General features: G+C 39.3%; 3 protein-coding genes across 10 annotated transcripts; 1 reads left to right on the top strand and 2 right to left on the bottom strand.

Moving 5' to 3' along the window:
* The first annotated feature begins 1,469 nt into the window (after nucleotides 1-1,469).
* On the top strand, nucleotides 1,470-18,258 carry LOC132150254 (ELAV-like protein 3). 7 transcript variants are annotated; one of them, XM_059559232.1, is made up of 7 exons: nucleotides 1,470-1,954; nucleotides 7,773-7,989; nucleotides 8,069-8,172; nucleotides 10,828-10,981; nucleotides 11,904-12,129; nucleotides 12,551-12,589; nucleotides 13,208-18,258. In XM_059559232.1, the coding sequence occupies exons 1-7, from the start codon at nucleotides 1,946-1,948 to the stop codon at nucleotides 13,554-13,556; spliced, it is 1,098 nt and encodes a 365-aa protein (XP_059415215.1). In that variant the 5' UTR covers nucleotides 1,470-1,945; the 3' UTR covers nucleotides 13,557-18,258. The 7 variants fall into 7 exon arrangements, with proteins under 7 accessions (XP_059415215.1, XP_059415214.1, XP_059415218.1 ...); XM_059559231.1 differs by having other exon boundaries at nucleotides 11,901-12,129; XM_059559234.1 differs by having other exon boundaries at nucleotides 1,471-1,954; nucleotides 13,229-18,258.
* Nucleotides 18,259-19,737: 1,479 nt separating this feature from the next.
* LOC132150238 (glucosidase 2 subunit beta-like) lies at nucleotides 19,738-29,000 on the bottom strand. The gene is made up of 18 exons (XM_059559230.1): nucleotides 28,833-29,000; nucleotides 28,434-28,580; nucleotides 28,234-28,350; nucleotides 25,425-25,520; nucleotides 25,284-25,341; nucleotides 24,928-25,045; nucleotides 24,540-24,669; nucleotides 24,320-24,404; nucleotides 24,151-24,229; nucleotides 23,974-24,057; nucleotides 22,986-23,144; nucleotides 22,649-22,739; nucleotides 22,484-22,553; nucleotides 22,198-22,287; nucleotides 22,044-22,118; nucleotides 20,937-21,036; nucleotides 20,686-20,856; nucleotides 19,738-20,062 (listed from the first exon to the last, which is right to left on the bottom strand). The coding sequence occupies exons 2-17, from the start codon at nucleotides 28,525-28,527 to the stop codon at nucleotides 20,713-20,715; spliced, it is 1,590 nt and encodes a 529-aa protein (XP_059415213.1). The 5' UTR covers nucleotides 28,528-28,580; nucleotides 28,833-29,000; the 3' UTR covers nucleotides 19,738-20,062; nucleotides 20,686-20,712.
* A 2,772-nt stretch (nucleotides 29,001-31,772) lies between these two features.
* Nucleotides 31,773-101,425, bottom strand: LOC132150635 (cAMP-specific 3',5'-cyclic phosphodiesterase 4A-like). 2 transcript variants are annotated; one of them, XM_059559267.1, is made up of 15 exons: nucleotides 100,256-101,425; nucleotides 49,155-49,340; nucleotides 48,332-48,368; nucleotides 48,114-48,184; nucleotides 47,826-47,875; nucleotides 44,604-44,716; nucleotides 39,281-39,374; nucleotides 38,928-39,091; nucleotides 38,696-38,794; nucleotides 37,625-37,789; nucleotides 37,394-37,493; nucleotides 36,184-36,338; nucleotides 35,961-36,083; nucleotides 35,655-35,837; nucleotides 31,773-35,556 (listed from the first exon to the last, which is right to left on the bottom strand). In XM_059559267.1, exons 1-15 carry the CDS (start codon nucleotides 100,549-100,551, stop codon nucleotides 35,062-35,064), a joined length of 2,331 nt encoding a protein of 776 aa, XP_059415250.1. In that variant the 5' UTR covers nucleotides 100,552-101,425; the 3' UTR covers nucleotides 31,773-35,061. The 2 variants fall into 2 exon arrangements, with proteins under 2 accessions (XP_059415250.1, XP_059415251.1); XM_059559268.1 differs by lacking the exons at nucleotides 44,604-44,716; nucleotides 47,826-47,875; nucleotides 48,114-48,184; ... (1 more) ...; nucleotides 49,155-49,340; nucleotides 100,256-101,425 and adding an exon at nucleotides 42,132-43,725.
* Between the last annotated feature and the right edge of the window lie 9,462 nt (nucleotides 101,426-110,887).

Here is a 110,887-nt window from a genome sequence, read left to right as displayed (position 1 = left end):
AGAGAATGCTTGGCCTTCGCTGTTAACCCCTAACCCAGAAATGCACAACAATCAGCGCTCTCGAGATTATCAAAAGGTTAACAAGTTTGAACACATCTGCCCACTCACCCATCTCCAATGATTTCCAGAGAACTCATCAGCCAAAATATATATAATTGTCTATATTACTCAGAGTAGACACGTCGAGAAAATGCTGTTTTTCTGATCTGCATTACAGCGCATTTGCCCGCCAACGACAATACCTCCCACTCAGTACCTCTCTGACTCCTGATGCCTGATACCTGTGCTGTGACTGTCTACAATCTGCATAATCACAGAGAACTTCTGCTGAAGATGCGCGCACACACAGCGCTCGACTTCCACAAGGTCACCCAAGGCCGATGCAGATGTAGGTGAGTTCCAGCGACCTGCAGTCTCTGGTGCGCACATAGAGGACTAAAATAAACACATCCTCTAGTGGGAATGACATCCCCCTCACACCTCATCGGCTAAGCGTACATTTCCATAAACCTGCATGCTCTGCAACCATCTCCTCCAACTTCACCCAACGGAGACTCGCACCTATGAAAGTGCCAAAGACATCCGCGTAACGGAGATATACAGAGTGCGCTCCCTCAGGTCAAGACCCTGTGGGGGTCTGTGCAGAAATAGGTCATTTGTCACACATCAAGTCCTGGGGCAGGAGATGCATTATAGATGAGACCAAACAGCCTGTCTCAGTGAGCTCTATCCACTCCCTGAGACTGGAAACGGGGGGGAAGGGAGCTTGAGATAACAACCGCTGCAATCAGTGTGTGTCGATGTTTAATATCAGCACCAACGAGCAACAATAAGCAGACACATGCCTTCTGATTTTAGATGTCACTGGACATTATGTCAATGGGATTATAAAACAATGCATGACATCTATATGACATTGACAACCAAAATGATGTCTTAATCCATATTGTAAGCACTGGCCTTTGTGTGATTATGCAACATACTCATTCAACACGCACCTGACATGAACAGTTAAATAAGTACGAGCAGGTATTCAAACAGTGGGCCTTGTCATGACCTTCAACACAGCCATTATGCATTTGGAAGAAAAAAAATGCCGGACTCATTCACGGCATTCTTAGAAATGCAGCCCGTCAGACTGAGAAGATGGAATTTGAGAGGAAGAGCTGCGCTGCAAGGACAAATAATTAAGAGAGGGAAAAACTGAGGCTTGAGTAAGGGGATGAGAGAGAGAGAGCGAACGAGCGAGGGGTAAAGAGAAGGAGAAAGCATGGCTCCTGTCTTTTTCTGCATCCATCTGTTCGGAGTGCAGGTGGAGCTCTATTCACTCAGCTCTGCATGTGTGGCGGGGGGAGGCAGGAAGAAAGGGAGGGCAAAAGGAAGAGTGGAGAGATGGTGGGGGGGTGGAGGGACGGGGGGCTCTCGGTGATCTCTCCTGAAGGGGATAATGGGAGAGGAGCGCATTGCAATGGCTGCCATGTAGTACCCTCCCTGCACAATTAGCCAATCAGCAGCAAGCTCTGCCAGCCAGAAGGACACATAAAAGAAGAACATTACAGCAGAGGCACAGAAGGAGCCTGCGAGGAGCTGGGAAATACACAACAGCAGAACCACAACACCCTCCCCTGGACACACCCTACTGGGGATCACTGCTTCTCTTTTTTCTGAACCATCGCCCACGCCACACGGAGAGAAATCTCTCTCTCATCATCGTCCTGAAGAAAACCCCTCTTCTCCTCATTTTCCCACTGCTGAGGAAACCTACAATCACACGGGCTGAGCTTTCCTGCCGAAGACTGTCGTTTTTCCTTTTTCTTTTTTTTTCTTTTCGTTTGGAACCTGACATTTGTCTCTCTCGAGCCACGCCACGGCGTAATATCTGCAAGACGGCCTGAAGACCTGCGACTTGAAGGACCTAGATCACTATCATCTTTGTACATCAAGAATGGTTACTGTACGTATGCCCTTTTTCTCATGATCTCATGAAAAAACAATAACAGCATCACCACAAAATCAGTTCTAAAAGCTGAGATATATACTCAGATACACAATACAGGGCATATCAATACAAGCGAACCAAAACATGCACACAGCATTTGGTCAAACATACTTGCACATCTAATCGCGGATCCAGTAAACAAGATTAACGATTAGCCCATGTTATAAGTAATGTGATATACAGGCATGCGCGAGCTTCGTTTTCTGAGGGGATTCAAAACATTGCTTTCTCCTACCGTAAGAGCCACTCGTCATAAATCACGTAATACGTAAAACCCTCCGCTATATGCATGTATTCCTACATCAACTAATTAAACGCGTTCAGGCGATAATTAGCCATTGTTAACAAAGAGCGCCAAAGGATTCCTCAGAAATAGCTGAGGCGCGGCGGAGGCAGAAGAAGAAGGGCGTGAGAGGGCACATGCCTCGCTCGGAAAGGATGCTCGAGACTGAATCTCGGAGACAAAACACGATGCCTCGGAGGCTGAGAGCCCATCAAGAGCAAAGGCAAAGAAAAGGGTCGAGTCACTTAGCGGGGGAGGAGAGATATTATGCATCCGTTGGAAATTCCTAAAGCTTGCGATGCAATATAAGACACCGCGAGAGAGGAAAAGGCGAAATGTTATGTCTGGAAACGGCTCAATATCAGGCATTTCTTGCGACATCTTAGCGAGTTACGCTTTTCTCCTTCCCTCGCCAAAAATATGATGACTCCGAACGAGTGTAAATAAACAATTTAAGTGGAATACAAAGGCCTTGAGGGAAAGCGTTTTGGGCGTGTCTTCTCTAAAAGAAGACAGCGATGGCACGCGCGCAGAATCACCGTCTTCACGTAGATTTTCGGTGTGGAAACATAAACAAAACCGCTTATTTGAATACAAACGTGTTCTCATTTAGAATGTTAAAATTAATTAATGACGTTTAATTCTCCAGGCCTGCTCGAAGTGATGCGCGTGCTGTCAGGTTAACCGTCTTTGTTTCTTATCAGAAAGACGTGATAATAGTACTAGATTGGTTATAATAACGACTCGTGTTGTAGTATATGATTTTAATATCCTACTCTATGAATATTACACTAGCTATACCATTGACATTTTGCGTTTGATGTTATAGAGGCCTCTAGCCTTGACAAATAAGTAAATATATACTGGTCTGCGGTGAAGGACAGCCTGCCTTGTTTTATAGTGACCTCAAACAAAAGGCGATAGGCAACGACGCGCTTCTCTTTCGCTTTAAGTCTCAATCGATGGTGTGATGGATGAATGACGGGCCCCTCGGCGTGTTGTTCCGCAGTCCTCCGTGAGCACGAGCCTCTACCGCAGTGCCAAAGCACATAAAACCGTTGAGTCAGATAACCTTCTCCAGACCAGTCGCGTACGCAATCCAAGGACGAGGACATCACAACGATACACAACACAACACAACCGTCTGAACACGCGAGCTTCTCGTTAATCGTTCATAAAGGGGTTTTCCAATTAAAGAAAAAGACGGCGTTTTAAAATAATATACATGACTGACAGTAGTCAAGGCGTTACGCACGCTATAAGATCACCAGGCCTCGTCTATTGTGAATTTGAACGGCGATTATTTTGAACAGGTACAGTACAGAAACGGATTTTAATCAAATTAACTTAATTATTACGACCATTCCATTTAAATATGGATTTCGGGTGAGAAAAAAGAACTAGAATAGCACCAAAAAAAAGAAGAAAAAAAAACACTTTCTGTTTGATAATGCGTTTAATAATTGAAGCATTTTCTATTGTTTATTACTTTTTTTTATATAAATCTTACTCCATTACAATTTAATTGTTTCTGTTTGTATTTGTTGTGGTTTTAGTTATTGTAAAGCACATTGGTCAGCGTGGGTTGATTTTAATTGTGCTATATGAATTGTCATAGAATAGAACAGAATATTATACAGCTGTTTTTATATAAAGGAAAAGCATGAGCCAGAGGCATTTCTGCGATTACATTGTTAATTAAATGTAAATGTTTTATATTTTTGCTATTATTATTATTATTATTATTATTAAATGGTCTTGTTCCTGTAGAATATAGTAAAAGTGAAGACAGTTGCAATGCTCATTGTTCCCGGAGAGTCCCGCAGCCTCTGGTCTCGACACAAAGCTCTACTGTTTACATTAATATTCATAGTGCTACCATGGTCTCTGTAGAGGAGGAACGGGTGGCTCTTTTGTTCGCTTGTGTCAATACGTTTATTCAGCAAAAAGGAGCTCGGATTTGTGAATGCCCACAGAGCACACGCGCACTTGTCCAATCAAAGGACGAGAGGATAACGAGTTTAAACGACTCGCAAACGTGTTTATTTATAAGGACGACATTAAGAGCTTAATGCCCACTTGATAAAACGGTGCCCGCGGCACCAAGGATATTTGTAGGTAGGTGTCTATGTTGAGCCACTCCCGATTTCAGCACTCTGGATAGCGACCAAACAGGAATACCGGAATACCGCGAGCGCCTTTTCTTCCCGCGTTCTTTCAGAATTCTGATAATTGAAAATAGCAAATAAATTGTTTTTAAAATAAATAGTACTATTTACTATTTACTAGTACTAATATAAGAGAGACTTGTGTATCCGCGTGATAAATCAATGATATTTCGCGCTGCAAATTTCACGAGTGAAATTATCCCAATTCACCGAAAAAAAAAAACCAACAAAAAAAAACAAAAACAAAAAAAAGGGTTTGTCTGTTCAGTTTTGACTTGTGTCCTGTTGTTTTACAGCTGCCACAGTGATCCCTTAAGCTGCAGTGAGAGTGTGGCTAATGTCTTTTGTTTAGGATAATCCTGTAATCTGTTACTGAAACGGCCTATTGGCAATCCAACATTCCAATTTCAGTCAGGAGGCCCATCCAGACACGTATACGTTTATGAATTACAAATGACAAAATTAAGGTCTGCGTTAAGCGTCAGAAATGTCACGAGCACAGATTCATTTTCGTTGACTGATAATGCCGGGAATCGCTACCCTGGCAGTCTGCAAATTAATGTTGACATGTTACATACAGCTAAAGATTAGATCAGCCTTATGCTTTATTTGTTTACCTCTCCGGATCTTGTTAGATACTGTGTTTATTTTAAGCAAATGGCTCCCTCACTGCACAGGGACATTAAGGAAGTGACGTGAGCCGATAGTCTTCACAGTCAGATTGCTTTTTTTCTCATGCTGCTTTCAGGCCTGTTTTTTTTTCCGTACGTTTTTACTTTGTACTATATATATACACACACATACACATATATATATATATACACACACACACACACACACATACATTATATATATATATATTATACATACATACATACATACATATATATATACACATATATATATACATATATATATTTATATATACATATAATTGTTATATATATATATATATATATATATATAAATACCTGCATTTAATTTTCTCTGTAATTGGTTTCTGTAATAACTACTGAAATTGTTGTTACACTGTTGACCCATCCCTTACAATTTAACTAACCTAAAACCTACCAATCCCTGTCTCTAATCATACCTGTATCCCAACTCAATAGCAGCAGAAGTGTTTGGCAATAAAAAATGTACATTGTACTTATTTTTTTGAAGTACATAGTAGATAAGGCCACTCAACAAAGTGGGACAAAAATCCCTTTTGTTTGACAAGGCTTGACTGTCATTTCAGTAGACTCTAATTACAGACTCACTAAGAGGAATCTTAGCAGTCATTTATCCTTATCAGCGCGCTGGTGGGAAGGTAATAGGTTTTGCGTATGAGATGCAGGGCTCTTGCTTGCGTGCGAGTCTGGCTCCTTGTGTAGGCGATGCTGAAGAAGTGCATTAAATATTGAGGGAGAGCTCTCCCAGAAATAGAAAAGTACAGACTGGGACGGAAGCGCCAAAGCCTGCTCGGTGGCCACATTTTGTTTCGAAAGGCTTATTTTTAATGGCGTAGATTCAGGGACAGTTGGTAAGGTGTGTGATGTTTAAGCAGCACAGTGGAAGGAACTCCAGCAGTAAGCAGTCTCTTGCCTGTCTCTATGTGAGTCATGTATTTTAGGATGAAGTGCTCTTCCTCCTCTACCTCTGCTGTGCTGGCGCCAGTATCTGGGCTGTAAGATAGTGTACGTGTCAGCCAAAGAGGCTGTGTGTTGTGTAACTCCCTACATTCGTTGCCGAGGATGTGTGGCTTGCCATAGGGAGGTTTACTTCAGTTCACAAATCACATTTGCCCTGATCCTGTCACTTTGTGTCAAGACTCACTCCGTTTGTGTCAACGCATAGACAGGGCCTGTTTGAGTAGGTTTGTATTCTAAACCCGAGATAGTTCCTAGGCTATGAAGGCTATGGGCTACTGCCCAAGCAAAAGATGCCATTTTATCGCCATTCATGATCAAACGAATGCCCTTTTCTTGGAAATTCCTGTTTGGGTGACAGTCAGTTTTGCCTAGGTCCATGTTTGCAGTGCTTTAATAACTCGTCTCTCTGAGCTTTCTCCTTGTCAGTTTCAATTTGCCTGAGATATAAATTCCGGCTGCCCAAAAGCTTGTTTTATTAATGCAAGACAAAAAGCGATTTTAACTGAGCGCTGGTTCTCGAACATGCACACACTAAAAGTCAAGAAGCCAGCCAATAGCAACAGTCGTCAAGCTGCTGTTACCTGGGCAACCTGGTTAGAGGTAAGGCTCAAGGCAAGAGTAAATCATTCCACTGAAGAGACAGAACAGAGAAATGAGAGGAAGAGGCAATGCTGAAGGAAGAACAAAGGAACAGACTTTCCACACTACTATAAATTCACCTGTTAGTGCAACTGAACGTAAATTTTTAAATAACACGCTTAATTAGATATCAGATACACTTTCGTTCATTTCCAATTACGTTCCTGGAAGGGTTTCTCAAATTAATTTTAATCTAAAAAAAATAAAGACACTTGTGGCAGATGATTCTGCGTGTTGATCGTGGGACTCCAACAAAAAAAAGATCACGGATGCATTGTTAATTAAGTTGGTGAGACTCCCTGTTCCACCCCAGGGTCCGTTCTGGGGAAAGAGTGCTTTCAGTCAACTAAGGATGACTAATACATGAACATACATACACGCGCCAATCTGTAAATTCTTGAGAGTAGCAGCCTTGGGAGAAATACAAAAAAACTAAAGAGATAAAAACGCCAGATTTCTTATGGGGCGATGCAGAGCACTGACTTTGAGAACTCCAGTTGTACATTGTGACAGAAAGGGACCGTTAAAGACTGAAGTAGCGTCTTCAACCTGCATACATCTGTTCTTTGAAAATCCCTACAGGCCAAATTAACCATCATGCTGTGCACCACAGCAACAAGGATGAACCAAAGACTCAGACACCTGCACACACACACACTTTTTATATAAACAAGGTGCCATCTTTTCATCTTTATTTGTCGGAATTACATTTTTTAAAAGTAAATGAAAAAATAGTTAGAAAATAAATTTATGTTTATCCTCTCAGAGGCGAGTGATGTAATGCTGTTTGACCCTGGATAGCATGAAGGGGGCTGGGAAAGAGTGAATGGACTTTGACATCTGCAGGGCCAGGGGCTGAGAGTTGGAGAGAGCTGAAGTGAGGGAGGAGGTCAGAGGAGGAGGGGAGGTGGAATATTGTTCTCCTCCAGCCCTCTAGCATTCAGACGCATTGATTTTTAACCCCTCAACCAGGATGCAAAGCATTACACCCCTCAAATTATGCGTTTTCACCCAACTAAGAGTGTAATTTGTCATTTTCCCACCTGTAGATAATTAGCACCATGGAAACTCAGGTGTCCAATGGTCCAAGTGGAACCAGCCTGCCTAACGGCCCCGTCATTAGCACTAACGGTGCTGCGGACGACAGCAAAACCAACCTGATCGTCAACTACCTGCCTCAGAACATGACCCAGGAGGAGTTCAAGAGCCTTTTCGGCAGTATTGGAGAAATTGAGTCCTGCAAATTAGTCAGAGACAAAATTACAGGTGAGCACGCGATTTGGTCTTGGTGAAGATTAGCATCAAAGCATCATTTACCAATGCCTTCTCATTCATACAATTGCAGGCCAGAGTTTGGGCTATGGCTTCGTAAACTACGTGGATCCCAACGATGCCGACAAGGCCATCAACACGCTCAACGGTCTCAAACTGCAGACCAAAACAATCAAGGTAAGAGACTCATGGAGCCACGCTCTTCATTCACTCAATGGGGAGGAATAAAGCAGGGCCCAAGACAGACGTTACAGCAGGACGGGAGGAGACTGGGAGGGGCAAGGGGAGGAATCGGTGGCGGGGACAAAAGGAGCAAAAGAAAAGAGAAAGTAGAGGTCAGAAAGCAATGGTTTGTGTGCAGAGGTGATTGTGATGGAAATGTAATTAGGGAGACGCAATGTGAGGCTTGGAGGTCAACACGGAGAGCCCCATCTGCCTGCAATCTTGGCTAATTAGGGCCTTCTTTGTCCCCAATTCAGCTGGGTTTTGGGGTGGGGAAAGGTCTGCCTGGGTTTCTGGAAGCGAGAGATTATAAACCGTCGGCCTGCGCCTCCACCTGATCACCACACATCAAAGCCGAAGCAAGTATCAGCAGTTAAGCAGCTTCTCCAGACTTAGAGTGTGTTTGCATGTGCTCATATCATGTAAATCGCATGATAGGCCAAGATGACCAGCAGAGCAGTTTCATCCCCTAGTCTAATTTGAAACTGTCACGCACTGTTATTCAGTGAATAATGACTGCAGTCCACGGCGAACATTAATGGGATAGTTATTTAAACAACACAGAGTCCGACTGCTATTGTCCTAATTGTCTTGTTTGTTCAGCACATTCATCCGGCTTGGCCACTGTTCTCTGACATTCAACGTTCGTGTGCCCACTGCCCTCAAATCCAAAGCCGGGCAAATGTCATATTTTCCATGTCAATACAGCATTGTTAGAAAGGTGGAGAGCCGATAGCCAGAATGGAAGTGGGGGAGGGAGGGAGACGGGGCGCAGGAGCAAAGGCTAGGAAGGAGCCGAATGCCAATGACAGGATTAGGGGCCATATGGGCTGCAGGCACCATCTGTACTGTGGGAGAGACAGGGAGAGGGTTAATTATGGGGCATGATCACATCCCTCCAATACATATCCCCCCTCCAGTTTCTGCTGTACACTCACCCACTCACTGCACAATTACACCCCTACCTCAACAATACTGCTGCTTAGTCATACTGGCCTGCAAGACGCAAACACACATATGGTGAATAAAAAACACATTATTCAGCCAAGGTCTGACGGCGAAACATGCAAAAACTTGGTTGAACGTCGTAAAATGGCTTGAACACATTTAAAATAGACTCCTGTTTATGATAAAACTGAACTTTTTTGTTGTTGTTATCGCTTACATAAAGGTCATCAGATTCAAATATGCAAATGTGTGTTGAAAAAAATGAAATGAAATGCTTTGTTATAGAGCCCATTATTAAAGAAAAAGGTTACAGACAGAAATCAAATGTTTTTTTTCTCCCCGATTTAGAATTTATATAAATTCTAAATTATATATGTAAATATTAGCAAACAGCTATATGGTGCTATACATTAGTAGAAAAATAATAAAAAGTACATATAAATTTAATTAAATTATATATTAAAACAGTATATTAGTAAATAAGTAAAACTGGACCATTGGTAAAAAATACTATATGTGTGGCAAAATACAAATAAAAATATTACATTATATTAGTATTGGGGAAAAGGCTATATGGTACTGTAATTGTTTAGAAAGACAATAAAAATCGATTATATATATATATATATATATATATATATATAAAAAAGTTCTAAATAAAATATGTCCATATATAAATGAGAAATATTAGTTGTATGTGTAATACTGTTGAATAGAAATGATCGTACCAGAATAATCCAGAGTTTTGGTAAAGTGATGGTGCCACATTTCCATTAGCATGAATTGGCATTGTGCTTTTTATTTGATTTGCTTTTGTTTTTTCATGGGGTATTTTGTGAGGATGTGTTTTGGGGAGTTGTCAGGGATGCTGGACATCTTGTAATCTGTTTACTTGGTTCGCCGGTTGCCAGAGGAGCAGTTTCCCCTTGAGAGAGAAGACAAAGGAGAGATGGAGGAGAAGGAGGGGGCCAATCTCTTTATCTCAAAAAACCACATGTGCACACACTGACACCATCAATCAAAGTCAGCCCCTTTTAAACAGAAACTCATAAATATACATATTTTATGAGAAAAATCTGTTCGCATCTCAAATACGAGCAAGGCGGCTCAGTGGGGGAGTTTTAGGAATATAGAAGGGAATATAAAAATTAGATGAATATTTGAACGTCAAAACAAATGCCTAATTGGACTTGATATTACATGACACGTCCCAAAGCGGAACAGGTTCTAAATGCTGCTGTCTTGTGGAAATTCACTGGCTAGAATAACAGCCAATGATATCAAATTTTGATCCCTGAGGGAGCTGGTCTCAAATCGGCGCATAGGTGTCGATGTGTCTGTGGGGGAAGTGTGAATGTGAGAGTGGGTTCGTGTTTCTGCTGTCAGGAGTACAGTGAAGCTGAAGTAGCATTTAATAAGGGAACCGGGCTTGGTTCGAGTGAAGTGCACGTAAGAGACATGGATTTCAAGGAAGGAGGGATGAGAGAGAGTGGGCCGATGTCTCGCCTTTGAGCGTGGCAGTGCTGTGACATATCTGCTTCGACTACACTGCTTGGAGTTTAGGACTGTCACAGCTGTCTTGATGCATGCTTCTTAATATTTCTATTAAAAGAAATCCTAAACTGCAGCTCCTTTTTTTGTGTGTGTGTGTGCGCAATGTAGGTGTCCTATGCCAGACCAAGCTCAGCTTCCATACGCGATGCCAACCTGTACGTGAGCGGCCTGCCCAAAACTATGAGTCAGAAAGACATGGAGCAGTTGTTTTCCCAGTATGGAAGGATCATCACCTCACGCATCCTGGTAGACCAGGTCACAGGTAAACGTTACCTCACTTCCACTAACAGCGTAGGCACCCTGGGTGAGGATTAAAAATCTCATTAAAGCTCTGGATGTGATGCAAAAATAAGCTATATGTTTCACCACAGTCAACATGAAAACAAAAATAACCCTGAATTTGCATATCTAATGCACATTCCTGGCAGTGTTATTTTGGTAATATTTTGAATTAATTTGATTTCAGTTACAGTTTTAGTAATAATTTATGTATGTTTAAACATGAGTAGTTTTTATTCATTTAATTTCAGTTATTTTAGTATAAACTAAATAAATGATGTTTGGCAACTAGCTGAAATATTTTTTTATTGTATTTCAAGTAAAAAAATAAATAATAATCTTTTGGTTTTAGTAAACTATAATATTCTTGATTCCTGATCTTACTGTCAAATAAAAACATAAATAAATAAACTTTATGAGAAAAGCCACAAATCCTTTAGGTATGAAAGGATTAAAATTAATAAAATGAATTTAAAAACTTAATGTGAGGCAGATAAACTTAAAACAGTAGAAAATTTTAAACGAAAGAATAAAGACATCTATTGAAATATAGTTATGCATTATTCACCTCTACGTTTTAATAATAAAAAAATCTAAATCAAAATCAAAAAACATTTGTCCATTTTCATTGATTTTAACAACATAGTGTTAATCAAAAGCCAACTTCCCAGTACATAAAATCAAATCCCACCCGTTTTTTTTCTCATCAAATTTCCTGTATCAGTGAGAAATATGTCATAGTATGGAAATTAAATGGTGTGCAATGAATATGGTCATCATTTTTAAAGTAGATAAAGTACTAAAGTAAACAGTCTGGTTTAACCCTGTGTGACCACATGACTCACTTATCTGTCATTGATTTGATTGACGGTGCTAACATTTGCCTCGCTTTCTGTCCGGAGCAGGTATATCGCGCGGAGTAGGATTCATTCGGTTCGATAAGAGGAACGAGGCAGAGGAGGCCATCAAAGGCCTGAATGGTCAAAAGCCACTGGGTGCCGCCGAGCCCATCACCGTGAAGTTTGCCAACAACCCCAGTCAGAAGACGGGACAGGCCCTGCTTACCCAGCTTTACCAGACAGCTGCTCGCCGCTTCACTGGCCCTCTGCACCACCAGACTCAGCGCTTCAGGTACTGCTCCCACCTACAGCCCACACCCCTATCGCTCCCTACTCTTCCTCTGCCGGTTTTAAACTACAGCGCGTTCACGCCATCAGGGGGATATTTTCAACAAATCACAACAGGCCCATCCGAGGCAGTGCTTCATTTCAAAAGAACTGCCCTGCTTAGAGATAAAACACTGCATGTGAATCAGTCACATCATGGATGTATTCACAAGCATTCATCGCAGTACTCTCAATCCATCGCCTGAGGGCTCTGTAAGCACTGCATCAGTGTAACTGGCGAGCCGCCGCCTGCTGATTGGTGGATGCAGTGACCAGTAAAGAGCTCCCCCTGGTGGCTGAAGTGGCTGCATGAGAACGCTTTGCACTGGTTGTTGGATCTTGCAACTAATATCTTCACCTCCGTCACTCTCCCTCTTGCATTGCAGACTCGACAATTTACTAAACGCCAGCTACGGAGTCAAGAGGTAATTTCCAAAAAAAAAAGGTGTCCTTTCAAAAGCATCCATGCCTAAACAAGCTCAAACAAAGTGCCCGGAATATCACCTGCTGACTTATGCATTACCATTAGAGATTTGATTTGATAAACCACCATTTCAGTAGTGTAGATTGACGTAGCTGTTATCACAGCAGGACATTCTGGCATGGCTTTGTTGAACCTTTTTGTTCTTTTGGTTGGTTCCTTGATTGAACTGATTTGTATGTATTTCTGTATTGAACTAACATTATAATTTTTTTCAGTTTTGGTTGCTTTAATGTATATTTTTCCACCAGCATGGACATACAAGATTCCGTTTGCGTCTCCTCTGTTCGTTCCAATTTTCCGTTGATTTGTTTCTGATTTGCCTTCATCCCTCTCTAGGTTTCTGTTTTGCTAAGTATATTGTTACACTGTGAATTATGTGTCTTAACAGGGACTAGAGTTTGGTTTGGTCAACCTAGTTAATAATACAATAGCTGCCCATTTTCTTACCTACTTAAGGCTGTGGAGAGCGAGTGTCCGGTCCTCAAAGAGACAAAAGTGGCAGGGAAATGTGGTAGTGAGAAGCACTCTGTGCTGAACTTCAGAATGACACCCATGGTAGCTCTCCTTCTTTCCTTCCCAGATTCTCCCCCATAACCATTGACAGCATGACCAGTCTAGCCGGCGTCAACCTGACCGGGCCCACCGGAGCCGGCTGGTGCATCTTTGTCTACAACCTGTCCCCGGAAGCCGATGAAAGCGTCCTGTGGCAGCTCTTTGGGCCGTTCGGAGCAGTCACAAATGTCAAGGTCATCCGTGACTTCACCACCAACAAATGTAAGGGCTTTGGCTTTGTCACCATGACCAACTACGACGAGGCGGCCATGGCTATCGCCAGCCTGAACGGCTACCGCCTGGGCGACCGCGTGCTGCAGGTCTCCTTCAAGACAAGCAAGCAACACAAGGCTTGAAGGAAGGCCTAGTCACTACTGCTCTTTAACATGCAGGGGGAGCTACTGAGCTCCCTGTACATTCACTCTACATGGGCCTGGACTGAGTCTCTCTCTAACACACACACACACACACACACACACACGTTTAGTTGTTTCGAACAAAAATACACCAGTAGAGTTGTTTTTCTTTTCCCTTTTTCACAACATGCTAGTCCTTCCCAACATTTGCCTGTATTGAATTAGCAGAGTTGTGAGGCGGGGCTTGGGAAATCCACAAGGAGGGACAGTCTAATGAATGTGACAGAGAATGTCTGCAGAGATTTAATTTAATTCAGGCAAAGTAGGAGAACTGGTCAACGAATGAACGAAATGAATGCAAAAAAAAAAGTAAATCGAACATGTGCAATTTACCCGAAATCTTGCCCTGGTAACTCTCCTGTCTGACTTCAGAGGATGTAGTCACTTTTTACACTTGGGCATTTTGAATCAGTGATTTTTTTTTAGAGAAAAATGATTAAAACAGTGTTCTCATATATATTATGATATAACTATATATTCAACATTTAAGGTGGTTATAATAGCCAAATATGTAAGCATTTTCTAGAACTTTGATTACAGTTTCCTGGCTCTACATTAGGTTGCAAACTTGCCTTATGGCCCCACACACACCTTACTCAAGGTCCAACCCAACAGCCACTGAACAAACTGTGTAGATGATAGTCACAAATCAAGAGGTCACCCGGGGGTCATCACAATCACCTCAGCACACCGAAAGACAACGTGCATCACAGAGACACTCCCGCGCACACACACACCTCCCCTGGAGGGCATAGCGAAACATAAAACATTGCGACCTAGAATCTCCACGTATCTTTCCACAGTTTTAGAGTTTTAGAATTTAGAATCGATTCCACCACATGCAATTTTCTGTGTAACTAGGGGCCTTTCGACAGTGTTCCCATGGCGATGGCATTTGGAATTCTTTTGAAAGTCTTTCAAACCAATTATGAAGGACGACTGCGGAATCCAGAAACATATTAGATCACCTTAAACAGGTCTGAATGGCTCGGGAATAGGAAACGCTGTGTGTCAGCTCTTTGAGCTAAAGAGTGCACCGTTATGAAGGTCGGGCCACTGGGATTGGTCATCCTTGGTCTTCATAACTTCTCACATGCATTTAGCTCCATTCACTAAACAGAATCGCATTATAATTCGCTTTCCCAAACCATTTTAGCAGCCCCTGCATATCTAAACAGCTACATATCAAATCAAATTTAGAGTCCTCAAGGCCCTTTAAAGCAAGTCACAGCCACACGAGCAATAGAAAATAATGAATCTTTAAAAAAAAAAAATTCATTTCATTACTGAAAAATTCTCTAGATACATTAAAAACAATGCCCAAGCTGTCAACAGCCCTGTATAAAAAAACCGAAACTGTTCCATGGGGAGAGACATTGCTGTAAAATTGCAAAACTTCACGTTATATGAAGAAAAGAACTGAAAGATGTAAATGTGTGCTCAAATCAAATGACATTTTGCTTTTCTAAATAACGCTGTGTTAGCCAAAGAGGACAATGATCTCTTTGAAAGGATTACATTAGAGATTAATATATTTTTATATCTACGAAGAAAAAAACACAAGACCTTGTGCAACATTTTTACAGATTCTTAAATCGTGGAAATCTTTGGACACACCGCATGGCTTTTTATTTTCAGAGTTTTCAACTTTGGGGAGAGAGGGCCAGTCTGCGGTGTAAGGGAGGGGATCAGAGGGTTGGGGACTAAGACTTACATGCAGTGAAACCATTTCATTTTCAAAAATACAAAAAAAAAGATAAACATACGAAACATTTAAAAAAAAGAATCAGCAGACAGGTACATGTACGCATTAACGCAGGAAAATGACGTTACGGTTTCTCTAAAGTGTTGAAAGAAATAATAATCAAGCGTTGCTTCAATGACGGTGCAGTGAAGCTCGAAACGGCGTCACATCGAACACCCGGAGCATCTCATCTTGTATCGGTAAAAACAGAAAAGAAGAAATCACCTTAACGCTTCAGCATGTTCAGTGCACCAAAAAAGTAAAAAAATTGACAATGCAATGTAGCTGCACTTATCAATGTAATCAATTCTCACACAATAAACCATAGTGAATTATATTCGCCAGTATGTCAACACAACAAGCAAATGTCTAACATTGTGCTGTCTAGATTTCTTTGTTTTTATTTAATTTCCACTTCACCTATCTTCTGTGTTCAACCATCATATCGTCAACACCTAATTTTGCTCCTTTGCACAAGCACTAACCAACCAAGGGATCTTAGCTTTGTCACTGATGAAGGGAAAAATTAAGTCTGAAACATTTAGCAAGAGTGTGACTGCACACACACGTACACTTAGACACACACACACTGAACCACACAACACATATCAGTGTCTCCAGGACCTCCACAGCATTCCCATCTTATCAAAACTGTGATACACCTTAAAGTAACCCCCTTAGCTTACGCCACATTAACATTGCAACATGTTTTTCTTTTGCTAATGCAACTCATCATGGAACTCATCGGTGGTGTGCCCTAAAGGGGACAAAAATCCTAGACGTAAAGATTGGTCCGCCCTCTAAAATGAGTGATGGGGTAGATACAGTGACCAGTGCAAACCTGTAGTGCGCCTGGTGACCATAGGGAGGTTTTAGCGTCGTCCCGACGAACCCTTTAGCTACACCGCTCCCCCATCCCCTCAGAGAGCCAAGGACAATGGCAGGAAACAAACATACTGCACCGCTTGAGCAACTACAATAATAATCATTAAAAAAAATTAAAAAGACAAAAAAAAAAAAAACTTTCCTATGGAACAGTAAGTGCAATGTGCTTCGTTTTTATATTGACTGAGAACAAAAGATATATATATTTTTAAAAAAAGAAATTAAACGTCACACTGAAATGGTTTGCAGAATAATGAAAGGATCAAATGTTACGAACAACAACAAAATGAAAAACAAAGTGTTAACTAACAGATTCATTAGAAGAATCAAACAAGCACCAAGAGCTCTGGTCTCTAAAAATGTCCATTATCCCTTCCTCCACCCCCTTATTAGTGCTCTGACCATGCAAGCTAAAACAAACAGCCGTCTATGGTAGCCTACCGAAAAGAGCTAATCTAAAAGACCGTGAATGGAATACCGTCTAAAATATCATCGGTTTTAGCCCATGTTGATTTCAGAGTATAATTTTTCCTGTAATTGATTGATTTAGTTTACATATCAGAATCACACGTTAACTTAGCGTATTTGTGTTGTTGATGTTGCCATAGAGGACACACGTGGGTCGAATATTTCATTTCGGTTCCTTTTATTGGGTACGGTTTCTTATATTTGTTTCCATTATTTATAATTAGTTGCTGTTCTTACAGTGTATGCAGGTTTTAGAATTAGTTAGAATCATTTCTTTTCAATCAAAATGTGTTTAATTGTGTTTGTAAAAGTCTGTGGTAGCTTTCGTTGCAACATAATTTAAACTGAAAAAAAAAAATCAATATAGCGCCAATGATCTTGCATTATTTGGGCGACTTTAAGCTTGTAGTTTTAACTTATTGTTAACTTAAAAACTATTTATTATCATTATTATGATTATTATTATTGCCTCGTATGAAAGTATGTTTTGTGTATATTTATTTCATTATATTTGCAAGTTTAAATACTTTTCATTTTGCCAAAATGTGGTTACACCTTTTTGTTTTTCTTTAAAGGGAACAAATAGATTTAAAAAAAATTATATAAAAAAAACAAAACAAAACAGAAAAAAAAAAAATAAAAATCTGCTTTAGAATTACAATTTGGAAAAGTTCTCCATAGGCAAAGAATGAACTGCTATATTAAACTAATTGAGGTGTATAAACATACATGCTGTGTGCTAGATGTTATGCCTTTAATGCCTGTGTTTTGTTTGTCTTGTTAAATGAAAACCTTCTGATTATTTAATCTAATCACAGTCTTGTTTTTCCAGCCACGTTTAGAACCCCATAGCGAGTTCAGGGCCCGGAGCGATGCCTGGGGCAGGGGAGGGGGGCGTGTTGAGGTGCGGTCCGGTCTACGGTCCGGACCCACAGCTAGGCCTAAAGTTCAGTGTCCCTCACCAAAAACCTCTCACCCGCTGCCTTACAGCCACCAAACCGACCGAGAGAGCGGTCTAGAAAATAAAAGAGTCAGTGGGAGGGCTAGAGCGCAACGTTTAACAGACGTGGGCGAAGAAAGCGCAGCGGGGGAGACGGGCCAGGCGAGGCGAGGCGAGGCGAGGCGAGGCGCTGAGCTAGATAAAGGGGTCAGTGGTCACTCTGTTTCTCAACCAGTTGTATTTTGTGTCAGTTAATTTAGGAGGGACACAGAGTTACTTAGCAACGTTCTTCTGAAACCATTTTCCAGGAATAACAGAACAATAACAGAATAAAACAAACGAACAACAACAATACAAAAAAAGATCAAAAGTAGAACTCCTGATCTCAGTGTCTATGTGTCACGAAGAAAAATCTCACACTTCCAAACATGAACAAACAAAGACAAACACATAACAAAGGGGAAAAAAATATTAAACCTTTCAGTTTAGTTTAGGATATTTATTACTGGGATTTCAACTGAAGACGCTTGAGGACTTTTTCATGGAATTGTTTAATTATTTGTACTTTACATGCCAGAAAAAAAAAATAAAAGATATGAATCTCAGTGTTTTCTTGGTGACTGCCTTTTTTTTTTGAGGGGAACTGAGGGGTTTGTAGATGTACATCACATCACATGAAATTTTGCATCCAATTTGATCATGGTCAGTAAAGTTGACAAACAGCTTGATATTTAACAGGTTCACAACTTCAGTAAACAACAGGTAATGCTGAAGTTCATAGTCAAGTGTGTAAAACATTAACCTCAGCTAGTCTGCTAGCCAATGAAAATTTAGGTTGTCCACTTCCTATACTAAAGAGGTGTAATTATGCACTACTCAAAGCTATTTTGTTGAATACAGTGTCAGTGTGTTCACACTGAACAGTCTAAAAAGAAAAAGTACTTCAAATAACCAGATAATGCACTTAACGGTTGCACACGTCCTTATGCAGCTCAGGGGAAGGGGCTATTAAACTCTGATACTGAATGAAAAATAACTTACAGAAAATTCATACACTACACCAGGGTTATTCAAATCTTGTCCTGGAGGGCCAATGCGCTGCAGAGTTTAGCTTCAACCCTGATCAAACTCACCTACCTGTGATTTTCTAATGATCCTGAAGACACTGATGAGCATGCTCAGGATCAGGGTTGAAGCTAAACTCTGCAGTGCATTGGCCCTCCAGGACAAGATTTGAATAACCCTGGTGTAGTGTATGGATTTTCTGTAAGGTAGTCCATTACTGATTTCAAATTACATGACAAAAATTGTAGTTAGTAATGTTATCCATTACATTACACATTTCAGGTAATATAAAGAGACTACTTTGATTACTTTTGACCTAACACATTTATCCAATACAACAGGATATAAAAATACAAAATGAAAAAAAAGTTTTTTGTTGCATTCATCAATAACATGAAGTGCGTTAAACACTACATTACGTCAACGTTTCACAAATGTGGTTTGTGAGTTAAGACAAAGTTAAGAGAATTCCTGCATTACATGTAAATAAGAAATAACAAGTGCATTTAATGTGTTTAAAAAGACAAAAGCCTTCCAAAGAAATTGTAATATGTAGTTAAATAACCGACTGAGTGATAATTCAAACAAACACTAACGTGTAGTTTATGCAACTTGGGAGAAATAAATGTTGAGAAAACACTTCTTAAAATTGGTATGATTTTTGTACATCTAGTGCTTAAATACTGTGTGGCCTCTCAATGTTTTGTGTATTTATATCCACCTAGTGACTTTGTGTGAATGTCCACAAAACTGGAAGGCTTTCTGAATGCATGTATACGAGCGGTAGGCTATTTTAGGAATGAATGATTTATTGCTATTGTGTGAATAATATGTAATCATTGCATAATCCTAACTGTAGTTTGACTCAGAGTATTTTTAAAAGTAATATAATCTAATACTAATTCTTGGAACCTGATTATTTAATCCATCTTAATTGTTATCAGTTAATACCCGGCACTGATCCTGAATCGGTATAATTTAGGACAGCTAAGGTCATTTTTCAACCAGCCACAACAATGTTTGAAATATGAAGGTGAATTTATTTCAAAAGTGCTTAACCGTCGCAGTTTCTCTTATGTAGCCAAAGGGAAAAGGCTATCAGACTCTGTGTTCATAAACTAGACAGTAGAGTACATTTTTGAACAAGTCACAATTATTTTTGTTGAATTTCATAATTATCCATGGAATGTAAAGAGATCAGATTTTACCCCAGTAAAAACAACACATTGCAGTTTACCACATGTAATGTTTTCCCAGCCTCATTTAGCAGATTCACAACTAATGGAAGAGGTTCTTAAACAGCCTGAACAGGAAATGAAGTTAATGTTTCCAAAGAGCAACAACCTACAGACCCTAAAGACAGAGAAGGGGGAAAAGTTAATATTGATTTGTCTCCACACGCAAACATTTAATGTATTCTGAAGAACATAACACACAATTAACTGCACTTTAGGGTCATAAATTGATGATAATGCACAGTGTGCATCAGTATAGATGCAAAAGCTGATTTCAAGAAATTTGCAAGTTAGTTTACTGTAATCTGAATAAAGTCAAAGGCGTTTAAGCTACAACTCCAGACAAAACAAGATCTTTCGTATATAATTCTTGACATATGCAAACTTGTTCCAGACAGCTAAAGGTTTTCCAAATTTGATATTAAACAGAATGCAAATGTTGTTGATCATTGGTGCATGCATTGGTGGAACAAAGCAATATTATATACAGAACTGTATTCAGTTATAGAGTTCATAATGTTGCACATACACAAAGGCTAACTGAATTTATTAACAAAACCTGCAGTAAACTGTCATCACTATGACAAAACCCAGACTCCATTACATTCAAAGTGTGAAAAATGCATAAAACCGATTTAGACCCTACGATCATTGAAAAATTAAGCCTTGTTTTTTTCCATTAAGAGTGCTTTAGACGTTTAAAATAGAGTCTGAATGTATTTTGTGGCACACCATGCATCAGCAAGCGGAGAGTGGAGTCTAGAGCTCCTCGTGGCCATGTGAGCGGTCAGTGTTGGTTGGCTCTTGGCACACTGCAGGAGTGGTGAACTCCATTAGGTATTCACAGCGACTCGGCTCCGACGTCGAGGTCACCACAGTTTCCTTCCCACAAGTCAGCTTCACCTACCACACAAAGACACACTTAGCAGAAAAACTCCCAGCATGAATGGCACCGAGGAAGCAATGAAAGAGCCGGTACTTACTGTAGTTGATCTGTTTGGACCTTGCCAGCACCCAGTGCCATGCTCGTATTTCATCTCCAAGTACTTATTATTTTCAGGCCCTGACCAACTTCCCCATGTCCTGGGAACGTGAGCATCTTTTATTAAATACTGTCAAAAACACTCACGCCATGATACTGCAAAATGTGATGTGATATTGAGGAAAAGAAAAAGCTAAAACCGGTCTATGGTGGTTTGCTGGTTTTAACAGGTTTAGGCTGTTAACACCAATCAGGTGTTTAGTTGATTGCTATCGATCCATCATAATAAAAAAAATAAAAGTATATGACTCATACCACTACAAAGTCAACATTAAAAGCTGTGAGTCAGAGACTTTAAATTACAGGAGATCCCAAACTTCCCCCCCAAAAAAGGTAATTTTAAAAACAAGTGAATTTAGACGCTGAAGCATTACAACATTATAATGTCCAGAATGACAGAGGGATATTCATTTTGAGGTTTTCAAAAAAGATCATATTTAAAAGTGCTATTAAAATATTAGTTTTAAAAATTAATTTGAAATAAGTGTTAAATAGCAGCAAAAAACAAAAAGGTATAAACAGTTAATTAGTAAAAAAAATTTCATTTGATATCCACTAATAACCAATATGGTATTTATACTACCATTCAAAAGTTTCGATTTTTAAAAAGGTTTTAGTTATGTTTTTTGAAAGAAAGAGTCTTATTCTCACGAATACTGCATTTATTTGATCAAAATAAAAACATTAATACTGTGAAAAATTATAAAAATGTTTTCCATTTTTATATATTTTTTAAATATAACTTATTCCTGTGATGCAAAGCTTTGTTTCCCTCAGTATCATTACTCCTGTTTTTAGCGTCACGTGATTCTTCAGAAATTATTCTAATATGCTTATCTGCTGCTCAAGAAAAAATTCTGATTATGAATGAAAAAACATTTTTTTTGTAAATAATTCATGTAAACTGAAATCTTTATAAAAACTATAAAGGTCTTCACTGTTGCTTCTGATCAACTTAATGCATCTTTGCATAATCAAAGTAACTGAAAAGTGTCCAAAGACCTCTAAAACCAAACCACCCTGCTCTGGTTTAAGATGTTTTTCTTACCCAAGGTTGGTCTCTGAGCCCCCATACTTGGGTTTCTGTGAAACCCGGTTGAAAGGACAGAGCCTGTAGATGTACCTAAAAGCAAACAGAACACAGAAATAAAATCACAGCACAAAAATATCACTCCAAAACAACAAACTCTGGTTTCACTTACTCGCTAGTGGTAAGTTCGTAGCACTGGCTGTACATGTAGGTGAACTCAGCATCAGGGCCAAAATCAAACGACAGCTCCTTTTCAATATTTCTGCAACACAATCAAAGGAAAGCTCAACACCCCGGCGCACCAGCGTCAGAGAACACTGCATATGCAGGACGCAAGTGATGCAACAGTAAGTCAAACAAACTCCGACCAATGAGAATTTCAGTTCGCTACACTCCCACTTGATTTCAAACTCAACTTCTTTTGACCATTTTGTGGAAGACAGCAGCATTGAACAAACCTGATTTGATCATCCATCTCCCGAATAGCTTTCTCTGAATCCTCAAAGTCATCTCTGGCCTTCTGAGCAGCTGTGAACCAGAGAACAGTTGGTTAGCAGAGCAAGACAAAGAAGAGCTCGATGAGTACAAACGGATTGATGAATAGGACCGGCAGCAGAGCCAACCTTCGATGAGGGCCTGGGTGTCTGGGTCATAGGGTGGCATAGCCTCCTCATCTTCCTGACTCTTCTCTGGAGTCTTAACGTTGGGCGGCGCCTGCACAAAACACAACCACGCTCATATACAGATATCATTTTTACACCTGCACAGTACAGTGAGCATGAGTTATAGCACACTATGTTGTAAGACCTTTGCCACTGCGCCTCAGGACACGAGTTAAAGGTTAAGGACTTTAAATGTCAAGAGGAGAAGTGCTAATAGAAGAATCAAAATGTCACTGTGGATCTAAACATCAATGAAGTTAATGCTCGCTCAGGTTTTCTGTGCGATACACACTCTCACCTTATCATCGTCTTCGTGATAATCATCTTCGTCATCCTCTTCCTCGTCGTCTTCCTCAGAGATGTCATCTTCTGGGTACGGCTCTGAGTCATTGTCTACAACTGGTTCCTTCACTTCATCTGGAGGCGTTTCCACTGGGGCAGGTTCCTCAGGCTGGGACTGAGAGAGAACGGAGGAACAGTCAAAATACATGTTAATGGGCTATTGAGTTCAATGAACGTGGAATTACAAAAAACTGATTTGTTTTGTTTTTTTACACCGAGAAGACATGACGTAAAGCAAGACATGTTATCAAATTAAAAGACAATTTAAAAGTACAAAATAACTAACTGCACTACTCTTACATTGTTGCGAAAGATTTCTATTTAAAATAAACGCTGATAAATAAATTCAGCTTTGCCGTCACGTGTATGAACTCAATTTTAAAACACAGTGATATAGAAAACAGTATGTTTTAATTGCAACAATATTCCACGATATAACTCTTTTTAACGTATTATTGATCAAATAAATGCAGCCTTGGTGAGCATTAGACACTTTTATAAAATAAAATAAAAAATTGGTAATGATCCCAAAGTTTTAAAAGGCAGCGTAAATAACTAATATTGTTAACAAGGTTTTTGAGCTATTTAATAATTTATCTAAAAAAAAGAAAGAAGAGGAAACAGAATGAGATTATTAATTTTTTTAATTATAGGGAAAATCATGCAAAAGAAGAGATGCATGTATAAATTATGTTATGTATATTTAGTTAAGTTCATACTTTTTATATCTTTGTATAATAAATTAAGCATATCAATTACAAAATGTAGTTAAATGGCTACTTGTCATACTTAATGTTTTCATTTTCTATGTTCATTTTTGTTATAGTTTATATAGCTTCATCACTTTGTTTGTGTCTTAATTGTTTTAAAGAAATTTAATAATGACACAAAGTGTTACCAAAAACAACCTCAGAAGTCATTCAACGTGACATGTCTCTACTAACCTCCGAGTGGTACTTGTCTTTAATGTTGGTCCAAACACTCTCAAATGTTGACGTGTCCACCTGCGCAGCTCCTCCCATCAGTCCCTGAATAAATCACAAAGCAGGCATCTAAATTAGTGCCAGTACTCACCGATAGCAAGCACATTTTGACTGAGAAATGATTAAATGCAAACATACCTGGACCTCAGTTTCAGTAAGTGTGCCATCGGCATCTGGGTCCAGTTCAACATGAGACTGAAGCTCAGAAACAGACACACTGACACAGAGACAACACGCCAGATTATATTCATTCTCTAGATATATGCATAATCATAGAGAGAGAAAATATATAATCATTGGCACTTACAAGCCATCTGCATTATCATCCAGCTCCGAAAAAGCTTCTGCCATTTTGGCTTTGTCCTTCTCCAAGCGAACAGTTGCCTTTTGCTCTGGAATGAAGTTAAAAAACTGATTAGATCAGCATTAATGCCAAACATTTGAAGAAATGAGCCAGCCTGCAAACTAAACACTATAAGTCAGTTTTCAAATGGATTAAAGATATATAAATTAGCAGCTTCACTCACCTTCCCAGGCCTTGAGGTGGCGCTCTTTAGCTTCCTTCTCAGGTTGCTCTGCTGTCTCTTTTACCGTCCTCAATGCTTCTACTTTCTCCTCGAGCTGTTTCTTATTTTCCTGCATATCAGTCACTTTACCCTACAGAACAGATAGCATTTTACATTTACCAAAACTCACTGACAGAGTATGGCTTTTTAAAAATGCAGCGTATACAAGCAATTCTTTAATGTGGGAACTGGATGATTTCTGTTGCATTAGCCCAAAGCCAAAGCTAATATGACTGCAACATTTCATCATGTTTGAAAACTGACATTCGCTAAGATTTTTGCAACAGTAGCAGCTGAACAAAGTGTATGATGATAAAAAAGGAAACCGAAGCATTATGACAAATCTTACCTGCTTTTCTTCTCGTCCTTTCTTGGCTTCCTCAATGAGCTGCTGTTTCAGGAGAAAGCCCTCTTTGGTGATCTCAGCCATCTTCTGCAGAACTTCCCGCTCTTTTCGACCTAGTTCCCTGAGAACCAAACAAATCGCTCATATTTCAATGTGCTTATAGCCTTTGCATCATAAGTAAAAATGGAAAGTAAAACAAATAAATATTTTCTCACAGATCTTTGCTCTCATAAAAACAAATGTGTACTGCATTTATTTTTATGCTATTTAACATTCCTACAGCAAAAAAAAAAAAATCAAATTTAAACATCTAGACAGCATTCATGTATGCCAATGGAGCACAAAAATAGAGAACTCACTTGCAGGTATTTTCACATTTGGCTCCGCTGTTGTACTCATCAGTAGTGTCGCAGCAGTCTGTGGTGAGGAAAGATTTCAAATGCAATACCATTCCATTCATTTAACACTGCTGAGGAGAAATGTCCAAAGAGTCATCTTACCACAGATGCCATCATTAATCCGGGAGGATGGGATAAACATGGGCCTGTAACCAGCATTGGTGCAATGGAAGCTGCCATTTGGACAAGCAGCGGTGCCTGAGGACCGACAGAAACAACGGTCACGCACAATGCCAAACTATACGGCATCATGTACTTAAGACAGTTCACACACAATATTACAACTCTGTTGTACTCAACTTCTTTCTCTTTCAACACAATGAAATCATACTCTTCATTCACTTCCACAGATTGAATGAAAAAGGGCAGCTTTTGTATTCTTTTAGATGTTTTCTTTTGTGTTTCTTACAAGAAAGGAAGCCATGCAGGATTTTTTATTATTATTTATATGTATGCATACAGATATTTAGCCATTATTTGCTGTTTTTTTTAGCACATTTTTGTTATAGCACAAACACAGTTTTGTTCATGAGTGTCACACAAGCATGTCAAAGCTTCCATTTATCATATTTGATGTGCTTTATATACGTGCTGTCAAACACATATAGTGTTTATAGTTATAAAGCTGTCAAAATAAAAGTTTTTGTTTGCATGTGTGTGTATACAGTGTACGTTTATTATGCAAATATAAATACAAACATGTATATATTTAAGAATAAAAATTATTTTTATACATTAAATATTTATATGATATAAATTATAAGATTATAAATATATTAGTGTATATACACGTAAATATTTTCAAAATATATACTGTATATTTGTGTATTTATATATACTTAATAAATATACAGGTGCTGGTCATATAATTAGAATATCATCAAAAAGTTGATTTATTTCACTAATTCCATTCAAAAAGTGAAACTTGTATATTATATTCATTCATTACACACAGACTGATATATTTCAAATATTTATTTATTTTAATTTTGATGTTTATAACTGACAACTAAGGAAAATCCCAAATTCAGTATCTCAGAAAATTAGAATATAACTTAAGACCAATACAAAGAAAGGATTTTTAGAAATCTTTGCCAACTAAAAAGTATAAAAATGAAAAGTATTAGCATGTACAGCACTCAATACTTAGTTGGGGCTCCTTTTGCCTGAATTAATGCTTCAATGCGGCGTGGCATGGAGTCGATCAGTCTGTGGGACTGCTCAGGTGTTATGAGAGCACAGTTTGCTATTATAGTGGCCTTCAGCTCTTCTGCATTGTTGGATCTGACATATCGTATCTTCCTCTTCACAATACCCCATAGATTTTCTATGGGGTTAAGGTCAGGCGAGTTTGCTGACCTATTAAGAACACAGATAACATGGTCCTTAAACCAGATACTGGAAGCTTTGGCACTGTGTGCAGGGGCCAAGTCCTGTTGGAAAATGAAATCTGGATCTCCATAAAGTTGGTCAGTAGCAGAAAGCATGCTTTAACACTTCCTGGTATACGGCTGTGTTGACCTTGGACCTCAGAAAACATAGTGGACCAACGCCAGCAGATGATATGGCACCCCAAACCATCACTGATTGTGGAAACTTTACACTAGACCTCAAGCAACGTGGATTGTGTGCCTCTCCTCTCTCCCTCCAGACTCTGGGACCCTGATTTCCAAAGGAAATGCAAAATTTACTTTCATCAGAGAACATAACTGTGGACGACTCAGCAGCAGTCCAGTTCTTTTTGAAGCGAGACGCTTCTGACGCTGTCTGTTGTTCAAGAGTGGCTTGACACAAAGAATGCGACAGCTGAAACCAATGTCTTGCATACGTCTGTGCGTAGTGGTTCTTGAAGCACTGACTCAAGGTGCAGTCCACTCTTTGTGAATCTCCCCCACATTTTTGAATGGGTTTTGTTTCACAATCCTCTCCAGGGTTCGGTTATCCCTATTGCTTGTACACTTTTTTTCTACCACATCTTTTCCTTCCCTTCGCCTCTCTATTGATGTGCTTGGACACAGAGCTCTGTGAACAGCCAGCCTCTTTTGCAATGACCTTTTGTGTCTTTCCCTCCTTGTGCAAGATGTCAATGGTCGTCTTTTGGACAACTGTCAAGTCAGCAGTCTTCCACATGATTGTGTAGCCTACAGAACTAGACTGAGAGACCATTTAAAGGCTTTGCAGGTGTTTTGAGTTAATTAACTGATTAGAGTGTGGCACCAGGTGTCTTCAATATTGAACCTTTTCACAATATTCTAATTTTCTGAGATACTGAATTTGGGATTTTCCTTAGTTGTCAGTTATAAACATCAAAATTAAAGAAATAACATTTGAAATATATCAGTCTGTGTGTAATGAATGAATATAATATACAAGTTTCACTTTATGAATGGAATTGGTGAAATAAATCAACTTTTTGATGATATTCTAATTATATGACCAGCACCTGTACACAGAATGCACACATATTATGTAAACAAAAACTTTTATCTCGGATGCAATTAATCGTTTGACAGCACTAGTGTTGATCAATGTTTATATGTCAATAAATGCCTAAATTAAATCTACTCACCATATAAAGTGGTCATGATGTCTCTTTAGAAGACTTTTACCAAACCAATTATTTACTTTTACAATGCATTCATGAACTTTTTGACACTTCAAAGTTTCAGCAGCATGAATTTTCAAAGAAAGCATAGAAATCTCTCTATGCAAAACAAATGTTTTATGGTTTGAAATTACATGAGGGTGAGTAATTGATACCCTTTAACAACCCTTTAAATTTAAAAACTAAGCAGACTTTTCAGGAAAACCTTTCATCTCTAAATGACTTGAGGAGAGAAGCTCTCAATTAAAGACTGGCAAGATAATCCATCTAATCTTAAATTATAAACCAAATTAAAAAATGAAGTACCTGGCTCATCTGAACCATCCTTGCAGTCACAGTAGTCATCATTCACACGGTCAAAAGGAATAGTCCGGGATCCATCGAGACAGGTGAAAGGCTTGTTCTCCTCATAAAAATGTTTCTCTTTATTTTTTTAGACAAAATATGAGTTAAGCCAGTTAGACCAGAATGTGGTTTAGTGCAGAATAAATTATATATGGCTTTACTTGTCAGTGGCACTCCTCGTGGCCGCTGAATCTCTACAGGTGTCCCCAAGCTGACAGCAAAGCCCAAAGTCACCAGCAGGTGCAGGCAGGACATGATGCCTCAGGAAAAGAAGGGACAAACGCAGACTCCCACCAGAGGCGTGTGACCTCGGAGCAAAATAAAGGCACAGTCAGTGCATTGTTCAACTGAACGTCTTCACACAGTACATCTAATCCATTCATAAACACAGATCTCATACCAATGGTTTACAAAAGGCTAAACAAATCAACGTTATTCTTCATCCAAGTGATGGTCGCAGATAAATCCGTCTATAAAATGTCTTATTCGCATCATGCTCGTTAATTCAATCTGAAATGGCTTCTGCACACACGGCCAACCGAGCACACTCAAATACTCACCGATCTGAAGTGATAAACAATGCAGTGTCACGACAGCAAGTATAATGTTTCAATAAACACCGCCTAAATTATATGTGGGCTTGTATAATTAGTCAAAGAGATCTAAAAAAATTGTAAAACAGTAACTTCCGAAGAGCGTTCTTGCACCGTTTGTTACGTCACCAAGATGAGCGAGCGGTGTTCTCGTGTGATTGGTGGATTCAAGCGGAGGAATGCGGCATTGTGGGTAATGCAGTCATAAAAAGGATGGATTTGCCTTTTTCATTTATTTATTTATTTTTTTAGCTTTTGCACAAAATCAATGATATGCGTAATAATAAATCAGTTACCATATATTTAGTCAAAGCGTCCCACCTATGGAGGACCAAACCTGCAGAAATAAAAAATAACCAAACAAATAAATAAATAAATAAACGACTTGATAAAAAACAAATATAGTACATTTGTAATAAAATTAATCCTGAATTTATTTTTTATTACTCTATTCCTTTATTTGGTATTTTCTGTATTTATTTCTAATTTTTGTATTCGTATTTGACTTTTATTTTCTTATTTTTTAGTTTATTTGTTGGTTTATTTGTGTATCTATTTATTTTTAAACGTATTTATTCAATCCTTTCTTTCTTTCTTTCTTTCTTTCTTTCTTTCTTTCTTTATAATTTCATTTAAATTTAAATAATTTAAATAACCTACTGACAGATCAGCTCCTTCCAACACAGTGGTAGGATTAAATCCTTTTTTGCATAAATAATTGTAAACATAATCATTATTTCAGGAATAATGTATATAATTGAAGCTTGGAATGAAAACAATGTGTTCACGTGCCGTGCGAAAAACCCGCGCGCGGTTTTTCTGCAAGCCTATGTTGTAGCTACTCGTTCTGCTAAACTTATTTTAACCGCATAAAAGTTGTTTAAAATGTTTGCAAGGATTTAAATTAGAAATGGGTTGGGTGATTTAGGTCTGAGAACTTATTTTAACCCAAAGTTTCAGGACTTCAGGTAAATAGTTAGTAAACTATGACAAATAGCCAACTGTGGCCGTATTATCGAGGCTATTAACTGAATGTCTAAATGACCATAACAAAGTCCAGCTATTATAATACCTTTAAACAAAGCTTCATTTGTAACTTTGTCTACAGTTCCATGACGTACGCTTTGCATGGTTAAAAGTACCACAAAAATAGTTATCAAAAAGTAGCTGTATAACAAACAGTGTTATGAATGGTTTCATGTATGATGATTGACTGAATGTTTGCTTTAATACAGCCAGGTCAAAGGATAAAGAGGAGGTCATGAGGATAAAACTACGTTACATGCAGGTGAGAGCTGTTCCATAAGAGAAAATAGTGGATGTTATTCTGTTACCAAACATTTAAACAATATATTATCATTTATTGTAAAGAGCATCTTACAAAAATTAAACACAGGGAAATGCAAGTTCTAGTGTAGTTGGTGACACAACTCTGCCCCCTACCTTCAATTTAAAGACATTTTCCAATTCTCAAATATTTAAAGGGTTAGTTTACCCAGATAGCAAAATTATGTAATTAATAACTTACCCTCATGTTGTTCCAAACCCGTAAGACCTCCGTTTATCTTTGGAACACAGTTTAAGATATTTTAGATTTAGTCCGAGAGCTCTCAGTCCCTCCATTGAAGCTGTGTGAACGGTATACTGTCCCATGTCCAGAAAGGTAAGAAAAACATCATCAAAGTAGTCCATGTGACATCAGAGGGTCAGTTTGAATTTTTTTGAAGCATCGAAAATACATTTTGGTCCAAAAATAGCAAAAACGACGACTTTATTCAGCATTGTCTTCTCTTCCGTGTCTGTTGTGTGAGAGAGTTCAAAACAAAGCAGTCTGGATATCCGGTTCACGAACGAATCATTCAGTTCACCAAATCGAACTGAATCGTTTTAAATGGTTTGCATCTCTAATACGCATTAATCCACAAATGACTTAAGCTGTTAACTTTTTTAATGTGGCTGACACTCCCTCTGAGTTCAAACAAACCAATATCCTGGCGTAATGCATGCACTCAAACAGTACACTGACTGAACTGCTGTGAAGAGAGAACTGAAGATGAACACCGAGTCGAGCCAGATAACGAACAAAAGACTGACTCGTTCACGAGTCAAGAACCGGTTGCATCGGTTTTCGGATCACCAGTAGTTCTTTCTGACAGTTTGATTCAATAAACCGGTTGAAGAAAACGGTTCACCGGTTCTTTTGCGCTCGACGTAATGGCATCATTTGCAATGATTGCCCTTGATTCAAGCCTTCGGTTTACCCGCGCTCATAACACTAGCACAGAATCAGTTCAGAATCAATCACCAAAAGAATCAGTTCGGTTCAGGCGCTCTGTGTGTCAGTCTGCTTCACGCTGAATCACACATGCGCAGTATCATCAGCTCCTCGATTCTTCTTATCTGTCTCGGCTCGGTGTTCATCTTCAGTTCTCTCTTCACAGCAGTTCAGTCAGTGTACTGTTTGAGTGCATGCATTACTCCGGGATATTGGTTTGTTTGAACTCAGAGGGAGTGTCAGCCACATTAAAAAAGTTAACAGCTTAAGTCATTTGTGGATTAATGCGTATTAGAGATGAGAACCGTTTATTATTATTATTATATTATATTAACAATAATACAGCAATAATTCAACAATTGTGTTTTACTAGAAACTTTTGTCTTTAAATAAAGTCAGTCTGTAGGGGTCAGTAAAGTGTCACACATTACTGACTGTAACTCTCTCTCTCAAAATATATATTAACTACTGTTTTGCTAAATACCACTTCATCCTCTAAACAGATGATGCAAAATATTTTCAGTTTTTGTTGTCATGAGGCTTGTAGTGATCATACATAGAAATCAGCCTGGTTACATGTTGCAGTTGTGAGACTGCAGATGGAAAAAATAAAATAAAAATCAGATATTGCATTTATTAGAAAAATCGTCCTTTATTTGTATTTTCAACACACTTTACAGTACTGAACAGTGAAAGAAAAAAATATACTGGTATATATTTATATATTTGTTTTTTATATATAGCTGTTTGCTTATTAAATGCATTTTATTCACAAAATGACAACTTAGTTCTCTGAGAGGAAAACCTTTCATAAAAATAATATAATATAAAATAACTTGGACACATTATACACATTACAGCAATATAATGTACAAATATTACAATCATATCTTTTTCATTTATATTATTACCATAACTTGTGAACAAGTAACATATTTTTTAAAGCCCAGAGAATAATTTCATTGGAGAGTCTCATGAGGCGTGACTTCAAAGTACAAAGAAAAACTGTTCTCCGATTAAGCCTCGTCATCTTTCCGACTGTCTCTTGGTCATTAACCTCACAGAAGTATTTAAAAACCCTATTAAAAGCCATTACAGTCTAGATTATTGACACAGAGTAGCTGATGTTGCTCAGTGCTTTAGCAGAAAATGGCATTGAGGACCAAAGAAACGACGTTTGGACCAAGCCATTTAAAGTGCTTACCCTGTGCCATGCTATACAACACTCTATACCATTCCCCTGATATCAGCCATCTCACAACAGCTTCCTACAGAAAAAATAAAGTGCTGGTAAAGACAAGTTTTAGAAACAACGGATGATTAGTCTGTTTTCCAATACATTTCAAATATTCACATTTAAAGGTAGTGGGAGGTTGACTAAAATCCCCCAAATGAATGGCAGGGAGATGACAAGAGAAAGAAATGGAATGATGAAATTCCACAATTCAACTACAGTTCAGTACAACTAAAAGTAATTCATTGTGACAGTGACTGATTCTGAGAGATTTCAAATTTACAATTCAACATTACAGTATATACAAAACAAGCAGTGATTCGTCTACTATTTATATTAGATAGTAGTTTTTTGATTTCCAAACCATCAAACCAGAATGATACAAAAATAAAAACTGTACACAAACTGTTCAAAGAAAACACTTGTTTTTCCTTTTGATATCCAAAAAGAATGGCAGCAAGGAATTAATTTGAATAATTTCTTAATAAGAAACAATTGCTACAGTGTCGTGTTAAAATGGCAAATATTATTTGTTAGCGTAGTGCTCACAACATTAACGTAAAGCCACACAACAAAGCAATTTTAAGGTAAGACAGGCAAATGTTTATGGAAATCGCACAAACCGATCGTGTAACCTCGGCCTTTCCTCCTGTAGTCCACCAAATGAAAACTTTCACCGTGACATCATCTAATCCTGTCACAGACGAGTTCAGTTATCACATACGTACTGGTTTGACCTCGAGTTACTGCTCTGACCGGCACAGGCTTGTCTAAAGCTAAGCTACTGACCAGCAGAAACTAGCTTGCCATTTTATTTCAAGAGGGATTCTCACAATATAGCAACAATTGATTCATTCAACTGAACTAAAACCAAACCAAATTCTGAGAGATGAGAGAGGCAATATTGCAAATCTAACATCAACCTGAGAACTCACTCTCATTCATTCTTTTCATTCTGTCTCTCTCTGTCTCCCTTTAAACGTTGGTGAAGAGTCAAATAGACACCACTAAAAGATGCTGGACATGAAATACATTAGACGAGCAACAGTTTTCTTTAATGGGTATGACCTGCTTTCTCTGTCTGTACTGCATTACAGTCACTTTGCCATGCAGAAAAAATACACAACACCTCCAGATGGAGCTATTGTGAATTCACAGACATTTAGGAAGGCATATAAGACATGAAACAAATAATCTGGTATCTAATGCCAACATCTTATTATTCCACAAAATGACAGGTAGAAACCCTACAGTTGACATTAAGGCAAAAAAGCATCAAACTCAATATGGCTGCATGTCTTTCCAACATCTAACCACCAACGTCTTTCTCTCTCAGATATGCTTCAACTTCTCTCCCCATCCTCTGTTCTAGCGACCGATCGAGGCTCCTCCAACTTATCAGTTTAGCACTCATTCCTTTGGCAATACATAACTTAGTGTGTTGTGGTGTGGAGAATGCATTACCAGCATGAGTGGGTGAAGGTGAGAGAGTCTGTGCGAATGTGTCCTGCAGTTGAGGAGACTGTTGCTTTTACAAATTTGGCAGGAATGGACATAACAAAACAAAACAAAAAGAAGGCAAAACATATGTTTCAAAGCATCACATGGCTTATCCTCAGAAAGTGACTATCATTAATTATTCACATGGAAAGTGAGGGCAGTTCGTAAGCAGTGACAGTGATAAATCTAATGTAGGCCCTAAATGCTCGGTTGGCTTGAACGCAACAGAGGAAGACTGACAGATGAGAGCAGGACATATTACAAACATAATATGAATGCTCCATGCTGGCACAAACCATATTCAATGGAGATAGATTGCTTAAAAAGAGAAAGAGACAATCAAAAATGAAGACAAAAGCAGACACCCCTGTCCCACGATGCATTGCTTCACAACAGCTCCAGAGTTGAAGCTGGTGTTTCTGAAAGGCACACGGCCATCTTGCACTGGTAGCACTCCTGGGTAAAGGGTAAGAGGGGGTGGGACCCACTAACAAATCATTTCCGACATACTCATCCCTCCACAGTCTTCTGGACAGCAGACGTTATCTTATTTTCTCCCGGCAGATGCAACTGTGTTCTCTCTATGACAGAAATTGAAAAAGAGTCACAGATTTCACTCAGCGTGTGAATTCTGAGGATTCAAGTCGCTGTTAGAATGCTTTAAAAACTGATTATTGACACTGATGCTCCTTTTTTGATGGCTTTTTCCCAAAGAGATTCCTTTCAGATCCAAGCCCCCTGAACACATACACAGACACACAGCTGTGTGTTTGCATGTGCTGTGTGGTATCGTTATATTAGGTTAAAATGTAGGCATGTATGTCTGTGAATGTGTGTATGTGTAGAAATTCCAGAGTGCTACACTGACGTAATGGCCCTTTACAAACCCCACCGCAATTCTGGTTTTCTGTCAAACCTCACCCTTGCTGCTGCTGGACGGACTCCAGCTCGCACTCCAAATCTACAGTTGCTGTGTTCAATACTTCTATGATATCAATATTATTTTGTTCCCTTTTTGAAAAATAAAATCAAATGTCTTATTGGATTGGCACACAAGACGTATTCTGTTCATGGTCTAGCTAGCAGAAACAGAAGAGTCCTATGTGAGCGGAATAGGGACAGAGTTTTTGAAGAATTGCCCCTACTTGGCCTTCTGGGCCAGACAGCTGTTCCTTCAGTCTTGAGTATTACGTGTCATCGGTAGGAGAGGATGACTTCTCCTCCTCCTCCGTCTCCTCCACGGGGCTCTCATCAGACTGTCTCTCATCTTCCTCTTCAACTACTGACTGAACCTGCAGTCGCCTCGGTCCCGACCTCTCGACCACTACCTCTGTCACCTCCTCGCCGTCCTCCATTTTTTCCTCTATCTCGTCCTCCTCAGCTTCATCTGCCTCCTCGTATTCTTTCTTTGCCTCTTGACCACAGTTGTCTATATGGTTTTGACTGGGAGTGCTGTCCTGTCCTGGTTCTCCCTCCAGGGTGAGCTCAAACTGGAATTTGTTCATGCAGGATTCAAGCTCATTATTTGGGCCGTCCGGCGGTGGCGATGGGCTCTGGGGAATGGTGCTTTGATACCAGTCCCGGTTGTCCTCAAGGGTGTCCAAAATTTCCTGAGCATCAGGGTGGACAAGGTCCCCCCAGGTCTCCCACAGGGGATGCACAATATAATCAATAAATCCCACCTGAACAATAAAACCCAACATGTAGTGAGACAGTTAAGGAGCAGCTTATGCCAGAGAAGGTTGAGAATGTATGTTTGTGTGGGTGCTTATATGTGTACCTGACTCTTTTCCACAGACGCAGTGTGTTTGTCACACATGGGGCTGATTTCCATCCCACGCTCTCGCTCTTTATCGCCCTGCCGGAAGAACTCCTCCATAATACGCTCAGTCCACTGCCTGTACACTGCCAGGGGCTTGGTTGGGTTACTAAGGTCAGCACAGTGCACCATGTTCCTCAGGACCTACACACACATACATACAAATTCACACTTGTGACTAAGTAGTCTGTCTTTTTTTTTCTAGACTGCACTTACAGACTCATGTCATAGTTTTGAACTGTTTTGTTGCATGATAAAGACACACACCTGTATTCGGTCATTATAATGGTCCAGCATCAGCACACCTGAACTTGTCACTTTCTTGGTCTCAACCATTGTCTTTAAATCTGCCAGCAAGCTCATATGCTTTGACATGTCTGTTGCCAGAACCTGAAAAGACAAGGAAATGAAAGTGTTCATTAAAAATGTTGACCCTCTGTAATAAAAACAACAACAACTGAGGTTCAGTGCAGTGCAATCAGGGTCTAACCATGTCGATGACTAGCTTGCGCAGACTCTGTCGTTGCCTTTTGGTGAGGTTCTGAAAGATGTCACAGTTCTCCTCATGCAGAAGCTTGAAACCTACAGCCAGGTGGTGGTTCTCCAGTACAGATTCATCGTTGTACATTAATGCCAGTTCTGAGTCTGTAAAAAAAAGAGCAGGACAGGCTATCAGCGGATTTCAGGGTCTTCTTGGGTCCTTTACATAAACAAGTGAGGACGCTGTTGCTGATTTTGCCCATTTTATTTACAATATTTAGCCTCAGATGCAGTATATTAACAAACAGTATAAAATTCAGTACCGGTATCTTCCCTCATAACCGGTATTATCACATACCATGGCAAGCCTAGCTACCGATATATTATCTCCAGGGGTGGGAAACATTTATTACCTCACAGTTCGATTCAGATTGATTTTATTTATTTATTTTATTAACATTAATGTAACAAACGGCAAAGTTTATTAAGCTGCTTACACTTTAAGAACAAACGCACAGATCTAATTTACTGTTACATCTGATTTTCTCAAAACTGTTTATGTTCCCATATGGCATCATAGACTGTGCACTCGACACAATGTGCATTTTGACATAATTATGTGTATATTTGACCATTTAAGCGCAATAAGCTGTGAAAGCAAATTCAGGTCGCATGCCTCTGAGAGGCAGCATTTGTGCTTACACATCAGCTGTATGTCCGTCAGCACAAGTACTGAGCCCTTTTCGCAGCTTACTGTGATTAATAACACTAACATGTTAATAACCTTTGATAGTACAGTCAGCAAGTTAAATGTAACACTATAAAAACAATTTTTGAATTTTGTGAATCAATGCGAATTGGTAGAAGATAGAATCAAGATTCATATGTGAACCGATTTTTTTCCCGTCCCTATAATGATCTAGCTGACTAACACAGATGCAGTTTGATTAAATCTGTGATAGTCTTGGAAGCATCAGTAAAAAACATCACTCATGTTTGCATAAAAAAATTATCTGTAATGCAAATGTATTTATTGTTCTTATCATTTTACTTAATATTATTTCTAGAATATATAAAAATAGGTTGTTAAAAATATGTTTCTTTTGTTCCAAGTACAGTAAAAAAGCTGAATACATTCTTATTGTTGAGGCCTATGATTTTGTGCTGCCATAAACTAGTTCTCAGAGGACATCATCATTATTTTTACAATGTACACTTACTGGTGTTGATGAGGAACTGGTTGGAAACTCCAGGGTGGTCTACATCATGAATGGCAGCAGCAAACAATGCAGCCAGGATTTCAAGATCAGTGAAAACAGCCTGGTGGGAAGATACCATAGTATGATGGTCATTATGTAAAGTGTGAGTGCTGACTATGAAATCTGATTTCAGATAATGAAACTTTTTGCTTTTGAATGGGCACTGGCAGTCCCATGTTGGCATATACTCACATCCAGTGCCGGTGTGGAGAGCAGCACATGTGTTGACTGTGTGACATCAGCGGCATGCAGGCTGTTGTGATAGGCCACGTTGGCATGGTAGTGGTCTTCCAGTGTCATCACATAAGTGATAAACGTGTCCACTGGGATCCGAAATGTCTTTAATAGATCCCTTTCCTTTAACGCATCGCAGATTGTAGACAGAACATAAAAAGTGGAAATAAAGTATCATGAGTCAATATAAATAACAAGGTTTGCTGTTTTAACTAGCATTGCTGGGAATTAGTACTGATTTCCTGTTTCAATTAGATTCGTATTTTGATTCCAGTAAAAAGCCTCGTTCACACCAAGAACGATAACTATAAAGATAACTATATTAGCGACCACACCAGCAGACAATATCGTCTGTTTATTCTAAGTACATGCTTTTCTGTCACTTTAGATTCTCGAGCTTATTATAGCAGGGTGGTTTCTGATCAGGTGTCAATGTTTTTATTGTTCGTCAGCCTGGAAAAATCATTCTGAAAGTTATTCCAATGATATTGTTTCTCTATGCCTTTTTCGTTACAGCTGTGGTGTAGGCTCTGCTATTCTTAAATAGTGAGAACAATTTATGAAATATATATTTATCATTATATTTAAGGCCTCAAGTCTGATTTAATTCAGTTCAGTTGGTATATTTCAGTTATGCTTACATACAACATTAAGGAAATTAATTCTCTGCTAATGCTTTTTTTATTGCATCACATTCAAAACAGACTGCAAACTTACATTCACAACTCAGCAGGAACACTGATACAGGGAACATTCTGTGAAATATTATGAAAATATCCATTTTAAAAGTTAACTATGTTCGTGAATGAGTTAGTTCAGCAGAGCACAATGGCATGTGCAGGACAGAAAGTTCAAGCACATTTGCACACAGCCACTGAAAATTGTCACTAAGTAAAAGATTGATATGGTGATTTTAAGAAACGATTTTATGATTGTTCAAGTTGAGATAAATCTGAGATAAATCTGACATATTTCAAAAGTACAGAACAACACAGGAACTTTAAAAGAAAAAAAACAAGGACCACACACCTGGAAGATAGCAAACATGATGCAACTTAGAGGTCTGTTATTGGAGTACTCAGCCACATGGAAGATATTAAGGCCCCACTTGTTTAAGTCATTCAGCTCCTGTAAAGAATAGTAAATTAAATCATCAAATCCATTTGACAAACTAACTTTTTCATAACAATAACTAGTAGTAATGGTAGAAGATTGGGTGTTGGGAAAGTTCTGAGTTAGTATGCATGCATTGTGCCTGTACCCTGGCCAGTGAGTCCTCCTGTTCGGTTTTGACCCCGAAGCGGGGCAGGGCTGCACTAGTGAGGCTCGAGCTATGTGTAAGCTTCTTGACACCACTGATGTGAGACATTGGTTTTTCTCGCTCCCGGAGTGTAGGAGAGGGAATGTCCACCTCATTCTGTTTGTCTGAGACACAACCAATGCATAAACCTTTAACAGATGACAGCTAATTTTAAATCGGCAAGCACTGAGTTTTTCAGAGCAGTGAATATACTCAAGTATAACATACTGCAGTGTTGAAACTAAGGTTCTGCGCTTCTGAAAATAGTAGCAAGGCCGAGATGTACAGAGCGGAGCGTGTGCAGACTCACTCACCTAGGAAGGTTGTGGAGATGTATTCAGACACCTGATTTCCCGAGCGGCTCATCTCAGACAGATGAGACAGTTCCCTGTTTAACATCCTCTTGAACTAGAGATCAGAAAAGGGAAAGATCGGGATAGACAGACAGAGAAAAAGTGAGAGTTATAAGTACACAATAGATGGTAATAAGGCAGAAAAATAAAAAAGATCAGTCTGAGCAGAAACTTTTATTACAAACAGGCATTATGTACTAATACATGATTATATGCCAAATACATTGTTTTAGATGTATAGTTCACCCCCCACCAAAATTCTCACAAATTAAGATGATGAAGAAGAAAACTGTGTTCTGAACAACATTGGAACCCACTGACTTTCCTTGTATGGACAGAAACATTTTTCAAAATGATGATGAGTAAATTATGGCAGAATTTTCATTTATGGATAATCTGTCCCTTTAAAACTTACTTTTTTTTCCTGTGTTATTTAGATGTTTTCTTTTGCTATTGCATATAGATATAAGACATATATTGAAAATGTCTGAATGCCACTATGGTATGTGGTACTGCAAGGTCATATGCAGTTTGTGCTAATACAGAGTGCAGATACTGTAAATGCAAATAAACCTAAGGCATTTCTAATGTTGTAGCTGTAACATTGTGTGGTTAGAGGAAGGGCTTGTCTTTAATTAAAATCTAATTAAGTGATGGCCATCGGGGGGAGAGCATTGTGGACTTGTCCCCTTAAGTCTCTGCAAACCATTGCTCTAACAAATAGGAGAACAAAGGTCTGTGCAACAAAATTAGAACAAATATGTGCCTTAAATGACTGAAATTGTGCAACTTCAGCAGATAACGCAACACAAGTACACAGTCACACAGCACAACTTCGATAAAACCCCTGGTCTGTCCCACTGACTGGTCCTTCACACATTACAATCTCCATGGAAACCAGCAGGTTTCCTTAGCAACTGCCTCCTCACAGTCCCTCCTGCAGCATGATGGGAGCGAGGCGATGGGTTGGGTGACAATCTGAGAGAGTAGGCAGGTGTCTGTCTCTGACCTCCTCCAAGGTCAACACTCTCTGTATCACTCACCATCTCCTGCACTCCTCCATTCTGTCTTTATCTCTCTCTTTAAGCCCTCATTTTCGTTTCCTGTCTCTCTTTATCTCCGTCCTCCACATTCTCTCCATTTTGCTAATACTATTTAATCACCCTCTGCAGTCATATTTTCCATTGATTGTGTTTCTATTCATTCTCATTCATGGTCTGCATGTAATTTCATTCCTATATTACATGGATGTGTGTGTGTATCAGACATATGCAAATGCATTTCTATTAAATGCATCATCATTGTTGTTAAATTATCTGAAAATAATGGGTTTAAAGACGCAAATAATGCACAATTGCTAATCAACAACACAACAGGAAAAATAACAATCAATGTTAAGTGTAATTTTTAAGTAAGTCCAAGTCAGTTTTCTGTCACAGCTATCAACCCACTCACTGTGAACCTGAATCTTCCTGAATTTTCCCTCAGGGATCAATACACAATGTCTACCTCACACAGTCAAGCTGTTAGTTTATATAAAGCGTCATTACAAAATCCTCTTTCCTGTGCAAGTGCATATTACATACTGTACCAAGGCTCTGTTTGTACTGTGCTGAGTCATTATTAAAACATTCACAGAGTGCCAACTGTTTTTAGCATGCATCCTCTGGAGGACCAAAATGATACCAGATCATGTGGAAAGTAAATCAGAGCAAATTATTACAAATATGTGTTACTAGGGGAGTCTGATAGTATCTGTTGCCTTTATTTCCCAAGATTGAGTTTGATAAAGTGGAAACAAAAACAGCCTCTATTTACATTTAAATATTTAAAAGTAAATGTACTGACACTGAACAAATTAACCACTTTAAATAGTAATAATAAAATTATGGCCACACTTTGTTTTGAGGTCCAATTCTAGTGATTATCAAATTATTAACTACGACTTTTGCCTCAATAAACTCCTAATTTTCTGTTTCTTAATAGTAAGGTAGTTGTTAAGTTTAGGTATTGGGTAGGATTAGGGATGTAGAATATGGTCATGCAGAATATGTGCTTTATAAGTACAAATAAACAAGCTAATATGTTAATTATAGGCATGCTAATAAGCAATTAATTGTAAATAGTGAATTGTTCACTATTTTAAAGTGTTACCAAAATTATTTTAAAAATGCAGTGCTTATGCATTTTAATAGGCTAATGTCTACAGGTCCAATAATCAACTTTTAATCAACAATTAACCAGAGAACGCATCGTAGTCCAAGATTTAAAAATGTCAGAGTGTCACTGATTGTGTCCCAATGTTTTTAATTGTATCTGCAACAACAGATCTTAAGTTTAGCCCATGACCAAGGTTAAGGCTTAAGGTTTGTTGCCAAAAAGAACTAAAAACATTGGGGCACAAACAATGTCTCTGTTTAATTTCACTATCGTCAATATTCACATCTAACCTCACCAACAGTACACAAGTCTTGGATGAAGGAACTATAGCCATTTTCTCCCAGCCACACAAAGTTACACTGAATAAGTGCATAAGTTTAGAGCTCGGGTTTAAAATCACACTTGAGCTATGGAGACCGGTACAAATTTGGATACACCGAACATGCAACAAACATCATCACATTATCACATGTAGTCTGATCCAGAAGCATTACAGGACACAACACCTGGAACTTTTCTTTTTACCCTGTCCTACTTGCATCTCCAAATTTTTATCTCTCTGCTGAACAAACAGTCTTGCCCCTTACTTGGACCTGACCGACTGTTTGATAACAGATGTTTAGTATCCTTTTTCTGTTCATGCTGGCCCTACCTGGTCCCACCAGCCAATCAGCCAGGGTTTGGAGCAGGTGTCACAGAATAGATCCATGAAGGGGGTCCTACGCTCGGTGGCCTGACCATCCCCATCCAGCACCCCATCTGCAGCTGCCCCGACCTCCAGCTCTGACCCTCTTCTCCCCTGTAGGGGGCTGTAGCTGGAGGAGTGGGCCAGCCGGTAGCCTCCGGGCACAGGTGAGGGGCAGGAAGAGGGCGGCCTGTCAATGGCCTCCAGTACACCCATGCTGAGGGTGACGGATGGCATAGACCGCTGACAAAGGCAAGAGGCACGGAAGTGCACAGGGGCCGAAGCGCGGCGGGTGCCCCAGCGGCATGTGGGTGTGGTCAGGGTGTGGGCAGAGAGGCCACAGCCTAGCAGGGCGGGATGCTCCAGAGTGACGGCTGCCCCCAAGAGGCGGGGAGCAAGCGGCAGTGAAAGTCCAAGCAGTACGAGAACTAGGCCCTCCTGAAAAACACTGAGCAGGCTCCACGGCGATTTGCAGGCAAGTGTCCCCTGTGAACGGCCCGCCAGGAGCCGCCCAGATCCACAGGCCAAAGGGACTACATCTCATCCCAGCAGGTTAGCAGAGCTGACCCCGATCTAGCCGGAGGGGGAGAAAGCGGCGAGGGGTGGAACAGACAAAGATGGAGAGTCAAAGAGATGGTACAGTCTGAAGGACACAGAGAGGATGCCGTAGGAAGTGGAATTACGGGAGATAGGGAGAAAGATGAAGATGAGCCTATAGCTAACGGAGACTGAGGGATGACAGGCGGAAGAAAGAAAACAACAACAACACAGGTAACAGCAGGAGGAAATGGATGAAAGGAGATAGAGAGGATGAAGGAATCAAGGGGACACAGAAACTCCAAAGAGATAGGGCCTATAGTCGATAGTCAAACTACAAAAGAGCGGTGGTCTGGAAAAACATCCTTTCTTTCTCTCCCTGCGTCGACTCCCCTCCCCCACCGCAGAGCTCCAGGACCCAGGCCCAGTGTTCCCAGCGAGTTGTGTTCAGAGTGCACAGTCCATAGAGCACAATACCAGTCCTGTCAGCACAATGCAGCTCTCTTCAGCAGCCCCGCTTTTTAATCCACATGCGGCATCAGACTCGCCGAAGCAGCTCAGCCGATGCTCTGCCTCTTGCTCTGTTTTTCCTGGATGCTGTAGACAGATCTCGCAAGCTAATCAGCCTCTGTGGCAGGAGGCGCATGCTCGGGTGTGTGTGCTAGTGGTGTGTGTGTGTGTGTACACGCACCCTGAGAGCGCATGTGCAGCAGACGGCATGTAAGAGTGTGGAAAAATGGAGAAACGTCTGAGTGTGTGTGTGTGAGAGAGAGAGAGATATGTATTTAATAGTCTGACAAAAAGGAGGGGAGGGAATCTAGGCTTTAGTGTCTTCGCTAATCTCCGCATGAACGATTCTGCGTATGGGTGTGAAAATGTGTGTTCTCTGGTTCATTATACAAGCTCTGCCTCAATCGCCCAAGAGATCTTCCATTCACACACAAACGCTGCTTTCTTCTCATACTGACACCTGCCTGATCATGTAGATAGCAAAACATCGGTATTATGGTGCATGGACACAACCATACAAAAACTGCACATCCAAAGTCTTCATGGCTCTGTCTCTTTAAACAGGCAAGCTATGGAAGAGAGCAACAGATTTTTCATTGGCCAGCATCTAAATCACATGCCTCATGGCCACAGTGAAGAGCCAATGGTTAAACTTGCAGGGTAGATCTTGCTGCAGCTCGATAGCAACGAAGGTTACAGCAGAAACACTGGCATCAGGACCAAACTGCAGCCCCCTCCTCCCTCCCTCATGTCCTCCTTATCCATTTATTTTCTCCCCCTCTCTCCATCTCCTACACTTCTCAATACAGAGCATAGTGTAAGGACAAGGTGTTCAGAGTTGCATGCAAAAGCTTTTTGCATCAGTGTTTACGGATGATAATTAAAAATACATTGAAGAACATCACTCAGGCGGGACCATATCAGACAAACCGGCACACACCCTGCTCAAGAATCTTTCTCCGCATACACACAGATATAGTCCTTCATGCGTGATAATCCACAGAATGGCAGATCTTGAAACCTCTTCTTGATGAAATCTAATATGTCATGTTAAGTGTTTTGTAGAATGTAAAGGATGGAAATTATAAACAATGAATTGACACTTGAAATGGAGAAAATACCTAGTGTAATAGGCCACAACCTTATGGTAGACTGTGTAAACAAAAGTGCCTTTGAGAATGTAAGAATAGAAAGGAAGAAGAAAGTTCTACATCCTGCAAATTTTTGTTCTAACCAGCTCCAACTCGCTTCACGTTAGTCTGAGGACCTTGATTAGCTGGCTTAGGTGTGTTTATTTAGAGTTGGAGCTGAACTCTGCAAGACAGTGGCCTCAGGAACAGGTTTGGACACCTGTTCTAAAGAAACCGAACTAACAATTAACTGAAGAAACACCTTGTTGGATGCCATTTCGCTAACAGAGCGGTGGGTCTGAATGGTCTCCAGCTGGTCCAAACACCAGTCAAGCTCCTCCAGAGTCTCCCGGGCCAGCTGCTGGTATGTCTCATCTGCACAGGACATAAGACACAGCAATCAGCACCACATCACGACAGTACTATCATATGCATTTAACACTCACTGTGGGACACAGTGAGAACTTGGTTTGTGAACAGTGGGGATGTTGTTTCCTGACAGGAGGAAGTAAAGAATTGTCTGAGTGATGTCTTCATCGAAAAACTTCCTAGCATGAATATTTCAAGAACTTCATATGGAGAGAGATCAAATGCCTCATAAATAATGGATCTTTTCCTCATATGAATGAATAATCAAACTGTTTTCAAACCAGAGGAAAAAATAAAATTATAGGAAGACGGCTATGACTTTTAAATTGCCAAAAACATGTGATATAAACTGATTTATAAACTTAAAAGTATCAAAGAATCTCAATGAATACTTTAAGGATGAATTAGAACAACAAGCAATGTTCATCAGTGTCTAACCTCACTGACCTCAGTTTACTAGCAAACCAATAACCTGACAGCGCAAGAAAACCATGTTTATAAGACTTTTATCATTCCATTTATTATGTGAGGTATAGCATAAAGCAAAATATTGGAAAATGAAAGCAGGAAACTTTTATGGACTTTTATGGAGTTTCTACAGAATTTTGGCTACACCGTTTCAACTTGAGCTGCATGAGATGAGACCAAATTTTATAATCTCCTTGGTCAAAAAAAGAGTATGTGAGTTGTTTGCTCAGGCCAGATGTGCTCAGTTCACAGTAAGAACACTTTACTGTTACATTGTCAGACATGGGCACTTCAATAAGCCAAAAGAACACAGGTTAGTTTTTGCATGCAAGGTGAAATTGGGGTAATGGGCAATATTCTACCAGTTTTGATTGGCTCATGCTAAGCCATTTCAAAGGAAAATGGGTTTAGTACCAATTTTCAGAAAATATCTCAGTATTTTGTCACTAATGATAAGTAGATGATATTTTGCTGAGCACATTATTGTGCTGGTGCCTTGGCAGGTTTAGTACTGCCATGGATAGATGACTCCCAAAGCTTTTGATATTCATCATATTCTGTGAATTGGTTAGTTTGCAGGAGTAACAGAAAATTACTTTTAAGTTTAAATAGATTTTTACCTATTTTGTTTTACCTTTATAAAGCCACTTTTTTCCTAACCTAATTAAAGGGGTAATATAATTTTTAAAGATCATTATTTTCTGTATTTGGTGTAACGGAATATGCTGACATGCTTTAATGTTCAAAAAACACATTACTTTTCAAATACTGTGCATTATTGTAAAAAATCCAATAGGTGGCAGCAAATCACTGCATAGTGAGTCATTACAGTTTTTTACAGACGCTAGGACACATTTCTCCATACTTAGGTCACTTTTGCAAAACTCTTCACACAGTTCTCCTAACCAACTTTCAGCTTGGCAAAGCAGTTCATTTCACATTCAAAATGCACTACAACTACCAAAACAATTTATTCAGGTCTCAAATCAACTCATTCTTCCAGAACACTAGCAAAGGTTGACAGCCGACAAACACAGTTTGTCACCCACAAAACAATGACCTAAAAAACACTAACAACCGTAGCATTATACAATTTTTTCTTGTGTAAAACAAGGACACATCTCGGTTTATAATTCACTGCAATATATGTTACTGGAATGAATCAGACATGATGCAGGGTTTGTCAATATTTTATGTCGTTTATTTATTTTTATTTTTTTGCACCGAGTAATTCCAAAATAAAAGAAATTGTATACACACCATCCACTGATACGGATACAATAGTAATGCTAATCTACTAATTGTCCAATTGTTATTATAGCATTTAATTTTAAGATTTAAAATATATTTCATTCAAATATTACTGTAGAAAAGTAGCAAATTGCTGTCTTATTCAGTTTTGTATTATGTTATTGTTTTGAATATTAGTTTAACAGTTTTGAAAACAGTATGTAAGCATGTGCAAATTGACTTGTACAAAGCGTTTTGGCAGTTGTTGAGTCTGAGTGAGAAAATAATTCATGAAATTTGAGAGATGTAGTCATTGAATGCATTTTGTGCCAAAGCAATGATAATCGATCCTCAGTTTAGCCCAAATAGACTTCTGTTGTGCTCACTGTGTGAAGAGTTTTGCAAAAGTGACCTAAGTATTGAGAAATGTGTCCTAGCATCTGTAAAAAAATGTAAATCAGTCATTCAACTGATTAGTTCAAGTGGTAATGAAACACCTTAGTATGTTGCTCAGAGATGCAAAAATAAAATTAAATTAAAAATAAAAGCTACAGCAAACCTTAAATTATTTTAATTGACTAAATAAAGCAAAAAGTCAATTAATATTTACTTATTGTTTATTGAACTGTTCTTTCAACCTTTAAAACATTTGCAATTGTGCAGATTTTTGAGGAAAAACTACTATTTGTGTTATATTAACTATATAGGAAAATATAAATATAAACTATATATAAATATCACATGGTGGCATTTTTGCCATCTTACGATGAATTTTGGGGAAATTCTAAATGTATTTTAATAGACTAAATCAAGCAGTGAAAGCATTAACTCTAAATGTGTACACGCATTAGTCTAACCTACATCACAAAGTGTTAAGGTCCACCCTCTGGGTGTGTTTTTGTTTTGTTTTTGCAATATACTCGATAGTTAAATCACACATCATTTAAACAACAATTACGATATAATCACACACCCCTAACTACAATACGCAACCTGCTCAACAGAAGGGACTATCTACATACATTTGACCATGTAATGATAAGATCTGATGAGGGCTCAGGTAAAAGTGATATCTTAAATAAGATTAAATATTTATATATGATTATATAACTGCTTTTATCATAGCTCATTTATTTTAGAAGTTCAACATGTGGAGCACCTTCACTGCTGATACGCTTCTGAGTTCCTGATAGAAACAAGCGGTTCAGGACTGTTATTCAGCTAGTTAAAGCATCTGGTTGGGTTCCAGACCTGTTTCCCATATGGCTCCACTATTTCTGATGCTGTAATTAATTTAACTGGCAACAGTGCCTACAAGAGGAAGTGTATGCGTAATGTGAGAGACACTGTGTAGGAGAGTGCTAGTGTGGGAGATAGAAAGCTCACCAGTGACTAAGTTACAGTACAGTAAACACACCTGAGAGCGTTGCTGGGGGAACCGTGGGTTGGCTGGTCACTGGTGACCTCCTGTGGACAAAAAGATAATTACATTAGTGATAGTGGTGGAGGTCGCCCTCTACTGGCATAAATCCAGTTAAAACGGCTCACTGTGAAGGAGGTCTGCCCTTGTAATGAACTGAGCAATGTTAATATAAAAATGCTGCTAAATATATAAAATGATTTATTGGAGAGGATACACTGATGACCATAAGGGGAAGCGGAAATAAAGAAACTGTTGCATCAAAGCTGGAAGAGCTGAACTGACTTGTTGGTGGGAGTTGTGACGTTGGCGAGAATTGTGAAGTTGCTTCTGACAGTTCGTAGACTAGCCAACACCTGTGTAGAAAAGAAGGAAAAGCGAGAGAGAGAGAAAGAGAGAGAGCAGGTGAACAGCAGAATATCACTCAACTCCACCTCAGCAAGTCATGACAAGCAATTAGCACTCATTATATACTGTCTGCCAGACACAACACTGAGTCTTACCTGAGCAAAAGGGGTGACTATGAGATCTTCAGCATGTCTGTGGAAAGAGGAAAGAGCGGTTTCAGTAAAATGAAGGAACAAAATACTATATATTTTGGCAAATGTTTACAAATGTGACCCTGGACCAAAAAAACAGTCTTAAGTTACACAGGTATATTTGTATCAACAGCAAAAAAATGTATTGTATGTGTCAAAATTTGATTTTGCTTTTATGCCAAAAATCATTAGGATATTAACTAAAGACCAATGTTCCATGTAGATATTTAGTAAATTTCCTACTGTAAATATATAAAAATGTAATTTTTGATTAGCAATATGCATTGCAAAAAACTTCAAGGCGATTTTCTTAATATTTAGATTATTTTTGCACCCTCAGATTCCAGATTTTCAAATAGTTGTATCTCTGCCAAATATTGTCTGATCCTAGCAAACCATACATAAATGGAAAGCTTATTCATTCTGATTTCGAGAAATTTACCCTTATGACTGGTTTTGTAGTCCAGGTTCACAATTATTGGTCTTTTAACATTATTCAGATGAAGCCAGAATCATCCCCAGGTGTGAGGAAACAGATTCAACCCAACATCAAAAATGCTATTTTTTTATGGCCATAATCCAAGTGGCAGTCACAGTGGTCACCGCTGCATGCTGGGAGCATGAGCTCTTCTTCGGGTGTAACAGTATTAGAGAGCGATTTAGTCGATGTGCTTAAATACTGCATGGTGATTCTGGGATAAAAGAACTTCCTCTGAGGCCTTTTATAAATGAAAAGTGGAGACAGTAAACAGTGAGACTGTGCTGTGTGTTGAGGGAGACGGCTTACCCTTCGCTGTTGATGGAGGAGTTTCGTGACATGGTCTTGGGGGACATGTCGTAGTCAGAGTCGGAGCGGTAGAGGAAAGATTCCCTTCTCTGACTCTGAGGGAAGGAGGGATGGAGCACCAGCCCAGGTATTGCCTGCGAATCCATAGGGCTGCAGCCAGGAGAGGGACCATTCTCCCCATCATAGCTGTACAGAGAGAGAGAAGCCAAAATGACAGGGAGAGAAAGTAAAAATGCATGTCTTGTCATTTAGTTTGAACAAAGCTTTTGCCAGCGGCAGCATTAGATTTCCAGTCTCTGGCCAACACAGCACAAATAGAGATGTGAAACACAAACAATCATGATTGCCTCTTACTCTAGAGACAGCAAACGCTTTCTGAATGTATAAAGAGTTGATGAAGACTGTCACCCTGAACAACCATTAAAGGAATCACCAGCCCTAATCAGAGAAAAATCCTCAGCCGCCACTTCACAATTTATATTCTATGACCACTTTGTGGCTTAAAGAAATAGTTCACGCAAAAAAAAAGGAAAATCTGTAATTATCTACTTACCCACATGTCACCAAACCCATATGCGTATCCTTTTTTGTGTGTGAAATAGAAAAGGATGTTTCTTTTCAAATAGTAGAGCATGGCTCTAGCAATGCCAAAATCATGTGTTTGATTCCCAGAGCGTGCATTAACTGATAAAAATATATACCTTGAATGAAATGTAAGTCACTTTGGATAAAACTGTGCCAAATGCATAAATGTAAGTTGCATGTGCTGTAACCACATAAGACATGTCAGATCAAACATGCAAAATATAAAACTAGGAGCTGCCATGGAACATTGTCTATTCTTAATAGTTTAGAAAGTGTTGAATATGGTGATATGGACATATTTTTTGGTCCTTCATATTTCACAGAAAAATAACTATAAAGGTTAGAGTTATAAAGGGCGAGTTAATAATGGCATAATTTTAATTTTGGGTGAACTGCTGCATTAAGCTTTGCACTAAACACAGACATCTGTGGAAGGACTAATCCTTCCACACAGTTTCGGCATTAAACATGTGACTAGTGGAAAAGTACCGGATACAGTGTCTGACCCCATCTGGGGTTATAATAGACATACTGTATTTGTTCAGTTATCGTGGTTCTGTGATAATGAATGAAGACTAGTCATCCAGAAGAACCTAATGACTGCAGAGCTGAAAGTGAGCATAAAACCTATTGCAGGTCATTGGCCTGCAGTAAACAAGGCCTATAATAATCCCACCAAATCCGACTGCAAAAGCAGATATAATAAAGGACAGGGAGAGTATTGGAACAGTGCAAAGTACACAGCTCATCCTCGAACCATTTACCCGGGATCACCAGAGCCTCAAACAATGTAAAAAAGCATCTGCCCATGGAGCTCATAGCAGGGTTAGGGGCCATGGGCAAGGTGCGAGAGATACCAAGCAGAAGGAAGAGAGGGCTTTTGAATGATTCCTGATTCCTCAGCTCAGGTTCCAGCCTCCTCTGAGTCATGCCGGGAATTATGGGTACCAGCACCAGCGAAACCTCAAACCAAAGCCTACACTTCAGAAGTGAAGCGTCAGAACTAGATGCCTGCCAAGACTTCAGTCTCTCTCGCGCACTGTCAGTCACTCTTCCTCCCCCTCACTCACTCCCTCGCTTCTCACAGACAAAATACTAAAGCCCCTCTTCCCACACGCAGTGCATGAGGCATCTGCGCTCGTCTCCTTCCCCTAACTGCAGAACTGAAGGTACTTTTTAGCCTGTGGCTATGGAAAGCTCCTGTTTCTGCGTAGCAGCTGGTGAGCCGGATCTGGACTACGCCTAGGTTCAAATAGTTTTTTATGCCACTTGTTTACATTATCACACAAACGTGCTACAAGTGCTACAGCATTTGAAACATGCCTGAGCTGGTTCTTTCTAGCAGCTGCCATTTCCTCTCTCTGGAGATCCCGAGTGATGTCTGTCCTCTCTACATGCCCCTCGAGACAAACACCACCTCGGGCTCTTGACCTACACCTCCTCTTCCCTCTCCATATCGCACTTCTTCTGCTTCCATCTAAACCCTTCCCTTTTACAGTTGCTCCTTCTGTTTTTCCAGCTCTCACACTCCTTATCTCGCAGCTCCCAGAATTCCTCTCGCAGCGATGGGAAGCCTGAGCTACATGAGCGACTGAAGATGGAGTGCACAAATACTTAAAAAAAGCTTGAGGAGAGCAAAAACATTAAAGAGCAGAGGAAGAGCAAGAGGGAGGGGGTGACTCATGGCCTATCTAAATATTTACATGCCCTAGGTGCATGTACAGCTTCTTCCAAAATCATTTTATATGTATTTTTCCAGCAACAACTGCAACTCCAATTACACATGACAACACAAGTTGACCTTAAAGAGTCAATGTACCACTCCATGTCACTATCTGCATAACTACAACAGTCAGGCTTTACTGCACAGTCCAAATAGCAGCTTCCTATTATGAAGAACAAGCTCTTTTTTTTCAGCATTAACACGGCGCCTTTCGTTCAGAGTGTGTTGCTTTTCTTGCACTGTATTCATGTCTGTAGAGGTAGTTTCTCTCTGTGTGTGTGTGTGTGTGTGTGCGCGTGTGTGTGTGCGAGATAGAGAGAGAAAGTAAATGTGTGGGCGCACACGAATGCTCCTGCTTTTCTGTCTGTGCTTCACTTTAATGGCTCCTGTAGTCATGTGACATCTGTGCTGCTCAGAGACTATCCACATAGGAGCGAACAATAAGAAATGAGAAGCCTTGTCAACCAGTTTTCCCCTCTTCTCCGCTTTCTCGTGTTGTGATTCGAGCCCCTCTCTTTCTCTTTCACCCTCGTTCTAACTCCTTCTCTCCTCTGCCTTTTTACCAGTCTCTGTCTCTCAAAGATCTCTGCCTTTCACTGCCTCCTTCTCTGTAATTTGTGTCTACGGCTGTGACTCAGCCCAGAATAAAAAGCAAGCAGAATGCATGCTGGGATATTGGAGTTCTCATTTGTTTATAAGGCACAAGAGACACACTCGCTATACCCTCATAGATACACAATCAAAGGGCATTTTTGTGTGTTTGTGTGTATGTGTCAAACACTGTGTCACTTACTCTTGGAAATCTAAAACTGAGCTTCGAGAACTGAAGCAATACAATATTTACTGTTTTGGGAATTATTATAAACAACACTACCATCAAGTTGCACATGTATGTGCGCAAATGGCTTGTATTAACAATCATAAAATAATTGTGGAAGACGAAGCAGAAATTATCTTGCTTCAGTAGTCAATAAGGGTGGAAAAATGCATTAAGCTTTCATCATAGATAATGTACTCGAAAAATACACACACAAAACACACTTTTTTCACACGCTGTGAGCGCAGGATATGTCATTGGCAGCTCTTGCTTTCATTCAGCGATAACAGAATCCCTGGAGAGTAGCACTCTGGACAATGACATGATGATCATAGGGGGCACAGAGGAAAAGATTTGTGCCAGCTGGGTGAGTTTCCTATAAAAGATAACACATTAGCATCAGCACATCCCTTTGCCTCTGAAAACAGACCCTAGCAAATTGATTGGGTTGTTTATGTATCTTCTACGCCTCGCTAAATGACCTTGGAGTGACTGTAAAAAGCTGCAACCTTATAATAATTCCAGAAGACAAGAAAAGCAATTACTGCTTTCAAATACAAAGGTACTCAAACTGATGCACACCAAAGTCTAAAAATAAAAGAAACTGTTATCCGGTAAAAGTCCTGAGGGAAGAATTCAAATTCATAATAGCTCACACACGTGCCCCCTGAAGGCTTTACACAATGATGATGTATTCCTAACTTCCAAGAGGCTGCCTGAATGTGACAGCACAATTAAAGTAATTTGATAAATGTTGTACCGTCCTCTACACAGTCCAGGAGAGTGCGCGTGGAGGCATGATTCTTACGTTCAGAGCCTTTCGAGATGGCAGTTTTGAAATTAATTGAATATAAATCTGGGCCTATGAGTAATAGAGCGTGTAATGCTCTAAAAGAAGTAGCTTTGAGTCACAAGGATTTGGACTAAAAGACGACTCGCCAAATAAATGCATGCACTAAAACTACCCAAATTCATAGATGAACCATTGACCCCTCATCTGAAGAGCTTGCCTCAAGTACATACTGTGGCACTTAACTCCCTATTTGCCACTACAAAGTGTTCCAGTAACTCATTCTGAATGTTTTCATTTACAGAGCAATAATAAAGGAATTTGATTATGTTCCATGAATACTCCAGATTTTAAAAGGCTTTGAAGTTTGACTAAAAAAACTGATTGAATTAATTAAAACTTGGTGTACAGTATGTGATGGACAGCTTGGAGGATTCCCTTACGAAAGGAAAATATATTTACCAATATATTTCTTAAAATATATTGTGATATATTGTAATATATTATTTTCCATTTTTATTTTCTAATATATTATATATTTGAATACATTGAATGATATATTGATGATACATATATTATATTATATATTGCAAAATATACAAATGATTGCCGCTTTCAGTATATTGCAATATATTGGAAAAATTAAATATATATAATAATATATGCCTAATATATTACATAATATTTTCCAATATACTGCAATATATTTTTGCTCCATAAGGGTTTGTAGGGCTCACTCAATCCAGTGACCCTCTTATTGATTCCTTACTACCAGTAAACACAAATTCTGGGCCCTGGAGATTCTCGAGCTCCGTGAGCACATGGCTGCAGTCCATCAGCGGATCGGAGTGAATACTTTAAGTGGGAAGAACAATAAAAAAAAGACTTCTGGCCAAATAAAAACCCCACTTCATTCTGTCCCTTTCAGTTAATGATTAACCCTTCCCCCAACCTCTAACCACCACTGCCCGTTCGCCCGTTCCCAGCACGGCAGCCTGAATGGAGAGTGACAGTTATTTCCTGCCTCCACTTTCGCCACTGCCAAACACAGATGCTTGTTGCTTGTGCACACCAATGCCCCGATGACTGCCTCCCCTTCTCCTCACCCATGCATTCAGCACCTGGTTGATTGCTGCATGCAGGGAGGGGGCCAGAGGAGAGGGCAGATGTTGGGGAGTGGGGGGCAATCATAAAATCAGTGGCGACTGTATATGATGCTGTCAGGTCACTGGCTCTTTAATCAGCAGCTGATACCATGTGATAGAGCTTTTATTGTGGCGCTCTGTCCCTTTGGCAGTGCATTACAGCAAACTGTGTCTCATCAGTCCCCGCTCTGACTCACAAAGATATTTAAGGGAGTGTGTGGAACAGTCTCTTCCAGCAGCTGGAGTCCTGGTAAAAGCTCCAAGGCTCCTGATGTTCCCCCACACGATGGTTCGCCGGCTGTGATCTTTGCCCTGTGTCACTGTCCCGACCAAACACGCATGCAGGACTGAAAGAGGCAGGCTGGCCATGTTGCGCTTCCTGGCGTGAAGTCACCTTGCCGGACACCATGCTCCAGTCAGATAAGAGAACTGGGGATTACAGCAGATTATCTGACAGACAGGATCAGAAGCACCCCATTGAAAGTGCCCAAAACAGTGAGAGCACTACCATTTCAGACAAGCCAGGCATCTGCCCTCAGGAAGAGGCTTTAAAGCCTTGATACCATTGATTCACCTGTACAGTCATTTCTCTGACAGCCATTGAGAAGATTGTTTTCACTATCTATATTATGGCTGGATGCGTTTCCAAATTCCATATAAGCCTCGACTTTGCACATTAGAGTGGCTCTTCCATGGTGTGCGATGTCGGAGTCCTGTACAGACATGATGGGCTACAAAACATGTTTTACTACCGTCCTGCTCCCTGTCTGTTTCCGATATCTCTGAGTTGCACTGCATTTGTGCACTTTTTTGTTCTTTTTGCTTGATATCTCTATTTTCATTAAAACCCTTGTGGGATTCCTTTAATTTCTTATTAGACAAATGATATTAGCACACTGCTGACTTCAAGAACAGTACATTCTCTTCACTATTAATACACCCCAGAAAATTTTGTCAGCATTAACATCAGCATTTATGTCTTTCCAAACCAGTGTGACTTTCTTCATTCCACAGAAGACAAAAAAAGTAGACGGTGCATAAAAGGCTGACTTTCAAGCTTTAAAAGGACACAAAAATACTATTGGTCCATACATGTTGAATACTATAGTCTTTTTAAAGGGATAATTCACCCAAAAATTAAAATTCTGTCATTAATTACTCACCTTCATGTCGTTCCAAACCAGTAAGACCTTCTTTCATTTTCGAACACAAATTAAGATATTTTTGATGAAATATTAGAGCTTTCTGACCCTGCATAGACAACAATGCAACTCTTACATTCCTAACAATACATTCCTCTGCTTGCAAATAAGCTGCAGCACATCTGGGTTCCACGTCAGAATGCCTGCTCCTGCTTCAGCAGCATCACGTGAATGTGAAATTGTTGAATAAAGTCTTTATTTTTGTTTTCGTAACAAACAAAAAGTATTCTCATAGTTTCATAAAATTATAGTTCAACCACTAATGTCACATGGACTATTTTAATGATGTTCTTACTACCTTTCTGGGCCTTGAACGTGGTAGCTGCATTGATGTCTGTGCAGGGTCAGAAAGCTCTCGGATTTAATCAATAAATATCTTATCTAAATATAAATATTTTTGTTCCAAAGATGAATAAGGTTATGGGTTTACAGGTTTGGAACAACATATGGGTGAGTAATTAATGACAGTATTTTCATTTTTGTTTGAACTATCCCGTTAAGTCATAAGGTAATGGAATAAAATTTAAGTTGTAATTCACTAAAAAGAAGCCATTAATGATTCATAAAGTAATTGGACAATTTCTTTCCTTTACAGATTATTCGTCAACCAGTATCACAATGTCATCTTTATTGTTTCAGGGAACAAAGAAAGCCACACAAGTTTGGAATGATTATCTTTGAATTACAATTTGTGGGTGAACTATTCCTTAAAAAATTTCTAAATTGATGCCTAAAAACATAACCCTTGTTGTGAACAGCATTCGTGACTGGCAGGCTGAGTGCAATAAATTATTCTTTTCGCTGCCCCACTGCACTCTCTTCTCAATCCCATCCTGCAGTGTCTCCCAGCTCTGACCTCATAACGGCAAACTTCACCCAGTGAACCCCACTGCCATGCCACAGTAGCCATCACAGGGAAACATTACTCAGTGATGTTGGAGCTGCCCAAGCCAAGAAACCAACAGCCTGCCAGGTCCCGGCTCATATACTCAAATCAGACTAATTCCTACTGAGTACAGCCACTGGCACCCCAAAGGCTCTCTCTCCCACCGATACGTTCACTCCTCTCAATCCCTAGTGCACACTAACCTTTTATATGAAAATCGTCCCTGTGCATCTAGGGACCATGAGGAGTAATGCGAAACTATTAAGAATCTGGTTTCCAGCTTACATCTTTTAACAAGCTTTAGTGAACAGAAATGTCAGGGGGAAGCCCCGAACAAGTGTTTGTTTTAATGAGGGTTGCTTGTGATTAGCATCTGTCTGCTTTCAACACTCAGCAGCACTTGAGCACTTTCATCCTCACTGGTTTCAGTATACTGGGATTTATAGCACATCACAGGCTGAACATATAAATGGACTGGGAGGAAGGTACACAAAGGACCGTTTACAACTGAAACAGTTTCATTCACATACACAATAGCTGATTTGAAACATGCAAAGTCTTAAGCTTTGTTTACATCTTACGCCAGCGAAAACAGACCCTTAGGTAGGCTGCAATGCTCCATTTCACTGTATGACGACATACTGATTTGTTAATAGCACCAATCGAACATCATTTCCTGGTGTAATGACCAAGACACAGAAGTAACTGGGGGAAGGAATTCCATAATCAAGATAGCAGTGGTCAGTTGGCTGTCTAACAATGGCTCTTCAGAAACACCATTAGAGACATCGCAGCTGAACTGGAAATACAATTAACACACTGATCCATGTAATAAGCCAATCAGAGATATTGACACCGGCTCGGATCCAGTGAAAGCATTCATCCTGTGCTTTTAGATGGCACATGGAGTCTCATGCTGCATACACCAAATCTGTAATGTACAAACCAGCTTCCAGAGCTGCACCCCCCCCCCTGATCTCCTAGTGCAGCCCACACACAGAGGGGTATTTTTAGCGTATCACCCTGTCTCTGAGATGGAAAGCATAACTCCCCCTCTGCAGGCTGGGGCTGCTGGGGCACTGTTATTTTAATCCAGACTGGAGAGACAGAACGAGAGAGATACAGAAAAATAGGGAGGGAGTGAGTCATCAAGAGCTACCTTTGTGTCACTGTAGAGTTGTCTTCTGCGCCACCATCATCTCTCCATCTCTCTCTGCACCAATCTATGTTATATATTACAGTCACATAGCATTGCTATCTATCTATCTATCTATCTATCTATCTATCTATCTATCTATCTATCTATCTATCTATCTATCTATCTATCTATCTATCTATCCTTCTTTTTGTATCTTTTATCTATTTTTTGTAGTATATTAATATACACTGATCAGCCACAATATTGCACAACACAGCTGGCATTAGGGTCATAGGTGCCCAAGGCTAAATGATGCATGTGGGGAGTGAAGGCTAGCCTGTCTGGTCCAGTCACACAAAATAAATAATCTAGCTCAAATAGCTGAAAAGCGTAGCTGGCCATGATAGAAAGGTGTCAGAAAACATCATGGTTTGCTGCGTATGGAGTTACATAGCCACAGATTGGTCAGAGTGTCCATGGTGACCCCTGTCCACTACCAATACCAAAAGTGCCAGAACTGTACCACAGAGCAGTAGAAGTAGGTTGCCTGGTCTGATGAATCACATTTTCCTTTAGATCAGGTGGATGGCTGTGTGCGTCATTTACCAGGGGAAGAGATGGTAGAAGGATGCAGGCAGATGCAGTGCTTTCTGCAGGCAATTTTCTGCTAGGAAACCTTGGGTCCTGACGTTCAAGTGATGTTACTTTGATATGTATTACCCACCTAAACATTGTTGCAGACCACGTACACCCCCCCCCCCCCATGGCAATGCAATGGTGTTCCTTGAAGGCAGTGGCCCAAATTCCACCAGATCTCATTCTGATTGAGCATCAATGGGATGTCCTGGACCAAATCTGGTTCCACCTCACAACCTATAGGACTTAAAGAATGTTCTGCTAATTTTTTGGTGCCAGACTCCACAGGACACATACTTAAGTTTTGTGAAGTCTTAGCCTCAGAGCTGTTTTGGAAGCATGAGGGGGATTATATTAGGCATATTGTGGTTTTAATGTTGTGGCTGATAGGCTGATGTTGTAGATATACAGATATAGATATAAAACTCTATCAGCAACGATTTAAGATTGCACAGGATAAATATTAATAAATATCTGTGTGTGTGTGTGTGCGTGCACTTTGGATGGGTTAAATCACTTTGATATATGATACATGATATATATATATATATATATATATATATATATATATAGTACAGACCAAAAGTTTGGACACACCTTCTCATTCAAAGAGTTTTCTTTATTTTCATGACTATGAAAATTGTTTATAGTCACACTGAAGGCATCAAGGGCTATTTGACCAAGAAGGAGAGTGATGGGGTGCTGCGCCAGATGACCTGGCCTCCACAGTCACCGGACCTGAACCCAATCGAGATGGTTTAGGGGTGAGCTGGACCGCAGACAGAAGGCAAAAAGGCCAACAAGTGCTAAGCATCTCTCGAGGAAGTCCTTCAAGACTGTTGGAAGACCATTTCAGGTGACTACCTCTTGAAGCTCATCAAGAGAATGCCAAGAGTGTGCAAAGCAGTAATCAAAGCAAAAGCTGGCTACTTTGAAGAACCTAGAATATGACATATTTTCAGTTGTTTCACACTTTTTTGTTATGTATATAATTCCATATATAATTCCACATGTGTTAATTCATAGTTTTGATGCCTTCAGTGTGAATCTACAATTTTCATAGTCATGAAAATAAAGAAAACTCTTTGAATGAGAAGGTGTGTCCAAACTTTTGGTCTGTACTGTATATATATATATATATATATATATATATATATATATATATATATATATATATATATATTTATATATATATATATATATATATATTAGTGCTGTCAGACAATTAATCGCGATTAATCATATCCAAATTTCACATCCATTTTGTTTACATAATATGTGTGTGTACTTTATATTTATTATGTATATATACAGTATATAGTTTGAAAATATTTACATGTATTTACATGTGCATATTTATATTTCTATTATATTATAATTTCTATTATATATATAAATATATTTAATATATTAATATATAATATAACTTAAATTTTTTCTTAAATATATAATTGCATGTTTGTGTATTTAAATATGCATAATAAATATACAAAGTACACAAAGAGATATTATGTAAACAACCACTCTTATTTTGGATGTGATTAATCGTTTGACAGCATTAATATATGTGTGTGTGTGTGTGTGTACAATGTATATCTTTTATACATCTTTTGTACTAAATATTAATTAAGTTTATAATGAGGAGCGCAATGTGATATTCTAAGTATTACTTCTGTTTAGTAGTAATATTTAGAATATCACTTTGCACTCTTTGTGATGTACTCTAAATGAAACTGTGCACAGGATTCCATGATCAGATGGCACGGAGAACCCCATTGAAGCCAGGCTTCACTGGGTGTCTATGACAGATACCTGTTACATTGACTTAATGGAGCAAAGGTCTCTGTTCATTGGACAAGAGGCTCTAAACACGTCATTTTGAGTCCTGCCGTGACACTGGGCTTCTATGGAAGTTACGGCAGCCTTATGTGCATGGTTTGCATTGGAAAGAAAAAAAAAACTGAATTTTCATGGACACTGGGATTTCAATCAATTTTTCATGCATTCAATCATGCCTGGAAGCACTGCTTCTCAATACGATGAACTCTCAAAGGATCAGGACTTTGCAACACATCAGCACTAATTAAAATTTAAGTTTAATTATCTATCTATCTATCTATCTATCTATCTATCTATCTATCTATCTATCTATCTATCTATCTATCTATCTATCTATCTATCTATCTATCTATCTATCTATCTAGACTTCCATTACGCTGGGTTTGTATATCTGAAGTTCCTATCTTCCATCTTTGTAACAGGCAGCATATTAATGAGATTTTATCTAATATGGCAACCTTCACAATTGATTTGTCGCACAAAATTTATATGACACAATGATATGATACCAGATTATGAAAAACATATCATGAATGCTGACAGGTATAATGAGGGAAAATTAAACAAGTTTAATTGGAGGAAACAGGATAAGAATGTGAACAATGTTTTCATTTGCTAATTGTATTTTATTATTCACTGTTGAATTTGAAAATCAATCTCCAGGTTATGGTGGTTGACCTTGCAGAACGGCACTGATAGACAGATTAGTGGGACTGAACTGCCAACAGTGGAGAGCAATAAAAGATTTAAACAGAAGCCTGTGAGGGTACATTTACTTCAACATGGGTATTACACCTATATTTCTTAGGATTAATTAAGTTATCCTGAGAGGATAATAATTATGCTCATTGAAAGAAAAGGCAAAAACAGTCATTAGTGGGAGAGGGAAGAAATCTGTTCCATGGAGATTTTTGCTTAAACCGCATGAACTGCATTCACCCTGAGGCTACACGCTACTCACATTGTGTTGGTTTTGGAGACACTGTCAAAGCTAAAAGATTTGAGACAGAAAAATAATATTTTAAGTTAGACTGTCTGGATGAAGCATCAGGGTCTTTTCACATTGCAGAGGCGCAGCCTGACGTCTGTCTATCTGTGAATACGCCGTGTCACTCCAGCTGTGAAGCCCCTCCAAAATCAATTTTCGTTGAATGTTTGCAGCCTTGACCTCTATCAGCAAATGGGCATCAGCCGTGGTTGACACCGACTTGCTTTTACTAGAAAGAACAGCTCAGACTCTGTCTCAGAGATGTTATGCTTTCTTATCGAATCCCACTGGCTTTTATTTATAGTGTTTTCATGCACTTTTATAGTTCATGTGATTTGATTGTGTTTGACGTCGGGCTACTTTGAGGCAATGGCCTGCATCACATTGAGAAAGAGCTTTATGTGAGAGTTTGTCATTTTATCTTCAATTGGAAAAGCGGCTGGATTATTTTAGACACTTGGGTCCAGGGCTGGTAATGCTGAAAGATCCATTTAGGCTGTGCATCTAGACTTATGCACTAAAAATGGGCTATCCAAAGACACCATCTTTGTTTCTGCAGCTGCATTTGTCTTGTCTAGTCCTCTCTCTACCACTCGCTCATGAACAAAATCATTCTTTTTCAGCTCCTTTTACCTCTTCTCATGTGTGTCTCTTAGCACTCCATCTTTCACAATCTATTCTGTCACTCCTCAGTACATGGAAAGTAAATCTCTCTCTCTAGCTTTTCACATCTGACCACCCTCTGATGAATAGACTTCAGTCACTCCTCAGCCAAGCAATACATTAATGCAAGTAGACATCATGTTTCAACTGATATTTATTATTGTAATTGGAGGCGAGACATATAGGAAGTACTGTGGTTGCTGACTGCGTACTGGGAGTAGTTATTGGCAGTGGACTGAGTGGATGCACTGGAGGAAGCAGTTATTGGTGGAGAGATTAAAAAAAGGGGCAGAAAACAGGGCAAGTAGAAAAGCTATACGTACAATGGTAGAAATACTTTTTCTCTATGTACATGTGAATGCAATGAAAAACATGGTTTGTTGTGAAAAAAATAGATCGGAATGTGTCCAAACCGAATCAGAATGAGGAAGAACTTGTTATAAAGGAGTCTTGTCAAACTCCCATTGCATTGTGCATAATTGTTTTCGGTTACTGAGCAACATAACAACTTGACGCATTAATATAAAATTTAGCTGATGTGTAGTGGCTTTGAACGTGGCTCATTGTGCTTTTGTAATATTACTTTATTTTGTTTTTAACTCGTGTTACATAATGTGAAGCTGTTTGGGCACTGATGCCAGATTTATCATTCATTTGTTATGAATAATCATCTTTTGGATGGCATCCATCAAGTTCCAAATAAAAAGAGAAATAATTAAATCAGATGAAGTATCTTTTGTTTCTTAAGTAATTGATTTACCAAACAGTACGGAAAATTTACTTCTTTAAAATATAAGCAATTTTTGATGATTATCCAGAAAAAAAATATATACATGTAGACTGTCAGTTACATATATATATATATATATATATATATATATATATACACACACAAACACACACACACACACACACACACACACACACACACACACACACACACACATGTTGTACTCATAAGTTTACATACCCCTTGCAGAATATGCAAATATGTTAATTTTAACAAAAGAGCTCATTTTAGTACTGTCCAGAATAATCTATTTCACACAACAGACGTACAAAAATAATAAGTGAATTTACTAAAATGACATACCCTTGAATCTTAATACTGAGTGTCATTTCCTGGATGATCCACGACTGTTTTTCTGTTTTGTGGTAGTTGTTCATACTGTAAGTCCTGCGTTGGTCCTGAGCAGTTCAACTGCAAGTTCGGAAGTGAGTTCAGCTTCCTGACAGCCTGGTGGATGAAGCTGTCCTTCAGTCTGCTGGTCCTGGCCTGGAGACTCCGCAGTCTCCTCCCTGATGGTAGCAGGCTGAAGAAGCTGTGTGATGTTGAGCTGTGAGCAATGATCTTCTCAGCTGCTCTCACTATGCGTTGCAGAGTCTTTCGGCAGGACGCGCTGCAGGCGCCTTACCACACAGTGATGCAGCTCGTCAGGATGCTCTCGATGGTGCCTCTGTAGAAGGTGTACATGATGGGGGGTGGGGCTCTGGCTCTCCTCAGTTTGCGGAGAAAGTAGAGACGCTGTTGTGATTTCTTGGCCAGTGGTGCAGTGTTTTCAGTCCAGGAGAGGTCCTCCTGCACATTCTTTGGTTTTACAGCATCTTCTGCATATTTGAACCCTTTCCAAAAGTGATTTTATGATTTTGATATCCATCTTTTCACACCAAGGACAACTGAGGGACTCATATGCAACTGTTACAGGAGGTTCAAGCTTTCACTGATGCTCCAGAAGGAAAAAAAAAAACATACATCAAGCTGGGGGGTGAAAACTTTTGAACAGAATGGAGATGTGTACATTTTTCTCATTTTGCCTATATATCATATTTCTTCATTTAGACTTCAGAGACTACAGAAGACAGTTACATGTTTCTCAGAAGAAAAAATAAGTAAAATTTACCCTGATCTTCAAATTCAAAAAGTTTTCTCCCTCCGGCACTTAATGCATGGTTTTTCCATCTTGAGCATTGGAGAACATGAGACGTGGATCATCCAGGAAATGACACACAGTATTAAGATTTGAAAGTATGTAAATTTTTGAACGGGTTCATTTTTATAAATTCAGTTATTATTTTTTCTTGTGGAGTATATTTCCAATCACTCCACCGGCCTCGCCCCATTCCCATGGCTCTCGACCCTGCCCCACTCGTCACATACCCCCATCGCCTCTCGCAGGCCGGGGGGTACCCACGAGACTGCGCTCTACTGCCCCCCCCCCCCTCCCTCCGGAGGGGACTGCTCATGGTGACGGAGACAAGAGAGGGGAGAGAGGAGAAAAAAAAAATTAGTTCCGGTTCCCAGACGCACTGCCGCTCGGCCCTCCACCAGCTGGGTGATCTCCTCTGCGGTGCCTGGCGGTGGCACTGGACGGCCCTCGGTGGACGGCACGACTCTCATCTGAATTTAATAATCAAAATAAACACAAAACACATCTCAAACAAAATCAAACACAACTAAAATCCAGGCCTGGTCCTCTCTCGTCCGTCACTGTCGTCGGTCCTGTTTTATATCCTTCCATCTCCTCCGTGGGACTCGAGACCAGTGGAAGAAGGGACTATGCTCATTTCCAATCACTCCACCGGCCTCGCCCCGTTCCCACGGCTCTCAGTCCCGCCCCACTCGTCACATATGTATATATATACTCACCGGACACTTTATTAGGTACAACTATTCAGTTTAGCTTTGTTAATCACCTAATCACATGGCAGCCACTCAGTGCATTTAGGTATCTAGTTGTGGTGAAGACGACTTGCTGAAGTTCAAACCGAGCATCAGAATGGGGAAGAAAGGGGACAGGTGGGCCTGAGTATTTTAAAAACTGCTGATCTACTTGGATTTTCATGCACAACTATCTCTAGAGTTTACAGAGATTGGTCTGAAAAATAAAAAATATTCAATGAGCGGCAGTTGTGTGGACGAAAATGCATTGTTGATGTCAGAGGTCAGAGGAGAATGGGCACACTGGTTAGAGATGATATAAAGGCAACAGTAACTCAAATAACAACTCATTACAACAGAATACCATCTCTTAACACACAACACGTTGAACCCTGAAGCAGATGGGCTACAGCAGCAGAAGACCACACGGGAAGACGGGTACAGCTCCTGTCAGCAAAGAACAGGAAACGTAGGCTACAGTTCGCAAAGCTCACCATAATTGGACAATAGAAAATTGGAAATATGTTGCATGGTCTGATGAGTCTACATTTCGGCTGCAACATTTAGATGATAGGGTCAGAATTTGGCTTAAAGAACATGAAAGCATGGATCCATCCTGCCTTGTATCAACGGTTCAAGCTAGTGGTGGTGGTGTAATGGGCACACTTTGGGCCCCTTAGTACCAACTGAGCATCGTTTAAAAACCACAGCCGAGCTGAGTATTGTTGCTGACCATGTCCACCCCTTTATGACTACAGTGTACCCATCTTCTGATGCCTACTTCCAGCAGGATAATGCACCATGTCACAAAGCTCAAATCCTCTCAGACTGGTTTTTTGAACATGACAATGAGTTCACTTTACTCAAATGGCCTCCACAGTCACCAGATCTCAATCCAATAGAGCAGCTTGGGGATGTGGTGGAACTGGAGATTTACATCATAGATGTGCAACCGACAAATCTGCAGCAACTGCATGATGCTATCATGTCAATATGGACCAAAATCTCTGAGGAATGTTGCTAAAATACCTTGCTGAATCTATGCCACGAAGAATTAAGGCAGTTCTGAAGGCATGGTACTAGCAAGGTGTACCTAATAAAGTGGCCAGTGAGTGTATTTATTTTTTTTTTTTTAAAGATGCACAATATAACATTTTTTGCAGATATGCCGATATTTTTCAAGTCGTTTTGGCCAATGCCAATGATGATAATGTGTATCATTTTGTTTTGTAACAACACCAAGTCTTCCCTGTGCAGAAACAACTATATAATAAATTCAATATTTACTTTTTTTTGTTTGTTCATTCTATAATCTATATTTTCAGCTGAAAGCATGATTTAAACAAGTACTACAACACTTATTCACACGCAATGCTCTCGTAAAAATGCATTCAAACAAATGGTAATCTTACAGTGCTACTTCATCTGTATCCGATTTCGAATGAGCAGAAATCTGTAAGAAATAAATCGATCTGTAGGTAAAATAACTGACGAAAACTATTTGTTATTTTCATCAAAAACAACATTTGCAATGCAAAAAGCAGCAGTTATACCTTTTTATGCTGACTACCATGTCATTAGCTTGTCAAGTGGTAGGAAAAAGGTTTGCACACTAGTGTTCCAATAAGCCCCTTTGAAACTCTCCTGTTATTTTGTTATTTTATTTCTTAATATACGTTATGAACAGAACTGTGATATTTTAAACAAACTGGAATATATTAGACGCAGATCACAATCTGTCACATGCAATTCTAGTTGCATTTTTCATCAGTTAATGAAATTTTTAGATAATTCTTAAATTATCCTTTGACTATGTTCTGGACCACCATCTAGTGGCAGAATTTTTTTGGGCCCTTGTCAAACTTGCCAACCCCTGGTCTAAAGCAAAAGAGCTTTACAAATTCTAAAAATCTTTTAGAGCTCCTTGTTTTTAAGTTTTCATAATCCATATGAATTTTTTTTGCATACTACAGTAATGAATGAATCTGTATATAGTAAATAATTTAATTGACAAATGCCATGTTTGTGATTTTTATTCATGTAAGCTATAGGTTCAAAACATTAAAATTATGTTTGCATTTTAAGCCATTATCGGCTGATTCCGATAATATCGTGCATCCCTAATATACTGATTAAATGGATAGATTATATAACTAATTTCAAATCATGTTAGAAGATTTTAGTCATACTGTTCAGCCCTAGCAGCTAAAGGGTTAAAAAAAACAGCAGAGCACCAACAGCAAGCACCCCTGGTGAGCCGCAGCAGTACTTTAAGAGCGTCTGCTCTTGGAGGATCTTACAGCGTATGGCAGAGAGCATGTATGGGCTGCCGACCAGCAGTATGGCCAAACAGACTGGTCGTCTCCCACTCTGTCCCCAGACACATGCAAATAGTCAGTGACACTCGCACATACAGTACAGGCACATACTCACAAACACATACGCTAACACGTGCTTGCAGCGCCAGAAATCGTCTTGCTCATCATGAGAACTGGCTAATTTTGGTTAGACCTTTTAACTTGAAGAGAGGCATTTAACTACAAAAAACATATCTGACATAAAAACTACCCTGACAAGCTGATTGCAGCCATTAGAGTAAAACACAGCTTGCTGAAGAATTTTTATGGTACTGTGGTGTTAAGCACACTGCCCTGATAAAGGACAGATCACAAGAAAAAACGGCACACCCTGAGCGGAGGTGTGGTGACATTGTGTAAAACAGTAAAACGCCTTATCAAATCCATAATCATTGACACTACAAAAACAATATGGGGAGCATAAAGGCGTGTGATGTGCACGTGGCTTGCCAGCTCTGTTCAAATATATTCTTAAGTCAAATTGTTAATTTACATATTCTTAAGTCAATTATACTGAAATAATAACCAAAAATATCCACCTTATTATTCAACATGGGGGTAAGCTGTTTTCTGTGTTTGTTTGAGACTTCTGATTCATTAGCCATAATGAGGAAATAACGAGAAGATAATACATTAAAATAATTTGGTAAAAAAATAAATACCAGTTTGCAGTTTCAAGCAGCTGTAACGAGCTGTTTTGTACAGTTAACTGGAAGCATATGACACCAGAAGCCAGACACATAAAATGTACTAATGGCCGCAGCCGTTTTAATGTGAAAAATAAGGTGGATACAGAAATCATTGTTATGTTTTATTTCCTCCACTTACAATTCTGACATTTCAGCAACTTAATAACTTTTTGTGACTTTCATCTAAGAGAAACATTTTATTTAAAAAAAACAGTTTATTTTAAAAAAAAATGAAGGCGGGGACTTGGTCTTATTCATCAGTTGACTGGAGGCAAATCTGAATGTGATTTTGCAGTTGAGTAGAATAAAGGGACAGAGTTTAAAGGGGTCATATAATGCTTTTTTAAAGATCATTATATCGTGTATTTGGTGTAACAGAATATGGTGACATGCGTTTATGTTAAAAAAACACATTATTTTTCAAATACTGTACATTATTGTAGGTCCTCTATGCCCTGTCTCTCTCAAACACGTAGTTTTCTACAAAGTCCCTTCTTCCGACAAGAGAAGTCTGCTATGATTGGCCAACTGCCCCAGTACATTGTGATTGGCCGAACACAGCAAGCATTCATCGGAAATGTAATGCCCCTTTCCATAATCGCAAGCTTCACCTTTCAAAATAAATGTAAAGACAGTTAATAATGTCCTAAGTTTTACCATCAGTTCAAGCCCGAGACAGACACAGTGATAAAGCTTGTATGTGTTTGCAGAACACAAGCCACAGACAGTTAAGACAGCTGACTCCACTGTGTGACCCTGTCTCTTTCACACACACACACACAAACACACACACACACACAGACAGACAGACGTGCGTGCAAAACTCAGTATTTGAACATTTAATAGCAAATACTTAAACTTATAACAAAATATGCCAACAGTATACTGATTCATAAGTGCCAGATTGTCGTAGCAAAGTCAGAATGACCTCCTCTTCTAGGTTCACGAAACGGTCGTCAATAAAATGCATTGCATATCTGTTGAAAGTAATCTTAAAGATTCCTAAATGCATCTACTGTTGGAAGGCCAAATAAAGTGCTTTTGCTTTCGCCCAGATACACAGCATCTCCCTGACATGGCTGCTTTAACGTGGGTCATGTGACAAGAACCAACCAATCAGCTTCATCCTTTCCTGTAACAACATTGAAAGCTCAGCAAAGATGAAGGAACAGCTGATCATAGCTGTATATGGCGGTCAGTAACGGAGTAGCTTTACATCGTTACTGTACTTAAGTACATTTTTTAAGTATCTGTACTTTACCGGAGTAGTTTTATTTTTAGTAACTTTTACTTCTCAACATTCCAAAGCATCGTACTTTCATCGTACAAGATCGTACTTTCTACTTCACTAAATTTCATAAAACATATCATTACTCCTTATAATATCTCATGTGCTCCAACACGCAGAAGCGGTGTCCAATTCAAGAACAAACTGATTATTTTCGATTAACCTTTTAAATCGGTTCGCAAATCTCAACAAACGATTCCTTCACAAATTCGAATGATTTGATTGCAGCTGTTCTTGAGTCGTCAACTCACTGATTCAAATGAACCATTTAGTGCAAGTCTCGAGTGAACTGAATTCTCAAGTAAGAACCGGGAGATCTTGTGAGCACACGCGCGACTGATGCTGCTAAAAGTTAGTGTGTGAAATATGTAAAGTTCACATATAGACTCTTGAATATATGTCCAAGAGTTTTACAGTTATTGTAGAGACATTTCCAGGGCAGTCCTTGGCCATTCAAAGCGGCCAAGGTTCCCAGACCTTCTGCCTTCAGTCTAAAGGTCTGGCTACATGAGACTAAAGCACACTAAATGATTGGAAAAGTCTGACATACTTGACCAGAGAGAAGTCTATAATTTCACTGGAAAATAGAGTTTTGACATTATGATTAAACATGACTAGCGCATAACTAAATAAATAAATACATACATACGTACATTAAACATGCATGAATTAATTGTTCACAAAAATGTAATAATATATGATATACCTGGTGATTTGTATTATTGCATTTTATCTTTAAATAGGCCTACAATGAAAATAGGGCTGTGTTGAAAAAAATCGATTCACCAATTCTGAATCAATTTTCATATTCATTTCTAAAGATCGATCCGTAACTCAGAGGATCGATTTAATAATATGCCTACATTTTCCCCGTGAATTTTAATTTGCCACGTCATTGAATTCACGCATGTGCGCGAGGTGGAAGGACATTAAAACAACGAACATGGCAGCTTTGAAAACTCCAGAAATGCTAAAAGCTGCGATCTGGCACCATTTCGAGTTCAGAAGCAATAAAGAGAATGAGCTTGACAAAAGCAAAGCAATTTGCAAAGCCTGCCAAATGGAGGTGAAGTATTGTGGAAATACTACTAATCTCAGGAACCACATGATGCGACATCATCAAGACATCATATCCAAGCCCGCCACCGGACCGCAACAGATGACAATGAAACAAACTCTACAACTGCCAACTAAATCTGCACGCTCTGTCAAAATACCTGAGGCGATTGCGGGCTTCATTTGGAAAGATATGCGCCCGTATTCTGTTGTTGAGAATGTGGGATTCAGACGGCTAATGAAGGTAATGGAACCAAATTATGTCATCGTGTCTCGCAAACGTCTGTCTGAAGAAGTGATCCCCAACATGTACCAGACAGTAAAAGATGGTGTAATGTGTAAGCTTAAGACCGCAGAGAGGGTGGGCATTACGAGTGACTGTGTCCCAGGAACCAGCGTCACATCTGAGAGGGTTTTTTCGACTGCAGGTGATATCATTACTGCCAAAAGAAGTTGCCTTACACCTGGGCACGTCAATGAGCTACTGTTCCTGCAGAAGAATCTTTCCATTCCTGAGTGATGGCAGTTCACACTCTGGGTTAAGACAAGTTTAATTTCCAGTTTATTTTTATTTTCACTTTAATAGGCAAGGCCTTTTCCAGTTTTTATTTATTTTTATCTACAACCCGAATTCCGGAAAAGTTGGGACGTTTTTTAAATTTTAATAAAATGAAAACTAAAAGACTTTCAAATCACATGAACCAATATTTTATTCACAATAGAACATAGATAACATAGCAAATGTTTAAACTGAGAAAGTTTACAATTTTATGCACAAAATGAGCTCATTTCAATTTTGATTTCTGCTACAGGTCTCAAAATAGTTGGGACGGGGCATGTTTACCATGGTGTAGCATCTCCTTTTCTTTTCAAAACAGTTTGAAGACGTCTGGGCATTGAGGCTATGAGTTGCTGGAGTTTTGCTGTTGGAATTTGGTCCCATTCTTGCCTTATATAGATTTCCAGCTGCTGAAGAGTTCGTGGTCGTCTTTGACGTATTTTTCGTTTAAAGATGTGCCAAATGTTCTCTATAGGTGAAAGATCTGGACTGCAGGCAGGCCAGGTTAGCACCCGGACTCTTCTATGACGAAGCCATGCTGTTGTTATAGCTGCAGTATGTGGTTTTGCATTGTCCTGCTGAAATAAACAAGGCCTTCCCTGAAATAGACGTTGTTTGGAGGGAAGCATATGTTGCTCTAAAACCTTTATATACCTTTCAGCATTCACAGAGCCTTCCAAAACATGCAAGCTGCCCATACCGTATGCACTTATGCACCCCCATACCATCAGAGATGCTGGCTTTTGAACTGAACGCTGATAACATGCTGGAAGGTCTCCCTCCTCTTTAGCCCGGAGGACACGGCGTCCGTGATTTCCAACAAGAATGTCAAATTTGGACTCGTCTGACCATAAAACACTATTCCACTTTGAAATAGTCCATTTTAAATGAGCCTTGGGCCACAGGACATGACGGCGCTTCTGGACCATGTTCACATATGGCTTCCTTTTTGCATGATAGAGCTTTAGTTGGCATCTGCTGATGGCACGGCGGATTGTGTTTACCGACAGTGGTTTCTGAAAATATTCCTGGGCCCATTTAGTAATGTCATTGACACAATCATGCCGATGAGTGATGCAGTGTCGTCTGAGAGCCCGAAGACCACGGGCATCCAATAAAGGTCTCCGGCCTTGTCCCTTACGCACAGAGATTTCTCCAGTTTCTCTGAATCTTTTGATGATGTTATGCACTGTAGATGATGAGATTTGCAAAGCCTTTGCAATTTGACGTTGAGGAACATTGTTTTTAAAGTTTTCCACAATTTTTTTACGCAGTCTTTCACAGATTGGAGAGACTCTGCCCATCTTTACTTCTGAGAGACTCTGCTTCTCTAAGACAAAGCTTTTATAGCTAATCATGTTACAGACCTGATATCAATTAACTTAATTAATCACTAGATGTTCTCCCAGCTGAATCTTTTCAAAACTGCTTGCTTTTTTAGCCATTTGTTGCCCCCGTGCCAACTTTTTTGAGACCTGTAGCAGGCATTAAATTTTAAATGAGCTAATTAAGTGGATAAAAGTGTAAAATTTCTCAGTTTAAACATTTGCTACGTTATCTATGTTCTATTGTGAATAAAATATTGGCTCATGTGATTTGAAATTCCTTTAGTTTTCATTTTATTAAAATTTAAAAAACGTCCCAACTTTTCCGGAATTCGGGTTGTACTATTTTAGTTTAAAATGACCAGTTTACACAAATACACTTTAAAGGCAATTTAATGTCTTATACCTGGAGTACTTGAAGGTTTTACACAAAACTGTGACACAGTTGTGTTTTCTAAAGGTTTTGTAAGTTCAAATTGTATTTACATTCTGTGTAATGTTGTCTGTTTACTGTGAAGCCAGTAACCAAATATGTTCTAAATGTTGATCATTAAAATAAAAAATAAAGGTGCATTTGCATCTTAATGTCAATTTTTAATGTCATTTTTAATAATACATCAGGTTCGCGTCTAAATAATTGGTCTACTGCTGCTGATATACCTCTGCATCCTCTGTCGTCTACACCAGTGCAAGTTTGTGAAAGCAGTTGTATCAACACTCTGGAAGGGGGATTGTTCTTTACAACCATCAATACTCCATTAATTTGCAATTGAATGTCTATAATAATAGTATCAATATGTTGCATAACTACAGTCCTGTAATTCAGGTAACCGCTGGAAAAAAATGCTTTTCTCAAGACACTTATCTAAATCTCGAAGATCGGATCGGATCAGATAGAATCGAATAATGATAATCGATTCAAGATCTTGAGAATCGAATCGAATCGATTCTTGAAATTTGAATCGAAACCCAGCCCTAAATGAAAAAAAGTTTTTGTGGATCAGTCCCATTCGCCCTTTTCCCAGCATGCACTGGGTTTGGATCGATGCAAAATACAGTAGTATTATCTGACTCTACTAATTTTCTTTAGATATTGTTGTTGTCACATTTAGTAACTTATTGTCTTGTGATGGATTAGTTTGAAAGATAACATAAAATAATAGAAAATCACGTGAATAATGAAAACCGTATTTTTCGGACTATAAGTCACACCTGAGTATAAGTCGCATCAGTCCAAAAATACATCATGACGAGGAAAAAAACATATATAAGTCGCACTGGACTATAAGTCACATTTATTTAGAACCAAGAACCAAGAGAAAACCTTACCGTCTACAGCCGCGAGAGGGCGCTCTATGCTGCTCAGTGTAGCCTACAGGAGCACTGAGCAGCATAGAGCACCCTCTCACGGCTGTAGACGGTAATGTTTTCTCTTGGTTCATTTTTCTTGGTTCATGTCAAATTAATTTTGATAAATAAGTCGCACCTGACTATAAGTCGCAGGACCAGCCAAACTATGAAAAAAAGTGCGACTTATAGTCCGGAAAATACGGTAATTGGAATTATTTGCATAGAACTCATTCAATACAACTTTACTTAATCTAAATAGGTAATTGTGACAATGGTGGTAAGTCATGGAACTTAAGGTCGCTCAAAGACTTAAAATAGTTAACTGGATGAGCTGCACCCAAAAACAGCCATGAAAAATCATTCTTCATTCTTTAAACTGTTCTTTTCTGAAGCAAGATACAGATGTGATGCTCAGTTCACATTGGAGGTTTGGAATTAATCTCATTATAGTAGAAGCATGAGGCCTCCTATCCTATTTATAGCATTCACAAAGAGGCGGGCTGGATCCACGAGGTCATGCTGCTGTGGCCTCATGAGTGATACAACATGGGCCAATCACAGCAGGGGTCAGCTTCAAATTTGATGTGGCCAAATGGAAGACCGCCATGAATCTGTTATGACAGCAGGAATCACTAGCATCACAGCTTCCTTTCATCTGCCCTACCCCTTCATTCCCTCTGCCCTCTGTCTCTCTCACCTACTCTCACCCCGTCTTTCTTTCCCTCTGTGCCCTCTCCCTGTCCCTTTCCTGTCCTTGATCCACCTGTCTCTCTCTACAGAACACCTAGACGTCTGTGTCGACTCCCATCACAACGACAGGATTTAAACATAGACAACGACAAGTGCCCTAATATGTCACAGGCGATAAGCATCTCAGGAGCAGAAGGAGAGGGGGTGGGGTGAGCGCCACGATGTGTGTGTCAACATCACATTCCACTGCATTCCTTTCAATTACGGTGTTTATCGTTCGTTTGGTGTTCCGAGCAAGCATAACATCGGATACACAAACATAAAGCTGAAAAAAGTGTCCGATAGCCTTCAGCGGTAGTATAAGACCTGACTAAATGATCAGTTCACGCACACACAGGGGCAAACACGTAATCAAGTGCAGAGGGGACAGCAAAAACTGGAAAAGTAGGGCAAGAGAAAGAGCAGACTGCAATAATCAGAATTTAAGAGGGAGAAACAAGGTCTCGCTGTGCTTAGAGTTGATGCTAATGAATTACCCTTGTTGGAGTTATCACTGGCTCTCGGCCCGTTCCCAGCATCACAGGAAATTTCAATTCCTGCTCTTTTGCAGATGTCCAGACCCATGCTGCCAATCACAGTACAGCAGAGACCAGTGCTGCAGGGGAAATCTCTAACCCACCGGCCCGTCCAAAACCAGCACACATGAACCTTTCGCACTGCACTAGGAACATCATCATTCTAACCCGCACATTTCCATTATGTTTTTATATAATATTTTAAATTATGTAATGGGGTAAAGGAACATTTCACACTTAATTTATGTAAGTGGGGTTAACACCTGCTCTGGAGCTAGCATTGCTTTTGCTGTGTTAACCCTGCATTGCAATGCCAGACTTGAGCAGAGTGAACTAATTTGAACTTTGTGTCAGTAAGCCCTTTCACACATACAGACTTTTCTGGAAAATTACTGGTAAATTGCCATAAAGAGATCATGTGTGAACAGGATCTTTTCAAAAATACCGGTAAATTCGTTCCGGCAATTTACCGGTATGAGAAGTTGTAACATTACCAGTAAATTGCCGGAATTCTGCTGTGTGTGAACGCAGAAGGGAAATTACCGGTATGAGCACGTACGAGTTCAGAACGCGGTGACGTAAGCCAGTCATAACAATTTGACGCATTCACGCACTGTTTAATAAAATAAAATAAATGTCATCCAACTGAAGCGACAGTGAAATTAAAGCGCTTCTTCTTATACGGGCGGATGAAGAAATTTGTCGTCATCTGAGAGAAACTGTTAGTGATGCAGTAACGTATGATGAAATAACTGTTAACTGTCTCCGAGAGCAATGCATTCACAGGACAAAGTCAGGTCATCAATAAACTGAATAATAATAAACTGTTTCAATAAACTGAAAACATTGCGTCTTAATATCTAAAAAATAAACGACCATCACAAACGAAGTAGTAGTGGAAGTATTTCTTGTTCCTATTATGACTTTTGTCAATCTATTTGGGGATCCTGCTACTCAACAAATCCTGTAGCTCTAAACCAGTGGATCTCAACCCGCGGCACCCCATGCCGAACACAATAAAAAAAAATAAAAAAAAGTTTTACAACTTATTTTAGTTTTTACATAGGGAAAACCACATAGGGTACAAATGAGAAGTCAGAGCAGAGAAGAAGAGTGCTGGACATTCGGCATCAACTTTCGGTTTGCCCCGCAACTCACTTGAGGATGTTCAGCCCGTCTTTTTCCCAATTCTCCCAAAACAGCTTATACTACTGTTTCAGTTATTAAAATAGTTCAGTTTTGTATGTTTGGAGCAGTTTTTGATTGTTAAACAGGCCTATAAGTTTTGTTTTTAAAGCGGCAAGCACAGAGAGAGAGTTTACATAGCCTATGTTTAATCAGTTTAGCCTTCTCAAATCATCACGAATTGTCTAAAATAAAATCTAAAGATATAAAACAGTTCAAGCATGTAACGATGTTTTAACGTTAAACCCAGATAAATGTGCGCTATATCGAATATTTTGTGCGGAGAGTGCAAGATAAAGCACGCTTTTTTGGGACATATAGGTGCCAGCGCGATCATAATATAAAATAAAGAAATATAAAATAAAGAAAACAAACATGCTTTCTGCCGTCTCGTCTTGAACAGGAGAGCTTACAAAAATAAACCGAAACTCAGCGAATACATGCCTCACAGGCATGATAAATATATCTATAGAAAGCTTTAAATTACTACTTAACGAAACAAAAAATCTCAATAAAATCATAATCCGTATAGAAGGCGCGTCTGAGGAGATGACGAGTCAGGCAACTTCATCCTTAGGGACACAGACTCAGAAAACACTAGTTTATTAGTAAATAATTCAAATATATTTTTACTATTTCCCTCTGTCACATTCACAGTAATTACTTTTTCCGGTGCTTTGCGACATCTTTTGAACTCAATTTGAACGCAGAACTGTTTATCTGCGCTGATAGACTATTTGATATGAATTTGGATCAGCATAGGCTACATTTGTGAACGCACCTTTTCTGCAATGTGCGTCTTACAGACTGCAATTAACAATCGCAACTTCATTGTGCTATTAATCCTTTCAAGACGATTTTTACTAAATTGGTCAGCTCCCGACAGCATCGGGTGTTTTATTAATGGCGAGTATAATTATTTAAACCAGTCGTCTATTACGATGTCTCTGTAACAAAAGCAGTTGCATGAATTCTAAAGTTTAAAAAAAAATTTAAACCATCAACAGAAATACTGATCACGTATTACCCTCCATGTTTAAAAATACAAGCACAGCTGTTTAGAGGTTATTGACGTCACAGAATTTACCGGTATTTTGGAATGGATGTGTGAATGGTGCTTTTCCGGAAAAAAGACGGAATGCCGTTGACTGTGTGAACAGCGCATTTTTGAATTTACCGGTAAAGTTGTTCCGGTAATTTTACGGCAATTTACTGGTATTACTGTGTGAAAAAGGCTAGTATTTCATAATTGGAACAAGGCAGAAGTTTACTGTTGGGGATTTGTCATGTCGCACCATACCACATTCAGCATCACTGATTCTAATGATTTCTATAGTATTTTGTTGCGCCATGCCGCTCGCGTTTGGTGTAGACCGACTTTGTTATAATGCTAAGGCTAGATGCTTAGCAAACAAACAACCAGTCGAGTGGCTTATATTCACATGCTTTGGACTATCACAGAAACAATATGCAGTTTATAGCATAATGTCAATGTTTGAGGAGAAAGTGTCAAATGGTAACAGAAAATGTGTCAACTGGAGTCTGAAACAGCAATTTGTAATCAGTAAAGTACATTTAAGAAAAATTAGCTTTCACCAGTGAAATCTAGTCATTCCATTTGGAATCTGTGCAATTGGGTGGGAAAGTTTGTCAAGCAGATTTTGCCTGTGTTAAGGCAGTCATGTGAATTCAACACATTAACCAAACTAGGTGTTTGATATCAGTTGTGCTTTATACACCTCTAAACTATTGACAGTAGACATTTTAACGTGCAAAATTTCACTAAATTTTCACTAATGTTACTGCACTTATAGTACAGTTGGCAATATACTGAGGATGGACAATTCTAGAGCCATTTTATATATATATATATAAGTGGTTAAATGCTGTGTTTGTCAAACCAATGACACTTACATTGCATGTATGCATATAAAAACAATAACTTTGGGTTTAAGAAATGTCCAACAATCATTTGTTGAGTAGGTACACTCAAAAAAATGCTGGGTTAAAAACAACCCAACTTGGGTTATTTGGCAACCCAGCACTGGGAAAATATTGGACATAACACATGCTGGGTTTTACCCAACATGCTGGGTTCTTTTATTTAAGTCAACTATTGTTTTGAAAAGGATTATATTGCTGGCTTAAAATGGTCTTAAAATCACACACAGAATTACTAGAGGCAACAGCAATAATCAAAGGATGAACAGTTATTATTAAGCATTAACAAAAAGGGCATGGACAAAATACAAGACAAATTAAATTTATTTGAGTGAATGCAGCATAGTTTACAACATTGCATATGTTACAACTTGTTTAACAAGCATTTTAGGAATAACAAATTTTACATTTAAAAGTAGCATTTTAATTTAAGTATATTCAACCGTTCTCTGTAAACACTTTTTACCTAAATAACGCTAATGTGTCACTGAAATCTGAGCTGAAGGGCTGCTGTTCGTGGGGGAACTGAAACAAACAGTACTGAGATTAGAGAACAAATTTTAACATCAAATTAAATAAAACTCAGTGGCAATGGGTGTTTTTCAGTGCAAAACGACCGCTGCTGACCCAGCTGGCATCTTGTCCGTATGTTGCATTATGTAAAATAATAAAATTTACAGCAGAGTAAAGACTTTATAAATAAAATAATGTATACAAACCTTCATTTTGCTGAAGAAGTACACCAAATTGATGGCAGTGCTGAGAATTGCTCTCTTCTGTGGACTCAAAAAGCCTGCAATCTGTAACTCAGCAGCTGGGTTGGTTTGTCAGAGACAGACTCAATCCAGCGGTTGGGTAGAAAAAAATAACCCAGCGTTAAAAATGACCCAGCAAATCAGTTACAGAAAAATTACCCAGCACCTCGTTGAAAAATATAAAAAATAACCCAATAAAATGAGGCAAGATGCTGAACCCAGCATTTTGGTATATAAAAAAAAAATAACCCAGCATTTTTTAGAGTGTATGTTTCAAAGCATTTTGAGCTGGTTTAAACTGGTCATGTGCTGGTCCTAAGCAACATTGGCTTCCCTATGACAGGTTTAGGGGCTTTAAGGCGTTTTTATCGATAGATTGTTATAATATCTGCATCTATGCAGTTACAGTGTGTCATGAGGGTGTAATCGTTTCCCTATCTACTGTTAAGTTTTTTCTGCATCCACCTTTCATCACACCACAACTGTTTCCTCCACGAAAATTAAGCCCTTGACACATATGAAAGCATTACTTTAACAATTATGTTGCTATTTTCATTTGAAATTTTTACTTTAGAAATAAAACATATTAAAGCATATGTGGCAAAGAGGTTTGTAAACTTGAGCTAAAGAAATAGGTTTGTACTAATAATACAAACAGTAAAATTTTGTTTGTACAGTAAACAGGTGTGTGTGTAATCAGGAAGACTTGTATTTGGCCTATTCAGTACTCAAATATTACACCCATCTATGAAATACAGTGGAATACTGAAATAAGTTTAGTATACCCCTTTACCCTATTAGTCAAATATTTTTATTTTATTTCATTCATTATTATTTTTATTATTATACCCTCATTGGGGGCTGATATCCCCCCACCCCCATCCCCAAATGAAAATGTTATATCAACCCTGCTAAGAAACAAGCCTCCTTCTTAGAACCAGCTTAAACTAGCTCATGCCCAACTAAAGACCAGCTTAAACCAGCTCAAACCAGCTTCCATGCTTTAAAACATACCTAACCAGCAAATGCTGTTGTTGTTTATCCATGATTAATGGATAACCCTGGCTTAAGTGTGAAATGTAAAACAGGATAACCCAGGATAATGTTTACTCAAGGTTTACAAGGACCCAGAGTTAACTATTTCAGGCATGTAAAACCCCATATATCTAAAATCTGAGGATAATAGATTCAGTCCCAGCATGGAAGGCAGTCCTGGGGTACACAGGGAATCTAAGGCCTTTAAATGTCACGAGAGGTGGGAGTTTTATCCCATGACTGTTCTGCTAACAGGTTGGGCTTCCAGATCAGATGAGCTGCATCTCCCGAATCTGCTTCACAGAGGTCAAGAGATGGTCCCGAGGGACTGAAGCTGTGTCCATTACTGTAACTCAGCACTGTGATGTAATGACCAGATCAGTCATGTCTTTGTCGATTCCTGCAGTGCCCTGGCATCAATAATGCAGGATCCTGTTCTAAGTTTGTCATGAATTATCCACTGCGGTTTTGGTAAAAAAACAATTATTGAATATTAAATACAGCTCAGCAGTGATGCTACACAGCAGGAATGTGTTTTGACTGAAAGCGAGAAACATTTTAAGCATCACAGCAAGTACCACTTGTTGGATCCCTGGTACCACCCTGAATCAAAAAAATTTTTGAACAAAATGTTAGTTGTCTGCAGGTTATGTAATGCGGGTGACTCAGAAACAGCAGTTTCCAGTCCAGTTCACACATGACCAGACCACAGTCAACTCCAGCTGAGCAGGCCGACTCATCCTCCTGCTTTTTCTTTCTCTCAAAGGATATTCATTTTGTGCAATATTACTATTCCGCGTGCAACCTAAAAATCACGACACACCAAGCCAGCAGACATAAAAATACAGCATAATAAATTCACTGAGGATGCAGTAATTATATTTATCTGCGAGCCGATTCATTGGACCAAGTGATAATGTTGTCTAAATGACTAATGTTTAGCATGGAGACGTGTATTTGCGAGCTAATTCATTATAGGTTAGTACAAGCGAAAGGCAATATTGTCTTGGATCATGGTTTAGTGTGACAGTCAGAGCCATATTCTGCTGATACCGCAGCCATCTGTCCTTCACCAGTGAGCAGGACTGCCACTTTCTCTTAATTATCCAGTGGGTTGAAGCAAGTCTAGGGGTTACAAATCCCTGGTGACATTGTACATCAGGAAGGACAACAGGAAACCCTGCCTCAAACATAACAGGTGGATGGCATACATATTAACTGAGGGACGCTCTTCATATCTCTCAAACCCCAGGTGTGGTGACGCACTCGGCTCAGCTCTGATTTGTTTGCTGTCCTCAGCTTGAACTAGACTCTCCCCGGTTTGCTTTCTGCTGCCCAATCTACATTATCTCACCCGTCTATTGCTCTGACAACGGTCTTTGTGATGTCTCTGGTGTCATGGTGTGTGCACATGTGAGTGAGAGTGTGTGTAAATGCATGTGCGAGGATCTGACAACTCGGTGACACAAGTATGTCGGTCTCTCTCAGAACTGCCGCCTGCTGAGATGAGAGTCCGCAGTGCTCACGCACACGCATTCAGACATGCTTACATACTCAGAGACGGTCCAAGATCCCTTGACGGATGTCACTGCACAGCTTATCATCAAAATGTGAGAATGGGAATGAAGGCTGCCGCTTTGGAGTGTGTTGATTCAGGTTGTCTGTATGATAAGGCATAGAATTCAGGTCTCCTTACACCTCCATGCAGATCCAACACGATCCTAGCGAAATGCACTGATGCTAAATAGCAGTTGCACAGAGGACTGGGAGAGCCGACCCCTTTGCAGACAATCAAAGGCAGCTTGGGAATTTAAAGTGTCTTCTTGCATCAAGAAATACACTGTCAGAAAAACATTATGGCAATGGCTTTTTGTTTCTATTAGCATATGAAAGTGAGGGCGGGTGGGTTGGGGGGGTATTTATGACTGAGCCAATTATGACTAAACTAGACTATTTTACCTGGCATTGAAAGAAGAAAATAATTCTATATAGATTGTTGACACAAGCACAATTTATGTGCTCACACTATACATGTGAAATACTTGAGTTGCGCAGACGATGACACTGTATATGGACAATAGCCAGAGATATAAAAAAAAAAAAAAAAAATTTAAAGCATCAACTATCAAAGATATCCAGAGGATTTGGAATTTCCAATTCATTAATTAAATGAATACCATTACTGTTATTATTATTTTTTATTATGGTACATTTCTTATTAAATTTATAGGTCTGGTACAATTCATTTGCCCTGGAATAATTTCAAAGCTCATTACCGCACAACTGACACGCAGATAATAAATGATTACATTAACTTACTCCTCATTGAAAATGATTTAAAACATTTATTTATATTTCACAGTGAATATGCCTATAATTTAAATTCCTTCTAAAGTGGCCTATGTCTGTACACTAATAATCAGTTATCAATGAAAATATCAAATTTGTTTAATACGAAATACTTAGAGTTTTTTTGTTTTTTTTTTGGAAAATAAATGATGAAAATACCCAATACATCTTTCTTCCCCTTTAAGAATATGTGGCGTTAAGCATCAGATACCAACAGCTCACTAAGTTTTTATTTTTTTACTTTCTGTAGCTTAATTAATTGACTGGAATTTAAAACTTCATCACAGGCACATGCAGTTTGCACATTGTTTGTGTGGCATGCACTGGATTGCTCTCATGGTTTAAAACTGAAATATTAATCATTTTGCAACGTGCTTGTCTTCATCACTAATTGCAAAATGATGGAAGATCTTTCACATTTCCCATGATAATAACATTATTTTATCAAAAGATCTCCCTCTTTTCATTTTCTTTTTTGCTGCATTAAATATTAAATGGTAAAATTTCTATTTTCGCGCAGGCACAGTGAGGGAAACAGCAATGAGTTCAGGACATAGCGGTGTCTGACTAGAGTCGACACGTGGGGTGATGACATAATCATTTCAGAAAATATACGGATGGCCAACGTCCACACGAAAACGCAAAGACAGCGTTTTCAGGTTTAAAAAAAATTGCGGTTTCGCCTTCCAAAAATGCCGGATCCAATAAAAAATTTGTGCGTATTCACAGAAACACGTCTCTGTGTGGACGGGGGCCTTCTAAAACATATTTTAGACTTAATATTAAGAAAAGTGCATTGTGCACAAGTAGTATGCCAAGTAAAGTTTAATTATAATTTTTTAGTCTTTTGCAATATGTCAGTAAATATGTTAATAGTTTTGAACTATACTTAGGATGAAATAAACGTATTTTATTTAAATATATTACTTTTTAAATTAGGTCAATAAGTACAAGATTTACATCTAGTGTGTATATATAATTCTTAATATAAGTTGTATATATAAGTAAACTTCCTGTACATAAATAGTCGGTCTGCTTCACTGCCAAAGCAAGTGTTCAGCAGCTATGTGAATCTACTCCATCAGCATCTGGCACTTACTTCAGACCTAAATAATGCTTGAATTCAATCCTCTAATCAGATCTGTTACAGTAGATGTGTACTGTGGAAAAGCTCCTGGTTTCACTCTTCCAGGCATTAGGCTGAGAGGTAAAGGCAGGTCAAAAGAGGGTGAGCATGGGGCTGCTTAGCCTGTTGGTACACGAAGAAAAACAGATGTCTCTAACCGTGACATCACATGCCCAAACCTGAGGGCCAACGTTATCCGTGAAACTGGATGCCTAATGCTTCCTCATTAAAGCACTCGACTGAGCTACAGCAATATGAAGGTTATAGATGAGCACAGGAACACATTATGTCTCTCATATGGGAAGAAAAAGCCTTACAGGAACACAACAGGCTGAATGCAGCATAAAGGGTTAGTTCGCCCCCCAAAAAATTCTGTCACCATTTACTCACCCTCATGTTGTTGTTGTTCGTTTTTCTATCATGAAACACAACATTTCAAAAGTGTGCAGATTGCTTTTTTCCAGTGCAAATAAAATGAATGGGAACTGGAGCTTTCATGTTTTTCCATGGACGAAATTCATATCGACTTGGAACCACATGAGGATGTGTAAATTAATTTAAATTTTTTTGCTATCTTTAAGCTCTAACGCTCCATCCAGCTGATTTCCACAACAAATAATATTGAATTGTCTCTGGCTAAATGCATTAAAAGTAATGCACTCACAATAGAAGTCCGTGGGGAAATTGTACAGAGCCAGAACAAGCATGAAAAATGCACAATTAGCCCTTGTCTGTCAGAACCGGGTCTCGTACTTGGGTCTCTGATGCCAGAGTCTTAATTTTCACCCACTGAGCCACAGGAGGTAGTGAACCCAATAGTCGGACGCCTTCTTAACTTAGCTCAGAAGAGTTTACTTAACAAAAACAGCAAAAGGGAACAAAAAGTCCTTTGGTTAGAGTTAGGTTACAAAACAGAAAAATCTTCAGACCAGAAAGGGTCAAAAAGAGCAAAATAGTCTACAAAACAAAAACTCAGAGAAAAACAGCAAAACTCATCACAGGAAAACAATTCAAAAAGACTTTCAAAGATTAGATCTTGGAACTAGAGCAGACTTACGGCAGCAACTTGCTTAGATACAATAATAACCAAGCAAAGATGCAAAGGAAGTGATCAGCTTAAATAGACAGGCCAGAATGAGAAACATGTGAAAACAATAACACTAATTATGAAAGGCACAATATTGACGTGAGGGCACATTGGGGACCTCTAGTGGCCAAAATAACACATTGCAAAACAAATGCTCTGACAGGACCCCTCCCTCTAGGAACGGCACTCTTTGGGACCATAGCCTTCCCAGTTCACAAGATACTGCCGGGACCCACGTACTTGACGGACATCCAGTATTCTGTGAACTGTGTAAGCTGGCTGGCCCCCGATGAAACGAGGAGGACGAGGTCTACCTGTTGCAAGAAAAGGAGAAGACAAAACAGGTTTTAACAGGGAGACATGAAAAGTGGGATTCATTTTCAAAGACTTAGGCAAGTAAAATCGATAAGTAGCTGGGTTCACTTTCCTGGCAATATTGAAGGGGCCGATGAATCACTGGGAAAGTTTGCGGGACTCCACCTGTAAGGGAATGTTCTTAGTGGAGAGCCAGACTCTTTGACCAGGGCGCAGAGTGGGGGCAGGTCTGCGACTGCGATTAGCCTGGCGCTGGTACTGCTGAGAGCCCCTAAGGAGCTTGAGTCTGGCTTTTTTCCATGTCCGGCGGCAGCGTTTAACAAATTGATGAGCAGAGGGAACTGCAACCTCCACCTCTTGTTCAGGGAATAGTGGAGGGGTGTACCCGAACTGGCACTCGAAAGGGGACATGCCTGTAGCAGAGGAGCGAAGGGTATTGTGTGCGTATTCTGCCTACATGATGAATGAAGACCAAGAGGAAGGATTGTTAGCTGCCATACATCTCAGTGTAGTCTCAAGATCTTGATTAAGCCTCTCTGTTTGTCCATTGGACTCAGGGTGAAACCCAGAAGACAGGCTCACTGTAGCCCCCAGAGATTGACAAAAAGCCCGCCAGAATCGGGAGGAAAACTGGGGTCCTCGATCAGAGACGATGTCTTGTGGGATTCCAAAGACTCTAAACACATGGTTTATAACCAATTCAGCAGTTTCTTTAGCGGTGGGTAGTTTGGGCAGAGGAATAAATCTGGCGGCCTTGGAAAATCTATCTACTATGACCATGATAGTGGTGTTACCTCGTGATAGCGGAAGACCAGTGATAAAATCCATGGAAAGATGGGACCAAGGTCTATGAGGTATGGAGAGAGGGTGCAATAGCCCTTGAGGAGAACAGTGAGAGATTTTTCTTTGGTTGCATGTGGGACATGCGTTCACAAATTTTGTCACATCCTCCTTGATAGTTGGCCACCAAAATCATCTTTGTAGGTACCATGGTGACAAGTGAGACGAGAGGAGTGTCCCCACTGGAGGATCTGAGAGCGGACAGCTTTTGGGACAAACAGACAGTTGGTTGGCCCCCCTCCTGGGTCTGGTTCTATGACTTGGGCTTGTTTTACAGTATCCTCCAGATTCCACCTGATAGGAGCTAATATCTTGGAACTGGGGATAATTGATGCCACACAATCTCCTTGCAGAGTTTTAACATATGCTCGGGACAAAGCATCAGGCATTAGGTTCTTAGAGCCAGGGCGGTAGGATAAGATGAACTGGAATCTATTGAAAAATAAGGACCAACGTGCCTGGCGGGGGTTGAGTCGCTTTGCCTGCTGAATATATTCCAAATTTTTGTGGTCTGTGAGTACTTGGAATGGGTGTTTGGCCCCCTCAAGCCAATGTCTCCACTCTTCAAGCGCTAACTTGACTGCCAGTAACTCTCGATCCCCTAAATGATAGTTCCTCTTGGTTGGTGTAAGGCGGTGGGAAAGGAATGCACATGGATGCAGCTTATTGTCCTCTCCTCTCTGGGATAACACTGCTCCAACCCCTACATCTGAAGCATCAACCTCCAAGATGAATGGTCTATCTGGGTTAGGGAGAATGAGAATAGGTGCAGAGGTGAAGTAGTTCTTTAGTTTGTTGAAACTCAACTCTGCTTCAGGTCCCCAATAAAAGCTGGTTGTGTTCCCCTTGGTGAGGGCAGATAAAGGAGCCGCCACAGTACTGAAGTTCCGGATGAATTTGCGATAAAAATTGGCAAAGCCAAAGAAACGCTGTATCTCTTTTACCGATGAGGGGGAGGGCCAATCCACAACAGCTTGAACCTTTTGAGGATCCATTTGTATTTGGCCAGGCTTGATGATGAACCCCAGGAACTGAACCTTGGTCACATGAAACTCACATTTCTCAGGTTTAACAAAGAGATGGTTATCAAGAAGGCATCTCAGAACCTTACTGACGTGTTTTACATGCTCTTGGAGGGAACTCGAGAAGATGAGGATATCGTCTAAGTAGACAAACACACATTGGTTTAGCATGTCTCTGAGAACATCATTGATGAGAGCTTGAAATACTGCAGGAGCATTAGTGAGGCCAAAGGGCATAACTAAATATTCATAGTGCCCAGTGGGCGTGTTGAAGGCAGTTTTCAACTCATCTCCTTGCCTAATGTGCACAAGATGGTAGGCATTGCGCAAGACAAGCTTAGTAAAGATGGAGGCTTCTTGCAGAATTTCAAATGCAGTTGTCATTAGTGGCAAGGGATAGCGGTTTCGAATGGTTATCTTATTAAGGCACCTGTAATCAATACATGGTCGAAGTCCGCCATCCTTCTTCCCAGCAAAAAAGAATCCAACTCCAGCAGGGGAAGTGGATTGTTGGATGATGCCTGCCACAAGAGCTTCATTAATGTATTTGTCCATAGCAGTTCATTCAGGGGGAGACAAAGAGAATATACGACCTATGGGGGAAAGGTACCTGGGAGTAACTCAATGGCGCAGTCATAAGGCCGATGAGGAGGTGGCCTTCCTTTTACTGAACACTGCTTTGAGGTGGTGGTACTGAACAGGGACTTGAGACAGATCTAGGGTTTCTTGGGACTCGAGAACAGGTTCAGGGGGGTTCTGGGCCAAGCATTTAGTCTGACAGGAGGGACCCCAACTGAGAACAGTGCCAGTGGACCAGTCAAAGTGTGGATTATGTTGGAGAAGCCATGGGTGACCGAGGATAACAGGGAACTCTGGAGACTGTATAAGGTGAAAGCACATTCTCTCCTGGTGCTGGTAAGTGGTGAGACCAAGGAGAGAGGTGAGGTGGGTTACTTTCCCGGGAGACAATGGTCTTCCATCCAAGGCTGTCACAGTTAGGGGTGCAGGAAGAGAATAAGTAGGGATCTGGAGACTCTTGGCAAGAGAAACATCCATGAAATTCCCGGCAGCGCCAGAATCAATCAATGCCTTGAGTTGGTGGTTTTGTTCTCTCCAAGTGAGTGTGATAGGAAGGAACAGCCCAGAGTTGGAAGGTGAAGGGGTGCGTGTAACTCCCGTCACAGTTCTTCCTTGTCTGTACGGGACTGGGCGTTTCCCGAAAGCTCGGGGCAGGTGGAGCGAAAATGACCATACAATCCACAATATAGACAACAGCGCTCTCTCATACGGTGGTCTCGTTCTGAGGGGGAAAGCCTAGCCCTACCCAACTGCATGGGTTCCGAAGAATCTTGGGGCACTGGTGGCATTTGAGCAAGAGCCGGACTGGCACACAATGAGGAAACAGATGGGCGGTTCCGGCTTCTCTCTCTCAGGCGATTATCCACCCAGATTGCTTGATCCATAAGAGTTTCCAGATCAACAGCAGGTTCTCTGGTAGCCAGATCATCCTTGATTGCCTCTGACAGACCATTCAGGAAACACACCATGAGGGCCTCATTGTTCCAACCACTCCCTGCTGCAACGGTCGGAAACTGAATGGCATATTCAGCTGCACTGCCATTACCTTGACGGAGGGTGAGAAGTCTCTTTGAGGCTTGTCAGCCACTGAAGGGGTGATCGAAGACTCGCTTGAACTCCTTTTCGAATGCAGAATAACTTGTACAGAAAGGGGCCTGTGCCTTCCAGACTGCGGTTGCCCAAGAAAGAGCTTTGCCAGAAAGGAGGGTGATAACATATGCGATCTTGGCCAAATCTGAGGGGAAGGACGATGGTTGTAGTTCAAACGTGAGAGAGCATTGAGTCAAGAACCCATCACATGCACTGGGATCACCTGAGAAATGTTGTGGTGGAGGTAGGCGAGGTTCACTTAGAGAGCACTCGAGAATCTGGAAGGGATACAGAGGCAGCAGTAACTGAGGTAGAGGGCAGCCGGTCAAAGATCTGATGGACAGATGTCATGAGATCAGACAGCAACTGTGAGTGTTTAGCCATCAAAGTCTCCTGCTGAACTAGTGCTGACTCATGGCGTTGGACTCATACTGAGCAACTGTGGCAAGGAGTTCTTGAGGATTAGGCGTCTCTGGGTTCTTAATGTGGCTTGGTTATTCTGTCAGAACTAGGGCTCGAACTTGGGTCTCTGATGCCAGAGTCTTAATTTTCACCCGCTGAGCCACAGGAGGTAGTTGAACCCAATAGTCAGACGCCTTCTTAACTTAGCTCAGAAGAGTTTATTCAACAAAAAAAGCAAAAGGGAACAAAAAGTCCTTTGGTTAGAGTTAGGTTACAAAACAGAAAAATCTTCAGACCAGAAAGGGTCAAAAAGAGCAAAATAGTCTCCAAAACAAAAACTCAAAACTCATCACAGGAAAACAATTCAAAAAGACTTTCAAAGAATAGATCTTGGAACTAGAGCAGACTTACGGCAGCAACTTGCTTAGGAACAATAATAACCAAGCAAAGATGTAAAGGAAGTGATCAGCTTAAATAGACAGCCCAGAATGAGAAACATGTGAAAACAATAACACTGATTATGAAAGGCACAATGTTGACGTGATGGGCACATTGGGGACCTCTAGTGGCCAAAATAACACATTGCAAAACAAAAGCTCTGACACTTGCCCCTTTAATCAGCAACGCTAAAGTGCCATTTCTAGCAGTTAGTCTAATTTCTAAAGTGACTATAAAAATAAACTGTTACTATGCTTTTTAATTACTTTTTAGGGATTATTAAATAACAATTTGTACAAGCAACATACAAAACTTTTTACCAGTGTCAGATGTGAGATGGACCAGTGTCAGATGTGAGATGGATGGGAATGTAAATATATAGTTTCCTCCAGGTATTACACACCTATTATCTCCTCGGTTTTGCCTCATTTGCCTCACACTGCAAGCATGGCGTAAACCCATTAAACATTTTCAGAGGCTTTAACTTGTTAATGATCATGTATATCTCAGATAGCCAGGCTTATTACACAGAGCCGAGATGGAGCAGAGGGAAACCGCAGGTATCTTGAGAGCAGGCGGACATGTCTGGGTGTGAGCTAAAAGCCTGGTGCATTACTGTAAAGTGTCGCGGGGAACTGATGGATGGCCCAGAGAATGCAAGGGATTTGTGAAAGGCCGCAGCATCATTTACAAGGCTGCACCCACAGGGAATGGGAGAAGTAATAAATGACGGCAGAAAGTCTAATGGCGGGCAGTTCATTCAGTCACTGGGGAAATGGAAGAGAGAGGGAGAATTAGATGAGTTTGCCGGTCCTCTGATGATCTCTGTGGACATGCACGAAAGTGGGAAGAAATGATAGATTTAAAGATAGGCCAGCGGTGTGATTAACTCAGCGGTGAGCACGAGTAAAGTGCGTGAGAGGCAATGTAAGTGGCACACAAGGCCCGGAGAAGAAAGCAAACACAATGGGGAGCACAAAAGGCGACTGGAGAAAAGAGAAAGCAAGGGGTGCAAAGCGAAAATCAGACAAATAAGATGATAAGGAAAAAAAGGGGGAGAAAAGCAATGAGCAGACAGATGAGATCGAAGTCAGTAATTTCCACACACAAAGAATCTTACGGGCTGCGTGGAGGGAGGATGCTGAGAAGAGGAAACACAGGCACACATATGCTCAAAGCCAGAGATACGAGTGAGAGACACTCATCCGTCACAAGAGGAAGGAGGGGCCAAAGCCACCAGAAAGTAACAGACTCAAGTGTCGGTGGGTTTCAAGAAATCAGCGAGGGATCGTTGGGACATCAAAGACGACATTTGAAGGAAACAGAAAAAAACACTCAAATGCAGGATTGGGAGCATGTTGAGTGCTTTGAAGTATGAAAATTCTGAGAATCAAGGGGGCTGTAAAAGCAAATAAATGTGGAGCCTAGCTAAGCAATATATGGGAGGACAGATTGCATTTTCAGTGGCGGATTTGCAATGAAGATGATTGATGCCATTTAACGAGCTTGGCAGCATTCCAGTAGACTGTCAAATAAACACAGTGTAGTTCATCTATAAATTCACTTTTAGGTGCCACAAAGCAGATCAAAAACCAGCCGGTGACTGAGAATAATACACACTCGTAAACAACAACTGGGAACAATGTGACTTACAGGAAATCTGTGGGTTCTCAGAGATGGCAGCTTATTGAAAGTGTAAATCCACTACACATTTAGCAGCAATAAAACATATTAGACTCAGCATATTAAAACAACACACTGCGCATCAGGGATTGAAACTTCCTTTTGCCTTTTTGGGCAAAATGTATCTATTTTACACAAGCACAAAACGTAACCATAGCAACAGAACTGCAGGATAAGCTGTTCTTCTGTTCAGCGTCGGTCATTCTCTCCTCAGTGGTAACTTCCCAGAGTGCACTGGGGTATGGGACATGTTCAATAATGCTACCTTCATCCCAAGGTAAAGTTTCGCAAATTCATTTCATGTGAAAGAAATAAAAGCTGCCAAACAGCCTTTATCATCTGAGAAACGGTTCTGTTTCTGAGTCCTATCAAGTTTTAATGACTGAAAGCAGAGCCGGTGAGTTTGGGAATACAAGTGACAGTTCAATATTTCAGTGGGAGGTACAGTTAGAAAGGCTCAAAAACAGTACAAGCTATGGCTGGAGGGGAGTAAACAATCAAATATCAAAAAATATTTCCACCGACAAAAATAAAGCCAATCTTCAGCACCAAACGATCAATCTTCAGCACCAAAGGTGTTCAAAACTCAGTTTGGAGTCATGGTGTTTCTAATAAATCAGTCATCATGCTTCCTTTAAAACCTAGTGTATTAAAAAGTAATGGACAAGTGTATACAGATGGGAAAAATACTGTCAGAGAGAACAATGGTCTTATTTTGGTCCAAGGAGTCTGATAGGTTGAAGATCTTGAGAGAACTGCTGATTACTTCTCACATCGCCTCCAGTGATTGAACTGAGAGCAGATATGGCCCTATGGGTTTACTTTTCATTTTATTTAACGTCTTCTAGAAACTTGTATAAGAAAAGACTGTTCCTACAAACATCTACCTGGAAATGGTTCAGACCATCTCTGCCAATGGTGCTTATTTAAAATTGTTCATTCACTCAATCGACACCAGAAATGTGGTTTATTTTTTCCCAAATTCTTTGTTTCTCATTGGAATTTTTCTGGATTCTGTTTTAATGGTTTCATTAAATCACATTTTTTTAAAATAAGATTTTAATAATCCAAATTATGTCTCATGAATTAAACTTTAATAATTTAATATCTTTTTGAATATTTAACAATAATAGTTCACAAGAAATGTATTATTTTTATATAAATCCTGTGTTTTTTTCCCCTCTGGATTCTGTGTTTTATGATGTGATACAAATTTATGAATTACAAACAATGGTAATCAAATCAGTGCTTAAAACTTAAAATTGTGAATAAAAAGTACATAAAATCTAATAAATGAAATTTGAAAAACTATCATCTATTTTTCATCTATTGATATAAGACATAAAGAGCTGCATAACAGGGTTTTATTGTTTCAAATAAAAGGACAAAAACCAATAATATTTGGTATTCTTAAAAAAAGAAATCTGTAGTGTTATTATGAGTTTAAAAAGTACATTCCACTGTACAATAGTTAAATATATTTTTTTTATGTTAACCATAACTATTTGGGTGGTTTCTGTATGTATCTGACAATAGTTTTTTTAATTAAATTAAGTAATAAATAGATTTTCATTTTTAAAAAATGTCCCCATTCACTTCCATTCGTCCATTACACTTCATCACAGGAACTTCAAGTTTTACTTTTTAAAGAAATCAAAGGAGGGGTTGCAATTTTTTTATAGTAATCAAAATTGTGCCACAGCTGCTGTTGATTGAGATTAACTTGCACTGAATCCTGAATATTCCTTTAAGGGTGATATAAGTCTGTCACGAAAGGGCATGAACTTCATCATCCTCAAACGCATCACACAGCAAAACATGAGGCATTAGTGTATCACTGGGCATGCAGCTGTGTATGAGGTTGATTTAAGTTTAGCCCCAAGTTCAGAGGAACAGATGACATGGAGGGGGTCATCTAGACTCAAAACAGTATATTACTTAAGCTCAATAAATATACACTGGGGGCAAGGCACCCTGCTTTGAGCTCCCATTAAAGGACTGCCGGGATATCTTCGTAAAAAGAATAAATATAAAAATTTGTTACTGTGGCGAAGACCTCTCTACCATCTCTGTGATGTGACCATACATGAAAATTGCTCATTATCATCCGCCTTTTTCTCTAAAGCCTACAGCAACGCATGCGCAAACACACCAGCATGCAAACATACATCATATCCATACATACGTGAACAGCCTGATATCTATCAAAAATATGCATATTTTAAAAGCACATTACATAAATAGGTTTGAGATTGTATAAATGTCCTTTTTGATCAGTTTTGATGTCAAAACTTAAACAGAGATGCACACAAGACCCCGAATATGCTGACAGAAAGCCATTGCAAGTATTTACATAAATATAATATGAGATAATTTACTGTATACTTATATCAAGCAATATATTCTATATAGCAAATCTCGGCTGTGTGCTTGTTCATGTTGTCGCAAAATATAAAGTTTATTATCGCCCAGCTCTGTATATTAAGTTTGATGTATTATATCCAAATGTATCCACATACATACAGTATAGAATACTCACATAAAATAATATATACTACATTGCAAATCTCAGTTGCTTACTTCTAGTTAGTTACAATATGTAATATTATCCCAACAGCTTGATTGCTCGTATTGTTGCAAAATGTAAACTAAAAGTATCGCCCGGCTCTAATCTGCTAAATGTGACCATAAGGTAATTAATAATATTGTGTTTTTTTGTAAAGCTGCACTGAAACAATGTGTATTGTGAAAAACGCTATATAAATAAATATAATGAGCCTATCAGGCTTAGCTTAATCTGGTTATGACCTTTAATCAATAATTAAAAAAAAACTGTTTAAGCAGTTTTTGTGACCTCACATTGTCAAGTTATTTAGGATAATCTGTTCCGGATTTTGCATGTAAACACACTTATTGACACAACACTTACTGGATGAGTTTTGGAGACCTATGCCTTTGCTGGCAGATCATGTTACAAAATGTAATGAGTGCGATGAGGAAGTGAGCAGATAGACATGGACATCTAACTCTGCTTCTTGAGACATCACATCAGCAGAGCCACACGCACTCACACGCAGTTTTATCTGTCTCTCGCTCTTTATTTCTCGTGCCGCATGCCCACAGCAGAAGTCGGACAGTCCAAGCCAGTGCTGCTGCACTAATTCTTGGACTGGCTATGAGTGTGTCCTGGGGAAGGGAATACAAATCAGGCTTTACTGTACAGTCAGGCAGAGCTGGCCTGGCTCCCAGGAGCCTGCCGTGCAGACCGTCTGTGGCCGAGGCAAAAGTTGACAGGAAGGAAATCAGGGCCTTCAGCTCTCGGCCTCCCCTGGGGCTCAGGGCCCTCACAGAAGCTACAGTAATAATCACCCAATTTGGTGAGGCGCCATTCAGCGGAGTGGCACATTTTGCCTCTTCCAGCACTAACATCAGTCTGTATGCGCATCAGTCTACGTACAAGCACAGCAAGCAACACCCACACTTATCCTTGAGGGTAAAAGCAGTGTATTGTATGCTACAGCATATCGTGCAAACCCACAAAATCAACATGAATGTCAGGCTGACAAATGTGTTTCTCTGTAAAAAACTAATTTGAGATGATTATTTATAACAGCGCTGCACAGTGCTGCAAATTGAAAATCCAAGGAATACAGAGCTTCTGGTGTTTATGTGCATGCTTCGGCTTGTTGGCTAACATTATATTACATTAATACACATTTGGATCTCCATAGAACTATTCAGTGAGCATTTCCAAAAATAACCATTTGTGACCCTGGACCACAAGTTAAGCCGCTGGGGTATATTTGTAGCAATTAGGGCTGGACGATATATCGATATAAAATAATATATCAATATATTTTTATACGCGATATGGAATTAGACCATATCGCATATATCGATATAGTTCAAATTTGCGCTGCTCCCCGCGCCACTGCCCCTCCTCTTCGAGGGGGGGGGGCAGGCACAGAGCCACTCTTCAACAAACATGGAGGAAGCAATTATGTCTGCGGAGCGCGCGGAGGAATTGGTTAGTAAAAGAAAAAGCAGTGGCTCAGTAATTTGGAGATGGTTCGGATTCAAATTATCAGATGAGCAACAACATCACGTTATTTGTAGGGAGTGCAATAAACAAGTTACAGCCAGGGGTGGAAACACTACAAATCTTTTTCACCACCTAAAACAGTGTTACAAACTGCAGTACGAAGAGTCTTTGAAACTGCGCGCTGCAGAAGCCCCAGCCTCAAGCCATCGACAACCCGAAAAAGCTCCAGCCCCGAAACAAAGCTCACTGCAAACTTCATTTTCCCGCAATGTGCTTTATGAAAAGAAAAGTGACAAGTGGTGTACTATAACTAAAGCGGTGTACTATCACATTGCTAAAGATGGTAACGTGACCCATTTTGCGTTGACCAGCGATATGTGGTCAAGCAGGACGTGTGAGCCTTACATGAGCGTGACAGTTCACTTCATTCAAGACTGGGAGATGAAAACAGCGTGTCTGCAAACAAGTTATTTCCCCCAGGATCACACCGGTGAGCACATAGCTGAGGCCCTGCAGGACGCAATTGCAAGCTGGAAACTCCAAGAAAAGTATCTGGTTGCTATAACAACCGACAACGGGAGCAACATCGTCAAAGTGGTTGAGCTGAACGAGTGGCTGAGGATGCAGTGCTTCGGTCACAGACTGCACTTGGCTATTGGTGAGTGCAGTGTTGTAAGGAGTATTCAGATATTTTACTTTAATCAAAAACATATTAAAAATGTTAGTTTTTCCTTATTTTCCTTTGTGTGTCTGTCTGCAACTTTGTGTTTTATGCTGCTGTCTTGGCCAGGTGTCCGTTGAAATGCAGTATGTATTGTTAAATATAGGTTAAATAGATTAATTAAACACAAAACTTAAAGTGCTAAATGTAAAATCATTTACAATACAGAATGGTAGATTTCAGAACCATATTTATTAGGTTTCCGTTATTGGATAAGAATTAGTGATGCATTGATGTATTTACCACTTTAATGTTACAGCTGGTAAAGGTGAGGTAATTATGACTTTAAAATGCTGGTTAGCCTGTTGATATCATCAAGGTAACATATATTTAGCTATTATGATAGACTATAGTTTTTTCTCTGGATTGAAAGAGCAAACTGCAAAGTAACTAGAAACTAATGTTGACACATATGCCTTAACATTGTGAAGTTTTTAGTGGAGTAGAAATATGAAGTAGCATTAAAAAATAGCATAAATATTAAATACTAAGAACAACAACAAGAACGGAACACGAGTAAATGTACATACAGTAGAGTCATCATTTATAAATTACACAAAAATAATAATACATAAAAATCACTTACATGATTAAAATTCAGAAAAAAATATTAATATAATATAATATTTGATATTTATGATTAGTACTGGTGTTGATTAAAAAAAATAAACTATGAAACGAGAAAATAATATTAATGTAGAATATTTCTAAAGCTTGATTTTGGATTAGTTGTATGAATGTGTTAAAGTGAAACCAGAGTCAAATTTCTCGCATAAGCACATTTGTTTAATAGTTTTTTATGATTCTGACAGGACATGGCATGAATGACAAGCGTGTCACCCGGGCCATTTCTTTGTGCAAAAATTGTAAGCTGTTTTTCGTACAGCTGGAAGAAAAGGAGACATCTTGTTGAAGTCCAGATTCAGCTGGTTCTGCCAAGTCACCAACTCATAACCGAGTCTGCCACACGCTGGGGATCCAGGCAGCAGATGATAGAGAGAGTCCTGGAGCAGGAAGGAGTACTGGCCAAAGTCCTGTCTAATGACAAAAAGACCAGGCACCTTGTTCCTACCTGGCACTACCTGGACTTAGAGGTCCTAGAAGCAGTCCAAAAGGTCCTGAAACCTCTCCAGGACTTTACTGATGCTTTATCAGGTGAGGAGTACGTCACTCTATCATATGTGAAACCTGTGCTGCACCTTTTTAACGAAAGTCTCCTGGCATGTGAAGAGGGTGATAGCGAGCTTTGTAAATCGATCAAGACCAGCATTGTTGAGTACCTCAACAGCAAATATTCTGACCCAGCCACTACTGATCTTTTGGAGATGGCTTCATTTGTGGATCCTCGGTTCAGGGCCACCTACATCCCAAGTGAAAAAGTCGATGCATTGAAGCACAGAGCTGTCTTGAAGGTGGAGACGCTACTGGCTGATCAGAGCAGCTGTCAACCGCCTTGCCTATGTGTGCCCACTGTGCCTGAGCCTGCAGATGGAGAAGCAGAAGTAGCACCAAAAGCTAAGAGACTGGCAAGCTTCTTTAAGAAGTGCACAGCCACCACCACTGCACCAACCAAGAGGGGGGCTATTGAAAATGAACTGTCAAGTTACTTGCAGTCCGCAAGTGTGGAGAGTGACACTGATCCTATCAAGTGGTGGAAGGATCATGAAGTTTTCTTTCCATCTCTGAGCCACCTGGCAAAAAAGTATCTCTTGGTACCAGCTACCAGTTCATCCTCCGAAAGGGTTTTCAGCTGTAGTGGCAATATCGTGACCTGCCACAGAGCATCTCTGAAGCCGGATGCTGTTGACAGGCTGGTGTTTCTCGCACAAAATCTTTAAACGAAGGAGGATATGCTTGTCTGTCTTCTAATGTCTACCTCAAGACAGCATTACTGTTTATCAAAGTAAAAAAAGAGGGGGAAAATGTTTATTGAGTTGATAATCTGTTTCTTGTGCAACTGGTTGAGACTGTTCAGATAAGAAATTGAGTTAAGAAAAAGGAAAAGGTAATCTCAAGCTGATGTTTAAAAAAATTTTTCTTAAACTGAGCACTTTATTTTGTTCTTTCTTTATATGTAAATGCTGCCCTTAAGTTACTAGGGTTTGTCATATTCTTTTGTAATGTTCGTTATTTGCATCTGTGCATTTGTTAGAAAGGAGAATAAAATCTGTTATTTGATTTTAATAAGCCATTTATAGTTGTAAAACTAAAAATTTTTGATATTGTACTTTTCTCATATAAATATATTTATTTCGGAAAAATATTGGCCTATTTTATTTTATAGGCTATTTTTAAGATATTTTTTTTATTTAAATGTGCACCTTATGGAGCTTTGATTTCAAAAAAGGTACTCCTGTCCTATTGTTATACAGTATTTTTTTTTTTACATTTTATTGTTATTTGAACAGCTAAGCATTTAATTATGAACCAGGTGAAGAAACCTGTTTACTATTTATTCATTTGATTTTGCAACTGTTCACTGAAATGGCCGGTTTCAATAAAACTACTTGTGACGTCATATTTGACTTTGACAGAACATTTGCTCTCACTTTGCGGAAAAAATATCGGGATATATATCGTATATCGATATTCAGCCTTAATATATCTGGATATGACTTTTTGTCCATATCGCCCAGCCCTAGTAGCAATAGCCAAACATACATTGTATGGGGTCCGTGTATATTTTGGTCATTTGATTTTCTATTTAAAAATAAATAAAGATAAATGAGAAACGGTTTGATTTTCGTTTTGTTTAAGAAACGGAAAACGAAAATTTAGCTGCATTTTTCGTATTTTTGTTTGTGGGTAAAAAATGAGATTATGCTTTAATATTTGTTTGAATGTGTGGGCGGCGCTGAAACGCCCCTTTCATCCCTTCTGTACTGCACCGACAAGCGGCAACCGCAAGCTCAGTTCATTTTCACCAGGAGAGAAGCGGCAGACAGCAGAGCATATTAATCCCGCGGATTCTATACTAGTGGTGCTGGCAAGCTTTATATATATATATATATATATATATATATATATATATATATATATATATATATAATTTTTTTTTTACCAAACAGAAATTAATTTATTCAATGACATTTGAATTTTACTGTAGGCCTATATGATCTACAATGACATGAAATATGCGGATTTTTAGCCTACTAATTTTATTCTATACCTATTTAAGAAAAACCTCACAAGTAGCCTATGTTTTCATTTGCTATTACAAACAACAGCAACTGAAGCTTTATCTTGTAGTGTAGTCTGCTGCACTTCTCTGATCGGCGGATCCCGATCCACACCTTCCATCCCGAAAACAGGGGAAAGAGCTTCAGCTCCGTCAGTTTGGATCGTAAAACACCCTAAATAACACGAAAACCTTACAAAACTCAACACGATGTGCTTTCTGCCATCTCGGTCTACATTAACTTCTTTCTGAAACGTCAGAAATGAACCAGGCTCATGCATCAGACGAACCATGTCTAGCTGGACATGTCTACTTTTAAAATAATCCATTTAAATAGAAAAATAATAATAATAATTTTATATTTAGGCCTATGTAATTCAAATGAAACCAACGAGAGGTGCAGTGTTTCCCGTCTGAACTCATTATCTGTAATGATGTCACACCATCACTATATTCATACTGTCATCTACAGAATTCGTGAATTCAGTTCATAATTCTAAGTAGCCTATAGCCTATAATTAAAACATTTAAAGTAGACTAATTATGGGGAAAACTTAACTTATTTTAATATAAATTTTATTATAAATGTGGGGTTGGGTTTTTCCTATTTTATTTTTTTTTATGAATGGCCTAGAATAAAATAAATAAAAATTAAAATAATTAAAATAATAAAGTTGTCATGTCTGCTTTGTCAATAACATGCAGCAGCTGGAAAAGTATAATATTTTTTATTTTATTATTAATTTAATTAATTAATTAATTAATTATTATTGTTATTATTATTATTTTATCTTGCAAGCACCACTAGCAAAGAATCCGCGGGATTAATATGCTCTGCTGTCTGCCGCTTCTCTCCTGGTGAAAATGAACTGAGCTTGCGGTTGCCGCTTGTCGGTGCAGTACAGAAGGGATGAAAGGGGCGTTTCAGCGCCGCCCACACATTCAAACAAATATTAAAGCATAATCTCATTTTTTACCCACAAACAAAAATACGAAAAATCCAGCTACATTTTCGTTTTGCGTTTCTTAAACAAAACGAAAAAACGAAAATCAAACCGTTTCTCATTTATCTTTATTTATTTTTAAATAGAAAATCAAATGACCAAAAGATACACGGACCGTATGGGTCAAAATTATACATTTTTCTTTTATGCCAAAAATCATTAGGATGTTAAAGCTCATGTTCCATGAATATATTTAGCATATAAAAATAATATATATATGATAATATATGATAAATATATGAAAACTTTATTTTTGATTAGTAATATGCATTGCTAAGGACTTCATCTGGACAGTTTTAAAGGTGATTTTCTCAATATTTAGATTTTTTCACACCCTCAGATTCAAGATTTTCAAATAGTTGTATCTCGATCAAATTTTGTCCAAACCTAAGATACCATACATCAATGAAAAGCTTATTTATTCATGTATAAATCAAAATTTAGTAAAATTGACACTTAAGACTGGTTTTGTGTTCTAGGGTAAAAATAAATAATCTTAGTGTGAAGACCATTTTAATAATTTAAAGAACCTTTTTCCACTATAAAGAACCTTTTTTGCATGGGAAAGATTGATGAATGCTAAACATTCTTTTTGGAACCAAAAATGCCAGTAAAGAACCTTTTATTTTTAAAAGCACATTATGTTATGAAGTTTATAATTCTAATATATGATCATAAAACCAGAAGAGAGATAGAGAGCCACAACACTGTACACAAAAATCATAGCATGTTACAGTAAAAAAAAAAAAAAAAAAAATATATATATATATATATATATATATATACATAATACATATATATTTTTAAAGTCTTAAACCCCCCATGTTGTCACTAATTTAATGCTGAAGTGCTTGATTAGATCATGCTAATTTTTTGGGAATGCGCATATGGTGTCTGCACGTGCCAAGAGCGAAAGCTCATATGCCATGACTGTAATATGTAAATGACTGTAATATTCGTGCTTTTTTAGCTCTACACTTAATCAGTCACACTACACTTTGTGGTGTCCACAACACGGGAGCCCGGGCTCTCCAAAAACCCTATTACGTGCGCTCCTTCTACACTTATAATTCAGACGATTAGCATTATTAGTAATCAGTTATGCCATCAGCTGCTCATAACCGGCTCGAGGTTACTTCTGGGGGTAACGCTCGAGGCATTTCAAACTCACGCTCTCTGAGAGATGCTGGAGCCGTTACGCATTACGCATCATCAAGGATGCCCACGCGTCCCGCCTCTCCACACAAAAGCACTATTAACCCTTCCAGCATCATTATTATCAGTTTTGGGCGTTCATCACGCAGAAATAGCTCGTTTGCTCACACGCAATTAGTCACTCGGCTTTCTTACCGCTTGCTCCCAGCGCAGTTGCTCATGGACGCGCTGGTGGTGCCATGGAACGACGATGGCCAGGACATGCGGGACTTCCTGAGCCCCGGCCGGTCACTCGTGTCCATGGCATTTGAGCGCTCTATCTGTCGGTGGTGATGCCGGTCGGTGTCAGAGTAACCACGGTGTTTGATTTTGATGGGGGTCCGTGGCTGTCTCCACAGATGCTGGGGGGGCTTGAGGGTCGCCTGTCCCTCCCGGGGAACCGGTAGCGAAAGAGACAGGCTCTTTTTAGAGCAAGGTGGCGGTTCCATCATAGTGCAAAATTAATAGATGTACCAAACGCAACGTGCTAAGAGGAATAAAAACAATATGGCTATCTATTCGTTAAGAAATCAACCCGTCTACTGTCCGTGGCTGACTAGTCTCCATGTCTTACAGCGGAATGTATTAAAAGCAGGTCCAAAGGCAATAAAGATTCAGTGCTTTTGTGAGAACTAATCACAGTGTTCAGATAACAGGTGATGGCGCAATGTCGTCCTGTATTCTAGTCATCTCCGCAATTATGTTGGCGATAATTCCAAAAAGTTCCCGTGTCTCAGAGAGGCTCCACTTTAAAACATCACAAGGCGTCGTATAGCTAGCATCCGCACCAGTGAAGCTCTTCCCCTGAAGAAGTTTCTCATAGCGCCTCGGGACACTTGTGTTCAGTAGGGATTTATTGCTTTAATCAACCGTCCCTCCAGACTGGTTTCCTGCCGCGATTATTGCTGCTAAAGACCGCACATGTCTCTCCAAGCTCTGATGTCTCCAACTGGATGCATGAGAACTCTGCAATGTTGTGCATCTGGAACTAACGGCGACTAAAACTCAAGCTCGCTGTCAGGAGATTCACCTTCCACCTCCATTAAAACCTCGCCGCGAACAGTTTCATTAAGCGAATCATGTTGAATTTTGCCTTGAGAACAGCGCGCGTGGGATGATGGATGTATGAGAGAGATCCATGCACGCGGCTTCTTCGTGTCCTCGCTTTCTTCTTTCCAGAAGCCTTCGTTCAATTCCGCGAAATCATAATTGTAAACCAAAGTTCACCGATCTTCGCGCTGTACTTTAGTTAGTTTTGCCGTCTTATCTCGTTCGTTTCGTTCAGTTGTCGACAGATGTTAAATTATGGCATTTGAGAAACACTCCACCGTCTCTCTCTCTCTCTCTCTCTCTCTCTCTCTCTCTCTCTCTCTCTCTCTCATTTAAGAGTCCGCGCCTCGATGCAGTTTTCTCCTTCATTTGGACAAGATGGACCCAAACCGCTCCATTCGTCACTAGTTTTCCCCTATGAATTGATTTCGCAGGTAATTCCATTAAGTAAACAAATTGATTTGACCAGTAATGTGAGCTGCTTTTGGAAATGAAAAATCGCCATAATTATCTCTATAAATTTTAAATGGAATAAATATATAATGTGGTGGGGCTAATGATTTTAACCGCATTAAACAGGGTTATTTTTTTAGATATTTCCTTTGATGTTTTTACCATAGTCAACATGGGATGATTATGGCAGCATATTATTCTCAAAGTAGTCTGCTTAACCCCCTAAGGAGAATACCTGTAGAAATATATATCCTTCAGCATTCCCATTCATCTCAATGACAGTTGCTCGACTGGTGCAAAATCCCCATGTACACGATTTCAAATCTTACCATTTTTCCTCATGGGCGCACAATCCTGCTGCCAGGTTATTTTGAGCCAACCATCTAATTACTGCAACAGACAAGGAAAAAGGGGTTTTAAGAGCCCTCTAAGAATCACTAGAAAACCATTTTTTATAATAATAACAAAATATAAAATATTCACTGCAATATTCAGAAAATATGAAAACATATTTTATGCCTACTTTTAAATGGCCACTAACAAGGCCATGCTAACCAGCCAAACCTTGATCGTTTAAAACCCACAAAATTGTTAGCTCTTCTACATTAGCACAATTAAATGATTTAATTCATATCCTGAGCTAGTTAATCCATCAAACTAATGGCATAGCAATATTTAGCAAGGAAACATAACTGTGAAACATAATAACAGGATTGAACACCTCTCCAGAGTGAACGCATCCTTTACAACATGTTGCTTCCTCTTTAATCCTCTTGTTACAGGGAAATCGTTGGTGATTAGATAATTAACCTTCGCTTTCATGCCCACCCTTTGGCTTTCAAATCAAAGTCACATTTTTTAGCCTGAAGACAGAACTTCTTGTTAATGTTTAATCCAGTGATTCCCAATAGTCTTAGATGTGTGTTCCTATCCAAAACAACGATTTCAAATATTGGGAGTAGTCTACTTACAAATTAAAAAGTTACAAAAAAGTTGTATCAGGTCAATTTGATTAGAGAAACCACCAAAACATGTACTGCAGGGTGGCTCCAGGAACAGGGTTGGTTTGAACTAATCTCTAGTTATCTCTAGTTATCTCTATTAGCGCAATACCCAAATACCCTTAAACTTCAAAGCATACATGTTGCTCGTCTAGATGTCTCATGCATCTGTCTCATCTGGCTCTCATTTCCACTGTAAAGTTGACAGCGGCGAATATTGATACTTCACTCATAATTAGATGGCACTCACTCATGTATCGCTGTGACGAAAGGCTTTTTCTTTTTTCGTCGCATTGATCCTGTTTACATTAACTCACTGCTGTGATAATGGAGGGTTCTTTCAGTTGGACTTCTTTAAAGGTCACGCATCTACGCGCTGCTGGGTACACGAAGCACAGCATTAGTTTTATGTATACATTGACATTTCCAATAGACAGATGGTGAAATATGCAAGTGGGCATGGGTGTCTTTTGGACTTTTATATGGAATGAATAGCCTATTGGTTTTCATCACGCTGACAATAAATTACTTTCGGACACCTTAAACAAAAACGCTCCCAATGTGCACCTTAATGGAAATGTCAAGCACTTTAAATTTATTCTGCTTATTCTGGATCAGAATAGGCAAATTCACTGCTCACTTACCCTTCTTTCCCCTTTTATCCCGTAAGTTAGCCTGAAATATCACAGCTCATGCGGGGCAGTAATGTATCTTAGTCAAAATAATAAGGCCAGTGTTCAGAGTGCATCTGGTACGGTGCATCTTCAGCGAGCAGTTTGTCTGCTCCTATTTTCACTTTGCAATGAGCGTATGCTACTTTTCAGCCAACTCAGAAGCACACATGCATAGACGAGCTCTGAAACATAAAAGGCGATTTCTCAATGTAATGCCAAGAAAAGCTTTTCGTCTGGCTGGTGTCCCAAACCATATAGTCTTAGCATGAGGGCAACGCTGCGTTTGGGAAAAGGCTGTAAAATATTAATTTGATCCTCTCAGGAATGGACTAATGAATGCAATGTAAGTGCAGTTGGTCATGCATCTAGCACCTGTATCACAGAACAGTAAATATGGAATGCACTTGGGCTTGAATGATGTGTAACCACCTCCTACACTAGGATATGTGGTATGTTTTGTCGCTTGGCGTCTGAAGAAGCTGAATATTAGTCCAGAACGAGGCATGCCTATTTTCAGCATTTTCTGCAGCTCTGTGCAAGGAGGGAGCACTTTGTTCTTCTTGTTTACCAGGCTGTTACCGGGTTCTGTCCACTTTCTTAAACACCTTCTGCTAATGCTGTACTTGGACAGAGAACAGTATTAATCTTATTAACAAGAAAGGGTCTTTGTTTTAACAACAATAAAGAAGATCAGACAAAATGTGCATCATTATATGATTTTAAATCTGTTGAGAACAAATTACCAAATATATCTACAATACACTAAAATGTTTACAATGTTCAAATACACGTTCAAATGTACATTCTCTCATACTCAAGAAAGCTAAATTTATTTGAGCAAAAACATGATCAAAATTTTAATTAAGTTCTATTTGAATATATTTTGAAATATTATCTATTCCTGGGATGGTCTTTCGCTTCCTTCATAAATCACTCTATATGCTGAGAGATCAAAAGAACCACATTTATGTGAAATATTTAGAAAAATCCTAAAGATATTTTATGTCTCTTTTATCAGTTTAATGCTCAATAAAAGTATTATTTCTTCCAAAAACAAAAATCTTTCTCACCTCAAACATTTGAATAGTGTATGATAAAAAAACAACAACAACAACAACAAAAACAACCCAATCCAAATGTAGAATATACACATTGTCATGTGTCATATTTGGTTTAATTTTGCACTTGCAATTTTTTGTCTAAGCAAATTTGATGTTAAACAATGACAAAATAACTAAACTTAATGGGAATTTTTATTGAAAGACAAAAACTATGAGCACAACAAAAAAGAACACTGGCAGAAAGAAATCATTGAGAAACCCAAGAACTCAGCATCAGATCATTCAAAGACATTAATGACGTGTTTCTGGAAAAAGTGGACACATGAGAACAATGTGGTTTTCTGGAAGAATAAACTAAGTACTCTCCAACCGCCTAATTGCACTTTAAGTGAGTTGCAGAAGTTGTGAAAGCAGAGACTGAGGAGTGTCAAGATGGGCCCGGAGATAGGGTTGAGTGTCATTTAGAGCAGGCGGCCGGCCAGGGTGCCCTTGCACTTGTAGTTCACCATGCACCATTACCATCCACTCTCATTACCTAGCGGCCCATCATCTCAGACGCAGACAATATTGGCAGCATTAACGCTACCCGCAAGATAAGATTTTCCATTCCACCTGATGGAGGAAGAGGATGACATGTCAAGCCTCACTAGACAATGATTCATACGAACCAGACACCGCTTACCCCCCGAGAACCGAGATGTTCTAGAACATTCTGGCGCATTAAGAGTTAATGGTATCCAATCACCTCCTGCACGTTTTATTCTCCTTGCCTTTCTTCTGTTCAGCATTTTGGGAAACCACAGGTTTCTACAGCAGAGTCAACACCAACAGTGCAGGGGGACTGTGTGGGTGGAAAAATGAAAGGCAGAATTCTAAATGCGTCTGACATATCGTCCACTCCTCTCCCTTAGAGCGCTTGAACGTAGACAACTAGCAGAGCTTCTCCATCCAGAAAGAATTACAGAGCTTTGTAGAAAATGGAAATCAGAGCATAAGTGCACATACGTCAGAACATAATAACAGGGATCACTTGTAGTGCGCTCGAGTGCCGTTCTCTATTAACATCTGCAGCGACATGCAAAGAGCAGGGGAAGTCATCCAGTTAGACCGAGCTTATTGAAACATGCGGCGGTCCATTTGTCTTATTGATCTGCCTATGCTCCGTAACAGCATGCTGCCATTTGCATTAGATCTACCATTGCCTTTTTTAGATGCCCTTTGGCTTCTTGAGTGTTTATTCCTCTCGTTTAGCAGCTCAATGCCAAGTGGGCAGGGGCACATAAGCTTAGCTCTAGTCAGCCAATCACAGCAGCCTTTTAACCTAATTACCAGGCTGAGTCTCCAGAAGAGGCTCTTGTCCTCCTGCCGTGGTCTTCAGGGTTGAAGGGCATGGAAACAAAGTACACCGAACATAGTTTTTTTGAAAAGAGGGCGAGTGGGAAATATCTTCCCAACACCTCCAGCGATCCACCACAATTCTTTGTGGAAAACATTCCAAACCGAAACAGAATTCGACAGGGGAACCTTGACATTACTCTCCGATAAATGCGAGTGGAAGGTGTTGACATTTTTGTATTTCTAAATGATAATGTCAAGCCACCCTATGAGTATCTCCTTCTTCGAAAAGTCAATTTAAAGTCTCTCGTTACAGCAGTGTGAGGCCTGTATTGACATTCCTCTACTCTACAGAGATATATATCACAGATTGTTTGTGTTTATTGATGAGTAATCCTAATCTTCAAATCTTAACCTTTGGTGCTGACAGAGGGTGCAGAGTGACTTTTTCCGGCGGCCAGGTCCAGCAGGGACGGCCTTTTTCAGCAGCCAAATCCAACTCCATGGGGCTTTCATTCACGTCAGAAGAGGAATTCTCTGCTCTCCAAAGTGCACAACAAAATGCCATATAAGCATTCACGGCATTAAATGATTCACTATACATTAGTTCCTCTCATGCATTTGTAAAAAACAACTCTACACTTAACCCGTGTGTGCAATAAATATGACTTACAATCAAAAATACATTTCTGTTTTCTTTTTAGATGTGTTTTTCAGTGGCAGAAATATTTTAGGGCAAGAACTGATCAGGAATGTATTTCATTTTCACTTCAGGATGCTTAGACATGGTAAATTTGAAGAGAAAACCCCTTTCTGTAATCCAGTAGGTTCTGCTTTTTGTAAATTGTCTATCAGGGACACTCGATTGGCTGATGGCGCCACAAGAACGCTCACAGTCACAAGCCCTTCACTGGCGTGACTTGAATTAAATTAAAGCCGATATTAAGGTGACAATGTTTGAGATCTGAGCAGAGGTGTAACAAGAGAAGTTGTGATTCAGCAAAGTTACTCTCACGGGCAAATTCTAGAGCACAGATGAGGACTATTGGTTGGCGAAAAGCTTTATTTTCATTATGTTGTGGGGTGTAAAGCAACATGACCGCCTTATTTTCACATTGAGGCATCAAGGATGACACCTAACCTTGTGTGCTATCATAGAATCTGGTACATATTGTTTATTCTGACCCAAACTTTAGACAGAAAAAGGTCATCTGACAGAAATGAACAAAGACTAGCCACATTGTTCGTGACTTATAATAGAAGGTGGAATTTTCTGATGCTGGTGTGTTTTTTTTAAAAGAGGTGCCATTAGTGTAAAATACTAAATGAAATATTCTATGTAAATTTATGCATTTTGACAATTTGGTTGAATAATTAAATAATGAGAGACAAATCCAATAACAGAATCCAGGTCAAAGAGACAGATCTGAATACAGTATTCCATTTTTCATTTGAAGCGATGCCATAATAGTAATAGATTATGACTGATTCAGACTGATTTTACTCAACAGGCCTATAGGTTATAATGAAAGCTGAATTTTTCTGCAATGTACATTCGTTTCACAGAATTATTAAATAATAACTCAAGATTATTAAGCGCATGTGAGTTAAGATCTATGGTCAAGAGGGAAATTAAGATAAAAGTCTAAAATGTGTTTTAAAACAAATTTTTTAAATGTTGTCATAATAGCCTCCCTTTTTTGTCTTTGACAACTCATGAAAGTAAAATATACTAAAATTATATATTAGAAACAACTCTCTTCAGTGTGTTTGATCTTTCAGTTCTCCAGACAAAGACAACACTAAATAAATGACTGAAAACGCACACTAAAAAGTAACGAAAGCTTGCACTCAACAAAAACAATGTCTACAAGGCCATCTGAAGCTGAGACTACTTGACACCAAAAGCTTTGACAAAGCTGGAGGCCACAGTGGTTTGACCTTCAACTCCAAGATCTGGTGAGAGAGGTCTTGGCCGGGAGAAAAGGGAGTTCAGTCCAATCAACATTAAGCTTGAGGATACAGTTACATCTATTTTGAAATGTCAGAGGTATATTCAGTGAACAAATGAAGTGCGATGTCCGAATAAATAAGCGATGTGACAAAAGAGTAGATGTGATTGGAAGGCCCTACTAGATGGTGATGAGTAGGAATCCAAGCACTCATCCCCGAGGAGCCCAGTGGTGAAGCCCCAGCTTCTATTGACTTAATAAATCTTATTACCCAAGATGATGACACTTGCCCAGAAAACTGCACAAGCTGGATTCAGAAGTCCTCTCCAATGTGAAGGAGGTGGTGGTTAGGAGGAATGAAAATGGGAATAAGATAAATGGCCAGACATTTGGAAGTGGGGCACGTTTTGGTTTATTTCGGTTTCTTGAAATCAAGATTGAGTTTCTACCTTCCAAAAGTTCCAGGTCAGGTTGACTTTACATTGAAATCATCAAGCTGAAGAGTATCCTGAATGCCCAAAATGATTGTGAGATCAAATCAGAAATACCGAATTGTAAGATCAGAAAGAAGAACATTTGGGAATTTCCATCATGTTATGACAAGAAAAAAAAAGATCCATGGTCTGTGAGTTATAGAGCTCATGTTCTGACACGGTTGAAATATAGTTCAATTGGAAAACACAACATACCTTAACACCAAATTTGAAGACTTGATCCGGAGACAACAGGGTCTCAAAACCTCAAGCCTCGGACTGATTCTTGGTTTCATTCTGCAAAAGCGTCATGACTCTGAAAAACTGAAGTATGAACTATAGTCAAACAATGTATTTTATAATCAAGAACATTAGCGAGCTATGAATACAGCTGTGATGCAAAGTCATGGCTACTTAGCCAGTGTACAGTGCAACATCAGCTTCTTCACTAGCCACTCTGTTCAGTTCTGTTGTTTTTATATAGCTAAGCATTTTAGCTAGATAAGCATATTGTAAAAAAATATGAGATTCTGTTGTATCTGTACAGCTCAGCATTTGAAAAGATGTCGCAACACATTTAGCACTTTCCCTGGATATTTGACTGGATCTTGAGGACAAGAAACCACACAGACTTTCTTGTGTATATTGTGAAATCAACAGGTCTTAACGTGAATACTGCTAATATTGTGGAAGCTTGAGGAATGCAACAGGAAATCTATGACAGAAGGCAAATTCAACTTTAATCTCATCCCTAAACGAAGCCATTGTATGGTGTTTGAGGATTTCAAAAATAGTCAATATGATTTTTGCACTGTTTGGTGCTTGACAAATGAGTCATTCTTTTCATTATATGGAAAAGAGTGGCCCAGATATTCAAATTTTATGTTGCATGGAAGAAAAAAGGTTGCTGGTGACATGTGGGTAGGTGATAAAATATTAACCTTTGGGTGGACTTTCCCTTTAAGGCTGTGATGTTCATGTGGGTGATATATGTTAAAAGTCTTGCATGATTTTCCAGTCCCAAAGCAGCAAAAAGGCCACAAATAAAAATACATCTTCTTGACCCGAGCCAAGGATATGTCAGAGAACGTGTTTGCAGATGAAGTGTCACAGATTGAAGAAGAGACATTGTTTTGGCATAGAACAATACGATATTACGCACAGTGGATTATCAGCTCCAAGTCGTCCAGGAGATATAAATAAAAGCATTAGAGGATAGATGAAGTTTGACAGGTATCTTTAGCAGTGGATAGTTATTGATGCAGACTGTATTATAGTTGGGAATCATCCATCATCAAAGTAGCGACATCATACTCTATTGTCTCTTTCTGACAAAGCTTTCTTACTCAGAAGCACTTCATAAAACCAACGTTTATGCTGCCTTCATTTCAGAATGATCGCATTTATGATACGCAATCACAAAGTCACAGTTACCAGTGGGAAAGTCATGATTTTCAGAGTTGCATTGTGTCATTTAAAGAATCGTGATGCAAGGTAATGTGGTATCATAATTTAAGGGGTAATTCGCTGCAACAAAAAGAAAATGTGTCTGTCTATGCAGTTGAAAAAATTGCTGACAAATAAATGGGGACATCCATACAAAGCTGGTGGAAAAACCTTTATCCTTTAAAGGGACAGTTTACCCCAAAATGATAATTCTCTCATGTCAAAAAACCAAAACAAATCACTTTAGTTTAGTTCCAAACCTGTGAGACTTACGTTCATCTTCAGAACACAAGTTAAGATGTGTCAGGCTGATGATACACTGGGCAAGTTGAGTATTTTTGCTGGGTAACTTTGGGCAAATGTCATCAACAGGAAACCAGGGGCCTGTACCATGATGGTAGCTGAACAAATTCAGAGTTACAGGATTAGTTTTGAGTTGATAAAACCAAACCTCTCCAATCTGGGTTTGTTGGTACCATGATGCTGTTTATCAACTTTCTTTGTCAACTCAGGCTTTGATTCTGAATTTGTGGAGCGCATGCACATGAATGTGTGACATCACTGGTGAACAGCCAATCACGAGCCTTGCAACACAAAGCAAGTTTGATTTACTTCTCGCGAGAGACCCAGTGAGATTCAGAGAAGGTTTTGCTGAAGGTTAAGAGATTGAAGAATATGACAAATTGAAACGTCATATGAAAAATGAAGGAGGACAAATAAAATAAATAATCTTGCTCTATCAGTGCAGTGACAAGTGAAACTTGTTAACTTAGTTTATACATTTGAAAATAAATAGTGATTGAGACTTGAACATGTAAAGTCAGATTTTTTATTTTTTTAAATAGTGCAATCTTTTGACACTACAGCTTATTTATATTACATGATCTGTATACATTATGTATTAAAAAAAAGATTTATAATAACTGTTAAACTAAAATTGCTTGTGTAAAAGATAAATAATAATAATAATATGAATCACAATTATTATATAAATCATAAAATGACTCCATAATTATCATTAAAGCCAGACTTTTGTCTATTTTTCTTTTTTCTTTTAGCATTAGTGACCTTTAATTTGGAGCAAGATAAACTGGAGTGACTTTGATTGGTCCACCTTCAGTTTGAGATCTCTAACCCAGAACATAACCTGCCCCGGAGCAGGTTAGCCGTGGAGTGTAAGCTACTATGGCAATGAATGCCGCTAAAAGCCAAGCCACTTACGTGGTACCTAAAACCCAGGATTGGTGCAATCTAACCTGAAACTTACCTGGCCAGCTAATCTAGCTTCATGGTACAGGCCCCAGGTGACACACTGTTCATAACCAATCTCAAATATCCAGTTA

This window comes from Carassius carassius, chromosome 1 (genome assembly GCF_963082965.1).
Source record: "Carassius carassius chromosome 1, fCarCar2.1, whole genome shotgun sequence".
Lineage (NCBI taxonomy): Eukaryota > Metazoa > Chordata > Actinopteri > Cypriniformes > Cyprinidae > Carassius > Carassius carassius.
This window is presented reverse-complemented; position numbering and strand designations above follow the sequence as displayed.

Bases quoted from the DNA above. Each gene is read 5' to 3' on its own strand.
- LOC132150635 (XM_059559267.1), bottom strand. From the start codon at position 100,551: ATGATGGAACCGCCACCTTGCTCTAAAAAGAGCCTGTCTCTTTCGCTA. The intron at 38,795-38,927 runs GTACAGGCACAA...TATTCTTTACAG, and splicing joins AGGAGGACTCACTGGCCAGG to GAGCTGAATGACTTAAACAA. The intron at 37,790-38,695 runs GTGTGTGGTCCT...GATGCGTTAAAG, and splicing joins TCATGTTTGCTATCTTCCAG to GAAAGGGATCTATTAAAGAC.
- LOC132150254 (XM_059559231.1), top strand. The intron at 7,990-8,068 runs GTGAGCACGCGA...ATACAATTGCAG, and splicing joins AGTCAGAGACAAAATTACAG to GCCAGAGTTTGGGCTATGGC. The intron at 12,130-12,550 runs GTACTGCTCCCA...CTTGCATTGCAG, and splicing joins CACCAGACTCAGCGCTTCAG to ACTCGACAATTTACTAAACG.
- LOC132150238 (XM_059559230.1), bottom strand. From the start codon at position 28,527: ATGTCCTGCCTGCACCTGCTGGTGACTTTGGGCTTTGCTGTCAGCTTG. The intron at 24,058-24,150 runs GTATGTTTGCAT...TGATTTATTCAG, and splicing joins TTACTGAAACTGAGGTCCAG to GGACTGATGGGAGGAGCTGC. The intron at 21,037-22,043 runs GTAAGAAAAACA...TCACGTTCCCAG, and splicing joins GGCTCAGAGACCAACCTTGG to GACATGGGGAAGTTGGTCAG.